Genomic DNA, 136,759 nt, shown 5'->3' with positions numbered 1-136,759 from the left:
CGGAATGGAAGGCGGTCCCCGAACGGGGCACTTGAGATTGCACAGCGCAATTATGAGGCACATAAAATACCCCAGGTGTACGGCGCAATCGACGGGTCTCACATACCTGTTCGTGCCCCAAGTGATGGCTATCGCGATTATGTAAACAGGAAAGGTTGGACATCAATTGTCCTGTAGGCTGTGGTTGATGATCGATTAATCATCAGGGATATCTCCGTGGGATCACCAGGATGCGCTCATGATGCTGCTGTGTTTGCCACACATCACATCTGTTTTAGGTAAAACTCCAAATCTTACCAAGTATATTTGTCAACATTTTAGTCAAAATATGCCATTTTACTTAATAAGTCAAAATCATCTAACTTGTAAAATTTCAGTAGATAATGTAATGTTAATCTAATCGACTGCTAGAACTTTTATTTACATGTCTTCCACTGCAGTCTCTGCATAACTCACTGAGCAATGGTCAACATTGGTATTACACATTATGTTACTGGATATCACCACAGATGTTTGTTTTTTGTTTCTAATAAAAAACAGCCAATGGAACATGAAAATATGCAGTTGTCTGTTACAAGAAATATGTTTCACTTGTTACTCTGGGGTGTTTAAGGCCCCATATCTTACAGAAATTACTGTTTAGGTGATTTTGACTTATATTAAAAGTCTGAGTTTTGGAATGTACCACACCAAACCACAAACATATTTTTGGGTTGCCTTCAGATATCCAGCCAAACACCCCCAAGCAACAAAGGACATCGAGGGAGTCCAAGTGCCACTACTCCTTGCTGGTGACCCTGCATACCCTCAACTACCCTGGGTCATGAAGGGCTTCCCCGGTCCCAATTTGACAGCAACACAGGAAACTTTCAATGAACACTTGAGTGCCATCCGTGTGAAAGTGGAGCATGCCTTTGGACACCTGAAGGCGAGATGGCGTGTCTTGTCCAAGCAGTCTGACATAAACTATAACTTCATGCCGGTGGTGGTGGCTGCATGTTGTGTTCTCCACAATATATGCGAGGAGAAAAGACAGCAGCTACCACCTGCGGCATTAGGTCCTGCAGTGCCCCATGCCCAACAGCCCCAGGGATATTATCAGGAGCAAGATGCAGGAGGCCTTGCGATTAGAGAAGCTCTTGCACAGCATTTGGTCACAGCTCGTTAGTTTAGCCACACAAGCAAACAATCTGAAATCATAAGTAAAGTTAAGTTTACCTTTACCCACACTTTGAGTGTACATTGTTATTATAGTAACACACAAGCACATAACAATGGTTTACTGTTTCAAGTTTAATGTGTGGTTTCACATAACATTTTGTTAACACAAAATATTTTTTCATTGTCTTATACAAGTGCCGTTTCAAAGAAAAAAACAAAACAATATGCCTCCATGTACTGTATAAGCTGCCATTACAGAGAACAGGTACACTATGGCAACAGTTACTTTTTTTGTGTGGTTTCACACAACTTTTTGTTAACACTTCATATTTTTTCTTACAACAGTGCCTTTTCAAAGAAAAAATAAATATGGCCCCATGTAGAAGAAGCTGCCAAAATGAGCAGTATAGCAACAGGCAAATAGCCTTTTTGTGCAAAGTTCCTTAACAAAACAGAGCTGCATGCTTTCCTTGACTTTCTCTCTCTGTGTGTATCTTTGTATGGCTGTCAGTCAGTCAGTCGGTCGGTCAGTCAGTCAGTGTAGCCTACCTGAGGGCCTCTGTTTGTGTACACACATATTAAAGCTCAAAAACCTCAACATCCCTAGTAAAAGTTAGTGCAATTAACTGTTGCATGTAAACTTACAGGTAAATAACATTAAAGTGACTAACATAGCAACATGTATGCTTGGTTGTATGTGTTATGACCTACAAAGCTTGGTATGTTCTGCAGGGGCGTATCTACGGGTGGGCCTGGGTAGGCACACGCCCACCCACTTCTTGCCCTGGCCCACCCAAATTTTTTTTTTTTTTTTTTTTTTTTTTTTTTTTAATTGGTTGTTTTCTAGAGGCAAACTTGCTGCTGCATTGCTAGCCAATGGTTTTGTTACTTTTGTAAAAACGCAGGGCACATCATCTCCAGAGTCTAATGCATGACAACTTCATGACATCTAGGAATTTTGTTCTCTCTGTGGATAAATAAACCAGAGGGCGTCTTGTTCAAACTTGAAGCAGCCTCAGTGTTGTTATTTTTTAAACTCACAGCAGTATATGGATCAGTGGTTCTAATTTCTGTATAAAGTAACAGTATACACACAAGTATAAGCATTCATGTATGCAACATTTGGCACCTATATGTAACCTTTTAAGGTTGAGATAATTGTATTATCATTATATGGTCCAAATATTTCAGTAAAGCACTTGAACACTTGAAATATTCTTGCTTGGGTGGTATCATTCTACTTGAAATGATGGTCAAATGCATTTTTTTTAGTAAAATAACACGTCAAATTTTTCGGGCGGCCGGCCTTTGGCCGGCCACCCGAGTGGGCCCGGCCTTCGGCCGGGCATCTGCACCCCTTCCTATCCAGGCCCACCCAATTTGATCCAGGCCCACCTATAATTCAATTTCTGCATACGCCCCTGATGTTCTGTAAGACTGGGGATCATCTCCCCACTCATCTGAGGGAGATGTAGGAGGAGGCTGCTGCTGATATGATGGAGGTGCTTGGTTGTGGTACACAAAAGGCTGCTGCCCTTGGAAGTAGGGATTGTATGCTGAAGGTGGTTGCTGGGGGAAAGGCTGAGCTTCAGCCATCACTTCTAGAGCATGAGCATGGCGCTCTGCCACATCTGTTGCCCTCTCTAAGCAGTGAACTGCTCGATTAAGCGCATCAGAAATCACGCTTAGGGTGGCCTGATCTTGTTTTGCTTGATCCCTCATCAGGCTCATGTGCACTGATGTAGTTGAGGCTCTACGCTTCTTTGGCAGTCTCCATGCCTCTTGAGGTGTAGGTGTGGTAGAGATGATGCTTCCTCTTCTGGCACAGGGGCGTCATCAGGGCCGTGGAGCGGCATGGGCAAAACATCAAAGGATGCTATAATGACAAGAAGAAGGGATAATGAGATAAATAAATATATATACAATACTGTGCAAAAGTCTAAAGAGTTTTTATATAAATTGTCTTGGATGTTTATTCTTTTTTTCCTCCTGTATTAGTGTGTCAATAGACTGCTCTTGGTACATTTTGTGATATTTGGAACCTTCAATTATTTTGAAAGCATCTTACATGTACCTGAAACTTTTGCAGAAAGACAGATAAAAGAATAGTTCTGTGTAAAATCTCTAGTTTATATTTTTTAACTACTCGTTTCATTTTCTCGTGTTTATTTTTTGTATTTGGGCAGATCAGGTTTGCAGGATAGATATTAAGAGGGAATAAAGCAGCAAACAAATAGTCACGACGGTAAGCCCACTTTGTTTTTGTCCTATTTCTTTTCTGATCTAATCAGCCAGCCAATATGGTGTGACTTTAAAAGATGGCAAATTCTTGGCTTACCCTCCGAATCCGTGGTACTAGTCCCCGGAATTGGTTCCTCATCGTCGGCGTCTTCGTCTGCCTCGGCATCAGCATCTAATAATTCATGGAATACATAATGGAATATAATTACAATAGTAGCACTACAACATCTAAATCAGGCCTACAACAGATGGTAACTAAGCTGTCCCTAGCGTTAGCATGCATGTTCACGTTAGCACATTTGCTGACTTCAGGCCATATAAAAATGAAAGAATTGGGACTTACCCATGCTGTTGATAACTGACGCCAATGATTGCACGATGGGCCGATGACCTAAAATGCTGTCCATGGCACCGTAAAAGTTAAACTTTACTTTAGCCTTTCCCCCGGCTCCGCTCTTGCACAACAGGCGTCGTTCTGATAGGTAGCGTTGCTTTAAAGTTTTCCACTTGCTGCAGAGATTTTGCCACGGTTTATTGAACCCTTTCTCCCTCATTTTCCTTTCTAACTCCCTATAACAGTCTGCATTCCTCTGTTGTTTGCTGTCTAATATGCTGGTTATATTGTCCTCCCTAATGAGGTTTAGAAAAATCGTTGTCTCCTCTTCTGTCCACACATACCGTGTCATGTTTGTAGCCAGCCGCCATTAGAACAAACAAAGGAGAACTGCGTCACGTGACCCCTCCCCTACGTCACGTATGGGTCACATGACGTGCTAATGCGAAAAAAGTGTTTCCATTACACTTTTGCGATAAACTGCTATATCGACACGTCTGAAAAACCACCTCATGAGAGCGCAAAAACGTTTTGCGATATTTGGGAGGTTTTTCGAAATTTACCTGTTTCCATTACCCAATTTATATTGCGATATTTAGATTTTGCGCATTTCTGAGTGTAATGGAAACACGACTAGTGATGCTGGTCTCATTAGCCACACAGCAGCCGAGCTGCGGGCAAGGCCGCGCAGTGGTCGAGCTGCGAATGCGAGCTGCAGGGCCAGCTTGGCGAGCTGCAGGACGGGCGAGGCCGCACAGCGGGCGAGCCTAGGAATCGAGTGCGCGTAGCGCACGAGATCCCAAGTATATATATAGACTAGAACGACCACACCGCGGTTTATGCCTCCACCATTAGTTCATTCTTAAGTCCAAATCATCATTTGAGGCAAATTGGAAGAAATTCCATCAAGGCGCTCCTGAGATGTTGCCTTAACTCATTGAGTGCCATGGACGTCCTTCGACGTCCAATTAAATAGTGACGTAGAGTGCCACGGACGTCCTTCGACGTCCAATGCGTTTTTTGACGGTGGGACGTCGATCAAAGCCTTCCGCAGCTCCTGTACAACTATAGTAGCTATAGAGAGCCGCAGTAACGAGTCCGGAAATCATCGATGCTAACGCCCCTGGTTCCATACAGTTTTCGCCTATGGGAGTTTTGAATGGGTTTTTGGCGCGATGCTTCTAATAATCTCTCTGGGCAACGCTGGCTTAATCAAACGCGAACCAGTGTTTAGTAACATCATCTTCACACATGAAGACCACTTTTATGAGTTTTGAAGCTTTTACATGCCGTTAAACGAGCGGCTAGCTAGCAAACGGCTAAATGAGACTACACTGCTGAGTCGATGTGGATATATACGTCAATAACGTCACCACTTCAAAGGGCGAACACGGAAATTCTCTTTCCCTCACCTGGTTCAGCCCCGTTCAGCCCGAGGTAATCAGTGCACACATCAACAACAGTCCAGGTTGAGTGCTGACGTGACGTGAAGCCTATGCGACAGTGTGTAGTTCAGGATTAGCTTAGCTCGAGCATTTTACTTCTAGGGCTCGCATTTACGCTACAAAACTCATGAAAGTGGTCCTCATGTGTGAAGATTATCCCGCTGAACCTTGGTTCGCGTTTGATTAAACTTGCGTTGCCCACAGACATTATTTGAAGCATATCGCCAAAAACCCATTCAAAAATCCCATAGACAAAAACAGTGTGGAACCAGGAAGTTCGGGACTTCCGCATTCAGCCTACAAAAATACGTCATCCCTGCGGCTCTCTATTGGAGGTCTATAACCTATTTTACAGAACCCTTAGGTGGCGACAGTGCTCTCCAGATTACAGAAATGTCAGGAATACACAGCCTGAAATAGCCTTGATCAAAGAGAACCCGCTCATGCTGCAGTCCAGAGCCATGTAGATTGTTCTGGCTGCAACTGACGGTGCGTGCGAACACAGTCAATCCGCGCACACAACTGAGTCCTTCTGCCTCTGTCTGTCTGTCAGCATAGTTTCTCCACATGATTAGCCGCTAGAAAAGCAGCAGCGCGACACTGAAAAGCCAAACCTTTCACTGCAGTCCGCGTGTGGCTTCTCCATGTTGCGCTGGCTGGGAGGCGGCGCACCAAAAGCATTCCGAAAATAGACGCTTGGTGCGAGGCTGTGTGTTACTAGTGTGGGGAGGAGTTTTCAGCTGAGGGGGGGGGAGGGGGGGGAGGGGGGGTGGGGCACGCAGGGCAGGACACAACTACACCACATCACTACATCAGAAAATATTATCTAGAGTCAGTGAATGTGCTTGAAATGCTGCATTTCACAAAAGGCTGAATATCTCAGCTTATAATTTGAAATGCCTGAAAACGCTGAAAACAACCTATCTTCTCCGGCTCATAACTAAAGAACGGAAAATGGTATCAATAAACTTTTTTTTGCTGATGATACAATAGAGTCTCCTTGTTCTTTTTGCGTGTTCGGTGTTTACATAGTAATATCACACAATATTCTGTGGGCCTCGAGAAATCACTGAAAACGCTCTGAAAACTCTGGCACTGGGAGCGTCCGTTCTCCAAAAGTGGCTGGCACTCAATGAGTTAAAGAGCTTGGAAATTGGGTGTGTGAGGTCACAGTGACCTTGAACTTTGACCTTTAACCATCAAAATCTAATCAGTTCATCCTTGAGTCCAAGTTAATGAGGCAAATTTGATAAAATTCCGTCAAGGCATTCCTGAGATATCGCGTTAACAAGCTTGAAAATGGTGTTCGAAAGCTCACAGTGACCTTGACCTTTGAACACCAAAATATAATCAGTTCATGCTTGAGTCCAAGTCGATGTTTGAAGCACATTTGATGAAATTCCGTCAAGGCATTCCTGAGATATCGCGTTAACAAGCTTGAAAATGCTGTTCGAGAGGTCACAGTGACCTTGACCTTTGACCTTTGACCACCAAAATCTAATCAGTTCATCCTTGAGTCTAGGTCGATGTTCGAGGCAAATCTGATTAAATTCCATCAAGGCGTTCCTCAGATATTGCGCTAACGAACATCGGACGTACGGACGGACAACCTGGATCCGGATCGCCGGCGGAGGCATAAAAATGTAGGACAAATCAGCGTGACATCACTGCCACTCAGAAATGCGTAACCCCGCAGCAGTTAACTAGTATGAGTTGTGCCAAACAAACTTTAATATCTCAAAAACTATACATCACATCGCTTATATTTTGACATTCTGAGTGAGAGCAGAATTAGCTCAAGAGTTTGATGTATAATTATGCATGTCGTGTTAAAGTTGTGTAAACTGTCGCATTTTTTCAAATTGTAAAGCCGGCTAGAGTCAGACGCTCAAACTCACGCAGAGGGTTCCATTGCTGTTGCCACCCAGTGACGCGGTTTGTTTACCAAAATGCTGCTCGGCTGATGCCTCATATAGCCTATCAGTATCTGAGTAAGTAGTGGTAGTAATACTAGTATTATAGCACTATTAGAGTATAGTAGTAATAGTTATAAGAGATTAAACTTACCGTTTTATACTGTATTTCTAAGACTTGGATAGACCAATTATGTCACTAATTTATATTCACTGCTACGCATATTTCTTATTTTTAGTTCTATTCATATTTTATTATCTATCTATGCAGTAGGCTATATTCTGTCTATTTGTATGTTGTTGCTGCTGTAACAGAGGAATTTGCCCCTTGGGGATTAAGTAGCTACCTCAATTCTTCAGTTCAGTTGATCAAATCAAACGTCAAACCACATGATGCAATAATTTGCTTTATTAAAACCCATCAGCATAAAATAACATACCTTATTATACAATCATATTCCTGGTGTAATCAAATTCCTTACAATCTAAACCAGTGATTCTCAAACTTTTTCATAAAGAACCCTCATTTAGTCCACATTAGATCCACAGACCAACATTACATTTGATGAGATTTTGTCTCTCTGACACAAATCTGAGAATATTTCTGTTCAATTTGATTTTGTCCAAAATCCCATGACTGTATTGTAGGTAGAAAGATAACAGACAACTATGATCAAAACGATAATTCTTCTTAAATAGGCTAATGGTTTAAGGCAGGTTTATTTTTTTATAGTATATTATTCGGTAACCCTTTATTTTACAGGTGCCTAACTACATATGAGCACCAATGTAACTGTGTAATAATTACAATCGTTCTCCTCTCAAACTCCACAATGAAAGTCAGAAAGCCCTGGTGGCTGAGTGGTTAAAGCTGCGTGCTTTGCAATCAGAAGTTCAGTGGCTCGAATCCACCCCTGGTTTTTAGCAATCTCTAATTACAAATAGTGTAATTAGAGATTACATTACATTGGTGTTCATGTCTAATTACAAATGGTTCATAGGTAACTACATGAACTATATGTAATTATACATGAACAACAATGTAATTACACAGTATTGGTGTACATATGTAGTTAGGGACCTGTAAAATAAAGTGTTAACGTATATTCCGCATGTCCTGATATCGCCGTGTTGGTGTTATTCCCAGATAGATATTTTTTCCTAGTATGGGCTGGGATGACCACGCCTGGAACTCATTTGATTGGGCGCCGCAATATTTTTTCTTATTTTACATACATTAATGTTAGGCAAGTACAACAATTTGATTCGGGTATGGTCGTGGTTAAAAACTAAACACCTAACCCTAATCTCAACCACATCTTTTTTACTTGGCGCACGTTTTCAGGAAGTCTTCTTCCGAAGAAGCAGTTTTGCGGCGACCAATCAAATGAGTTTGGGGCATGGTCATCCTGGCCCATACTAGGAAAAAAATATGGTCTGGGAACACCACCAACACGGCGATATCAGGACGTGCCATTTGCTACACAGGCAATTCAAAGTACTTGAGATAAGATAGATTAAAAAAGCGCATGTCGAACCAAAAAGATTCCAATAAAAATATAAGGCTCATGTAAAAGAACAATAAGCAAAATCCATTACATTATAAGAATCAAATCAAGTAAAATAGACAGATATATACCCCTCTAAGGAAACAAGTGGCATTACTTTTATTTCCAGTCGCACTTTAGTGAGTGAATCCAACAATTCATCCATTTGCTGGGGACCACCTGGAACCCCCTCAAGGAGCCCTGGTGGTCCCTGCCCAGGGGCGTATGCAGGAATTCAATTATAGGTGGGCCTGGATCAAATTGGGTGGACCTGGATAGGTAGGGGTGCAGATGCCCGGCCGAAGGCCGGCCGCCCGAAAAATTTGACATGTTATTTTACTAAAAATAATGCATTTGACCATCATTTCAAGTAGAATGATACCACCCAAGCAAGAATATTTCAAGTGTTTCAAGTGCTTTACTGAAATATTTGGACCATATAATGATAATACAATTATCTCAACCTTAAAAGGTTACATATAGGTGCCAAATGTTGCATACATGAATGCTTATACTTGTGTGTATACTGTTACTTTATACAGAAATTAGAACCACTGATCCATATACTGCTGTGAGTTTAAAAAATAACAACACTGAGGCTGCTTCAAGTTTGAACAAGACGCCCTCTGGTTTATTTATCCACAGAGAGAACAAAAGCGTCAAACACGCAGCACGCACTTCACACGGCCACTTCCCTTTTCACTCTCACACCCTCTATCAGATTTTGAACAAACAGCACATACATTGAAAATTAACACAGTAGGCTAGGGACAATGGAACAGCTTCACACTGGGACTGCATTTAGTCTAAAAGACCCCAGACTGAGCAGTTAAATGGCTTCTTTCCTGTGTGGACAAGCATGTGTCTCTTCAAGTTTTCATTTCAATTAAAACTTGACTGAAAATTTAAATTGCTTCTCTCCTGTGTGGACTAGCATGTGTTTCTTCAAGTTTTCATTTTGTCTAAAACTTTTACCACAGACAGAACATTTAAATGGCTTCTCTCCGGTGTGCCTTCAAGTTTTCATTTAGACTCAAACTTTGACCACAGACTGAGCAATTAAATGGCTTCTCGCATGTTACCGAGCCATGTTAATATGCACAGCACAGCAAATTCAACAACATTCAAAATAGTGATGAAAACATGCAATAGCCTACTTTGCAATGTTGGTTGTGAATGATTCACAACCAACATTGCAAAGTAGGCTATTGCATGTTTTCATCACTATTTTGGTATGATGTTCTGCACACACAACACACAACAAGTAATATAGCCTGAATTGACTATGCAAGAAAATGAAAAGAAAATATATATTTTTAAATTAGCCTACCTTTAATGTCTTTATGAAAGTTTCTGGGGTCATAATAATCCACAGTCTAAAAGAAGAGGAATAATAATCCACAATCATGTTTTTCTGAAAGTTTCTGGGCCTGGGGTCATCTTAATCCACAATCCAAGAAAAGGAAGAATAATCCACAATCAGGCCTACAGGACGAGGCGTAGACGTCGGCGCTTGCTGTTGAAGATGGAGATGATTTCATCATAGTCCAATGACTCTGACAGTTCTCGTTCAAAAGACAAAAGGGTTAAGTTGTTCAGGCGCACTGTTGACATTGAGGTTCTCAGTCTATTTTTTATCCGATTTGTGCTTGAGAACAGTCTCTCCACTGTACATGTTGTTATCGGCAGGGTTATAATAACGTTTAGCAGTTTGTTGACATTGGGAAAAATACCTGATGGACAGGTGTCAAGCACTTCCATTAGAGATGGACACTTTTTTCCTCCATCCATTTGGCATTGTATCTGTTTTATGAAAACTGAGTGCTCCGCTTCTGGGATGTTTATGTCAAACTGCTTGCATGGCCTCCTCAGCAGCTCAAGTTCACCAAAGGTCACAGATCCAGGCAGTAAGGAGGCCGCTGCTTGCATGATTCCATATGTGTCTTCCTGAAACCTGCAGTTGAGCTCTGTTATCTGTCTATCCAGGAGATCATTCCACATCCTCCTTAGATCTGTGTTGCTCCTTATACTTGAGGCTTTCCCCAAAGAAGTGGTCACCACATGGTCACCCAATCTTGCTGGCAGTTTTCTCTGTCGTGAGGAGGTGACATCCCAATCACTGATATCATTCTTGCTCATCAACTCTTCAGTTAATTTAAGCACTTTGTCAAAATCACCATCTGTATTGTCTCTGAATTTAGAAAAGCTGTTTTTTAGAATTGCTATCAGATCAATGTATTCTGATACACATATGGTAGGATCCTGTAGTCCATTTGTTGCATAGTCACTGGTGTCAAATAGTTTGCCAAATGTCACAAGCAAAAAGATAAACTTCTTTGTCTGAATTTGCTGTAACAGGGAGTCTGATTCTAACTTTGTCTGTCCACTTTCTTGTGAAAACTCAGCCAGACACTCCAGTATCACGTCAAACAACTGTAGTGTTTTACTTACACTTTCTGACTTGGAGCTCCATCTCACATCAGTAGCTCTGGCAGGACTTGCCAGCTCAATCAGCTGCGCATGGGGGCGCAAATCCTTCTGCACCTCCATGAAGCGTGCATGTCTGCGGGCTCCAGACATGAAGTGATGCAGTTGATTCAAAGTGTCAAAAAAGGTACTGATATTCCCAGAGACTTTAGCAGCAGTGCATAACACCAGGTTCAAACGATGGGAGTTGCAGTGTGTATAAAAAGCTTGTGGGAACGTTTGCTTCAGGAAAACGTGCACCCCTCCTCTGTTTCCCGACATCGCCTACGCACCATCAAAACAAAATCCCACGCAACGAGATGGGTCTAGCTCCAGCGGTTCCAGTACTTCCAGTATCTTCTTTGATATCCCGTCTGCAGACATATCGCCAGTGTCAACAAATCCAACAGCCCTCTCCTTAATCAGCCCACCATGGATGAAACGGAGACACACAGCCACCAGCTCACGTTTTGATTCGTCTTTGTACTCATCTGCTATATAGCAAAATGTGTTGACTCATGTAATTCTTTCTTGATTTTTCACAGTAATAATGAGGCTGCACATTCCAGGAGCTCATTCTGAATGCCTGGGCTCATCAGTGTAGCATTGCGTGGGAGCTGCGTGACCCTGTTTTCAACTTCTGGGTCATAATTTGAAATCAATGTAAACATTTCCAAAAAGTTTCCTCTATTTAGAGAGTCCGCTGTTTCTCTATGTCCCCTGAGAGGAATGTCCTGTTTAGCACACATCATGACAATATCCAAAACGACTTTCACGTATTGACGGTTTCTCTCCACAAATGAAATGTTACCAGCGTCTTCATGCATTTGGTTAAGCACAGTCCCGCGGCTATTTTCAGCTCGGCTTTCCCTGTAACCAGCCAGCTTGTCCCATGCAACAGCGTGCGTCTTGCTGTTTTCGTGTTTAGAACAAGCATGTCTGGTGCGCTTCCAGTCTCTAAATCCATCTCTGGCAAATGCATGTTCAGTACGGATCCCGGGAAAATGTCTACAGCATTTGCAAAAGATAGCATCCCTTGACCTGCTATACTCAATCCAACTAAAGTCATTATACCAATTTGCAGAGAAGGAGCGTGATTTTCCCGATTTGACCATTCCAGGAAAACGTGTCAAACTTGGCTGAGTCTCCGGTTCATCGATAGCAGACAGGTCCGGTGGTGGTGCCCTCGGCGGCTCTGCTGGTGGCCGTGGCCTCGGCGGCTCTGCTGGCCTATGTTTGGGTGCTGGTGGTGGGGCCGGTAGGCCTGTCGCCGCCGCCGCCGCCGGCTCCCCCGGCTGCGGAGGTAGATGGCACGGTGTTGTCATCTTCCTCATCCCCCTCGCTCTCCCCCGATGTAACATTAGCAGCGGCCTGCTCTTCCAATCTTGGTTTTTTGTTGAAAAAACTTGCAATGGACATTTGTTTTGTCATAATGTCATGCTATCTAACTTTCTGTCGTTTTTAAGCTACAAAACATTAGCTGGCAGCTAGGAGCTAGCAGCAAGTTCGCCTCTAGAAAACGTTTTTTTTGCGCATTTGCGGCCGCGCTGCATTGTGGTAGATTAAATGATTTCCGATGCAAACATCACACAGGAAATTAAATGTAATGTTGAATCATACAAATAAACAGTAGATAAAGACTGCAAACCACACATTGTCATTTTAGGTGATTTATTAACAACAACAACAACAGCCAAAATAATAATAATAATAGCAAGTTGTTTGGGTGGGCCAGGGCAAGAATGGGTAGTAGGCCTGTGCCTACCCAGGCCCACCCGTAGATACGCCCCTGGTCCCTGGACCCCACTTTGAGAACCACACACATCTAAAACATGAAGTCATGTATGGTTCAAGCTCAACATGACAGAAGAATAAGGCACATATTTCCTTGAAGGCTTTAAACAGTAAGTAAACATAATTAAACAGTAAAACAAAAACCATCAACATAAATCTTATATACTATACAAACACAAATGTATGAGACTAAGATCTTTTCCCTATTGTCTGTGGGTATTTGTTGCTTTCACACATTAAACCCATTTTGATTGGCTCCTCCTGACTAGAGGGGGAATCTCCCCCAATCACAAGTGACCACCACACCACATGTGGGTGGGTGGGTGTTTCATTTAAACGCAATTCAATTGTATCGTCAAACCCAAAAAGGGAGAACTTATTAATATTTGATCTGTCATAATAGTAATGAAAAATGTCATACTGTGCCATCTTGAACATAATATGCCATCTTGAACAAAAGTTAAATGACTATGGCACAATTTGAAAACATTTCAAACATGTCTACAGTCCTAAATCTATTTTACCATTCCACAAGCCAACAAGTCATTTAGAAAAAGATCACTTTCAGCTCAATAAGATCAGGATGAGAAGAATCATGAGAAAAATCACACATCTGCTCAAATATTACACTTTCTTTCCCTCATTTATAATTGTTCTATTCACACAGTTTAGATCCAGTAGATATGTATTGTTTGTTTTGTCTCAGTTTACTGACAGTGCTTACTGAGCTCACTGGACTTGGCTGCACAGCACTGACAGTGCCTGACATGACTATGAGGACGTCCTCCTGCTCCAGTGGAAACACACAGGAGAGCAATGTCTCCAGAGCTCATCAATCACTTCAATATCCAATATAAGCATGGTCAGGCCTAGAAAGTGTAATATTGTTGCTGAATGATACTGATCAAACTGAATCACATCTAGGTTGCCCAGGTTTGAGCTCTATATACTATACACACATATGCACGCGCACGCGCACACGCACACGCGCACAAACACACACACACACACACACACACACACACACACACACACACACACACACACACACACACACACACACACACACACACACACACACATTTTTAACAGGACATAAATCAAGTAAGAACCCTAAGAATGCAATCAGCGGCAATTGTACAATATAAAAAAAATATTAAATTGTTTGTCAATCAAAAGTGTCACCTTTAATAATAATAGATTGGATTTATATAGTGCTTTAAGGCACCCAAAGCGCTTTAAATGGAAATGGTAAATGTACTGCATTTATATAGCGCTTTTATCCAAAGCGCTTTACAATGTGCCTACATTCACCCATTCACACACCGAAGGTGACCAGCTGCCACGCAGCGAGCTGGCACGGCCATCAGGAGCAATTTTGGGTTCAGTGTCTTGCCCAAGGACACTTCGACATGCGGACTGGAGGAGCCGGGGATCGAACCAACAACCTTCTGATTAGTGGACGACCCGCTCTACCTCCTGAGCCACAGCCCCCCCTTTACATATCAGAGTGTGTGTGTGTGTGTGTGTGTGTGTATGGGGAACTCAACTCATCCAACACCAGCGATGTGTAGCAGCCACCTGAGTGATGCACAGCAGCCAGTTTGCCCCAGAACGCTCACCACACATCAGCTCTCATGAAGGAGAGGTGAGGACTGAATGTGCTAATTAAGTAATGAGGGATGATTAGGTACTAGTATAGTATAGGCTAGGTACTTGGTGGACTTTAGTCAGAGCACCTGGGTTACACCCTCCAGGGCACCGGGGTTACACCCCTACTCTTGCGAAGAGTCCTGATGGGGTCTTTAATGACCACAGAGAGTCAGGACCTTGGTTTAACATCTCATCTGAAGGACGGTCCTCACTCACAGGACAGAGTCCCTGTCTCTGCCCTGGGGCATTGGGGAGATTATTCATGAGACCAGAGGGAAGAGCACCTCCTACTGGTCCTCCAACACCACCTCCAGCACCAGATGGTCTCCCATCCAAGGACTGACCACAGCCAGACCTGCTTAGCTTCCCCAGCAAGCCAGTGATGTGACGCAGGAGCCAGTGCTGGATTTACACTGTTTTTCTCAATTTGGAAGAAGCTAAAGGCTGCAAATATTCTCTTTACACATTACACACATGATAAGAAGGTTTTGAGCTGTACACAGTGAGTCTCCCATCAGCCACTACCTTCACTTGCTATGGAAACAGGGAAAGTAGTCCCTGCTAGTTCAGCAGTATTTTATATCATTTTGTGTAAAAATCTCCTACATGAAGCTGGATGATTTTGGTGTCTATGTTCTCACACTGACCAACAGGCCAAAGTCTCCCAAAGTCTTTACACTGAAGAACACTGCTTTAAATTCTAATATAGGCACAGGTCAGCAGCAGCACTGCTTGTTTTCAGACGGCTCAGCTCAGCTTGGTGTTCTCAGATGGAGATGATGTTATTTTGGAGACACTTCAGACCATCTCCACTGCTCCGTTCTGCTTGTGGTCAGAGGCTGTTCGGGGGCCTGTAGGGGGACAAAGGCATTATTTTCCACATACACACTGGAAAGATTAAAATAACTATCTGCCAACTATAAGAATGAGAAGTGTCCGTTTGTGAGTGAGTGAGCAGAGTGTAAAGAGCACCCGTGCGGGTGACCTGACGGAGACAGATTTTTTAATTAGGTAATTGCCCTAATTACCTAACGATGTGATGTCACTCAAGCAATGATGCCATCAGTGATGTTATCAGTGATGATGTCATCAAGTCACGTGACGTGACGTGTCTGTGACATTTTCACAAAACGGATGGAAAGTAAATAGACATTTTTAGCTGTATAGATCTTTTCATAGTCATTTTAGATGTCTGAGGAACAAACATGTTGATATTCTCAACAGTCTCATCTTGTTTCCTCGGTCATCATGCCTTTGCATTTCCTGCATTAACGTAGTTAGTCGCTCGCTAGCTAGTGGTAGCTACATTGTTAGCCTCGGTGGCTTCTAACTGCACATGTTCACGACATGACCATTTGAATGCCAAGCATACGATACATCGGCAATACGTCATTTTGTAGGCGGCGCATGGTCTCGCCTAACCTTGCTTGCAAGATGGATAACCTCGCGAGATCAAAAGAGATTCTCTCGACGTATCCATCTTGTCATGCACAGGCAGTTAAGATGATTGGTCGAACCATGCCGGCCCGACGAATCAGCGGCAGCCGTAGGCGGGCTCAGGCTCGTCTGGGCAAGTAGTGGGTACATGGTCTTTGTAGTTCTTTTCACTCGTCAACATGGCTGCCGCCGCGGAAGTGACAGGCAGTCTGAATGAAATTGAATGTAACGTTACTAATTCTATGTATTAAATTCTAAAAAACGACCCTCAACATTTGGGAAGGCTAAGCCACACAACTAGTTCGTTATAATCTAACTAAATGCTTCGAAGGTGACTTTACGACCGTGAGGACTCAATCAATAAATACCACGGAGATCAGGCACAGGCACCTTCGGCGATCTGATTGGTTGAAGTTAACACCCACCAGCGGTGATAGACGGATGGGTCATCCAATCACCTGCCAAGTAGCTTGGAAAAAGTGCCCGCCTCCGTCAGCGGGTCTGGTTACTGCATTCCCAGATCGACTGGTTTAGTGAAACTATGTGGAGCTATACCGTCCATCTGGCAGCGTCAGGTTAGGTCTCGCCCCCTTTTAGGGGGAAAACACAAGCCACCCATAGGTTTCAGTATACATGCTACAGCATGCGCTGGGACGCGTCATCAGTGATGTTGACTGGGGTCATGGGGTGTTTCGGGTCTGACAACATCATACACCCTCGCCCAGTAGACCCAGCCGAGGCCGATTACGACCCCGACCCGCGTCCCAGAAGCAGCCGCTCACGGATCAGCCTTCCTACTCTGTCTGCAACGTTGCCCACGGAAGGGTTGATCACGGCCAATCCGCTGCAATAGAGTTTAGTGCTACACCGCAGTATTGCAAGACCTTCGGTGCATGGAGGTCTAAGGCCCTGTGGGGTGATTCCAGGCCGGGCACCTCCTTCGTCTCACCAGAACCTCCTGCGGAAAAAGGCAATCCTACCATGCCGTACCATGGGCAGGGAGGATGCCTCAAGGAGGCCTGCGCGCTGCACGTCATTCACCTGCGCCGAGCACCTTGCTCTAGCCTGAAGGACCCCAGGCCGCGCCGATGTTTACGCAGATTTTCAGGAGGCTGATCCGTAGCGTTGTGGATTTCTCCCTCACGAGAGAGCCAGGCTGGGGTGCTAAAACCCATCCCGTACCGGATGCCGTCTCTCCGACCGTCAACTGTCTCTCCAGCTTGTCACCAAACTATACTTGGTTGTCACCTAGTCTATTCCTAAGTGTCACTGGCCAGGGGGAGCCAGGATTGTAGGTTTCAGTATACATGCTACAGCATGCGCTGGGACGCGTCATCAGTGATGTTGACTGGGGTCGTGGGGTGTTTCGGGTCTGACAACATCATACACCCTCGCCCAGTAGACCCAGCCGAGGCCGATTACGACCCCGACCCACGTCCCAGAAGCAGCCGCTCACGGATCAGCCTTCCTTCTCTGTCTGCAACGTTGCCCACGGAAGGGTTGATCACGCCCAATCCGCTGCAATAGAGTTTAGTGCTACACCGCAGTATTGCAAGACCTTCGGTGCATGGAGGTCTAAGGCCCTGTGGGGTGATTCCAGGCCGGGCACCTCCTTCGTCTCACCAGAACCTCCTGCGGAAAAAGGCAATCCTACCATGCCGTACCATGGGCAGGGAGGATGCCTCAAGGAGGCCTGCGCGCTGCACGTCATTCACCTGCGCCGAGCACCTTGCTCTAGCCTGAAGGACCCCAGGCCGCGCCGATGTTTACGCAGATTTTAAGGAGGCTGATCCGTAGCGTTGTGGATTTCTCCCTCACGAGAGAGCCAGGCTGGGGTGCTAAAACCCATCCCGTACCGGATGCCGTCTCTCCGACCGTCAACTGTCTCTCCAGCTTGTCACCAAACTATACTTGGTTGTCACCTAGTCTATTCCTAAGTGTCACTGGCCAGGGGGAGCCAGGATTGTAGGTTTCAGTATACATGCTACAGCATGCGCTGGGACGCGTCATCAGTGATGTTGACTGGGGTCGTGGGGTGTTTCGGGTCTGACAACATCATACACCCTCGCCCAGTAGACCCAGCCGAGGCCGATTACGACCCCGACCCACGTCCCAGAAGCAGCCGCTCACGGATCAGCCTTCCTACTCTGTCTGCAACGTTGCCCACGGAAGGGTTGATCACGCCCAATCCGCTGCAATAGAGTTTAGTGCTACACCGCAGTATTGCAAGACCTTCGGTGCATGGAGGTCTAAGGCCCTGTGGGGTGATTCCAGGCCAGGCACCTCCTTCGTCTCACCAGAACCTCCTGCGGAAAAAGGCAATCCTACCATGCCGTACCATGGGCAGGGAGGATGCCTCAAGGAGGCCTGCGCGCTGCACGTCATTCACCTGTGCCGAGCACCTTGCTCTAGCCTGAAGGACCCCAGGCCGCGCCGATGTTTACGCAGATTTTCAGGAGGCTGATCCGTAGCGTTGTGGATTTCTCCCTCACGAGAAATCCACAACGCTACTACCACGGAGATCAGGCACAGGCACCTTCGGCGATCTGATTGGTTGAAGTTAACACCCACCAGCGGTGATAGACGGATGGGTCATCCAATCACCTGCCAAGTAGCTTGGAAAAAGTGCCCGCCTCCGTCAGCGGGTCTGGTTACTGCATTCCCAGATCGACTGGTTTAGTGAAACTATGTGGAGCTATACCGTCCATCTGGCAGCGTCAGGTTAAGTCTCGCCCCCTTTTAGGGGGAAAACACAAGCCACCCATAGAAAAATAACCAAATTATTCTAGATTATTATTGACACAACGACACCATGATGACATGACAACAACTCGACCGGCCACAGAATGCACAAGATACATGGTAGATATGACTTTGACCCATCTAAAATCATGTAACTCGTGGTGTCAGGGGTTTTTAACCTTATTTGGAAGTTACCTTACTCTGGCTTTGCATTGTCTGCAAAATAATAAGGGGTGATGCCAAGCAAAAAGACAGTAACTTCAATTTGATCCTTCACTTGGTTGCTTATCACTATATAAAACCAGTATATATGATAATAATGATAACATAGACATGAAGTCTCATGTTCATGGCACAATTACGCTTAATATAATATACGTATAAATATAATATAACTAGATTATCAGGCCGCTACACATCCTTCAAGCCTAGTTTGGTGGGACCCTTGTTGGCCCATTGTGTGTCTGTGTTGGCGCCTCGGGGGTTAATGTCGTATGAGCTGGCTCCTCGGGGGTTAATGTTGTATGAGCTGGTACCTCAGGGGTTAATGTCATATGAGCTGGCGCCTCGGGGTTAATGTTGTATGAGCTGGTAGCTCAGTGGTTAATGTCATATGAGCTGGCACCTCTGGGGTTAATTTCATATGCGCGGTGCCTCAGGGGTTAATGTTGTATGAGCTGGCACCTCTGGGGTTAATTTCATATGCGCGGTGCCTCAGGGGTTAATGTTGTATGAGCTGGTACCTAGATGGTTAATGTTGTATGAGCTGGCACCTCGGGGGATAATGCCGTATGAGCTGGCACCTCTGGGGTTAATTTTATATGAGCGGCACCTCGGGGGTTAATGTTGTATGAGCTGGTACCTCAGGGGTTAATGTCATATGAGCTGGCACCTCAGGGGTTAATGTTGTATGAGCTGGTACCTGAGTGGTTAATGTCATATGAGCTGGCACCTCTGGGGTTAATTTCATATGAGCGACGCCTCGGGGGTTAATGTGGTATGAGCTGGCACCTCCGGGGTTAATTTCATATGCGCGGTGCCTCGGGGTTAATGTGGTATGAGCTGGTGCCTCGGGGGTTAATGTCATATGAGCTGGCGCCTCAGGAGTTAATGTTGTACGAGCTGGCACCACGGGGGTTACATTTGTATGAGCTGGCGCATCGGGGGTTAATGTCATATGAGTTGGCGTCTCTGGGGATAATGTTGTACGAGCTGGAGCCTCGGGGGTAAATGTGGTATGAGCTGGTGCCTCGGGGGTTAATGTCGTATGAGCAGGCGCCTCGGGGGTTAATGTGGTATGAGCTGGCGCCTCGGGGGGTTAATGTCGTATGAGCTGGCACCTCGGGGGTTAACTCATTGAGTGCCAGCCACTTTTGGAGAACGGACGCTCCCAGTGCCAGAGTTTCAGAGCGTTTTCAGTGATTTCTCGAGGCCCACAGAATATTGTGTGATATTACTATGTAAACACTGAACACGCACAAAGAACGATGAGACTCTATTCTATCATCTGCAAAAAAAAGTTTATTGATCCCATTTTCCGTTCTTTAGTTATGAGCCGGAGAAGATAGCTTGATTCATCCAAAAACAGCAATTTTTTTCTAGAAGCTGAGATAATGGGCCTTTTGTGAAATTAAACATTTCAAGCACATCACTGACTCTGAAGCTAATCTTTTCTAATGTAGTCACACCTCAAAAATAATTTCCTTCAATAAAACAGTGAAGGCCAGGGAATTTTGTTTGGCAGAATAATATTTTTTAGCTACAACCAGCAGCGCTGGCCCCTGCGTGCGCTGCTGGTTGCAGCTTCTTGCTCGTCTTGATTTGCTGCTGGTGGGCATCGGATATTCTGGCTTGCGTTTGTCAATCCTGTCCTGCTGCCTGGGTCTGTCTGGGTGTTGTGTGCTGCTCTGCGTGCCCCCCCCCCCCCCCCGCCCCACCTCGCCTCGCCTCAACTGCACACTCCTCCTCCTGTCTGTGGTGGCTCTCTGCTGAGTTTGCTGTGCGCACAGTGAAGGGTGCGTGACATCCAGCTTTTTTACAGCGTTCCGCGTGTGTTTGTCACCGGCAACCATGCTTCCAGTTGAGAATAATAACAACTCCACGGCTGATCATGCCGATGTGCTGTCGCAACCGACACAGAGCGGCTCAATTGTGGGAGCAGATTGGCTGCTGCAGGCACAGCTGCAGTAACGTTATGCTTCCTGCATATCGATGCATACGGATGCGATGCGATTTCCGTTTCCATAACGACTTCTTCTTTGTTTTTTCCTTGCCTTTCTGTTATGTGGAGAGCACTGTCGCCACCTAAGGGTTCTGTAAAATAGGTTAGACACATTCAATAGCTGCCATATTGTAAGAGGCGATGTAAGAGGCTTAGATCGACACCCCCCCGTCAAAAAACGCAATTGACGACAATCGTCGTCTTTGGCACTCTACGTCACTATTTGAATTGACGACAGCTGTCGTCATTGGCACTCAATGAGTTAATGTCGTATGAGCTGGCGCCTCGGGGGTTAATGTCGTATGAGCTGGCGCCTCGGGGGTTAATGTCATATGAGGTGCCTCGCGGGTTAATGTATAAGGGTTAGGGGGTTAATGCCGTATGAGCTGGCAACCTTGGGAGTTAATGTGGGTGGTGTGGGTGTCTGTGTGGGTGGGGGTGTTATTGGTCCGATGTCACAATCATGACATTAGGCCTGCCCAGTAATGTAACTCATACCTCAACTCAACCTGAGCATTCTGGTGAGTTACCCCCTTTTTGCGTTGCAGGGCAGAGCATTCAGAGTGCAGTCAAACCAAACCAAACAACCGTAACTGATGTTACCTCAGTCTTGCTTGGCTTTTCTAGGGCTTTTGGAAGTTACTGTAAATATGACCCCCTATTTTCTCCAAAAAACAACACAATTGACTCAAGATATTTTTCCACATGATAAAGCAGATCTTCAATGTTCCAAAAATGAAAAAAACTCAATTTTTGACAAAAATTGAGTTACCCCCTTTTAGCTTTGCAGGACAGTACTGTTGCAATTTATGAATGAACGTATGCCAAATTTCCTACCATTGTGGGGGTGGGTAAAGAATTTTGAATTTGTGGAGTTGGAGCACTGGGCACAGTTGCCACATCTGAAGAAGCCCTGGGCGGGTTTGGAGGGGAGCCAGGTGGAGGGAGAAGGAGGGGTCATGTCCGAGTGGACTAGACGGTCTCTTAGGCTGCGGGAACGTCTAAAAGCAAAGAGAGGAGGATTAATACAAAATTCTGCAAGTCGAGGATCACTTTTTAAAATATGCCAGTGTTTCAAAATGGTGTGCTTGATTCTGCCTGCTGCTGGAGTATACTGGGTGGAAAAACACAGACGAACAGGTGATTGTTGGGATTTTTTACTGAGTAAAGATGTTCTATCAGTATCAAGTGCTCTTTGGTATGCTTTGTCCAAGTCTGAACTAGTGTAACCTCTTTCAACACACTGGAGCCCTCAGGCCTCAATGAAGAACTCTCCCTCTCCACCTTCCTCTAGACGGTCTTCTTCTTAAATTATTGGCTGCCTTTCATTTTTGGGCTTGTTGTTGCTTTATTCCTTTATTGTTGTACCTTGTTTTTATAGCCTAATTCCTTCCCCCCCTATAATACACTGTACATCTTATATTAGGCCTTTGTGGGCTTTCTGTTATTATAAAACTGTTGCACTTTGTCTTTATAGTCTATCCCCCCCCTATAATGCACTGTACATTTTAAATCTTATTTTAGGCCTCTATTTTGGCCTTCTTACTTTACACTGTATAATTGCTGATTGTAGATGCTCTGCTGAGGCTGTAATTGTCTAATAGGCAGGACTTAGCCATTGGCTAATTGTAGGCTCTGCCCCCATTCTCCACCTGTTGGCAGCCCTTTAAATGCTTCCCCAGCCTGTCATTCTGGCCCAATTCCAATCCGCCCCCTAAAGACTCAAGCCCTGACCCCTCAGTCCCTCTAATGGCCGCCATCTGAAAGTGGTTGAGTCATCAAGTGTGGAAGGGATCCACATTGGATAAATATGAGGATTGGGACAGCAGAGCCCTTTGCACTTGACAAGATGATGTTGACTCTGGCACGTTTGGGGCTCGCTATATATTGTTTATTGTCAAGATGCCTAAAGTGTTTGAGGGATAGACTCCCTGATGAGTCTGTTCTCATCCAGGCTCTGGCTCTGTCATTTAAAAATAAATGTAGCCTACTGCAAAATCTGCAATCTGCAACATGTGGAATTATAATTAAAATAAGCATAATAATGACATGTCACCCAACATTATACACAATGTCAATACTGTACAATACAGATTCGGTAAAACTATTTCTCATTCATCAAAAAAGTTGTGATTGCAATTGTAATAGAAATGATTGATGATTATTCTAGGATTGTGTAAAATAACTACTTGCATTCCTCTGATATAATATTTTTGTCTAATCTGAAATCCCTATTAATGTAATGTTTCATTGTCAATTAAGGCATTCCAGCGCACTCGCAAACACCGCGTTCGTTTCGCGCGTGTGTTCTTTTATTTTTTTGACTGATATTTGCAGCCTTCCCCGTTTTATACCTCACAACGCTATGCATTGTGGGCAATTCCCTTTGCCTAAGTGGCCATAGCTGCTCCCTTACGGTAAGGGGGCAGAAAGGGCTCACTCTGAGCCCTCGTTCACTTTGCGATTTCACCGTGGGACATCCCTAAACCCTCACTCCCTTCACGTGAACGCGCCTCTAAGGGCTTGAGTCAGTAAGGGGGCGGATTGGAATTGGGCCTCTGTTGACCTGATGAAGACGCACTGACGTCGAAACGTTGTCTTTTTACTCTGCACCTTAAATAAAAGGCATTCTATGGCCCGAGTTGCTCCAGACTTTTGTCTTTTGTGACAGGAACAGTCACATCAGTCACAGCACCTGGGTTAAAGGTTGCGTGTATTAGTGACATTGTTTAATCGCTGCATCACTACTGTGGGACACAAGTTTTTCAGGTAAAAACAATTGACTTTGAAAATAATTGCTTCTTTGCGTTCCTACACATCAGTTTAGTTGTCATTTAGTTTGTTTGGTCCTAAAACATAGACATGTTTTTAAAACACAAAAACATAAAACACAAACACATCTAGGTGCACCTCACCCTCACACATCTCGCATCAAACACACAGTCAATTAATGACTGTGTATATATGTGTATATATATATATATATATATATATATATATATATATATATATATATATATATATATATATATATATATATATATACACTGTATAACACGCACTATAGAGGCACTAGACAGCTCTCTGCTCTCTCAGCCATACATCCATGATCCCCTCTCTCTCTGTGCAGACACTTTTTTCATCCCTGTGTCTCGTCTGTCTCCATGCTCCACAAACAAATCTCACTGCAGTTTAAATATAGCAAGCATGTCAAATATAACGCTACACTAGCCTATAGCAAAACAAAGTATGAATGCTCTTAACACGTTCACTGCCAATGACGTGTTTTTACGTCAAACTAAATCCAATCGATTTTGTTTTTTTGACGGTGGGACGCTGATCTAACCCTTTTACGTCTCCTATACCAGAATTGGAGGTATTGAATGTGTATAATCTATTTTACCGACCCACTGAGTGGCGACATGTCTCTCCACAGTAGGAGAGGCGACCCAAAACTGGAGGGAAAAGCGCGAGGAAGCCGTTCTCATACAGTAAAATGGATGGCGAAAACGCTTTCACTTTCGCGCTGACGCACAGCGGTGGCAACGGTGGGGGGTTCCAAGAATAGATTGGATGCACACTTTGAAACACGCACCATAAATAAGCCCAGAATCGCAAGAGCTTCATCAGAGCTCTCAACCGGACCGCCAAGAAACCAGCGAAACCCATCCAGCGAGCCCCATGCAGACTGCCAGGCAGCAGCAGCAAAGCAGCAACTCGTTTGTCACAGACCCGCAGAGCCAAGGAAGGCGGAGGAGAACGCCCACGGAGGGAGGAGTTGGAAGCAGAGGGGGTTTCCTGCTGTTATGGAGGAAATTACTGTTCAAAACTATTGTTTGGATGTCTGACGTCTTACTGATGCCAAAAATGAATGGTTAAAGTGACTGTTCTATCGAATTTCACAAAAAGCCGTTTATCTCTGAATAATTTTTCTGACGCTGAAACCATGCTGTATTCAACTGCTAATGCTTACATAACTACTAACTCTACAAACTAACTCTTTTAGACAGAGAAAGCACACATTCTATTAGTTCTTTTAAAATATTGTGTGTTCACAAAATCTTAGCAGAAAAGAATCCTAGGGTCTTGAAAGATGAGCCAGAATCCTCAAAAAAACCCTCTGGCAGAACCTACCTACAGTAAAAAAAAAACGGCTGGCAGTGAATGTGTTAAACACATCGGCTACCAAAATATATTTCCCTGCATGTCATGACACTTTCCAATAAGTATAAATTAGGCTTTAGTTGTGGATATGTAAAATTGTATTAGTGCGAAGAAGGATGATGCTAGTAAAGGACCATGCAGACAAAAAACAAAAACACTCTTCTATTTTGAAGGCTCTTACCCCACTCCATGAAACGGTACATGCCAGATGCGCTGTGTTTCACCTCACAGGTGAAGTTAGCAGGGTCAGTCTTGAAAATCTCAACCCACATCCTGAGCTGGTGGGTGTCATCTCCATTTGGGCGAACGCCTGTGGACATCAACCCCTCCAGCTGAGTCACAACACGGCCGTTCCTCTTGATCTGCATCTCGATCTCTTTTGCGTAGAAACCTGTGGCCATGCAGGTCAAGATGAGGTTGCCCTCAATTCTGCCCTGCTTTGCAAACATGTGCATCTCTGGTGGAGCTGCAAAGACAACAAGGACAACTGAGTTACACTTCTTATATTGCTATCACTACTACTACACCTAAAGCCAATAATGATACAAATACTAATATTGATCATGTTTACTACAACAACAAATAATGATGATACTAGGGATGGGACGATATATCAAAATTCAATATATTGCAATAAAGAGATGTGACAATATTAGTATGGTGGGTCAGATAAGTTAATGGTAATATCAGCTCCATGTTATTCTGCTGTAGTAATCACTGATGAGACTCTTGACCATCACAGTTTCACATGCTCTCTATCTCATGGTGGCCAGACAGCTGCAGGTAGCAGTAACTGTATGCCACATAGCACTGTTATCAGATATTTGATAAACACCAACCATCACATGAAAAAGACAACTGTTTGAAGTTGATTGCTAATCACTTATCAATAATATTGCTATTACTACAACAGCTACTAAACCTAAAGCCAATAATGAGACCCCCCAGGATTCCACGATTGCTGAATTTACTGCAAATGTGTCTGTCTGTCCCACAGAATATGTGTATGATACAAAGACTCACATTAATGATACAATGAATGAATGAATTAATACATTAATGATACTACAACAAACAATGATATTAATGACAAAAGCAAACACTACTACATCGTTCTGACACATTCCATCTCAAAATCACAGTCCAATGCCAAACTTGTATTATGGTGTTTGCTGATAGTGGCTGGATGATTTGGCCACATTATGGCGTACCACACCAGTTCAGGCAGAACACTGAAGTCATGAACGTTTATCACCAGCTGTCCAATTCAACAGTTGACTCTCACCATCAATCACATGTAACAAGTCAATGAGGCGCCCTTTACAGTCTGATAGCGCACCCTGCTGGTTAAGTGATGCCACTGCTGCTGTTGACCCAGTCCACCTCCCCAACCTCCTGCTGTTATCTGCTCACAGGATGCTTGTACAGACTATCTCCAAATTATAACTGTTTTGATGTGGTTTTCATATGATTAAAGATATGTCTGCCTTGTGGGGTTTATGTCGCTCCCTGCAGAATCTCTCACATGCTGCCTGGATTCAGCCTTTTCCAACAATACAAGTGCATCAGCATTACTAGTGTTCTGAATGGTCCAATGTCCTTTGATGCAAGTGTCTCTGACTGAACTATAGCTGAGACTACAAATATTATAATTACTGTAAGTAATGACAGTAGCTTTACAACTATATTAAAAACTAAAGAAGCTAAACAAATATGGATTAATACATACAGGCTGTTTTGAGCTCATCCAGGCCATATTTCCAGAACTTGTCGAGCCACTGGACACACTCGTGCTTCAGGTAGCCTTCGGTGAACTGTTTCAGCATCTGGTCCTCATCCCACTTCTTCTTGGTCGGTAGGCCATAGCTATCCGGGGCAATCCAGCGTAAGTTGGTGTCATCAAAGGACAGGAAGTCATTTCCGTCGTAGTTGTACATGTCCATGCCGCGGGTGAACCTGCTGGAGCCGTCAGGCTGGGTGTCGGCCTCACAGCCGACCCTCCACTGAAGAACATGGGTGCCTGAAACCAGACAGATTGGCAATTCAGAGGTAAATACTGGCTAATGGAAAAAATGAATTATACTGTGAAAATAATAAAATAAATAGGTAAAATAAATGGAAATAAATTACTAATTTTAAAATCAAGGACATTTCTTTGGCGTTTCATAATTTTTTGCTGTATCGAAAATGTACCAAACCCTGAATTTTGAACGGTGAAACGGTTCCTACAGTCAGATGTTACCCAAGATTCCATACTAATGTTGTTCCTTTAACAGATCATACCCGTGTCATTCTGCATCATGCGTGCCTTCAGGATGTCGATGTTGACTTTAAACCACTGCTCCTTGCTCTGGCGGGACCGTGTGCCTTTATCCCAGTAGTCTGCAGTCAGCTTATCCCTCATCCAGGCCTGTTTGGGAACCTTCTTCTGGCTCGTGCTGTCATAGTAGTCGATCATCCGGCCGTCCAGGAGACCCATGGCCATGAACTGGTGGATGCCAGGGAGCTGGACGTCCTTGGAGAAGGCCGTGTAGATGTAGGTCAGGGAGTGTTTCTCTGAGAGTCACAGAGAGGGAGACAGACAGACAGACAGACAGACAGACAGACAGACAGGCAGGCAGACAGACAGGGAGACAGACAGACAGACAGAGAGACAGACAGAGATACAGGGAGACAGACACAGACAGACAGACAGACAGACAGACAGACACACAGACAAACACACAGACAGACAGACAGACAGACAGACAGACAGACAGACAGACAGACAGACAGACAGACAGACAATCATTCATATATGGAACAACACTGGGAATGAAAGCATTTATTTAAAGGATAGAACTGGTATAATCTTAGTTTTGACAACAATGTCTCATTACTTTTACTTCCTTGGAAACAGACTCAGAGTATGACATCATGCTGTACCAAGAAAATGCTAAATAAATCCACCCCTTCCACCAAATAACAGCCTCTCTCTCCTTTAGCGCCAGGCATGGTTTTGCGCAGCCACGACTTGGAGCCTTGCCACCGAAGAGCGGCGACAGCGAGACTGTGCATACTCGAACGTAACTCGTTCAAAACACGGCCAAAACGTTATCGTGACGTTTACCAAGAACTTGCAATCATGTCAGTGGGGGAACATTTTATTGTCCCTCCATTTCAAAACTCATTCCGGTGAGCCTGCAGAAGGCCGAGCTGCGCCGATAGGACGCCCAGCTGCTTCGCTCGAGCATAATTTGCGCTTTAGGCTGGTTTCACACCGACGACCCAAGCCTTGCCTATGCCTTGCCTTTACCCACGCTTTTTAATAGGCGTCCGTTTTAGTCAACGAGGCTGTGTACACCGGCCGCCTGAGCGTGAACCCTGCGTGTACCCACGCCTTGCCTGTGCCTTGCCGATTTTATCGAATAGGCGTGAGTTCTATTTTGAAGCCGACAAGGCGCGTGCAGGCAGGCTTCTTCTGTCAAGCCATGAAAGAAAAACGCACAATATCCGTCGGAAATTGCAAAGTCAACTGAATTTCAAAATAAAATGGAGTTACTACCAGGGATCGCGGAACCGCCCGGGCCACCCGGGCCGCGGCCCGGGTACTTTTCAGTTCCAAAAAAAAAAAAAAAAAAAAAAATTTTTTTTTTTAGATTTTTTTTTTTTTTTTTTTTTTTTTACAATTAAACCTCATTTACTTATTACACTCGACTGGTTGTTTTTCAGATGTGATGTGAATCTAAAGTGAACTAAACAAGTCAGATCCACTATAAATGTTTTTCAGTAGATGCTGTGATGTAGCCACAAGAAAGGTGCAATATTAATGTTTTTCAGGAGATGGCGATGTTGCTAGCTATAGGTTCTAAACAAGAAATGTGGTTCAAATGTTTAAAGTAGTTTTCCTTTCTGGCTGCACTACAATGTTACAATGCTGTGAGACAGGCCCGGCGTTGGAGGGGGGCCCGGCCCCCCTCCAACGCCTCCCTAAACTGGCCCCCCCCATTCAATTTTTTTTTTTTGTTTTTGTGTGTGCTAAAAACGTTTTTCTGTTTTTCTGTTTTAAAGTTTAAAACGGAATCTGGCTGTCATTAGGCATTGATTAACTGAATGCTATTGCTAACTGTTACTTTGAACCTCCATTTGCAATGATTCTGGCTGGATATTAATTAACTATTGTAAATTTGTCACAATGAATGCAATTTGTGCACAATGTGTAAATACATTTAATATTAATTGTTTAGGCCTATTTGTAAAGTCACAACACATTAGAGATGTGTGTAGTTCCTCATAGATTTAGCCTCTTCCTTTTGCTCTCAAATGCACCAGTTTGACGAATTTTACTTTAAAATGTACAAAATCTTCTTCCGGGGGAGAATCCCCCCGGACCCCCCTTGGCCCCCCCAAGCTAGGGGCAGGCCCCCTCTGTAATTTGGTTCTGGAGCCGGGCCTGCTGTGAGACGGAGCTAAACACAAAAGATGCAATATTAATAGTTTTTCATGAGATACTCAGTATTTAATATTAATACTAATACTAATAATAGAAAAGGAGAAGATACTGAATAATGACATCACAACAGTATAATCCTAATGTTAATTTAAAATTAAATATTCTTCTAAATATGGATAAAAGTCCAAAAAACATAAAATTTTCTTTGGCGCTGCCGAGATTCGGGGGGACGCGCCCCCCCCGACGGGGGGACACACCCCCCCGACACGCCCCCCGGCCCCCCCAAGTTCAGATGCGTTCCGCTATCCCTGGTTACTACAACATGTTGAGCAGAGAGACCGAGAGATTGACGGGTGGCTATCACGTGGGGCTTTCTCCCCGTCGGCAAACAAATCTTCATGAGAGAGAATAGCGACCGAAGAAGCAAGATGGACAATGTTGTTGTGCCAGGCTGCCAGCACATAGCCTATTCTTGCAAGATCACCTCTCTAAAATGTCCGACTATAGTCAGACCTGGTTATACATATCCAGCATCAATAGAACATTAAATATATCCGATTTATTTTACCTAGAGGCTACCCATGACAATTCTGGACAACACGTGAAAAAATACAGTCGGGAGAGAGGAGAGGCGCTTGTGACTCGGCTCCAGGTTCGGCGTGCAAAAGGCGTGCGGTGTGATCGCAAAAGCGTGTAACAGGTTCACGCCCAGCGTGGCGTAGGCGTGGGTTGAGGCAAGGCAAGGCGTAGGTTGTCTGTGTGAATGAAGCGTTAGTCTCGCTGGCCAGCCTCCCCTCCCTTCCCCTAGACTGCGGCCCCGTGCATTAAACCGGGCCTGCGACGCACGCACACACACACACACACACACACACACACACACACACACACACACACACACACACACCTACACACACACACACACACACACACACAGTGTAGCTTGCCATACCTTGGCTTTGGCTGAAATGACGCCACTGCTTGAACCCCTAATAAACAAGTACAAAAACAATAGGGTTCCAGCCCCTCTGGAAGAAACGACACAATGGCTGAGTTTCCCAACAAAGAAGCTTCTTAAGAGTTAAGAAGCTTCTTAAGGGGTTAAGAAGCTTCTTAAGGAGTTAAGAAGGCTCCAAAGAAGTGTTTCCCAATGCCTTCTTAACAGAAGAGAAAAATAAAAAAAATAGAAGGCTCTTAAGAAGCATCTTAACTGGAGCTGTCCACCATCTTGATGTGAGAGGTCCTCTGCGGCCCACTTGATGGCACTCTGAGCCTACCAGTGGGCCACGACTCAGTGGTTGAGAAACACTGTTGTAGAATAACCTAATCATGGTCATGTTAAACTTTATTAAACATTATGTATTTCAGACATGGACTGCAGTTCAAATTGCTTTATATACACAGCATACAACAAAACAGAGAAACACTACAGAATTTAAGCGACCTTGGGTTCTGTGAAAGGTGCTATATAAATCCACAACATTATAAAAGGAATCCATTCTGATTAGAGGAATATAGCCTACGGTAAAACATTTAAAACACAAGTAACCATACATAGAGGGGAGATTTTCAAGTGTTCCCCAATTTTAAACATTAAAGGGTGCATGAAAGAAAGGAAAAAGGGAAAAACACAAGAGGAACAGTGGACACAAGTATCTCCTTTTGCCTGACGCGGCTGGATCTGCCAGTGTTTTGTCATTAAGAAGGTGTTAAGAATGCCCCAGACCCTTCTTACAAAACCTTCTTAACGAAAGATCATCTTAGCGCTAAGAAGCTTTTGGGAAACGCAGCCTTCTTAACGGAAGATAATTGGAAGATAATTTTAGGCTAAGAAGCAATCGGGAAACGCGTTGGCTTCGTTGGCTTCTTACGGGAGCCTTAAGAAGGGTCAAAGAAGCTTCTTAGCGCTAAGAAGCTTTTGGGAAACGCATGCCTTCGTAAAGAAGCAATTGGGAAACGCGTTTGCTTCTTAAGGGGGCCTTAAGAAGGGTTAAATTAGCTTCTTAGCGCAAAGAAGCTTTTGGGAAACCCAGCCAATAGCGTTTCCTTCACACCTTTTCCTTCACACCTTCTCCCTGTTTACATGAGCGCTGTTGAATTTTTTAAAACGCCGTAATGTACATGCCAGGTCGCTAGGTGGCAGTGTGATCACCTTATTCTTTGCCCATACAAGGACGCTTCTGCATGACGTAATTTCGTAATCGTCTTTCCGGTTTTAAACGCGGAAGTAGAGTACGCTTTCCGCAGTCATTTCGACTTGCCAAAAAGCTTTTTTCAAGCAAAAAAAAACCCAAACTGTTTTAAAGTTTTAATATTTGTCGGGTGAGAATGTAACATATATGTGACCAGTTTATCAGAATAACGCCTATTGGAAATCTTTAACGAGCAGCGAGGACCGGGAGCGCTGAGTGTGCTATCTGTCAAACCCTACTGTAGTTAGGCTACTGGCAGTGAGAAAACACTGTCAACGTGCTTTTGTAACTAACGTTAAATGCCGACCGGGTACAGCCATCGGCTCCTCGCAGCAGTAACATTATGAACATGTAACTGAAGTTGGCCGCAGTGTAGCTTAATTCTGAATGTTGCCAACTTACTGACGTTTTATTTGGTTGCCAACTCGCGCGCGGCTATGGCGTAATCGCGTGTGTCGCCTGTGCGGGCACGTCAGAGTTTCTGAAATGTGCCGTTCCAAAGCGATTACATGGAGCGCTCAGCTCAGCGGGAAGCGTATCAAACAATTCCACTCTGGAGGGTTATTTCAAAATGTGTCATTTCCTAAGCGCAAATTCGCCGTCGCCGTCTAAAAGGGAGGCACTAACGATAAAATAATTCCCCGTTTCCATAGGAAACCGTCCTCGTGTAAAGTGCCCCAAAGCCTACAAAATTCAAAGAGCCAATAGGAGGGACCAGCCGAGCAGCATTTTGGTAAACAAACCGTGTCACTGGGTGTCAACAGCAATGGAACCCTATGGAGCCCAAGTGGCGCGAGGCTTGTGTTTCTGACTCTACTGCGACAGTTCACACAACTTTAACACGACATGCATATTATATTATACATCAAACTCTTGACCTAATTCTGCTCTGACTCAGAATGTCAAAATATAAGCGATGTGATGTATAGTTTTTGAGATATCAACGTTTGTTTGGCACAACTCAAACTATTAACTGCCGCGGGTTCCGCATTTCTGGGTGGCAAGTGACGTCACGGCTGATTCGTCCTATTTCTAAGGATGTGTGAACCAGAATTGTGTTTTTTCCTCTCTCTCGGTATGGAATACATTTTTTAAACGGATAAAAACATGTTTTAAACTTCCCATTTGACGATTTAAACTCAAAATATCAAACGAAATACAAATTTCAAAAGACGCCATAGCTGTCCATTTTTACTTTCACTTACGTGAAGAGGCATGAAACTCTTAACTTACCGCCGTTTACAGTCAGCAATTGTCCCAAACAGGACCAAATATGAGATGAAATCATGGATTAAATCCATATTGAGCACAGAGCAGAGCAGCAGACTACATTCACGTTGTGAAAGTCGGCATTTTAGCGCAGATCAGGTCCGTCTCTTTCCGCTTCTCTGCTGCCTCGACTTCGTGTGTGCCGTCACCCAGCGAGCACAAAACGTTTTTTCAACGTTGATTTTTAGTTGAAATCTGGGTGATATTGGGTTTGAACGTCTAAGACCTAATTTCACCCTCTTTTCAACCGGCTAAAATGCGGTTACAACGTCAACGTGTAAAAAAACACAATTTGGTGCATCATATTGTTAAAACATTTGTTGTAGCTTGGAATAGAGGCAATATTGATAGTGTGTGAATTGGCATTTGTCCATTTTATTGTGTAACTGAGAGTTGAAATCTGGTCTATACGAAAACTACATTTCAACGCATTTTATGTCACATGAAATATCATAAATATGGGACTATATAGGCTATGTGGTGCCAGCAAAAAGCTTCCAGGACACAACTATGGTTAATAGTTTAGCGCAATACTATAAAATAATGAATTCAGTTCCTGCAGCAACGCAGTAACGCAAGTACTTACTTGCTAGCTATACTAACCGTGACTGACTAGACTAGACCAAAGCAAGTCTGCACCGGTCTGCACCAAGTGCGGAACGAGGTGCTCTGGGCACGCTATGTTATTGTACAGACTGTATACGAGGCTCTGTGTACCTCCTCAGTCTCTGGTGTTAAATGAAGTTAACCTCTGAAGCCATAGGCTACAGCCTATAGACAACACACACACACAACATAATTTTAGTCTGTTACATTAATATAATAGTCTCGTACACACATCACATAAAATAACTTGTCCTCCGATGTCGACAATCATGTAGTCTACAAGTTGTGTGCAAGATAGAGTATATATGTGCCCAGCTCTCTACAGAGTATAAGAAAATATATAGCTCAGTGCGTAGAGCGGACTGGCTTGAATGTGGGAAAGCGGGGTTCGAATCCCGTGTGCGCTGCTGAATTTTTAATTTAATTTCCTGGTGAAATATGGTCTAAATCTGAACGTTCAATAAACGTCTGCAAATAGTGGGTGAAAAAACTTTCACTTTCAAACCTTCCTTGCACGTTTTTTCAACGTTGACCCTAAACGTTTTTTAAACGTCTTTTCAACCGAAAAATGCTCGCTGGGCAGCAGCAATTTCTGAGCTGTGTTCTGTGGCAATTCCTGAGCAGGAATTTCTGACTTCAGAATAAACGCTGTCATGAAAAATCGATAAAATACACAAATTGAAGTGATGTCACACAAATTGAATAAATACAAATATATCGTCGCTGTGCAATGAAAACCACCTAAGTCCATTTTTTATGATTTTTACTTTTGAATATAAATGGAATATATCCATTCTCCTCCATCTACTGGCAGGTTTTGGCATCTAAATGACCAATAAAAACACGTTTTACTGGGTAAGTATGTAACACGTACCACCATTGGATGCTAGACCCGCCCATCACCTCACGTATGTGACAGTCAGACCTCCATGCTCCGCCCCACCTCATGAGGACTTCCCCAGAAAAGTCACCAGGCACGCTGACCCGAATGCCTAGCCTGGGTAAACCCATCCCCCACGTGACCTGCTCTCAGACCTGTTCTCAGAGTGACTGGGAACTGAGAGAGCAGGTCACGTGGTGGCTGGGTTTACCTAGGCTACCGAATGCCGGCTGTGTTTCGGCTTGGTTTTGTGTGATTCTGGCATCGTCTGACGTAAATAGATCAATAAGGTGTTTTCGGGTTGTCCTTGGGCTGCAAACTCATTTAAAGTATGCAAATCGCAGTTGTTTCTGACAAGAATAATGTCACGTTACTCCGGGACTGCTCAACCCATGACAGAGCCACTCTCCTCGGCTTGGCAGAGTGAAGCTCTCCGCCCGCGCGTCCCCGCTGCCTGGAGCACAGCGGCTCGTGCTCGCGCTCTAAAAGGCAGGCTCCCACACGCTGCTGTCTGGCCGCCAGAAAGTGCTTCAGACTCCGTGTGATAATCCTGTAACAGCATTTGAGCTTATTCAGGTAAGATATTTATAATGTAATGACACATTCAGCGATAAACTGTCTACAATGAAGACATGTGTCAAATATGACAACGTGGTGTTCAGTATTTTATGAGCACGGGTTTTTTTCCATTTCCTGAAAAGTTGGCGATTTGGAGATAAGTGGCTTTCATTGCACAGCGACGATATGTAAATATATGTATTTGAAAAAACACATTTTACACCCTAGGGCCACATAGAGTCAGAACAGAACATAAGCCCATTTTGAAATATTGTTCAAAAATTCAAATTTTAATGCGTTAGGGAAAATTCAGTGCAGTCATGTACATGCCTAACCTAGTGGCTTTAACGTGCATCCCCAACGCATTAACATTTGAATTTTTGAACAATATTTCAAAATGGGCTCATTTTACTGTTTGGTGTGGCCGTGGGCTGTAAAATGTGTTTTCTCAAATATCAACAAGAGTTTACACATATTTGGGTTAGCCACTAGTTAGGCATGATACAGGGACTGATGTAGGCTACATGACTGCACTGATTTTCCCCATCCATTAAAATTTGAAATTTTTAACAATATTTCAAAAATGGGCTTATTTTACTGTTCTGTTGTAATGTGTGTGTCTGCCTCATTGATATGGGCAGACATTTCACAAGCCCATGAGCAGAAGTGCCTACTTTTCACATAACCACATCATCCATTGTGCATAATGGGGCACCCATACTTGATAATCTCTTATTGATGTCTTCCGAGAGGCAAATCAGGTGAGAGGCACGGTCACCTATTGACCAGCGTGAAGTGGTCAGCAGGAGTTTTCTGTACACAGTCTCCTTTGTAGGCTATTTGTTCTGCTTGTCTATTTTCATTCAAACATTAAACTAGAGGTTCATCTTAGTGTTCTTATGTTCATTATGTTGGGTGTCATACGTACATTTCTACTTCAATTTGTATTGTAAAAAACAAACGTTATCATGCTTTTATTCTGAAGGCAAAATCACTAACCCGGAAGTGAAATTCCTGCTGGCCGAAGAAAATTCCTGCTTACTTCACGCTCGTGACTTCGCCCCGCAGCAAGTAATTACGACGCATTCAGGTGCTGCTCGTAAAACCCATAGATATATATAAAGGCTAGATGGCTTAAGGCGGAGTCAGCAGCGTCGTTGAACGGCCGTCATCTTGCTACAGTGCCTTTCTGGTACGTTCTATGGTAGCTGGTGACCTGCACAGACAAAAATACTCATAACTCGCTGAAATCTTGACGGATTTACAAACGGTTTGGTTTATTACAAGCATATTCCGTTCCCGAGATAGACCAAAAAAAAACAAAAAAACACTAAAAACACTATTTTTTTGATGGGCTCCAAATTACACCAAAATTAAACCGAAGCATCTATGCCATGAGAGGGATTCAGGCACAACGTTTCATGCAGTTTCATCCATTTCCCTAGGAGTTATGATCATATGATGTTGCTATACTAACCCAACAACAGATGCTCATAACTCCTAGTAGCTCCCTGTAGCAAGATGGCTGCCATGCGACGACGTCGCTTTCCATTGGCCGGCAGCGCGGGTAAGCTATCTAGCCTTTATATATATCTATGGTAAAACCGACCACTTGTGCTGCATCCTCTCACAGGTTTCAGAAGCTAAATTATAGACCGACTTTTTTGGTGCTGCTTGGAATTCCATGTAGGCTATTAGCAATTTAACCACCAAAATAGAGACATGAAAATCTAAATATTTTGTATTGAGCAAAGTTACTGCTAATGGTAATGTAACCAAGCGTTTTGGGTTATTTATAGGCTATATAGTTTATGTGATGGAATAAGGAGTCAGAGACCGCTTGTTGTTGGGAGCTGCTGCCACTTCTTTACTTGGTCAGGGGCGAGAGAGATAGAGAGAGTGAACACACTGTTCACTTCCGTTTCCGGACATCAAAATAAAACCTTCAAATCAATAGTTTACATACCTCCCCTCCTCCAAAAAGAAACGTCCCCGTTTCAAATAAAATACAGTACAACATATATAACACATCAACAAACAAACTTCCACATGCCTCCCACAATGCACAACCACACCATACACTCAACAAGGACAGCTTCTCCACCAATACGCTATAGAACACAGGGCTTTTTACCTTACGAACCTGCGAACCAACGCTAATGGACCATCTCAGACAATGTCAAGACATAGTGTTACGGTTCATACAATGTGAAAAGACAGACAGGAAATATACTCATGACAGTGAGAGGAAAAACACGGTAGAAGTGGCTCCAGGGCACCGATACGTAAATGGAGGCAGCTATCCTCTTCCGCTCTATTGCACAACCATAACCACACAGTCTCAGTACAGTATGACACACTATTCAGCTGATCTACAGATGCAACTGAGAACGATAGCGGACTTTACACACTATACAGGGTGCGACTACAGCGAGACAGAAAAAAACATCAGCATCACAGTCCTCAGAATGACACTCCGTTGTGGCTCCCCGCTGACGCCCGCAACACCAACAGTCCTGTGTCTCCAGTGAGCAGCGGCTCCTCATCCAGCGACTCCCCATCCTACGACCTCGTACTACCGCGAGCCGAGGGAGTATGAAGAGGTGATCGGACGCTGCTTCAATTATCCACCAGGCGACTGCAGTCCGTTTCTCAGCACTCCAGACAGGAATCCACACAAAGTCTCTTTACCATCTCACAGTGAAACATGCTCATTACAGAAATATAAAACAAAACACAAGTCAAACAACATGGCAAAACAACATAACACTCCCAGAACAGTTCAGAACTTAGGGCAAGTCCACCCTCAAATGCAGTCCATGGCTGTAAAGTATGCAAAAGGATGCTTCTCTTTAGCTTATAGTCTAGCAGAAAGGGCCCTCAGATTTTGAGATACCCCTACCCGAGGTAGAACAAATGACAACAATGATTTTTCTTATCTTTAGGGTCTCCCATTAATGAAATTGATTGCTGTCAAAAAAAATTGGGGGAAAAAATGTTTTTTGGCTGTTCTTTAGAACTACCCCAATCCCTGAAAAAGAGCCAAATTAGGCCAGTCCGAATAGGGGAAAGGTGACAAAAAAGCCAATAACTTGAGAATGCTCACTCTTTTCCTCATCAGATTTGCTGAGGTATGAACCAGGTGGCTGCCCTACATCACCAAATAGTCAGAAAATGATTTACCTAAAAAGATAGTGAATTATAGTCCTGTAAATATAGCTTTAGTTTAGGCGGAAATTGTACTTTGTGGTGATAGGAACATAGGACTCCATCACTTTTCTCTCATTTATCAGAAAAACTGAAATCCCTGAAAAATATACCATTACTGAATTGTCTAGGGTGCTATTGAACACTGACCAGTAGTTGTATGGAGATATCTGGTACAGTTCTATTGCAAATGAGATTTCTTTAGACATAGGCCTACTACGTCTTCACTGAAACAGTCAAATGATTGTATGTTATTCCGAATGGGGACTAAGTGGCATAAAAGCCTATAACTTGGGAATGCTCACTCTTTTCCTCGTCAGATTTGCTGAGGTATGAACCAGGTGGCTGCCCTACGTCACCAAATAGTCAGAAAATGATTGACCTAAAAAGATAATGAATTATAGTCCTGTAAACATAATAATAATACATTTTATTTGGTGACACCTTTCAAAGCACCCAAGGTCATTGTACAGTGCATAAAAGAGACATGACATTCTAAAAGATCATACATAAAAACAAGCATTGCAAACACCAGCATCATTAAAATACGACGAGCGTAGATATAAGAAAAGACAGGAGATACACACGGCAGGCGAATAACAGATTGAGTACTGTATATGATTAAAGGTAGTAGGCCAATTTGAACAGGTGGGTTTTGAGGTGGGATTTGAATGTGGTGATGGAGTCAGACTGTTGGATGTGTGATGGCAAGGAGTTCCAGAGTCTGGGTGCAGAGCGGTGCTTTGCCCCACTGGCTACCGTCGATCGAACGGTGCTTTGCCCCACTGGCTACCGTCGATCGAACGGTGCTTTGCCCCACTGGCTACCGTCGATCGAACGGTGCTTTGCCCCACTGGCTACCGTGTATCTAACGGTGCTTTGCCCCACTGGCTACCGTGGATCGAACGGTGCTTTGCCCCACTGGCTACCGTCGATCGAACGGTGCTTTGCCCCACTGGCTACCGTGTATCTAACGGTGCTTTGCCCCACTGGCTACTGTGGATCGAACGGTGCTTTGCCCCACTGGCTACCGTGGATCGAACGGTGCTTTGCCCCACTGGCTACCGTGGATCTAACGGTGCTTTGCCCCACTGGCTACCGTGGATCGAACGGTGCTTTGCCCCACTGTCTACCGTGGATCGAACGGTGCTTTGCCCCACTGGCTACCGTCGATCGAACGGTGCTTTGCCCCACTGGCTACCGTCGATCGAATGGTGCTTTACCCCACTGGCTACCGTGGATCTAACGGTGCTTTGCCCCACTGGCTACCGTCGATCGAACGGTGCTTTGCCCCACTGGCTACCGTCGATCGAACGGTGCTTTGCCCCACTGGCTACCGTCGATCGAACGGTGCTTTGCCCCACTGGCTACCGTGGATCGAACGGTGCTTTGCCCCACTGGCTACCGTGGATCGAACGGTGCTTTGCCCCACTGGCTACCGTCGATCAAACGGTGCTTTGCCCCACTGGCTACCGTCGATCGAACGGTGCTTTGCCCCACTGGCTACCGTCGATCGAACGGTGCTTTGCCCCACTGGCTACCGTCGATCGAACGGTGCTTTGCCCCACTGGCTACCGTCGATCGAACGGTGCTTTGCCCCACTGGCTACCGTGGATCTAACGGTGCTTTGCCCCACTGGCTACCGTGGATCGAACGGTGCTTTGCCCCACTGGCTACCGTGGATCGAACGGTGCTTTGCCCCACTGGCTACCGTGGATCGAACGGTGCTTTGCCCCACTGGCTACCGTCGATCGAATAGGGGGAGGGCGGGAATCGATGGCGGGTTGTGTGGAGATGGGGGTGTGAAACGTTTTGACCAGACTGTCCCTGATGTTTTGGTTCCTGGTGAAGGCTATCCTGGGTGGTGTGGTGAAGGTTTCATGTACTTGTAGCACTCTCCAATGTTTTAACAAGCAGCGTTTAATTTTATTGGCTAGGGGAGAGTACTGGAGGGTGGCTGTGACTCTGGGTGGGGTAGGGTCCGGTATCTTGGGCTGTAGCAGGAGTATAGAGCGCGTTTGTACGCGTGGGAGATGGGTCTCCGCCCATACCCTCTCTCCTTTCCACACAACCCACCATCGATTCCCGCCCTCCCCCTATAGGCCACTTTCCGTGTGGACACTGCTCTTGTTGCCCCCAAACTAACAAAGCAAAATCCCTCTCGTTCCTTACCATCGACCTCAAGCACCTCACCACCTGCGCATCGCAGGGGGTAGTGTATGCTATCTCCTGTCCCTGCCCACGGTGGTACATTGGCAAGACTACTCGTCCGTTACGCACACGCGTAACGGAACACAAGAGTGCCATTCGTCGCAGAGACACGAAAGCCCCGTTGGTTGAACAGTTTGTATAGCATAATCACGCTGACTCTGATCTCCGGTTCTGGGCACTTGACTTTGTCAAACCGCACCCAAGGGGCGGGGACCTGGACAGGAATCTATTACAGCGTGAAGCACGCTGGATCCATACACTCAACACTGTCAGCCCGCATGGACTTAACGAGGACCTTGACCTGGCGTGCTTTATTTAACTGTGTTGCATTCAGTTATGATATTGTTATCCGGGTCCGTATGTTGTGTTCAGCTGTGCCCCTTTTTCCTCCCTAGCCTATAACTTATAGCCTATATCCTATAGACTGTTGCTTTCTGCTGTAACCATTATTGTTTATTTATTTATTATTACTTGTTAGGGGTGGGAATCACCAGATGCCCACGATACGATACTGAAACGATACTTGAGTCACGATACGATAGTATTGCGATACTGCGATATTTTCGATATTACGATATATCGATATTGCGATATATTGAATATTGCGATATTTCGATATATTGCGATTTCTTACTTTTTCAACTGCAAATGATGTCCACAAAGGAAAACTTTGTCAACATCTGGTTTATATAAGAACAATTTTTCAGTCTGTACATCCGACTTCAACCATTTTATTGCAGCAACATTGTCAAGTAGACAGACCAACAACTTTCATAAAGTCATGTCATAGTTGCATGCACCTGACAAACTGAACTGTTTGTTACAGTCTACTTACAGTCCACCTTAACTGGATGTGTGTGTGGACTACTGTACTTATGTAGTTTTTGCAACTTCACTTCACTTACACAAAACATCTTGTGCAGCCCATTCAGTAACTGGGGAATTTGTAAATGACTGTTATGACAAAACTGTTACTGTTAAAACAAAATGAAAATATGCTACCGTTTGTTTACTGCTGGCCTTGGAACTAAAGTTTATAGTAGCCCGGTGGCCTGGCATGGCCTGCAAAAAAAAAAAAAAAAAAAAATTTTTTTTTTTTTTTTTGCAATATCGATACTTGGCGTCCAAATATCGATACAATATCGTCAGGCAAAATATCGCGATACTGTGGTGTATCGATTTTTTCCCCCACCCCTATTACTTGTGTATGATGTTGCTATCCTCCGTTGCTTTAACAAGGCCCATCCTATACTGTGATGTCATAGCACTGCCCACCATACATCATCCCAACTGACTGTTGCCACGTATTTGCCTTATATACACAGGTGCGGCGGCCGACGCCCAGCTAACATTGCCTGAGGAAGACCTGCGTGGTTGAAACGCGTTGCGTTTTGTCTGCCTGTAGTAACTTTGAAGATATATTCTGATTTGTAACTGCTTGTACACAGATATATTACTTCGCATTAAATATTGCTATATAAAAATACTCCTAGTAGCTCCACCGTTTTTTCAATTTGAATACCTTTGCCTTTTGAGCTGCTTGGGTCCACACTTTCTTTGATTTCTCAATTAAAAGTAGACAGAACTACAATAAACAGTTGAGTTTTCTATGCAGTTGTTCTTTCAAATAGAGGACAGTTGTCTCAAAATCCCCAAAAGCTGTCTAAAGACTGATATGTGTGTCTGTGGGGTGATGGGGGGGGGGGGGGGGGGGGTAGTACAACCATGAGGATTTTAAAGTAGGGGAACATAGTGAGAAATGTACATTGTAATAATATAATAATATTTAACTTACAGCACATTATACATTATTGTTAAATACAAATCTAGTCATCATAAAGGACCTGGTGGAGTGAGGGAATTTGAGAAATTACCTAAGAGGCATCATCTTAAACAATAAACACTAGCACAACATCTGACATAGTGATGTCATCGGTTGCCAGGTAGAATTCAGTGAGACGGGTTCTTCACAGGGGAAAACCAGAGGACCGACCTGGGCCTGATGTCAGCTGATCTGAGACCTGCCGAGTCTGTCAGGTCTGTAAATCTGATGTGCTAGTTATTGGTCCTGGGTCAGAACTGTTGGACTAACTTGTGATAGCCTACTTGTGCAAATTCAACACTGTATTTTCCTTACTAAAATGTGATTACAAGACACATCATAATATGTATGGATAAAATACACATTTAAATGAAAAGGCTGCAGGTTACAGTAAATGACCAGTGATATTAGCATATGAGGTGGACAGTTAATCTGTTAAACAGGTAAATATATAAATGATGTGTATTTGATTTAGTTTGTGGTTGTAACCTGAAGATTTCCCCCTCAGTGAGTAACTGGACCGGTCTATGATCATCTCAATCTGCTGTCATTCAAGGTGGTGAACTAACAGAATTTTAAGTTAAAAAATGAATCAATGGTGTTTGACAGTTTACCCTTTGTTGTCATTCAGTCTTTACAGTCAAACACCTGTCAGAACCACATTCATGACATGTAAGTCTCGGTAGCAACAGTGGGTTCTCCTGCTGCAACATTCACATTATAGCCACACATATATAAGTAAAAGGATACTTGGGATAAACAAAAAAGAAAGAAACAAACCAGACTTTTGGTCTATTGGGACTTTATTGAAAAGCCAAACAGCGGTACAAAAGGAATGCATCAGCAGTGCAATTTAATTGGAGATTAATTTCAGTAACCTAAACCAGAACATGTTGTGAGCGTCCTGAATCATCCTCTACATGTTCATAAACTCTACAAAGAGCCAAAATACCACATCCCTAAATTAATTTAGCCAACAGTAAAATCACAACATAACTTATTAAGCCTTTCTATTCAGTATGTACAGTACAGTATCTAAAGAGAAAAACTCACATCATATCCTACTTTAAATTAAGGCAGGTCAAAATGTTTACAGTAAATATTTTTACTGTAATTCAGCGAAAGATCAAATATACAAATTAATTTGTTTTTGCATGGGAGAAGAATACAATTCAACAAGAGCTGTAGATTTTACCACACTTTGCATAAAAAACAAAATATTTACATAACTGGAAATATGACGCAAGGGTTGGCGGTTCGATCCCCGCTCCCTCCCAGCTGCTGTCGTTGTGTCCTTGGGCAAGACACTTAACCCTCCTTGCTCCCGATGGTGTGTAGGCACCCTGCGTGGCAGCCTGCTGCCATCGGTGTATGAATGGGTGAATGTAGACTATCTACTGATTGTAAAGCGCTTTGGATAAAAGCGCTATATAAATGCAGGCCATTTACCATTTACCATTTAGATGGGGAGAGCGAGAGAGGGGGAGAGAGAGAGAGAGAGAGAGAGAGAGAGGGAGGGAATTGGAGGATGAACCAGTTTGGATTCAGATAAACCATTAGAAACGAACGAAAATTGGTGCTGATGGAACGATCCATTTGAAACACACCAAAGTGAATATCCCCATGTCCCAAAGCGTGCGCTTACTGTAATTAGTCATTTCGTTCATATAGGCTATAACATACACATTTAAAAATATTTGTTTCTTTAATAGGATTTTAATTCTAGCCTATTTCAATAGCCTATATCAGAATTATATCAGAATTGTCCACTCGGCTTAAGCTATTGTTGCATGGTGCAATTGCAGGGAAAGAGGGTATAGCCTACTGGCCGGCACAACTTTCTCAAAAGCAATCTACTGTTACTTCACACCACAGAGCTGTATGGTCAGGAATTATGTAGCCTAATAAAACCATGACAAACTAATTCTCATTTTTAAATCAAGGTGTGTTTTTTCTGCAATGTAGGCTATAGTTGAAAATCAACATGGCCTTCTGAGGAGGGAAGACTGTGTGCGTGTGTGAGGTGTTGGAGAGAGAGTAACATCCATGCGATGCCTAATGCATCCAAGCAAGGATTTCCTGCACTTCATGGAGAATACTGTGTGCGCCTCATAGCTCTCAGGTGTAGTGGATTTTTTTGTGTGCTAAGACCTGCTATTAGGTGGCGTTAAAATTGAGAGCACCCAAGGCCCCTTTTTTTTAACACATTGCGCTGGAACGCCTATTTTGGCACGGGCAACGCCCAAACCTCTGTTTACGCTCGGAACATGGCGATGGTATCTTCGCCAGAGCGCAAAATGACAGTTGCTGGAGGCAGATGATAGGCTAAGAGGCGCACGGACACGCCTGGGCCACGCCTTAGCCTACACCTGTCTTTGCGCTTATTCCAACTGGATGGTGGAGGCAGACGATAGCTTAAGACGCAGGGAAGATAGCATAAGAGGGTCCCTATCGTTGCATCGGCGCTGTTTCTAGGCCGATCGCCTGGCGCAGCTCAAATCAGTGGGCGTGGACCAGCGCACTTGATATCGTCGTGCTGGCGCTAGACGCAGCCTCAACCATTACAACCACGCCTTTTAAGCGTAAAATTATGCACCGTCATGCTCATTGGATAACTGCAATAAACGAATCGCACGCTTGCCTTTTTAGCTCCAATTCCAGTGATCCCGCAAAACCAGACGAAAGCCAAACGCTCTGCCCCCCCCCCCTCCCTTCATCCAGTCTGTCTGTCTGCATTATAGGCTATTATTCCATATTATTATGCTTCTCAAACCAATCTAACTGCAGTTTCAATACTGCAAGCATGTAAATACGCTACACTATAGCAAGATCAAAGTGAAAATAATGTTCTAAACGCATCAGCTAGAAAAATATAGCCTATTAGATTGGTGAAAGTTTGTCCAGAAAGATATCATTTTCTCTCGCCTGCTGCAGGAAGGATGATGCACATAAATATAGCCTACATTATGTAAAGTCATTGCATAAATGTGTTTTTATTGTAAAACTAAATGTGGAGTAGGGCCAAGTTATTGGAGCGGACATCACAGTATAGCAGATGACAGTAGAAGCTTCCGAAGCGCGTTCCGCTGTCACTTATCTAAATCACGTTAAATCGACAAGGGATATTTATAGCCCCAGTAGGACATATATGTTTCAAATAGGGTGGTGTTTTCATTTCGATGTTTTATTTGGTCCAATATTGAAATGTTCTACAATTGGAGGTTGTCTTACCATTACACATTATTTAGATCCTCCCTTAACTCATTGAGTGCCAGCCACTTTTGGAGAACGGATGCTCCCAGTGCCAGAGTTTCAGAGCGTTTTCAGTGATTTCTCGAGGCCCACAGAATATTGTGTGATATTACTATGTAAACACTGAACACGCACAAAGAACGATGAGACTCTATTCTATCATCTGCAAAAAAAAGTTTATTGATCCCATTTTCCGTTCTTTAGTTATGAGCCGGAGAAGATAGGCTGTTTTGAGCAAAAAGACACTTTTCAAATTAGAAGCTGAGTTATTCCGCCTTTTGTGAAATGCAGCATTTCAAGCACATTCACTGAGTCATCTGGTGGGCATCGGATATTCTGGCTTGCGTTTGTCAATCCTGTCCTGCTGCCTGGGTCTGTCTGGGTGTTGCGCGCTGCTCTGCGTGCCCCCCCCCCCCCCCCCCCGCCCCGCCCCGCCCCGCCTCGCCTCGCCTCGCCTCAACTGCACACTCCTCCTCCTGTCTGTGGTGGCTCTCTGCTGAGTTTGCTGTGCGCACAGTGAAGGGACATCGACATCCTGCTTTTTTACAGCGTTCCGCGTGTGTTTGTCACCGGCAACGATGCTTCCAGTTGAGAATAATAACAACGCCACGGTGTGGATGTGCGGATGTGCTGTCCGGCTCAATTGTGGGAGCAGATTGGCTGCTGCAGGCACAGCTGCAGTAACGTGCTTCAGCATATCGATGCATACGGATGCGATGCGATTTCCGTTTCCATAACGACTTCTTCTTTGTTTTTTCCTTGCCTTTCTGTTATGTGGAGAGCACTGTCGCCACCTAAGGGTTCTGTAAAATAGGTTAGACACATCCAATAGCTATAATATTTGTACATCAGAGGCAGAAGGCTTTGATCGACGCCCCACCGTCAAAAAACGCAATTGACGAACATGTCCGTCCTTGGCACTCTACGTTACTATTTGAAATGACGAACATGTCCGTCCTTGGCACTCAATGAGTTAATATAGGTTTTCGGCTCATTTGGTTGCTATTTAGTAGCGAAATGGAGAAACACAATGCATCTTGGGACATTCACATTACATTGAAGTTACAGCTTATTTTTTCTATGGGACTCTGAGCGAGGGAGTCAGAGACAGTCGGTATTGTGCCTGTCAGACTGAGGAGAGAGGGAGATAGGTGACACAGAGAAGGGTGAAAGAGGAGAGAGCCAGAGGGGAGGGAGAGAGCCAGAGGGGAGCGCTCCAAACAACTGGCCCACACTGAATAGGCCTGCTTTTCAAAGGCGCAAGGCGCTAAATTAACGCCAGGTCAGAAGATAGCAGTACGCCGGTATTTAGCGCCGACACGCCCACTTTGGCCCATTCTGGGACTGCGCCACGCCCATTCGGCCTAAAGCGCATTTGGCAGCCTAAAGCCATATTGATATCGTCCCAAAACAGGCGCAAGGCACGTTTTTTTGCGTTTAAGGCCTGTTTTAGCGCCGAAGGCTTGTGGGAGAATAGGGCCCGAGGTGCGCAGACGATAGCGGCGTACGACAATAGGGCCCTATGTTTATAACTACAACAATAACAATAGTTTTGTGTCAAATGAATGTTCAAACCTAGAAATCAAAACCCAATCAAACCATGTGTCTAACATTCCTCCCCTTAAATTTATTGCCAACATTTTCTAAAAGCAGATTTTCCATCAGCAAAAAGTTGCTCTTTAGTGATCAGAGGTGTTAAAAACCTCAATAGCCCGAACGTATTTTACCAGTGTCAAACTCATTTTAGTTCATGGGCCACATGCGACCCAATTTAGTCACAAGTGGGTCAAACAAAGAAAATCAATGCATAAAAACCTAACAATATATATATAATAAATCCCTGTTTCTTTTAGTGTAAAGAATTACAGGTACATTTTAAGAACATGTTTTCACATAGCATCTCAGCTACCATCAAACAAATGATCTAATCTACTGTCTGTAATTGTGCATTACAATTGATGGCAACTCTCCAATTCTCTATATTCAAGGCCAAGGGTACTGAAAATAGTTTACCATATCATTTAAAACCATTTAGTGATGAATACAGAAAGCATGAATAGATCTTTAACTTGCTCCTGAAACCTGGTACCTCTTATCCTTCACAAGTGCATCACATTGGATTGAAGGACTTCTCAGTGCATCCTGTGGGCCAGATTGGACCCTCTGGTGGACCGGTTCTGGCCCCTGGGCCGCATGTTTGACACCCCTGTTATAAATGTTTTAGGAGGGTTTCCATTCTCCATTTATTTTTTATGAAGGAAATGCTTTTTCATTTTAATTTGGTGTCTTAAAACCCAATCAGTAATCAGCTATTTAAATACGAATGATGCTCCTATTGTTTGTCTGTATGTGCACTGGATTACTGAACTTTTTTGTCATCTGAAACTTCCCAATGATTCATGAATGATTAATAACCCACTTATTCCCAGTTTACAGATGGAAGGGTGAAAGTGACAGCGCCCCTTCTGGCTCCAGTGCGCAATTGATCCCTAAAGAGACAGAAATAACAATGAGATAGCGTATAAAATACTTCAGTAACACATAAACTACATCAAATCATTACCTAAGGGAGCTGGGGCTCTGTCTGTTTGTTTGTTTCTCTGTCTGTCCCACTGATGACATCATCAGTGATGTCATAAATTCACTCACACACACATACACACACAAGGTCTCAGTGATTATGTCATCAGTGATGTCATAAATTGTGACATCATCAGTGATGTCAGAGGCATTGTGACATCATCAGTGATGCACACATACATACATACACACACACACACACACACAAGACACACACGCACGCACGCTCGCACGCACGCTCGCACGCACGCTCGCACGCACGCACGCACGCACACACACACACACACACACACACACACACACACACACACACACACACAAGAGACAGACACACACACTGATGACATCAGTGATGATGTCATACTATCTAAAATACCATTTCACCTCCATAATCTGCAGTTGTTTTGATTGACTGTATACACCTTAGGGTTGTCAAAAGTATCGATAGTATCGATAAAAGTCAATACTAAAAATTTTAAACGGATACAATACTCATTTGCAACAGGTATCGATAGTATCGATAAGTATCAATACTTAAAATTTGAAACGGATACAATATTCATTTACAACTGTATCAATATCAGCAGTGCTTTCTCTTAAAGGTCCCATTCCGTGCAAAAGCTGTTTTTACTTGTAAATGCATACTGCTGTCATCCCTCCCTGTAATGAGTGGTCACAAGCTCAGAACTGCCACAGTTGGATTTGTCCCTATCCAGCTCCCCCCTGCAGTCTCCTTCAAGCCACACCCCCAAACGCTCTGTTCCCCCAGACGGGGTATCGGGACGTCACGATGGTCCTCAAGCATACTGCGTGGGTCTCTCTCACACAAGCTATCTGCACCATTTTGTCTATAGCCACAAAATTAACACTTCTAGCTGGAGCGACGCCAACTGTACGTGATCCAGCAACTGCGGAGGTGCATTCGGTAAGTCTAGGCATTTTGAGATGTCCTCTTTAGCGTAGCAACGTTAAGTTAGCGATAGCGTTAGTTGTGGACACAACCTAGCGTGCTGGTCCACAGACGCTAATCTGATTGGCCGCTGGGAGCCTGGGGCGGGCTCTCCCTCAGCGGCCAATGGGAACTGTTAGTTCTGAATATATTATAGAAACAGACCATTCTTGGGACGCAACGAGATGAGGAAGGGACAACTCCGTCACAACAAACGGGGTTGCTATATTTTCGACAAATTAATCCAGAATCATGTTTTATGGACCAGAGACACACGTTTTTAAGAGGTTACAGCTGCACGAATTGGGACCTTTAATGAAAAATGAAACATACCACTGATTTCGCCCTCCTTGTCATTGGTGGGTATCTTTTGCTTCAACAAGCTCAAAGTGTTCTGATAGGCTGATGACTAGAGCACGGGTAATCTGCTGTGTTATGATAGGCTGATGACTAGAGCAGGTGTAATCTGCTGTGTTATGATAGGCTGATGACTAGAGCAGGGGTAATCTGCTGTGTTATGATAGGTCAGCTTTCATTCAAACTCAATACAATACACATTGAAAATATACAAAGGGGCTTTAATTTTGGTATTTTTCACATTTCATATCTGGCTCCAATAGACGGAAATCCGTCGTAGCGACGGAGAACTTTAATCCCTGGATACGGGAAGAGATATGGGTGTCAGAGGGGGGGAAAGAGAAATAGAGCTGTGTGTCGTCTGCGTATGAGTGATAGGAGAACCCGTGGGAGGAAATTACGTGGCCAAGAGATCTCATGTAGAGAAGAAAGAGGAAAGGACCTAAGACAGAACCCTGGGGGACACCCGTGGTGAGAGTGCAGGGGTCAGATAGAGTTCCTCTCCAGAGGACCTGAAAAGAGCGGTTAGATAGGTAGGAGGCTAACCAGGAAAGTGCAGAGCCGGTGATACCAAGGTCGGATAGGGTGGAAAGTAGAATTTGGTGGTTGATGGTGTCAAAAGCGGCGGACAGATCGAGAAGTATGAGAACGGAGGAGAGTGATGAAGCTTTGGCGGAGTGAAGGGCGGAGGTGACAGAAAGAAGAGCTGTTTCAGTGGAATGTGCAGGTTTGAATCCAGATTGCAGGGGGTCAGAGAGATTGTGAAGGGAGAGATAAGAAGATAATTGACCAGATACTGTGCGTTCTAGTGATTTGGAGATGAAAGAGAGAAGGGTGACGGGGCGGTAGTTGTTGATGGCGGAGGGGTCGAGGGACGGTTTCTTGAGAAGTGGTTTGATTATGGCTGTTTTTAGGGCAGAGGGGAAAATACCAGAGGAGAGGGAGGAGTTGATGAGGGAAGTGAGAAAGGGAGATATGTCAGGGGAGATGGATTTAGTAGAGAGTGGACAGAGGGAATCAAGGGCAGAGGAGAGAGAGGATAGGAGAGTGAGAGAGGCTTCGTCTGGGGATAGAAGAGAGAATTGGTCAGCGGAGGGGAGGGAGAGGGTAGCGGAGGATAGGGACATGGGTGAGAGAGATTTGAGATTAGCGCGGGAGGTAATGGGGAGGGAGGGGGGAGGGAGAGAGTTAGGAGGGGAGATCGGGAGGGAGAAGGAAATGAAGAAATGATCGGAAACGTGGAGAGGGGTGACTGAAAGGTTGGAGGTGCAGCATGAACGGGTGAAAATGAGATCAAGGAGGTTACCAGCTTTATGGGTGGGGGGGAGACAGATAGGGACAGATCGAAAGATGAGAAGAAGTTGAGAAAGGAGGTAGAGAGAAGTGTTGACTGTGGGATGTTAAAATCCCCCATGAGGGTGAGTGGAATGTTGTCTTCTGGGAAGAGGGAAAGAAGGGTGTGCAGTTCCTCTAGGAATGTGCTGAGGGGTCCAGGTGGGCGGTAGATGACAATGATGATGAGTTTGATAGGTAGGGTAATGGTGACGGAGTGGGATTCGAAGGAGGAAATGCAAAGATGGGAAAGAGGTGAGACTGAGTATGACCAGTTGGAGGAGATGAGAATGCCCGTGACACCCCCGCGTCTGGGGGTATGGGATAAGGAGAAAGCAGATGAGAGGGCGGCTGGAGTGGCGGTATTTTCTGGGGAGATCCAAGTTTCGGTAAGTGCAAGAAAGTGAAGTGACATTTTAAAACGTGACGCACGGTGATGACGTAGCACTGAGAGGACGTGCAGCACCTGGCTCCCGCTCCAAACATTTCTAAAACAAACCTGTCTACCTTTTTCTATAATATTTGGCGATTGTTTTCCGGCGAAAGATAAAGAAACATGCCGGACCCCGACAAAGGTAAAGCCGCGAGATTCACCAGAACGACCCTTCAAACTGCGAGCACCGAGTCCCAACCCGGTGTAGCTAACGCAGCTAACTTAGCTTCTGTGCTACCGGAGCTTATTGAAGATATTACCAACAAAGTCGCGGCGGTACTTGATGAGAAACTGTCTAAATTCTCTGAGACACTAGACTCTATCACCGCACGGCTAGAAAGAGATGGCACTCGAATGGAAGAAGTGGAATCTCGCATTTCTAATGCCGAGGACGATATATCCACCATGAAATCTCAGCTAGCCCGGGCAGAGAAGACCATTACCATGCTAACCCACAAGATTGAGGACCAAGAGAATCGTAACCGACGCGATAACATCAGGATCTTCGGACTACAAGAGGGGATTGAAGGACGAGATCCCCTCGTTTTCTTTGAAACATGGATACCTTCTGTGCTGGGACTGGAAACCAAGAGGGGCGTCATCAAGCTGGACAGGGCTCACCGTGCGCTCGGTCGGCCACAGTCAGGTAACGCTAACCAAGGCAAGCCTCGTGCAGTTATTATAAAGCTGCACAACTATACGGATAAGAACAGAATTCTCACAGCCTTCAAATCCAAGCAGCCTCAGTCACACGGTGGGCAAGAGTTTACTATCCGCTCTGACTTCTCAGCCACTGTTATTCAACAAAGGAGATGCTTCAACGATGTGTGTGGTCAACTGATAAAGAGAAAAATACGGTTTCGTATGGCCTACCCTGCCACCCTCACGTTTACATATGAAGATAAAAACTTTGTTTTCACAGATGCAGGAGAGGCTCAGGGAGCCGTGGACGGTTTGAAGGACACAAGGGGGAAATGATTTGCCAAAGCGGGTCTATATAGGTTAGGCCCACTGCAAGACTAAATAATAACTAAGTATAACCTACATACATATGTCTAGTTTTCTTTTCTATGGTAGACATACTGAACCATTTGGACTGCAAAGGCATGATCAATTATTATTTAATTTTCATCTTACAATCTGCTCCTCGGACGTTTGGAGGTAATCCCTTATATAGAAAGACGAATACAAATGTTGTGAGCTAGATTATAATTTTGATCTTGTCCTCATGGTCTTGTCCTTATGGTCTTGTCCTTATGGTCCTTATATCCTATAGGTCTTTTTTTTTTTTTTTTTTTCTTCCTTATGCTTACTCAAAGCTATCCTGAAATATAATTATATAATGGTGGAAGAAATAACCTCCCACCTTGTAACTTAAACAATTATTAGAAACTTTGAAGGATTAATTGTTTTTACCTCCTCGCCTTTTCTTTGTTTTTGTTTGTTTGTTTGTTTTTCTTTTAATTCATTTTTTTTTTTTTTTCTTTTTTTTTTTTTTTTTTCTTCTTCTTTCTTTCTTTCTCTTTTCTTATTTTTATTATCCTTGTTTAATTTTAGGAGGTCTTGTTTAATGTAAGCATGATGAATGTAATTCTTAAATTTGTTATAGCATATAGGAGCGGGAGGGAGGGGGAACTGCTAGTGGGGACGGCGCTTCATGGACGGGATTTTGGACTACATTATCCTTGTGTCGTGGATTGGAACTGTTCTTGTCTGGCTTCGCGGACTTCGTCCACTCAGCATCACGTGCCTTAGTTTAGGGGGAATGAGGTGTTTTTTTTTTCCTTTTAGAGTTTATGTGTTGAGGGGAGCTCTGTTTAGAGGGCACCTGTGTATGGTATTTCAGTTAGTGTGTTTTGTTTTGTTTTGGTTCTCAGACTGTCTCTCCACCGCTGCTCTTATAAACTACAGTATGCCCGGCAAACTATATTTCATCAGCAGACTCAGTATTACTTATTTGATTGTTACATAAAGTTATGAGTACAACTAAAATAATTTCAATTAATGTAAAAGGGGTCAATCATGTTATAAAGCGCAAGAAAATCTTAACATGGCTAAAAAAAGAAAAGACTCATATCGCATTGCTGCAAGAGACTCACTTGACTGATGCGGAACATGAGAAACTTAAAAGAGAATGGGTGGGTCAAATTTATTTATCCTCTTTTTGCTCCAGTCGGAGAGGGGTTGCTATACTCATAAATAAGAACACCCCCTTTAACCTTGAAAAATGTGTGAAAGATGCAGAGGGCCGATATGTGCTGATAAGGGGCACCTTGTATGGGGAGCACATTATGATCGGCTGTGTTTATGCACCAAATGTATTTACGAGTTCATTTTATTCTAAAATTACAGCTGATGTCTCTTCTTTGTCAACTCCTATTACTATCTTAGGAGGAGATTTTAACTGTGTGTTAAACCCAGAGATGGACCATAAACCATCCCTAAAGTCGCCACCCTCTAAAAGGGCAGTATTTACTAGGGAACTGTGTACAGATTTAAGTTTGTTTGATGCCTGGAGGGTGTTATATCCGAAGGAAAGAGACTTTACTTTTTTTTCAAATCCCCACCAAAGCTTCTCACGTATAGATTATTTTTTTACTTCTAGACAGGTATTAGATAGACTGGAGGAAGGTGGTATAGGAATTCGTACCTTATCTGATCACTCTCCCATTCATATAACTCTTTCTCCACCTTTCCGTGAGGCGAGCTCTTACCAGTGGCGTCTTAATCCTTCTCTCCTGAGCAGCCCCCCTTTCATAAAATACATTAATGAGCAATTCGAAGCCTATATGGTGACCAACGATGTTGAGGACATAAGCCCATCAACCTTATGGGAAGCCGCCAAGGCTTACTTAAGAGGTGTAATAATCTCATATTGCGCAGCTAAAAAAAGAAATACTTTAAAGGAACAACTGAGGCTGGAAAAAGTGCTGGCTAATCTGGAAGCTGAACTTAAACAACATCCTTCTAGAGACCTTTCTGGGAGAGTTGATGCTGCCAGATCAGCTTTGGATGAGCTTCTAACACAAAAAGCTGAATCGTTAATGTTTTTTGCGAGACACAGGCTTTATGAAATGGGGGACAAGCCAGGCCGCCTACTGGCACGTCTTGCTGCAGGGAAACAAGAACTGAACGCTATCTCCTCCTTGGTCGATGCCACCGGCAGTAAACAATTTGAAACTAAAAAACTTTGTAATATTATGTTGGAATTTTATAAAAAATTGTATACATCAGAGTCTGATGCCTCTTCAGAGGAGATAGACAAATTCTTAGAAGGAGTGAAACTGGCTTCATTGAAACAGGAAGATAGGGATGTACTCTGTAGGCCAATAACTAAAGGGGAACTACTTGAAACTATTCAATCTTTACAGAGTGGTAAAGCTGCGGGACCTGATGGCTACGGCCCAGAATTTTATAAAAAATTTAGTAAATTGGTAGCAGATCCACTACTTCGTATGTATAGAGAATCCTTTGAGAGGGGATTTCTCCCCCCAACCTTATATTCTGCTAATATTTCTCTTATTCTTAAGAAAGGTAGACCTGCTGACTTATGCGGTTCATACAGACCAATTAGTTTAATAAGTGTGGACAGTAAATTACTCTCCAAGCTTCTTGCAAGAAGGTTGGAGATGTTGTTGCCTAAAATAATTAATTCAGATCAGACCGGATTTATAAGAAGTAGATTATCATATGCAAATATGCGGAAATTGTTAAACGTCATCCAGTATACAAATGAGACTAGGAGCGAAGGATTAGTTATATCGCTCGACGCCGAAAAGGCGTTCGACAGAATAGAGTGGCCTTATTTATTCAAAGTCCTGGGAAAATTTGGTATGGGGGAAACATTCACTGAATGGGTCAAACTAATATATAAGTCACCTGAGGCTAGTGTGGTGGTCAACGGTACCCGCTCTCCGTCTTTTCAGCTGGGTAGATCGACCCGCCAGGGGGATCCGCTTTCACCTTTATTATTCGCCGCGGCTATTGAACCGCTTGCAGAGGCGATTAGAAACAGCCCTAACATATCGGGTATTAAAATAGGGGAGAATACCTTTAAAATAGTTTTGTATGCTGATGATGTCTTACTTTTTATTTCAAATACGGAAAGATCTGTACCCGCTGTTTTGTCAATAATTGAAACATTTGGACGGGGATCAGGATACAAAGTTAACCTTGACAAGTCAGTAGCAATGCCCCTAGGGCAGTGGTTCCCAACCTTTTCCAACTCAGGGCCCACTTTTATGTCTCAAAAATGTTCGCGGCCCACCTCCGACCCCATAAATACAAAGGCCATATAATGCGTTCTCAGAGCACTTTTTTATTGAAAATTGAACATAAATGACTGAACTGAATACAGGAGAAACATGTTGGAAGCTCCACAGTCACTAACACAGCACCTGTAACATGTTGCAACACCTTCAGTATTACAGTTTTCAAGGAGCTGTCCACACACACACACACACATACACACGCACACACACACACACACACACACACACAGACACACACACACACACACACACACACACACACACACAAACACACACACACACACACACACACACACACACACACACACCAATCATTCAAGGAGCTGTCCATCAGCACCAAACAGATGTCAGAAATGACAAGCAAGGGGCTGTCTGTAACAGGCTAATTAACAAATGATTAATAAATAACGGTATCCTTCAACAATGGAAAAATGCATTCTCATAACAATTTGACATCCAATATCAGATCCAAACAAAATCCAAATATCAGAAGAAAGCCCATTAAATCGATAGGGTTACAAATAAACACAAACCCAATATAAAGATGATGTAAAGATGAAACTTCAATTCAAGCAAAAGCAATAACATCAAAGAAACAAAAATCATACTTTTTCAAGTATGATTTTTCAAAATCTTTCAAAAAAATTTTTTTTTTTTTTTTTTCAAAAATCATACTTTTTTGGAAATGATTTGGCGGCCCACTTGCAATACCTTCGCGGCCCACCAGGGGGCCGCGGCCCACAGGTTGGGAATCACTGCCCTAGGGAGCACTACTGAACCACCTACTACTATAAATTTCCCCTTTCGATGGTCCACAACAGGACTGACCTACCTAGGGATAACGGTCTCTACCAACTTGAAGGACATGTTTAAGCTGAACTTTGCCCCTGTCTTAAAAAAAATTCAAAACGATATTATTAGATGGATGGATCTCCCGATCTCATGGATTGGCAGAGTCAATCTGATTAAAATGAATGTTCTTCCCCGTTTACTACACCCAATGCAAATGCTTCCTTTATGGATCACGAGGCAGATGGTTAAGGGCCTACAGAGAGATCTCACAAAGTTCATATGGCATGGTAAAAGACCAAGGTTAAAAATGAAGACATTGCAACTTCCTATAGAGAGGGGGGGGTTAGGACTTCCTAATGTGTTGTTTTATAATTGGGCCTGTCATGCTCGTATTATATCTGACTGGATTCAAAGCTATTTTAAGGGGGATAAAGCCCATATGGATGAATGGTGTTGTGCACCCTCAAACCTCCTTAGTCTATTAACCGGTGATAAAAAGCAGATTTCAACCAACATCAGATATAACCCAGTGATATACAACACAATCAAGGTCTGGAGAGAGATGGTGACCTATACAGGGAGGAAGGGGTTTTCATCTGCTCTGACTCCTATAATTGGTAATAAGACCTTTCCCCCAGGTATCGGCAACAGCATATTCGATCTATGGCATAAGAAAGGGATTAGAGTTGTTGGTGATTTATTTTCAGAAGACACTTTAATGTCATTTACACAGATTAAAACTAGGTTTGGTATACCAGGCACACATTTTTTTTGCCTTTCTGCAGGTTCGCCACTTTGTACAAACAGACATCTCATTACCCTCTGAGGGTACATTGGTTAGTCCCCTGGACACATGTCTAACAGGGTTTTCAGGAACCAAAGGTTTCATTTCTTATTTTTATCAAGCGTTGGATTCATGGAACAAACATAATATTGAGCATGTTCAGTCAGTATGGGAGAGAGATCTGGGGATTAAGTATGAAACAGATGACTGGGCTGAGTGCATTTCTGCTTGTCATAAAACATTTGTCTGTAATAAATTTAAGGAAACCCAATATAAAATCTTACATAGACAGCACAGAACACCGCACATTCTTAACAAATTTGATCCTGATAGATCCCCTTTTTGTAATAAGTGCAAAACAGAGATTGGTACGTACCTGCATTGTATGTGGCAATGCCCCACCATTTGTAACTTCTGGTCATTAGTGACAAAGGAATTAAATTTGATTTTTGTAACCAGAATTGAAAAAATACCTGGTTTGTTTCTGCTTAATCTGCCTGATAAGAACATGCCACTTACGGCTTCTAATTTACTGCTCTTCCAAAAGCTTGTTTTCTTGGCTAAAAAGTGTATTCTTTTCAACTGGATCACGGACAAGCCTCCCACAGTCACCCAGTGGTACCAACAAATATTTAAGGTTTTACCAATGGAGAGACTTTGTGCTAGGGCCAAGGGTGACCTAAAGATCTTTAACAAGATATGGAATCCTTTGACCAATTACCTGCCAGACGATCTCCTCGCTCTTATGCAGGGAGACAGTTAATTTTGGGGCCTTCGGGGCGAACACATGGGACATACTCTGTTCCATACCAGTCCAGTTGAGAAGAAAACCATGTTTGTGCATCTTCGATTTTTTTGATTTTGTTTTTTTTTCTTTGCCGGTGCTTATCAGGGATTTATGACATCAAGTGGTGTAAAAGGGATTCCATTATGAACCAACATGGACTTGGTGGTATACACTATATTATCTCTGCGGTATGAAGGTGATTGTACAATATGAATCTAAGCAGTTGCATACATTGTATTATCTCTGCTGTATGAATGTGATTGTACAATATGAATCTAAGCAGTTAGAAATGATCTTAGGGCTGGGGGGACAGGAAGGACCTTTTTTCTTTTTTCTTCTTTTTTTTTTTTTTTTTTGTTTGTTTGTCTTGTTTTGTTTTTTAGGATGTTGATTGCTGTTTTTGTTGTTTTGCTTTGATTGTCTTGTTTAAAAAAAAAATGAATATTAGGGGAGTATTGAGACTACAGATGTTTCTGTACCACTGTCATGAAATTATACTGTTTGAACTGCTTCCCTGATTTTTTGTCTAAAATAAAATATATAAAAAAAAAAGAAAGTGAAGTGACTGAGAGAGGGCGTGAGCTGATATTATTTCCGGTTTATTGACAGCTGACTGGCAGTTCCAGAGACCTCCCTCAATATTAAAAAAGTTGTTACCAATATAATATCAACCGGTGTTAGAGAGCTGATATTGTTGGCTAAGCCTGAGTGGTTTAGAGAAGGATTAACTTCATAACTAATATCTTGATAACCACTAATAATACCGTTAGGCCTTCCTCTCTGTAACAACCGGTCCAGAGCCGTATAATAGAAGAGTTCTTACATCTCCATTCACTCCAATGGACCAGTTTTTTTCCAGGAAGTAGAAAGTGGAACTCTTCAGTAAAAAAAGCAGCACTGTCGAGTTGCATCAAAATAGACAGTGTTGTACTTTGAAAGGGTTTTTCATCCCTTGAAATGAATCAAATTGTACATTATCTGCTTTATTTTAGCATGCAAAAGTAGCGCGAGACCCATTCCTGGCTGTTCATTGGCTAATGATTCTTGCATTTTGGTCCTCCGCTGACGCCACTCTCTTACTAGAGGACACTAAATCGGTCTAGTTTTTGTTCATTGTCACATGATCCTCACCCTCCAATGGAAGCCCTTGAATCTGAACCAATGATGACGCCTCAATCAAAGGTGACAGCCAGGATGGTGGTCTGTGGGAGACAAGTGGGGAAAAAAGTGATGTGCTGGTGATTATTGTGATGTAGCCTAGAGTCCAGTGATACTCAACTGGCGGCCCCGCGGGCGCCCGCTCTGAATTGTAGCCTATAGAGAACAGTGGAACAACGATCAAGTCATTATTCAATACATTCTATAGCCTATAGGCTAATTGTTCTTGTCAATTTGCTGGGGACCCCCTGGAATGCCCCCTGGTGGGCCCCGGACCCCACATTGAGATATGAAGAAATGTGATATATTTATATTATCATTTTTCAGCATTTTTTACAGGGCGACACATCCACTCTGACGTCTCACTGCTTTGTATTCATTCAACCAGGCCACAGTTTAAGCTATGAATGCTGGGATTTAGAGTCCTGTGTAGTTTTGGTGAGGAGGATAACTGAAAACGAAAGTAAATTGTACCCAGCTCTCTTTGGTGAAATTTAAAGAACACACTGGCCCAAAAGGTAACATTTAAACATTTCCTGATACAAAAACACATTTAGTAGTGTCGACTCGAGTGAATAACTTCAGGTTGTTTAGGTCATAATAATAATCAGGTAACTTGGGCTATAGACATAACCTGTTCATCCGCGACATTAATGACAATTTAACGCGGGATCGTGTCGTAGGACATCAGCAGGTGAAGATACAGTGACCTTGATGTACTCACCCCTGTGCTGACTGCTTTTATTTGTGAGTGCTGTAGTGTCGCTCCATTTTCACTCCAAAGAGAAAGAAACAGAGAGGAGAGAGGTGACGCTTCACACAGCGACCTCAGGCGCACCGAGGCGCAGCAGACCGTCTGAGCGCAGCACAGTCACATCCACTATGGCGCTATCAAGTGTCCTCGAAAGCCCAACAGCGGGGTTTAATTTCGACAACGCGGCAAGGTTGAGTTTCTTCATGTTTCCATCAATAACACAGACTATAACAACAATCAGCGAATAGAAATTAAACTATTCTCCAGTTGTCTAAACATCATTAATTAATGGACGTTATTCAGAGTGCTAGTCTGGCTCTATTTTGTGTCACACTTTACATTTAGGCCTTATAACCTCTGTGAATCAATGACAGGATCACAATAACACTTTGTCAGCACTGAATATGATAACATGGTGAGATCTTTGGGCAGCATGCAGCTAGCTGTATTAACACAGTAATAACACAGTGTTATCATGTATTTCCAACACTTCCCATCGGTTAATAAACATTAATTAAGGAGTTCCTTCCAAAATGATATAAATGTATGTGTACCATTTTTGAATTGAAGTCGTAAAAAGTATTCCCGTATAGGAGTATTTGGAGAAAAGAATGGAGAATTCACTTCTTCAGGTCCACTGGGCAATCCCTATAGCTGAGGACATCCAGTATGGCCGCTAGAGGAATTATGTCACCTGAAATGTTGTTCAGTTTGTGACTGATTGACCTGAGAAACATCGCCCTCTCTGGTGTCCTGTAGCACCACTCACTGACTGTTGTTTAAAAATACAGGCTAAACATTTTGAGACAATAAGGTCAACAGTAGCCTACCTATAGGTCATTGTACCAGTTGTCAAATATGTCAAATCTATCCCACCTGTCCAGAGTCCTACTTTTCAAGATCTTACACTTAACACTATGAGATGTGAGAGTTGGTGAAAGGCTCAAATGTGACAATATTCCCCCAATATTGTCTCAACCTGTCAGATGAAAGGAGGGTCAAGGCTGGTTAATGATGTTTAGACAACTGGACCTTCATGAAATTAGTCTTCTTTGCTTATACTTGTGTTATCCATACTGGTACGGTGGTGCAGTGGTAAGCGCTGTCGCCTCACAGCTCGAAGGTCCTGGGTTCGATTCTCACGCGGAATGGGCGCTGGAGTTGTGACCCCCCATATCTTCAGTGTCTACTGCCCAGGTGGGCTATCTCGTCGAAAGGGCCTTTCTGTGTGGAGTTTGCATGTTCTCCCCGTACCCCCCAGGGGGTTCCTCCGTACATAACCCCCTACTAAAAACATGCAGAAGATCGTCATCCGACCAGTGACGACAACATCTGAAGATGGTCCAATAAAGGTCCCTGGGCGCTGGAAAGAAATAGCGACCACTGCTCCTGGCCTGCCCCCTGGAGGAAAGGACAAGCCTGGATGGGTCAAATGCAGAGGACATATTTCACCGGCCACCGTCAGCATGAGTGTGTGTTGTGGCCCCATGCATGTGTTGTAGTGTGTTCGTGTGACAATAAAGATGGGCTGCCGTCTGAAATCGTGTTTTAATCGATTTAAACAATACAGTTATTTAGTTCTGCAGTTAAGACAAACATGGTTCAATGTACAGTAGCATTGTAACAGAATACCACACACATCTCCAAATAAAGACAGTTTTCAACTCACTGCTCTGTCCTGTAATGATTAAGTTGTACTTATATTGCTTTATGATATCAAGTGTCAGGTACAACATTCATAAGAGTGAGGTGACACATGGGGAGAAAGCAAAGCATTGCAGCCACTGAGAAAAATATGTTAAAGTTTGAAATGGAATATGTCAAATTTAAACTGAATAGTTACAGTGTTTCAGGTCCTTATCCCTGCTTACTATTAGGAGGAGCATGATTTAGAATAAGAATGTTAAAAATAATGTTGGTAAGTGTTGTGATATATAAAACTGGTAGTAATGTTTTAGGTGTGTCACCTGATTGTTGTAACCTTTGGTATATTAATATGGCTGCTGGTGACATGTGATCACAAAGTAACACTAACAGGAAGTACCAAACCTTATCCAACAATCTGCTCTGCTCCAAACTAACAACCGTCAAAAATGTTTCCCAAACCTGTTTGTGTTTGGTGTCATTGCCATAGCTACCAAATTCCTATAAATTACCTCACTCATTACGTTCACCAGAATCCTCAAGAAACTGGGTTTTAATATTATTATATTGTGTATAAGCCAGTGGTTCCAAAGTGTGGTTCAGGGGGTTTCCACGCTGTCCCACATCACGCAAAATGAGGAAGTGACAACATGTTATATACTGTTCTGATCAGAGGTTTCACTCTCCACTCAAATAGTGATTTTGTATTTGTACATGTTTTAGTATTTGTACATACTATACATACTATTACTGTATATAAATTACTAAATAAATATATATAAAATATATATAAATATATATAAATTACTGCTATAGTACTATAGTTATTACTACTATAGTTTTCAAGAAATCTGTGGCAGTGAAAAAATGATTAACAATACAATACAACACAAAACAGGATATGAAATTAACTGTAAAAGCAACAACAGCTGTGATGTCATCTGTTTCCAGGCAGAACTCGGCACCACAGGTTTTCCCCAGAGAAACAAGTCAGTCAGCTTCACCCTCATAGGTCTGTCTAGTCTGGCTCTATTTTGTGTCACACTTTACATTTAGGCCTTATAACCTCTGTGAATCAATGACAGGATCACAATAACACTTTGTCAGCACTGAATATGATAACATGGTGAGATCTTTGGGCAGCATGCAGCTAGCTGTATTAACACAGTAATAACACAGTGTTATCATGTATTTCCAACACTTCCCATCGGTTAATAAACATGTTATTACAATGGAGTAAAACAAATGTTGTAGCACTTTTCACTGAACTGCTGAAGTTACTTAATTGCCTCAATTAAAAGTAGACAGAACTACAATAAACAGTTGAGTTTTCTATTCAGTTGTTCTTTCAAATAGAGGACAGTTGTCTCAAAATCCCCAAAAGCTGTCTAAAGACATGGGGGGGTAGTACAACTACGAGGATTTTGAAGTAGGGGGACATAGTGAGAAATGTACATTGTAATAATATAATATTTAACTTACACCACATTATACATTATTGTTAAATACAAATCATCATAAAGGACCTGGTGGAGTGAGGGAATTTGAGAAATTACCTGAGAGGCATCATCTTAAACACTAAACACTAGCACAACATCTGACATAGTGATGTCATCGGTTGCCAGGTAGGATTCAGTGAGACAGGTTCTTCTCAGGGGAAAACCAGAGGACCGACCTGGGCCTGATGTAAGCTGATCTGAGACCTGCCGAGTCTGTCAGGTCTGTAAATCTGATGTGCTAGTTATTGGTCCTGGGTCAGAACTGTTGGTCTAACTTGTGATAGCCTACTTGTGCAAATTCAACACTGTATTTTCCTGACTAAAATGTGATTACAAGACACACATCATAATATGTATGGATAAAAGACACATTTAAATGAAAAGGCTGCAGGTTACAGTAAATAACCAGTGATATTAGCATATGAGGTGGACAGTTAATCTGTTAAACAGGTAAATATATAAATGATGTGTATTTGATTTAGTTTGTGGTTGTAACCTGAAGATTTCCCTCAGTGAGTAACTGGACCGGTCTATGATCATCTCAATCTGCTGTCATACAAGGTGTTGAACTAACAGAACTTTAAGTTTAAGAAATGAATCAATCGTGTTTGACAGTTTACCCTTTGTTGTCATTCAGTCTTTACAGTCAAACACCGACATGTCAGAAGCACATTCATGACATGTAAGTCTCAGTAGCAACAGTGGGTTCTCCTGCTGCAACATTCACATTATAGTCTCACTTATATAAGGAAAATGATACTTGGGATAAACAAAAAAAGAAAGAAACACACCAGACTTTTGGTCTATTGGGACTTTATTGAAAAGCCAAACAGCAGTACAAAAGGAATGCATCAGCAGTGCAATTTAATTGCACATTCATTTCAGTAATCCAAACCAGAACATGTTGTGAGCGTCCTGAATCATCCTCTACGTGTTCAGAAACTCTACAAAGAGCCAAAATACCACATCCCTAAATTAATTTGGCCGACAGTAAAATCAGAACATAACTTATTAAGCATTTCTATTCAGTATGTACAGTACAGTATCTAAAGAGAAAAACTCTCACATCACATCCTACTTTAAATTAAGGCAGGTCAAATTGTTTACAGTAAATCATTTTACTGTAATTCAGCAAAAGATCAAATATACAAATTAATTTATTTTTGCATGGGAGAATACAATTCAACAAGAGCTGTAGATTTTACCACACTTTGCATAAAAAACAAAATATTTACATAACTGGAAAAATAAATCTCACACTGACATCCTTTTGGCCAAATAAGCAGTGTGTGCGTGTGCGTGTGCGTGTGTGTGTGTGTGTGTGTGTGCCGCAGTGTGCTTGTGCGCGCGTGCGAGTGTGTGTTTGTATTATCAACTTGAAATTCCAGCATGGCATAATTCCAGGCAAAACGTTTCCAATAAAATCACACTTTATGGTCACAAAGGCGGTAATTTTGCGTCATCGGCCGTTTTACGCTGGAATAGCAAAGCCCTATTGTGGGCGTATCGGCCCGCGGCGCTTGCCGTCATCTCGGTGCAAACCTCCATATAGGCGTGTTTATGCCCAAAACAGTATTCACAAGTGTGAGATCATGTCCAGTCCACTCCCCTTAAAAGACACAGTCACGTCTGTGACAGCAGCTTCTTTCTTGCTGAGTGCCGTGGGCAAGGAGAGAGAGAGAGAGAGAGAGAGAGAGAGAGAGAAAAGAGAGAGAGAGAGAGAGGGGCGAGGGGAGAGAGAGAGAGAGAGAGAGAAAAGAGAGATGGGGAGAGCGAGAGAGGGGGAGAGAGAGAGGGCGAGAGAGAGAAAAGAGAGATGGGGAGAGCGAGAGAGGGGGAGAGAGAGAGAGAGAGAGAGCGAGAGAGAGAGGGAGAGAGAGAGAGAGAGAGAGAGGGCGAGAGAGAAAAGAGAGATGGGGAGAGCAAGCGAGGGAGAGAATTGGAGGATGAACCAGTTTGGATTCAGATAAACCATTAGAAACAAACGAAAATTGGTGCTGATGGAACGATTTGAAACACACCAAAGTGAATATCCCCATGTCCCAAAGCGTGCGCTTACTGTAATTAGTCGTTTCGTTCATATAGGCTATAAATACACATTTAAAAATATTGGTTTCTTTAATAGGGTAGGGGTGTGTGAGATTTTAATTCTAGCCTATTTCAATAGCCTATGCCAGAATTATATCAGAATTGTCCACTCGGCTTAAGCTATGGTGCAATTGCAAGGAAAGAGGTTACTGTATAGCCTACTGGCCGGCACAACTTTCTCAAAAGCAATCTACTGTTACTTCACACCACAGACCTGTATGGCCGGGAATTATGTAGCCTAATAAAACCATGACAAACTAATTCTCATTTTTAAATCAAGGTGTGTTTTTTCTGCAATATAGTTAATATATAGTTGTAAAATCAACATGGCTTTCTGAGGAGGGAAGACTGTGTGCGTGTGTGAGGTGTTGGAGAGAGAGTAACATCCATGCGATGCCTAATGCATCCAAGCAAGGATTTCCTGCACTTCATGGAGAATACTGTGTGCGCCTCATAGCTCTCAGGTGTAGTGGATTTTTTTGTGTGCTAAGACCTGCTATTAGGTGGCGTTCAAATTGAGAGCACCCAAGGCCATTTTTTTTAACACATTGCGCTGGAACGCCTATTTTGGCACGGGCAACGCCCAAACCTCTGTTTACGCTCGGAACATGGCGATGGTATCTTCGCCAGAGCACAAAATGACACTTGCGGGAGGCAGATGATAGGCTAAGAGGTGCACGGACACGCCTGGGCCACGCCTTAGCCTACACCTGTGTTTGCGCTTATTCCATAGCTTAACACATTGAGTGCCACAGCGCTTCAGTAAAATTGTCTGCAGCCTGTGCCAGATTCACTTCCATTCAGTTGAAAACAGCTATAGAATTTTTTCTATTAGGGCTATATTGATAGGGCTGGACTTTAATGAAACATTGAACACTCCTGCTTCTTCCAAAGAAGAAATTTTGTTTCTAGACAGTTCCATTATGAAATGACAGCCTTTGAAAAAAGTGCACTTTCAAGGGTTTTCTGTCGTTTTTTTTTACTTTCCAAGATATGGGGCTCTATTCTCCCACAGGCCATCGGCGCTATTACGGGCCTTAACCGCAAAAAAACGTGCCTTGCGCCTGTTTCGGCAAGATAGCAATAGGCTTTAGGCTGCCAAATGCGCTTTAGGCCGAATGGGCGTGGCGCAGTCCCAAAGTGGGCGTGTCGGCGCTAAATACCAGCCTAGTGATATCTTGGGACCTGGCCTACATTTAGCGCTTTGCGCTTTTGAAAAGCAGGCCTATTCTGTGCCTTCACTGCTTCTTCTCTGTCACCCTTCTCTCTCTCTCTCTCTGAGTTCCCAGCATGCATTGTGTTTCTTCATTTCGCTACTAAATAGCCACCAAATGAGCCAAAATAGATATAAAAGGTAGTTCTAAATTAATGTGTAATGGTAACACAGCCTGCCATTGTCAACATTTCAATATTGGACCAAATAAAACATTGAAATTAAAACACCACCCTATGTGAAACATATATGTCCTCCTGGGCCTATATATACCCCTTGTCGAGTTAACGTGATTTAGAGAAGTAACAGCGGAACGCGCTTCGGAACGCGCTTCTAATGGCATCTGCTATACTGTGATGTCCCTCCAATAACTTGGCCCTATTTCACATTTAGTTTTACAATAAAAACACATTTATGCAATGACTTGACATAATGTAGGGTATATTTATGTGCATCATCCTTCCTGCAGCAGGCGAGAGAAAATTATATCTTTCTGGACAAACTTTCACCAATCTAATAGGCTATATTTTTCTAGCTGATGCATAGAACATTATTTTCACTTTGATCTTGCTATAGTGTAGCGTATTTACATGCTTGCAGTATTTAAACTGCAGTTAGATTGGTTTGAGAAGCATCATAATATGGAATAATAGCCGATATATGGAGACAGACGGGATGAAGGGAGGTGGGGGGGGGGGGGGATCAGAGGCTTGGGTTTCGTCTGGTTTTGCGGGACCAGTGGAATTGGAGCTAAAAAGGCAAGCGTGCGATTCGTTTATTGCACTTATCCAATGAGCATGACGGTGCATAATTTTACGCCTAAAAGGCGTGGTTGTAATGCTTTGGGCTGCATCTAGCGCCAGCACGATGATATCAAGTGCGCCTGTCCACGCCCACTGCTTTGATCTGCGCCTGCCGCTCGGCCTAGAAACTGCGCCGATGCAACGATAGGGGCCATAGTCCCTTTTATGAATACCTTTTGCACTCTAATTTCGAGCACATTCACTGACTCTGGCTGGTGTTTTCTGATGTGGTGGCGTGTGGTGTGGTTTTTGTGCAGCCTGCGTGCCCCCCCCCCCCCTCTCCCCCCCCCCCCCCCCCCCTCTCCACCTCTGAGCTGCGGGCTCCTCCCCACACGCACAGTTTGTTTTCTGAGACTCGTTTTTGCCCCGGACGAATCCCAGCGCGCATCAAGGAAATGCCAAACGCGACTGAACGAAAAGGCTTGGCCGTTCGGCTTCGGATGCTGGCTTTCAGGCAGGGAATCGTGTGCAGATAGATAGAAGCATAAGAGCTCAGTTGTGAGCGCGGATGCAGCCGAGCCCACTCTCCGCTGTAGACAGAGCAATATATACGGCTCTGGCTGAAGCATGATCGGTTTCCACTTTGATCACGTCTTTTCCCTGCTTTCTCCTGTACAAAGTAAAGGATCTGAGGTGGGTGGCGCAGCTTCCGTGTCGATGTTTAAGGTGGCGCCGTGTGATCCCTTGAAGGGATTCATGCTCACTGGCTAGGTACGACCTTAAACAGCAGAATTATGGAATAATATGAATTATGATTTTAGGACGTGCACAGACGTCCTTGGCACTGAACGTTACTTTTTTTTAGGACGTGCACAGACGTCCTTGGCACTCAATGTGTTAAGACGCAGGGAAGATAGCATAAGAAGTGCGCAGACGATAGCGCCGTACGACGATAGGGCCCTATGTTTATAACTACAACAATAACAATAGTTTTGTGTCAAATGAATGTTCAAACCTAGAAATCAAAACCCAATCAAACCATGTGTCTAACATTCCTCCCCTTAAATTTATTGCCAAAATTTTCTAAAAGCAGATTTTCCATCAGCAAAAAGTTGCTCTCTCTCCCAATTTGGTCACAAGTTGGTCAAAAAAAGAAAATCAATGCATAAAAACCTAAAAATATATATATAATAAATCCCTGTTTATTTTAGTGTAAAGAATTACAGGTACATTTTAAGAATATGTTTTCACATAGGGTTATCTCAGCTACCATCAAACAAATGATCTAATCTACTGTCTGTAATTGTGCATTACAATTGATGGCAACTCTGCAATTCTCTATATTCAAGGCCAAGGGTACTGAAAATAGTTTACCATAATATCATTTAAAACTATTTAGTGATGAATACAGAAAGCATGAATAGATCTTTAACTTGCTCCTGAAACCTGGTACCTCTTAGCCTTCACAAGTGCATCACATTGGATTGAAGGACTTCTCAGTGCATCCTGTGGGCCAGATTGGACCCTCTGGTGGACTGGTTCTGGCCCCTCGGCCGCATGTTTGACACCCCTGTTTAAATGGTTTAGGAGGGTTTCCATTCTCCATTTATTTTTTATGAAGGAAATGCTTTTTCATTTTAATTTGGTGTCTTAAAACCCAATCAGTAATCAGCTATTTAACTATGTATGATGCTCCTGTTGTTTGTCTGTATGTGCACTGGATTACTGAACTTTTTTGTCATCTGAAACTTCCCAATGATTCATGAATGATTAATAACCCACTTATTCCCAGTTTACAGATGGAAGGGTGAAAGTGACAGCGCCCCTTCTGGCTCCAGTGCGCAATTGATCCCTAAAGAGACAGAAATAACAATGAGATAGCGTATAAAATACTTCAGTAGCACATAAACTACATCAAATCATTACCTAAGGGAGCTGGGGCTCTGTCTGTTTGTTTGTTTGTTTGTTTGTTACTCTGACTGTCCCATTGATGACATCGTCAGTGATGTCATAAATTCACTCACACACACACACACACACACACACACACACACACACAACGGATACAATACTCATTTGCAACAGGTATCGATAGTATCAATAAGTATCAATACTTAAAATTTGAAACGGATACAATACTCATTTACAACTGTATCAATATCAGCAGTGCTTTCTCTTAATGAAAAATGAAACATACCACTGATTTCGCCCTCCTTGTCATTGGTGGGTATCTTTTGCTTCAACAAGCTCAAAGTGTTCTGATAGGCTGATGACTAGAGCAGGTGTAATCTGCTGTGTTATGATAGGCTGATGACTAGAGCAGGTGTAATCTGCTGTGTTATGATAGGTTGATGACTAGAGCAGGTGTAATCTGCTGTGTTGTGATAGGCTGATGACTAGAGCAGGTGTAATCTGCTGTGTTGTGATAGGTTGATGACTAGAGCAGGTGTAATCTGCTGTGTTGTGATAGGTTGATGACTAGAGCAGGTGTAATCTGCTGTGTTGTGATAGGCTGATGACTAGAGCAGGTGTAATCTGCTGTGTTGTGATAGGCTGATGACTAGAGCAGGTGTAATCTGCTGTGTTATGATAGGCTGATGACTAGGGCAGGTGTAATCTGCTGTGTTGTGATAGGCCGATGACTAGAGCAGGTGTAATCTGCTGTGTTATGATAGGATGATGACTAGAGCAGGTGTAATCTGCTGTGTTGTGATAGGCTGATGACTAGAGCAGGTGTAATCTGCTGTGTTGTGATAGGCTGATGACTAGAGCAGGTGTAATCTGCTGTGTTGTGATAGGCTGATGACTAGAGCAGGTGTAATCTGCTGTGTTATGATAGGCTGATGACTAGAGCAGGTGTAATCTGCTGTGTTATGATAGGTTGATGACTAGAGCAGGTGTAATCTGCTGTGTTGTGATAGGCTGATGACTAGAGCAGGTGTAATCTGCTGTGTTGTGATAGGTTGATGACTAGAGCAGGTGTAATCTGCTGTGTTGTGATAGGTTGATGACTAGAGCAGGTGTAATCTGCTGTGTTGTGATAGGCTGATGACTAGAGCAGGTGTAATCTGCTGTGTTGTGATAGGCTGATGACTAGAGCAGGTGTAATCTGCTGTGTTATGATAGGCTGATGACTAGAGCAGGTGTAATCTGCTGTGTTGTGATAGGCTGATGACTAGAGCAGGTGTAATCTGCTGTGTTGTGATAGGCTGATGACTAGAGCAGGTGTAATCTGCTGTGTTATGATAGGCTGATGAGTAGAGCAGGTGTAATCTGCTGTGTCGGGTCAAAGTTTTGAATGAGTTTTATCAGGCCTAGATTATGGAGAAGCGTGCATCTGTCTTTGTTTATTCTTTATGCCTCTTGATGTGTTGTTGTCATCCCACCTATGTTTGTTTTTTATGTGTCATACTCAACATCTTTGCAAATGAGTCTCGTCCTCAATTAATTTTCGAGTTTAAATAAAGATTGAATGAATCTACATCTGTCCTTCTGACTTGCAGTGAATTGATAAAATTATAACATCCAACTAATGTTCCCTTGGATCAAATGTAAGTCAACTTTGTTCAGTTCAGATGTGAATAGTGCACAAATCACCTCTTTGTCTGCACATAGAACATCACTTACTGTGTGTAACTTGATCCATTTGGCAATCAGGCGTCTGGATTGAGTTTCTCAGAAAGCTCAGAGCAGATTTCAGAAGCTGAAGCTGAAGATCAGAAACACACTATCATCACTTTTCTTTATAAACAGACAATGATGGAGGAAGAAGTCCTGAAAAGCATTTGCATAATATCAATACCTAGAAAGCTTTCTCAACTGTAGCAATAAAATGCAGCGAGGTAGCCAAGCTATCACTGATGTATAAGAAGAGTGCAAGTCACATCAGATGAAGATCAAGTAAAAACACATTCTACTTACAAGATCGAGGGTTTTTGGCTGAAATAAAGAGAACAGACAAAATGACTCAAGTTGTCACAGTTGTAAATGACAGATGCCCCCATATTTAACCAGTTTTCTCCCCAATTATAGAGAGCCAAAGTGAACGTCACTTCCTGCCTTTCTCTGTGCACCAGCATCTGACAAGATATTAATGGTGGTGAACGGAGAGAGACGTTTTTTTTAATGTTTGCCAATGTAAAAGATAACTTTGCAAGTCAAGAAAGTCACAGTTTGTGGTAAAACTGTGGCACTAGAAGTTATAAATCAGAAAGATGACGCACAACCAGTCACATAACTGACGTCTCTCCCACCACTCCATGTTGTTGATGGTGTGACGTGTTGTGCGACACCAGAGATGTAGTCGATTGACAAAACTAAACGTTACGTTTCAGTTTCAGGACAAACTGTGACTTTCTTGACAAGCAGAGTTATCTTTTAAATTGACACATTTGACATGTACAATTCAAACGAGATAAAAACAGTATCTTTCTGTACAGTGAGCCACTCTGTGGACGGGATAAAAAAGTAACGTCTCTCTCCGGTCACTACCATTCATATTTAAGACGCTGGTGCACAGAAAGGCAGTAAGCCACTCTCTATAACACTCAGTGTACAGTAAGTCACTCTGTATAACACTCAGTGTACAGTAAGCCACTCTGTGTAACACTCAGTGTACAGTAAGCCACTCTGTATAACACTCAGTGTACAGTAAGTCACTCTGTGTAACACTCAGTGTACAGTAAGTCACTCTGTATAACACTCAGTGTACAGTTAGTCACTCTGTGTAACACTCAGTGTACAGTAAGTCACTCTGTGTAACACTCAGTGTACAGTAAGTCACTCTCTATAACACTCAGTGTACAGTAAGTCACTCTCTATAACACTCAGTGTACAGTAAGCCACTCTGTATAACACTCAGTGTACAGTAAGACACTCTGTATAACACTCAGTGTACAGTAAGACACTCTGTATAACACTCAGTGTACAGTAAGTCACTCTGTGTAACACTCAGTGTACAGTAAGCCACTCTGTGTAACACTCAGTGTACAGTAAGTCACTCTGTGTAACACTCAGTGTACAGTAAGCCACTCTGTATAACACTCAGTGTACAGTAAGTCACTCTGTATAACACTCAGTGTACAGTAAGTCACTCTGTGTAACACTCAGTGTACAGTAAGTCACTCTGTATAACACTCAGTGTACAGTAAGTCACTCTGTATAACACTCAGTGTACAGTAAGTCACTCTGTGTAACACTCAGTGTACAGTAAGTCACTCTGTGTAACACTCAGTGTACAGTAAGTCACTCTGTATAACACTCAGTGTACAGTAAGCAACTCTGTATAACACTCAGTGTACAGTAAGACACTCTGTATAACACTCAGTGTACAGTAAGCCACTCTGTATAACACTCAGTGTACAGTAAGCCACTCTGTGTAACACTCAGTGTACAGTAAGCCACTCTGTATAACACTCAGTGTACAGTAAGCCACTCTGTATAACACTCAGTGTACAGTAAGCCACTCTGTATAACACTCAGTGTACAGTAAGTCACTCTGTGTAACACCATCAACTTAACAACCTAAAATGTAAATGTCAAAAAATCCTTTAGAGTTCCTCACCTTTCTTCTTTTTGTAAAGTTTGACTCCAATGGCAGCAATGATGATGACAGCAAGAACAACCACCACAGCAATGATGGAGATGGTCACACCACCAGGCACTGTTGAGAACATAAATAAAAAAATAAAAAAATAAATACATAAATAAATAAAAAAATAAAAAAATAAAATAAATAAAATAAATAAATAAATAAAATAAATATTAAATCAATCAAAGAAAGGGCCTGCACATGATGAAGCTGATGTTGGTTTGCTGCTGTCTATGAAGATGGACCTGAGGTACAGCTGAGTTACTGTATTACAGCATCATCTCATCTGTATTAGTTTAGCTGTTATGATTATGAAGGTATCTGCAGGTTTCAGAAGACATTTTTAATACAGTGAATTTTAGACCCATTTAAAAACCAAAATAGAGAAACAAAGCTGACAAAACAGCCTTTTCCCAACTACACATAAAGACAGTTCTGAATGTATAAAGGGACAGTGTCAGGAAAAGGACAACAGGAAATGAAATGTTAGCCAAGTTTATAAGCAAAGTTAATGAAGTAGACACAATGAAAAAAAACATATTGCATATAATACTATTAGCTTTATTCTGTATCAGTGTAAGGGTGGACAGACAGTCACTGCATGGTGAAAAAACATACTGCATTTAGGACATTATAATACTTTCTAAGAATTTAGGTTTAAATAATTTATTTTTTAGAGTTTTTCAGGCTTTTAAAGAATGCAGATATCCTGTCAGGGTCACATGATCTGAACAATGATCCTGGAATGAGTTTAAATCTGATCTAAGTTTAACTTGTTTTAATATCTTAACATGTTTAACCTGAAATTCACAGCATATCTTTCTATGCAAGTCAGACTTAGTTTAACCATGTGACATGACAGTTTTATGACTGTAGGCAGATTGTCTTAAAGTTGGATTTAAGGCTCAGCCCATCGTATGAGAAACTGGAACTTGGAGGAGGCTATAGGACGAATCAGCGTGACGTCACTTGACACCCAGAAATGCGGAAACCTGCGGCAGTTAATATAGTATGAGTTGTGTCAAACAAACGTTAATATCTCAAAAACTATACATCACATCACTTATATTTTGACATTCTGAGTGAGAGCAGAAGTAGCTCCAGCACCAGCATCTGAAAAAATATCAATGGTGCTGAACGGAGAGACGTTTTTTTTGTATCCCGTTTGAATTGTGCCACGGGGGTATCATGTTTGCCAATGTAAAAGATAACTCTGCAAGTCAAGAAAGTCACAGTTTGTGGTAAAACTGTGACACTATAAGTTATAAATCAGAAAGATGACGCACAACCAGTCACATGAGTGACGTCTCTCCCACCACTCCATGTTGTTGATGGTGTGACGTGTTGTGCGACACCAGAGATGTAGTCGATTGACAAAACTAAACCTTACCTTTCAGTTTCAGGACCAACTGTGACTTTCTTGACTTGCAGAGTTATCTTTTAAATTGACAAAATGTACATGTGTACCCTGTGACAAAATTCAAACGAGATAAAAAAGTAACGTCTCTCCGTTCACCACCATTCATATTTTTTCAGACGCTGGCGCACAGAGAAAGGCAGGAAGTCACGTTCACTTTGGCTCTTTATACTTATACCAGTGTACAGTGAGTCACTCTGTATAACACTCAGTACAGTAAACCACTCTGTATAACACTCAGTGTACAGTAAACCACTCTGTATAACACTCAGTGTACAGTAAACCACTCTGTATAACACTCAGTGTACAGTAAGCCACTCTGTATAACACTCAGTGTACAGTAAGTCACTCTGTGTAACACTCAGTGTACAGTAGTGTATAACACTCAGTGTACAGTAAACCACTCTGTATAACACTCAGTGTACAGTAAGCCACTCTGTGTAACACTCAGTGTACAGTAAGCCACTCTGTATAACACTCAGTGTACAGTAAGCCACTCTGTATAACACTCAGTGTACAGTAAGCCACTCTGTGTAACACTCAGTGTACAGTAAGCCACTCTGTATAACACTCAGTGTACAGTAAGTCACTCTGTGTAACACTCAGTGTACAGTAGCCACTCTGTATAACACTCAGTGTACAGTAAGCCACTCTGTATAACACTCAGTGTACAGTAAGCCACTCTGTGTAACACTCAGTGTACAGTAAGCCACTCTGTATAACACTCAGTGTACAGTAAGTCACTCTGTGTAACACTCAGTGTACAGTAAGCCACTCTGTATAACACTCAGTGTACAGTAAGTCACTCTGTGTAACACTCAGTGTACAGTAAGCCACTCTGTATAACACTCAGTGTACAGTAAGTCACTCTGTGTAACACTCAGTGTACAGTAAGTCACTCTGTGTAACACTCAGTGTACAGTAAGTCACTCTGTGTAACACTCAGTGTACAGTAAGTCACTCTCTATAACACTCAGTGTACAGTAAGTCACTCTGTGTAACACTCAGTGTACAGTAAGTCACTCTGTGTAACACTCAGTGTACAGTAACACTCTGTATAACACTCAGTGTACAGTAGCCACTCTGTATTCACCTTATTCACCACGCCCACTTTTTCTCTCTTCCGCGTTCAACACAAACGTATTTGTTCTTCCGGTTCAGCGCTAGTTGCCTTCTGTGGCTAATATCAGCTGCTAGTTAGTTATGTTATATGGCAGTAAAATGCCACTGAATGACCAAATTGATATAACTTTTAACCATTTCGAGTAACACTGTTTCCATACGGATCACCAGCGTTAGTTTGTTGTTTATAACGTGGCTATTCATAACGTTTTCTATCTCGGATGCGTTATTTCGAATCGCACATAGGTTACGCCTGGCGCAAACTATGTGGGTTTCAGGACGAAAAAGTAACGTCATCTTTAGATCACAATATTCCTGGAATGCAAGTTTAACTAAACAGTTACATATCCTCTGCATTCTACATAAAATTAAGATATTACGGGTTGCTTTATTTTGTATGTTACATACGTATTGGCCAAGATATGTTACTTTATGGGGGAGTAATTCTGCCAGTTTAGATGCGGAGTGTGCGCAGCCATCTTGCCTGCGGAGTTTTTGGCAAGTCAAAACGGAAATACTATTACAAAATGACGTAATGCGGAAGCGTCCATGTGTGGGCAAAGAATAAGGTGAATAACACTCAGTGTACAGTAAGCCACTCTGTATAACAGCATCAACGTAACGCCTAAAATGTAAATGTAAAAAAAATCCTTTAGAGTTCCTCACCTTTCTTCTTTTTGTAAAGTGTGAATCCAGTGGCAGCAAGGATGATGATGACAGCAATGATGGGGATGGTCACATCAGCAGGGACTGATGAGAAGATAAATAAATAAATAAATAAATAAATCAATAAATAAATAAATCAATCAATCAATAAATCAATAAATCAAAGAAAGGGCCTGCACATGATGAAGCTGGTGTTGGTTTGCTGCTGTCTATGAAGATGAACCTGAGCTACAGCTGAGTTACTGTATTACAGTATAATCTCATCTGTATTAGTTTAGCTGTTATGATTATGAAGAGTATCTGTAGGTTTCAGAAGACATTTTTAATACAGAGTGAATTTTAGACCTATTTAAAAACCAAAATAGAGAAACAAAGCTGACAAAACAGCTTTTTTCTAACTACACATAAAGACAGTTGTGAAGCTATAAAGGGACAGTGTCAGGAAAAGGACAACAGGAAATTAAATGTTAGCAACGTTTATAAGCAAAGTTAATGAAGTAGACACAATGGAAAAAAAACATATTGCATATAATACTATTAGCTTTATTCTGTATCAGTGTAAGGGTGGACAGACAGTCACTGCATGGTGAATAAAAACACTGCATTTAGGACATTATAATACTTTCTAAGAATTTAGGTTTAAATAATTTATTTTTTAGAGTTTTTCAGGCTTTTAAAGAATGCAGATATCCTGTCAGGGTCACATGATCTGAACAATGATCCTGGAATGAGTTTAAATCTGATCTAAGTTTAACTTGTTTTAATATCTTAACATGTTTAACCTGATATTCACAGCATATCTTTCTATGCAAGTCAGACTTAGTTTAACCATGTGACATGACAGTTTTATGACTGTAGGCAGATTGTTGGATTTAAGGCTCAGCCCATCGTATGAGAAACTGGAACTTGGAGGAGGCTATAGGACGAATCAGCGTGACGTCACTTGACACCCAGAAATGCGGAACCCTGTGGCAGTTAATATCAGTGTTTCCCACAGGATTTTGAGTATTTGTGGTGGGGGACCGCAGCCCCCCTAGGGGGGTGCGGGGGCATGCCCCCCCGCAAGATTTTTTTAAACATTTTAAAGTAAAATGCATGAATTTGGTGTACTTTGAGAAAGCTTAAGAGCAAAATTAAAAGGCTAGATCTATGAAGAACATGTCATCATTACTGTGCTGTGGGTTTACAATGACAAACTAAATTTCTCCCTATAGGTCAGGGATACTCAACTTGCTTTGCCACTTTCGTGAAATGATAGAAGGCGAGGGGCCAGTTAATAAACAAACAATATACATTTTTCTGTAGCGGATTGTAGGTTTTTGGGGTGTCAGCCGGAGTTTAGGCTGACAGTGTTGTGCACACCGGATAGTTAGTTAGGTTAAGTTAGTTAGGTTAAGTACATACATAAGTGCCTGGGTAGTGAGCAGATGGTGGTATTTGACAATTTAGCAGCTAAATCATAGATTATTGAAAGATATTCCATATTCCAGACTGAAATGCTATAACAGAAGTATTGGCCAGAATGACATGAACATTTATTGGACACTTATTCAGCGGATATCTTGCATGTTGCGTTCAGGTGCACTGTAAAAAAAAAAAAAAAAAAAAAAAAAATTTTTTTTTTTTTTGGTCAATTTTTTTTTTTTTGGTCAAAATATTATTGTGGCGGCCCGCCACAAATTCCTTTATGTATGGGAAACACTGAATATAGTATGAGTTGTGTCAAACAAACGTTAATATCTCAAAAATTATACATCACATCACTTATATTTTGACATTCTGAGTGAGAGCAGAAGTAGCTCCAGCACCAGCATCTGAAAAAATATCAATGGTGCTGAACGGAGAGATGTTTTTTTTGTATCCCGTAATGAATTGTGCCATGGGGGTATCATGTTTGCCAATGTAAAAGATAACTCTGCAAGTCAAGAAAGTCACAGTTTGTGGTAAAACTGTGGCACTAGAAGTTATAAATCAGAAAGAGGACACACAACCAGTCACATAAGTGACGTCTCTCCCACCACTCCATGTTGTTGATGGTGTGACGTGTTGTGCGACACGAGAGATGTAGTCGATTGACAAAACTAAACCTTACGTTTCAGTTTCAGGACAAACTGTGACTTTCTTGACTTGCAGAGTTATCTTTTAAATTGACAAAATGTACATGTGTACCCTGTGACAAAATTCAAACGAGATAAAAAAGTAACGTCTCTCCGTTCACCACCATTCATATTTTTTCAGACGCTGGTGCACAGAGAAAGGCAGGAAGTCACGTTCACTTTGGCTCTCTATACTTATACCAGTGTACAGTGAGTCACTCTGTATAACACTCAGTACAGTAAACCACTCTGTATAACACTCAGTGTACAGTAAACCACTCTGTATAACACTCAGTGTACAGTAAGCCACTCTGTATAACACTCAGTGTACAGTAAGTCACTCTGTATATCACTCAGTGTACAGTAAGCCACTCTGTATAACACTCAGTGTACAGTAAGCCACTCTGTATAACACTCAGTGTACAGTAAGCCACTCTGTATAACACTATAGTGTACAGTAAGCCACTCTGTATAACACTCAGTACAGTAAACCACTCTGTATAACACTCAGTGTACAGTAAACCACTCTGTATAACACTCAGTGTACAGTAAACCACTCTGTATAACACTCAGTGTACAGTAAGCCACTCTGAATAACACTATAGTGTACAGTAAGCCACTCTGTATAACACTCAGTGTACAGTAAGCCACTCTGTATAACACTTATTGTACAGTAAACCACTCTGTGTAACACTCAGTGTACAGTAAGACACTCTGTATAACACTCAGTGTACAGTAAGCCACTCTGTATAACACTCAGTGTACAGTAAGTCACTCTGTATAACACTATAGTGTACAGTAAGCCACTCTGTATAACACTCAGTGTACAGTGAGTCACTCTGTATAACACTCAGTACAGTAAACCACTCTGTATAACACTCAGTGTACAGTAAACCACTCTGTATAACACTCAGTGTACAGTAAGCCACTCTGTATAACACTCAGTGTACAGTAAGTCACTCTGTATATCACTCAGTGTACAGTAAGCCACTCTCTATAACACTCAGTGTACAGTAAGCCACTCTGTATAACACTCAGTGTACAGTAAGCCACTCTGTATAACACTATAGTGTACAGTAAGCCACTCTGTATAACACTCAGTACAGTAAACCACTCTGTATAACACTCAGTGTACAGTAAGCCACTCTGTATAACACTCAGTGTACAGTAAGCCACTCTGAATAACACTATAGTGTACAGTACGCCACTCTGTATAACACTCAGTGTACAGTAAGCCACTCTGTATAACACTCATTGTACAGTAAACCACTCTGTGTAACACTCAGTGTACAGTAAGACACTCTGTATAACACTCAGTGTACAGTAAGCCACTCTGTATAACACTCAGTGTACAGTAAGTCACTCTGTATAACACTATAGTGTACAGTAAGCCACTCTGTATAACACTCAGTGTACAGTAAGTCACTCTGTATAACACTATAGTGTACAGTAAGCCACTCTGTATAACACTCAGTGTACAGTAAACCACTCTGTATAACACTCAGTGTACAGTAAGCCACTCTGAATAACACTATAGTGTACAGTAAGCCACTCTGTATAACACTCAGTGTACAGTAAACCACTCTGTATAACACTCAGTGTACAGTAAGCCACTCTGTATAACACTCAGTGTACAGTAAGTCACTCTGTGTATCACTCAGTGTACAGTAAGTCACTCTGGATAACACTCAGTGTACAGTAAGCCACTCTGTGTAACACTCAGTGTACAGTAAGTCACTCTGTATAACACTCAGTGTACAGTAAGCCACTCTGTATAACACTATAGTGTACAGTAAGCCACTCTGTATAACACTCAGTACAGTAAACCACTCTGTATAACACTCAGTGTACAGTAAGCCACTCTGTATAACACTCAGTGTACAGTAAGCCACTCTGAATAACACTATAGTGTACAGTAAGCCACTCTGTATAACACTCAGTGTACAGTAAGTCACTCTGTATAACACTATAGTGTACAGTAAGCCACTCTGTACAGTAAACCACTCTGTGTAACACTCAGTGTACAGTAAGCCACTCTGTATAACACTCAGTGTACAGTAAGCCACTCTGTATAACACTCAGTGTACAGTAAGTCACTCTGTATAACACTCAGTGTACAGTAAGCCACTCTGTATAACACTCAGTGTACAGTAAGCCACTCTGTATAACACTCAGTGTACAGTAAGTCACTCTGTGTAACACTCAGTTTACAGTAGCCACTCTGTATAACACTCAGTGTACAGTAAGACACTCTGTATAACACTCAGTGTACAGTAAGCCACTCTGTATAACACTCAGTGTACAGTAAGTCACTCTGTATAACACTCAGTGTACAGTGAGACACTCTGTATAACACTCAGTGTACAGTAAGCCACTCTGTATAACACTCAGTGTACAGTAAGTCACTCTGTATAACACTCAGTGTACAGTAAGTCACTCTGTATAACACTCAGTGTACAGTAAGCCACTCTGTATAACACTCAGTGTACAGTAAGCCACTCTGTATAACACTCAGTGTACAGTAAGTCACTCTGTATAACACTCAGTGTACAGTAAGTCACTAACACTCAGTGTACAGTAAGTCACTCTGTATAACACTCAGTGTACAGTAAGACACTCAGTGTAACACTCAGTGTACAGTAAGTCACTCTGTATAACACTCAGTGTACAGTAAGCTATACCTGGTTGTCACAGTCTATTCCTAAGCGTCACTGGTCAGGGAAGCCAGAACTCTGTTACAAATATACATACTTTACTTTATTTAGCATTGTGACTCTGCCGTCCTGACCATTCCACCATTTGGGGGCGAGGTAGGAAAAAAGTCTGTATTTTGAGCGACCCTTGAGCCCGCGAAGCAAGGGGGGGGGGGAGACGGCCTACGCTAGTGGAGGGGCGGAGGGAGCGGTGAGAGGTTTGGAACTTGCAGTGGCGTGCCTGACCAAGTTGGTGCCCTAGGCAAGATTTTTGCTGGTGCCCCCCCCCCCCTCCCCCCTCCCCCAAAGAAAATATAATAAAAATTATATCGCAGCTAATCCAGCACTGCAGTGCAGGCTCAGAATCGCCCTTCCCCAGTGGCGCTGGAAGTACTTTTAGGTAGGGGGTGCTGTAAGGAAGGGTCTCTCGGTGCTGCCCGGGAGGGCAGCGCCGAAGAAAATTTTACGTTTTTTGGACTTTCATCCATATTTAGAAGAATATTTAATTTTAAATTAACATTAGGATTATACTGTTGTGATGTCATTATTCAGTATCTTCTCCTTTTCTCACTCACTTTCATGTAAGCACCTGCTCTCCCTTTAGTCATTTTACACTACAACAGACAGAAACACAGGCATAAACACTGAACTTATTATTATTATTATTATTATGGAAAACCAGATTATGATGAAAATCAAACACTTTTGAAGAGAGAGCGTATGAAATAAGATTAGAGCTGGGAAGCACAAACTGTTTTTTAATGCATCTTGTTGGTGGTATAAACACAAGACAGCCAAATCCAACAATTTCGAAAATCCATTTCTTGCCACCAGTGGGTGCTGCAGCACCCTCAGCACCCACCTTCCAGCTCCCTTCCCCCACTCTGGGAAAAAGCTCCGAGCAGGTAGAAGGGGGCGCGGCCGCGCAGTGGGTGGGGTGGTATGGATTAGGGACCATGGTGAAAGTGCTGCAGCCCAGGCAGCCAGAAAGCCAGAATTAGAAAAATGATTTCACTATTATTTAAAGACTTAAGACGTTGTTCTTCTTATTTTTTTCTACTATTGTAAAATAACAGTAGGCCTATTATCATGAAAAAGTATTTGTAAAAAAAAAAAAAAAAAAAAAAAAAAAAAAAAAATTACCCTCTCTGGCGCCCCTAACGGCTCAAGCGCCCTTAGCATTTGCCTAGTTCGCCTAATGGACGGCACGCCACTGGGAACTTGACCATGGGTTGAAGGTATTGGGGGGATGTTGAGTGGACAGCTCTGTAGGCAAGGACCAGGGTCTTGAATTTGATGCGTGACAGGATGGGGAGCCAGTGGAGGTCATGGAGGAGAGGGGTGACATGGGAGAATTTAGTTTGGTTAAAAACGAGGCGGGCTGCAGAATTCTGGATGAGTTGAAGGGGTTGGATGGCAGAGGAGGGGAGACCGGCTAAAAGAACGTTACAATAATCGAGACGTGATAAAACCAGGGCCTGGACTAAATCTTTGTTGCTTCTCTGGTTAAAAATGGGTGGATTTTACGGATGTTGTAGCGGGAGAATCTGCAGGAACGTGCCGTTGCTGTAATGTGAGCGGAAAAGGAGAGTTGGTTGTCAAGAGTTACACCAAGATTTTTGGCTGTTTGAGAGGGAAGAACGGTGGTATTGTCAATGGATATGGAAAGATCGGATAGGGGGGAGTCTTTGCCGGGGAAGAAGAGAAGTTCGGTTTTGTCTGGGTTAAGTTTGAGATGATGAGAGGACATCCAGATGCTGATGTCATTAAGGCAGGCAGAGATACGCAGGGGTTAAAGCAAAATAAAATCTTTTGACTGAACATTTTTCGAGGCCTATTTTAGCTATTTCTGGCTTTCTAGAGTGTCCGCTTTTACTCCAAGCGCCGTCGCTTCACATGGGTTTTCATGTAAAAAACGGCAGACAGTGTGTACATCACACTCATTTCACTCTCAAGTTCCCAAACATCCAGTAGGCCTAATGATGCATGAATTGTGTTCTGGGCTGATGTTATAAGGTTCCACGTAGGTATGCCAACAGAGACATGTGAAAATTACTGGCTATAATAAATCACAATTAATATATAGATGTTTTTATCGAGTCAAACAAGTAGGTTAAGGGATCAGTATAACAATTATAACTAACAGTAGCCACAGGAACTACAACAACATTGTCAAACATATGTCCCAACTAAGGAGGTTCTCTTCCACCAGTCACACAGCTCAGCTCCACCCAAACTCTCACCCCTCCTGTCCCACTGAGCTGATGGTCTGGTAGCCCAACAGCGAATACACGGACTCAAGCGCCTGAAGAAATTCGGGCTAAGGAAAGAAATCCTCAGGGACTTCTACAGAGGCACCATTGAAAGCCTGCTGACTGGCGGCTTCACCACCTGGTACGGGAACTGTACCACCATGGACCGCAGGGCGCTACGGAGAGTGAGACGCGCGGCACAGCACGTAACAGAATGTGAGTTGCCAGATCTGCATGAACTGTATAAACAGCGGTGCCTCAGGAGGTCCCTGAAGATCATCAAAGACACAAACCATCCCCACAACAGCCTGTTCTCCCTGCTACCCTCAGGGAGAAGATACAGGGTTCCGAAAGCACGCACAAATCGCTTGAGGAACAGTTTCTTCCCGCAGGCCACGAGACTCCTTAACATACACAAATAGTGTAGTAGCCGCACTGTACCGTACTGTAGCTGCTACCACTACGTATGTCTAACGTTTAATTGTATGTTTAATAAGGAATATGCTATTTGCACCTGTATGTCAAATACGCCGAATTTAAAATGCCGAGTTTAATTGTATGTTTAATAAGGAATATGTTATTTGCACCTGTATGTCAAATACGCAGAATTTAAAATGTTTAAGCACGTCTAAAGTATGCACCCGACACGTGCACCTATGTGCAGTGAATATGCCACTGTCTCTGACTTGTCTTATCACTATACTGCCTTATGCTTGTTGTGTCTCTTGTTGTTTTTGCACCCATATGCCCTGTTATATTTGTTATACTTGTACTATTTGCACTATGTTGTAAACGGAGTCCACAGCACAAGAATTTCACACGTGATACTTGTACCATGGAGTGACAATAAAAATCTTGAATCTTGAATCTTGAATCTTGAATCTTGAATCTTGAATCTTGAGCCTACTGTTATGAAAACACACAAATGAATACTGTCAGACAACACCTAGCATGCCTAGGCTAACCACCTAACGCTAGTGTTACAGTTCAGCATCAAGTGAAGAGGAAACATCCCATTGCACACGGTTACATCTAAAAAAAAACATCCCTCAGAATTACAGAACCATCATGGAGTCAGGTCACAGATGAAATCAACATATTGTTATCAACTAACTCAGAGACTAGCAGCAGCTGACACATCTAATGCTAACCAGAAAGTTAGTAACCAACTAGTTACTGTGCTAGCAACAGTTGTTTGTTAATGTTATCATGTTGCGTTACAGATAGGTGCCTATAGACCCCTTATACGCCTACGTCACAATGACAACAAGCAGCGTCAGATGCGCAAGACGGAGGCAGAAAGACAGACTCCGCGCAGCCCTGTCAAGTAGTTTTCCAGTGGCCCGAAAACTATTCGAGCTAGACATGTCTTCGTGTTGTGCAGTGCGATGCCAGAATCGGAAAGCTATTGTAGCAGAGTATTCGGGTCCGCCTATTCACACTTGGTTAATAAAATAATAAACGATAGAGCCAGGCTGTAACGTTATAACAAGCTTTTCCCCACATATCCTGTTCTACGCAACTCGAGGGAACATACACAGCCTCGCACACACGCAATAGAACACAACACAACACTGAACAGTCTGTTACACTATCAACAAAGCAAAGACTAAAGTTTTACCGAATCCCGTCAACTCATACTGCTTTTAATGCTAACCGTAGGTGTCTTTGGTTGCAAGCCGAAAGAGGAAATCGTTAAAAATGCCCGACTTTGCAGTGCTCGCTCATTTCATATCAGGTCAACTGTAGCTGTAGGCTGCTAGTAACAGCCACATCGCTCGGTTAGTTAACAACCAAGTAACGTTAAATAATGTCATTATTGAGTTGAACTGATTGGAACGAGGACATCATTAAAAATGCCCGACTTTGTAGTGCTCCTCATAATCAGGTAAGCTGCCTGCAGCCTGTAGCTGTAGGCTGCTCAACATCGCTCGGTTAGTTAACGACCAAGTAACGTTACATAATGTCATTATTGAGTTGTGTGCATTATCAACATAACAATATATCTTTGCAAGTTACAGAATAATTATCTACGCTATCCCCAGTTATAAAGGAATGCACGATATGTATTGCTGGCCACAAGGCTTGGCCAATTGACAGCGCCAGTGTGTATGGGTCTGTAAGACGTATCCCATTAACCAACGTTAATTTCGATACATAACATTGCTTATCACTAGGCGATAAGCTGTGGTAGTAAGCCGAGAACTGCATTTTAAAACTAAAATATAACTGTGTGTCGCAGATGGGCACAGAGCAGTCCTGACAGCGGGGCTTTTCCACAGTTCTCAGTGTCTGTCAATGCTGGGCTGACGGCTTTTTGCCTACACGATGCGCGCGCAGCTCCAATGTTGACAGCTGTATAAGGGGTCTATAGCTCATTCAGTAACGTTAGCGTTGACGCTAGTGAAACTCCACTAGACTTTTTCTCTCCATCAAATAACGTTATTCTGCTGACATGCATCTTTATGGTGGAAATGACAATTAGTGACATGTGGTCGTGGAAAAAGCGTCAACCCCCCGCGCTGTCAGGGGGGAAATACACCGAAAATAATAACGTTAACGTTACTGCAGCAAACGTTTGAGCGTGTGTGTGTTAGCAAGTTTTACCTGTCCAATAAAAGACAACTCCGCATCGCGCATGTTTTCAAAGTTCCTCCACCTTTGCAGTAATAAATTAACTCAATTAACAATTCTCACAATAACAAACTTCTTCAGTCCAATGCTGTCATTAGGGATAATTTAACGTTAGGAACTAGCGCGTTAACGCTGTCTGAGAGGCAGATCTGCAACAGTGTTTTGTTTAGCGTTACATGGAGTGGCTTTGCAGGGTCGCGTTCAGCGGGCCTGAAAACATAGCACAACGTAGCAAAACATTTATCAGCGAACATAGTGGTGCATTGAAACAGGCAAGGAAACATGACGTTCAACCTGGAAACCGGTTGGACGTCCGGTCGGAATTTTTCAAAATAAAAGCTTTCATTCAAACTCAATACAATACACATTGAAAATATACAAAGGGGCTTTAATTTTGGTATTTTTCACATTTCATATCTGGCTCCAATAGACGGAAATCCGTCGTAGCGACGGAGAACTTTAATCCCTGGATACGGGAAGAGATATGGGTGTCAGAGGGGGGGAAAGAGAAATAGAGCTGTGTGTCGTCTGCGTATGAGTGATAGGAGAACCCGTGGGAGGAAATTACGTGGCCAAGAGATCTCATGTAGAGAAGAAAGAGGAAAGGACCTAAGACAGAACCCTGGGGGACACCCGTGGTGAGAGTGCAGGGGTCAGATAGAGTTCCTCTCCAGAGGACCTGAAAAGAGCGGTTAGATAGGTAGGAGGCTAACCAGGAAAGTGCAGAGCCGGTGATACCAAGGTCGGATAGGGTGGAAAGTAGAATTTGGTGGTTGATGGTGTCAAAAGCGGCGGACAGATCGAGAAGTATGAGAACGGAGGAGAGTGATGAAGCTTTGGCGGAGTGAAGGGCGGAGGTGACAGAAAGAAGAGCTGTTTCAGTGGAATGTGCAGGTTTGAATCCAGATTGCAGGGGGTCAGAGAGATTGTGAAGGGAGAGATAAGAAGATAATTGACCAGATACTGTGCGTTCTAGTGATTTGGAGATGAAAGAGAGGAGGGTGACGGGGCGGTAGTTGTTGATGGCGGAGGGGTCGAGGGACGGTTTCTTGAGAAGTGGTTTGATTATGGCTGTTTTTAGGGCAGAGGGGAAAATACCAGAGGAGAGGGAGGAGTTGATGAGGGAAGTGAGAAAGGGAGATATGTCAGGGGAGATGGATTTAGTAGAGAGTGGACAGAGGGAATCAAGGGCAGAGGAGAGAGAGGATAGGAGAGTGAGAGAGGCTTCGTCTGGGGATAGAAGAGAGAATTGGTCAGCGGAGGGGAGGGAGAGGGTAGCGGAGGATAGGGACGTGGGTGAGAGAGATTTGAGATTAGGGCGGGAGGTAATGGGGAGGGAGGGGGGAGGGAGAGAGTTAGGAGGGGAGATCGGGAGGGAGAAGGAAATGAAGAAATGATCGGAAACGTGGAGAGGGGTGACTGAAAGGTTGGAGGTGCAGCATGAACGGGTGAAAATGAGATCAAGGAGGTTACCAGCTTTATGGGTGGGGGGGGAGACAGATAGGGACAGATCGAAAGATGAGAAGAAGTTGAGAAAGGAGGTAGAGAGAAGTGTTGACTGTGGGATGTTAAACTCCCCCATGAGGGTGAGTGGAATGTTGTCTTCTGGGAAGAGGGAAAGAAGGGTGTGCAGTTCCTCTAGGAATGTGCTGAGGGGTCCAGGTGGGCGGTAGATGACAATGATGATGAGTTTGATAGGTAGGGTAATGGTGACGAAGTGGGATTTGAAGGAGGAAATGCAAAGATGGGAAAGAGGTGAGACTGAGTATGACCAGTTGGAGGAGATGAGAATGCCCGTGCCACCCCCGCGTCTGGGGGTATGGGATAAGGAGAAAGCAGATGAGAGGGCGGCTGGAGTGGCGGTATTTTCTGGGGAGATCCAAGTTTCGGTAAGTGCAAGAAAGTGAAGTGACTGAGAGAGGGCGTGAGCTGATATTATTTCCGGTTTATTGACAGCTGACTGGCAGTTCCAGAGACCTCCCTCAATATTAAAAAAGTTGTTACAGGGTAGAGGGGGTGAGGGGGAGGGGCTAACTGGAATGGATATGAGGTTGTTGTTATTGATGCGTTCTTTGGAAAAAATGATGGCAGGGTGAAGGGAAGTGGGAGAGGGGCGAGGGCGGAGCAGAGTTGGGATAGGCAGTGCAATCATGTGAATGGGAGTAGAGGAGGACAGAGAGAGAGGAGGAGTGGGCATGGTTTTGAAATTAAATGGGGTATTGCTGAAGGTGATATGGGAACCAGTGATGGAGGAGATATGTGCAGGCTGATGTCTTGGTTTTGTTGTAATGGGTCCTCCTGACCCGCAGGGGGAGCAGAACAGAGGAGATTTGGGTGGTTGAGGTTCAGGTGGTTGTTGACTGTGGGTGTGGGGGGGGACAGCCGGATGGGGGGAGGGGAGGTGGCTGCGAAGCCGTCTGAAGTCATTCTGGGGGTGCGCATGCGCAGTGCACCGCATGACGAATGTTAGCAGAGATGACGTTTGAACCGAGTTTGTTTGGGTGAATCCCGTCTGACTTGAAAAAAAAGGGGCAGTTCCAGAGCAGATTGATGTTGTCGATGAAGTGGATGTTGAGTTTATTGCAGGTGGATTGGAGCCAGGTGTGGAGACTGAGGACTTTGCTGGAACGGGCTGTGCCATGGAGGAAGGTGGGGGTGGGACCGGAGATAAAAACAGATTTTCCACTGGTCTTTAACTCATTGAGCGCCAATGACGTCTTTAACGTCTTATCAGGAATGTGCCTCCCCGCCAAAGACGTGTTTGACATGTTTTTGTTTTTATTAGTGCAGCGCGTAGTTCAAAGACTTCCCCAGCCTGTGACATGGTATCAGGTCCCTGGCCTCAAAGACAAGCCGACAACACGTTATCAAACAACTACGCAGCTGTTGTTTTGAAATGGAAGAGGAGGAGAAAACGGAGAAACGCTGCCTGTTGCAGAGAGGAGAAACGCCATTGAAACGCCCCTCGGCACGCTGCGCTGGTCGCCTTGCTGCAGGGCGAACCTGGATTGAGTTGTTCGCGGTAGTCAAACCCGTGACGAACATGATCGATCCGGTTCCAGCGCCTGGTCCCAAAGCCAAGCCGGACCCGTTCCTGTGTCGCAGCATTCGTCCCAGCCCGAACGAGATGAGGAAAACGATGCAGAGGCAGAGGAGGCTAGACGCTGATCTCAGACCAGTTTGGTGTTCCCCTCCTATGCTAATTTGCGGGGCGATCAATAGTGTTCCCTGGGAAGGAGGTGCGATCCAGCAGCAGCTGTGGACAGAACTCTCTCTCTGTGTGTGTGTGTGTGTGTGTGTGTGTGTGTGTGTCTGTGTGTCTGTCTGTCTGTCTGTCTGTGTGTCTGTCTGTCTGTCTGTGTGTCTGTCTGCACACTCACTCACACTGAGTAAACTGTATTGTTGAATGTAAAAAAAGCACTTCATGTATATATATATATATATATATATATATATTATTATTTTTTGTCATTTGTGTCATAACGAATAATATTTACATGTCTGATGTCAATACAGTTCAAAATAAAAGAATTGAGAGCGAGTTCTGCCTGAGATTGTGTCCTTTACAAAAATGGCCTTTTCTGCTGTTTCTCTTCTCAGAGAGACCTTTTTGGTGAAAACAGGGTGTATATAAATGGCTATAAGTAGAGTACAGAACATGCTAAAAGCTCACTTTTTTTTTCCTGGTGAACCCAGAGACGTACATCTTCATTTTGAGGTATTGCAAATCACTTTGGTGCTAATAGATAATTTACTGTGGGTCTTGAAAGATGACCAACAATTATGAAAATCTTTGGCCTGTGCTAAATATTGGCAGTCCTAAACTGGCCATGAATGAGTTAAGAACGTGAGAAGATGTGTAAAATCCTGTTTGGTCAGCTCGGACTGTTCGCGAGCAGTGTTGTTGGACCCCACATGGACGATAACACGGATAATGGAGGATGGGAGAGAATTGAGCAGATTGGAGAGCATGTTTAAGATGGTGTGAACAGTGGCACCGGGGACACAATGAGTAGCTGCGTTGAAGAAACTGATATTTCTAGTTCAGATTCAGATTCAGATTCATTTATTTAAAGAATGGGACTTTACACATTAATGAACAGTACAGCCGTACAGTAAATATGCCAGGTTGTAGCCCAAGGGCCAGTTTCCACCTGTAGTCCCATGGCAGGTTGATGTAATCATGAAAGCGAAAGAAAAATTAATAATACAACAAAGATTAAAAGTACAGAAAGTTAGTAAAACCAAAAATGATTAAAACACACAATTAATAGTACCAAGAAAAAATTAATAGTATAAAAGGTTAGTGAAACCTAAAATAAATAAAATAAATAAAACACACAGAGCATGCTGCAAAACATGGCAAATGATCTGTTAAGTATGTTAATTGTGATCACATTGTTGGTTTGATCTGAGCCATATTTTCAACTGGCCTTTGAAGGTGGCGAGACTCGGGCATTCTCTAATCGAGGGAGGTAGATTATTCCAGAGAGTGCTTCCCATGAAGGATAGGGTCTTCTGACTAAAGGAAGTTTTTCTAAAGGGGACCTCACAGACCTTGTTCGTAATGGCCCGGGTGACACGGGTCGAGTTGGCGGTCGCACGATATTTGATAAAGTCAGCAAGAGGAGGCGGCGCCAGTCCATGTAGAACTTTGTATATTAGACAGGCAGAGGTGAAATTTCTAAAGTTCTCAAAACTTAGCATGCCATATTTACGTATGACATGGCAGTGGTGATGAGAAAAGGGTTTTTTATCTAGTATTTTCAGGGCTTTTTTATAGAGTAGTTCGGCTGGTTTGAGGATGGTTACTCCTGTCAGCGACCAGCTAGTTATACAATAGTTCAGATGCGAAAGGATCATTGAGTGTAAAAATAAAAACGCAGCGTCTGTGGACAGACAGCTCCTTATTTGTCTGAAATTATACAGGTGGAATTTAATTTTTTTGGAGATCATTTTAATGTGATTGCTGAACGTTAAATTGGAGTCCAGCATCACGCCTAAGTATTTAAACTCGTTAACTACTGATAATTCCTCTGACCCCAGGAAAACATTGGAGCGCGAAGGTGCAATGTTTTTTTTAGAAAAGAACATACAAACAGTTTTTTTTGCATTCAGCACGAGACAAGATTTAGTTAGCCATGCCTGAATATGAGAGAGAGCTGAAGATAGGACACGTGCCGCCTCCACTGGGTTTTTAGCCCTTGTGAAAATAACTGTGTCGTCAGCATAAAGCTGGACATCTACATTAAAACAGTAATCTGGAAGATCATTAATGTACAGGGAAAAGAAAATTGGGCCCAAAATTGACCCTTGGGGGACCCCTACTGGACAGCTCAGGTAAGGGGAGCTGACACCGCCAACCACAGTGCACTGCTCCCGGTGAGACAAATATGATTCAACCCATTTAATGGCCTCAGCAGAAAAATTGAAGCTGGACAATTTAGAGAGGAGCACACTGTGGTTGACGGTGTCGAATGCGTGATGGAGTCACCGATAATTAATGAGGTCGGGGAGAAGAGAGGGCGAGGGGATGGCTGAGGATTACAGCTGGGCGTGAGGAGAGAGATTGAGAGAGAGATTAACTTTATTGTCACTTCATGGTACAAGTATCACAAGCGAAATTCTGCTTGGTTCGCTCTCAGAGTCGGAGAGCAAAACCGGGTCGCCATTGAACAGCGCCAGCAATTTGGATTGGACAAAGCATATAAATAACTCAGAATTCACATTATTACTAGTTAGAAAAAGTAATAAAGGCACACTTCAATATTATACAATACAGATACATTTGTTGTAAATGTACAGGGTTACCAGCAAAGACAACCCACACCACGACACCAGGGAGGCTGCCATTACAGCGCCGGTTTGGTTCATCGTGGGAGGGAAGGGGGGGTGGTGGTGGGGGGGGGGGGGGGGGGGGGTTTGCAAAGCGGGGGGAAGTTGCTGGAGGCGGGGGGTGGGGTTTAGGGGAGGGGGGCGGGAGGGGGGGGGGGGGGGTTAGGGGGAGTGCGTGCGTGACCGTGTGTAGGCCTGTGAGTCCTTAGGGTCCATGGGTGTTTGTGTGTGTGTGTAGTCTGAGCCTCTTTCGGCTGAAACACAGCGTTGCTGTGGAGATGACCTCGTCAATTCAGACCAGAGTTCAGGCGTCAGATGTAGGGGCGGGTGGTGACGTTGGAGACGCAGATTGCACTCATGGCTTACAGGAGAGTTTTGCTGCTAGTGTCCTTGACAGCTTAGCAGGTGGCCAGATTAAATCCGTTTGTTTTGGTTTCCCCGGTGGGTGTAGGATCAACAACATTCCTCACACGAGTCAGTCCTGATCCTCGGTTTTAAAACACTTCGGCGCAGCGGCAGTGATATCTCCAAGAAGTAATCAATTTTTACGATTCAGATCAGAAATCGCAAATAGTCCAAGTACTCACTGCCCTGCTCATCTCGTTTATCGTGACGTGCAGCCTAGGGTCAATGACTGCTGTCTTCCCGTATCCCGCGGCAGTCCCGTCTGGGCAGAGGGGGGGGTTCACCGGACCCCACAATGATTTTGTCGAATTCGTTGAGAGACCAGCCATATAATCCATATTTGTAGTATCGAAGAGACAAATGCAAGATTGGCTCCAGGTAGCAGAAGCAGAGGGATGAGGGGGAGAGGGAAAGGGGGGGGAGGACTGGAGAGAGAGGAAATGCGACCGTCTCCGTTGAAAGCTTGTCCTACTACCAAGGCAGGAGTGTTGACGCCGATGAAGACCTCGGGGTCGGGGGAGACCAGTCCAGGGCCCGGGAAGGCGGCAGCAGGGCAGGTGGAGACCAGCGACTCGAGGTGGATCTCTTCGTCCCTGAGCTGGTAGAGTGTGGAGATTCTTCCCTCAAGCACGGACACTTGCTGGGACAGGCGGAGAGTAGTCTCGCTTGAACCCCGAGTGAATCGGCCAGTGTTAGTCTGTCTGTGGCCAGGGCAGATCAGGAAGTGAAATGAAACGGTTTGCAGCAGCCACTTCGGCCATAACCACAAAATAACTTCCACAAAACCTGTTAGAATATAACCAGAGATGTTCGCGAGAGTAGCAAGCCCCTGCATGGCGTTCTCCTTGTTTATGGTCTGTTGCTAGGCAGAGCGAAACGGCGGAAGGCAGGCAGCTGCGTTTCACTTCCGGGTTTATCCGGTCCGCCGGGAGACAGATAGAGAGAGAGCCCCCTGGTGACGCGAGGTTAGACAGACACAGACTCTATAATCATCAAGAGAGCAATCTCCGATTCACACGGCTTTGGTCTCAGCTACTATTATAGGTAAGATGTGATGCATCAATATTGTAATTATACTGTTTAATAACAATCGAAAATCTTGCTCGTAGCTGCTTTAAGTTTACCCACATAACAGCAACCTTTCAAACATCTTTGGGCTTTGGTGTAGCATATTGTACTGTATTATGAGCTTCATTCCAAAATGGCAACCTATTTATTTTGGTGAAATGTTGTGAAACACATCTCTCAATATTTCAGAAGCACAGATTATTCAAATCTCAAAAGCAGAACTATTTACTAAGCAGTGGACTTAACTTCCTGCCAGAAAACATTTTGTAGGAACAGGAAACGCTTATTTCCAAAGGATGTAAATATAATTTTGTAATGAAACTCTCTGGGCAAGGACACGTACCAGGTGGTTGGACCGATACATCCAGGAGTCTGTACTCCATTTCTCTTGGTCTCCGTGCTGTGTAATAAAGGCAAAATATGTTAAACTCTTCATAAGCATTATGTTTATATTTTATTATTTTACAGTTCAGTCAAACAATATATTAGTTGAGAGAAGACTAGTGTTGTATTTTGCACCTACCAAATGATTTTCTCCTCAGCAATACAGCCAATCCACATAGAAGCCACATAATGATGGTCAAAGAAGCACCAACGCCAGCTGCGATGATAGGTCCAGTGTTGTCAGTCTGAGCAGGGCGATCTAAAACACAGGAACAGTCACATCAGTCACAGCACCTGGGTTAAAGGTCGTGTGTATTAGTGACATTGTTTAATCGCTGCATCACTACTGTGGGACACAAGTTTTCCAGGTAAAAACAATTGACTTAGAAAATAATTGCTACTTTGCGTTCCTACACATCAGTTTAGTTGTCATTTAGTTTGTTTGGTCCTAAAACATAGACATGTTTTTAAAACACAAAAACATAAAACACAAACACACATGTAGGTGGACCTCACCCTCACACATCTTGCATCAAACACACAGTCACTTACACCCCATTTACACCTGCTTTTTAAATGTGACCTGTATCCGGATACGTTATGTGGATATTATCTGGGTAAGGGAAAATGCGTGCTAATTCAAGGTGTAAACGCATCGTGATCAAAATGTGATCAGATCTGCCAGACCACATTTGGGGGTAGTCTGGCTCACACTACGTTTACATGCACACAACAATATCAATCCAGTTGCATTTTCCAAATTTGGCCTTTTTCCGAATTTCGCATTTTCCGATTAAGACGTGGGTTATTCCAGTATTCTTCAGGTTTTAGGATCCTTTGATCATGTATACAGCGCATTCGGAATATGGTTTTTACTGCAGTTTGTGAGGCATGTTGCCTGTTTGCAGTCAGCTGATGTGTGCTAGAAAGCACTAGAAGAGGCGATATAATCATATAATCCATCATCTCTGGCATGCGAAAAGAAAAGCCCACATTTCTGATCGGGAGGAGATGAGAAACATCGATTTAAAGAGAGAGATATTTAAAGAGGGAGTGGTGTCCACGGAAGTCCAAAATGCTTACTAATAACGTAGGCTACTAGCCTACTTTTTATGAAAGACTTGGATGTGCAAATATCGCAACGCCAAACTTTCCAGCAGCAAGCTCATGAAATGGACCAGAATAGCGCTGCTCTGTTTATTCTCAACACAAAAACTCCTGCCTGCATCTCTCTCTCTCCCCCCCCCCTCATGTGTCGGGGAGGGCGAGCTACGGCTGCATGTAAACGGGAATATTAGTGGATTATTCATTTTAGTCGGAATATTGTCATTTTCTGAATATGGGCAAAAACAGGAATATTGTGTGCATGTAAAGGTAGTCATTGTGTTCAGATCTCTTTCACCCAATTTAGGTTTTTAAATGCTACTGTACCATTATCCAGATAACTTCTCTGGATACAGGTCGCATTTAAAAACCACGTGTAAATGGGGTGTTATAGAAGCAGCTGCACCGCTTACTAAAAATAAATCTATTTTGGAAGTTGAGAATCAGTTCAGAATCAATAGACCCTTTTCACGGGGGCGATTTTATGTCGAAAAGGCAGGGGAAGCAAAACACTAATGAGGGTTTCCAACTTCCATGTTTGGATGATGGAAACCATCATTACTGTTTTGCTTGCACCTGTGTTTACTAGGGCTGCACCATATGAGGAAAAGCTGCGATGTGCGATAACACTGTTCAATATTGCGATGACGATATGACCTGCGATAAATAAAAAAATGCTATAAACAAAAGTATTAATGGGTAGGGGTGCTCCGATCTGGCTAAGCCACGATCCGATCCGATTCCGATTCCTGGGGTCACGATCCGATTCCAGAATCGATTCTCGATTCCAACGATTCTCGATTCCAGAATCTAGAATCGATTCTCAATTATGTAGTTTTATATTGCAATAACACACAAAGGTAAATCTAAGACAAAAAATTACAAATGTATTAATGCTGAACTTCAAATTCAACTTCTGAAGTATTACAGTGAGGGCCTAAATTAATTTTGCAATATGAGTGTGTTAATTTAAGCATACGTATCAGTAAGTGGCATGGGATTCTCAAAGCCTGTGTTGAGGGTCATATGAACAAAAATGCACTCTTGAAGCTAAAAAAAATCCAAAACCAACAAGTTAATTATTTACATTTTTACTTCAATGTAGAACAGTCATTTCTTACACATGAGATTACTTTTAGCCTTTTAGTCATAACGATTATTGAAAGATATTCCATATTCCAGACTGAAATGTTATAACAGAAGTGGAGTATTGGCCAGAATTACATGAACATTTGGACACTTATTCAGCCGGTATCTTGCATGTTGCGTTCAGGTGCAATGTAAAAAAAAATATATATATATATATATTTTTTTTTTTATTGCGATAACACGTGACTTTTGCGATGTGTTCATCGCGCATTTTCATATCGCGATGATGATGAAAATACGATTAATCGTGCAGCCCTGGTGTTTACCCTGCCTTTTTTACACAAAATGCCCCCAGTGAAAAGGTAGCCTGGTAAACCAGCCGGTCACGTGAACTCACATTTCATTTTGTTCTGTGGGACCGTCTGGCCTCAAGGGCTTTAGCAGAAACTGCAAAGCAGACAAGCCAATCAGCGACTGCGCTCAGTGCCATGTGATTGACAGCGCAAGTTGGCCAATTAGGGACAGACTGACGTAGTTGATGATACAGGCCGATGCTGTAGCAAACATGGCGGCTTCACTAGCAGTAACGTTAACATTAGCATAAACACAGCCATAAGTTATTGCATAATTAGTCTCAATAACAACAATTAAACAAGAGTAAGAGTTAGGCACTTGCAGAGTTTCTCGGCGGAAAAAAGTAAGGTAAAGTAAAGGTTCGTCTAATCACTTGTGCAACTAGCCTATTTCCGAGATTACACTATTCAATTCCAGTTCCCATCTTTTTTTGCTGCCCCAATCTTTATCCCTTAAATCATGTTGTAATGCTTTGTAGAATTTTTTAATGATTTATTTCTTAAGTTTTTCTTCATCCCCTCTTATAATGAGCTGTTCAATGTTTGATGGATCCCTTAATATGTTTTCCCATTCCTTGTTTTTCTGGAGATAATGTCTAACTTGTAAAAATGTATAATGGTCTTGGGCAGGTAGATTAAATTCCTCGCTGAGTTGTTCAAATGATTTTAAAGGTAAAGGTAAAGTCCCACTGATTGTCACACAATGTGTGAAATTTGTTCTCTGCATTTGACCCATCCCCTGGGGGAGCGGTGAGCTGCAGCAGCGCCACGCTCGGGAATCATATGGTGATCTAACCCCCCAATTCCAACCCTTTGATGCTGAGTGCCAAGCAGGGAGGCAAATAGGTCCCATTTTTATAGTCTTTGGTATGACTCGGCCGGGGATCGAACTCACAACCTCCCAGTCTCAGGGCGGACACTCAAACCACAAGGCCACTGAGCTGGTTAAGACGTTTTCTCTATTCTTCCGACTGGATTTGGCAAAAATCATTTACAGCAGATTCAGCCATAACTCTACTTCGCCAGCTTGCTAATGTTGCTACTAGGGATGTTCATCAATTATCGAAAATCGATAATCGATCGTTAAGGATTGGAATCGATCCTGTGGCATTTGGATCGATTTTTTAATTATTTAAAAAAAAAAAAAAAAAAAAAAAAAAAAAAAAAAAAAAAAAAAAAAAAATTTTGACTAGGTTTGGGTGGAAATCGTTCCTCCTCGCCCCACTCCATTGCACAGCCGACTAACGTGAGGTGGAGCTTCATATAGTCTCTAGTTTTCTGGCTGGGCACGGGCCTTTGTGCCAACAAAGCTGTTTTAAACATGAGAAATTCACACCGGCATGCGCCGGGGACAGCAGTGTTGGAGAGGAGACACATTGAAATAAAGAGTTCATTGAGGAGAACACGTTGTCTTTCGTATTTTCTGCCATAGGCATTCATTTTGTTAAAAAAAAAAAAAAAAAAAAAAAAAAAAATGAAAATATTGAAAATTTTCTAAGTATTAATAAAATCGATAATCGATAATTGATCGTTAATTCTCACCGATTATCGATTTTGGAAAATTTTCAAAATGAACATCCCTAGTTGCTACATGCTTAAAGCAGGACTAAACCCCCCCAGATTTCTGGCAGAACGGCATGCTGCTTGATTTGAAAAAACCTATGGGAAAAACCAAGAAATGACGTCCCCTCTTGTCTCACTAATACCAAAGAGCGTGGAAGGAAAGAGACGACACTCCGGCCATTTTTGGAAACAGAATGTGCCTCGCAGTGGTCAGCTGCGGTAGCGCTGGCCCCTATAATCAGCCTCTCTAAACAGTAACTCAATGGGAGAACACTCTAAACTTTGGGGATTCACATCTTTTCCGGGCGTACTGCAAATCTTGATTGAAGTGGTGTAGTGCAGGGATGTAAAACAACAACCATATTGTGGAAACTAAGCAAAATTTTTCGTTTTATTTTTTTCAAGATAAATAGCTAATGAAAAGGACCCGAGGTTCAACTCCCGTTGAGTTACTGTTTAGAGAGGCTGATTATAGGGGCCAGCGCTACCGCAGCTGACCACTGCGAGGTTCTTTTGGCGCTGTCACGTTTCCAAAAATCAAAAATGGCGGAGGCTGCTGGGCGCTGATGTTGCAATGGGGCAATATGGAGCTGCCATTTCTTTCCATAAAAGTTCTTTGCTAACAGGGCTGGTCACTTAGCATTTTCAGAAGGAGCACGTGTGCCCCTAAGTTGAAAAAACTAGGAGCACACAAAGAATTTTAGGGGCATGATAAAAAATGTATTAAATAATGCGTTTCTCCTTAATAAAGGGATATTTGGAGACATTTTTAAACAAATAACATTTATTTGAATATGAAACGTAGGCTACACTACGTTTTAAAGTGAATTCATGTGCAACTGAGGTATATTTTCAAAACGGCAAGTTACATTCCTCAAATTAAATTCACAAACCTGTAGAACAAGAGTGCAGAGAGAATACAAATAAAATAAAATAATAAATCCTAGACGTGTGTGGGCTGCAGAGAGAGTGCAGAGAGCGTAATCTAGAGAGGAGAGTACATGTGGCTTCAGTGACTACGTTTACATGCACATAATATTCCGCTTTTTGCCCATATTCGGAAAATGACAATATTCCGACTAAATTAATAATCCACTAATATTTCCATTTACATGCAGCCGTAGCTCGCCCTCCCCGACACGTGAGGGAGGGGGGGAGAGAGAGAGCTAGATGCAGGTAGGCGGATCCACAGAGTTTTTCTGTTGAGAATAAACAGAGCAGCACTATTCTTACGAGCATCACTTGGTCCATTTCAGGAGCTTGCTGCTGAAAAGTTTGGTGTTGCGCATCCAAGTCTTTCATAAAAAAGTAGGCTAGTAGCCTACGTTATTACCTCGCAGGCTCACAAGCATTGTGGACTTCCGTGGGCACTGGGTGGGCACTATGACTACTCTCTCTCTCTTTAAATTAGGGCTGCCACAAACGATTATTTTGATAGTTGACTAGTCACCATATTGCACAATTACTCAATCGCTCTGATTTAGCTATCATCAGCTTCTAAATTTAGCTTCAAGTTGTTTTAAGCATGTGCCAAATAAAAATAAAGACAATTAAGATGATAATTCACTCAAAAATAATATATTCATGAACTTTAAAGTTTAGAGCATGTAGCAGAATATTTATTTCTGGCATCAATGTACTTGCATGTAATAAATGTAATATAGTGCAAATTGCAAAACTGCAAAATAGTACACATTGAAATTGAAAACATATAGTGCAATGAAATATGTACTATCCATTAAATGAATAATGCAAAATAAAATTAGGGCACTACTACGTGGAATGGAAATGGAACCAAAAACTATTCACTATGTATGCAACCAAAATATCAACAAAAATAAATTGTTTCAGTCTTCTCAGGCATCAAACACATTTTTAAATGTCGTAAGTAGAGTGCAAACTGCGGAGTAAAATGAGGTTTCCAGTATTCCCGTCAGCAACACATGAGCTTAACGTTGCTATGATGACAACGTTACAGCAGGCTTTTAACGTTAATATCGTTAGCCAATAGCTAATGTTAGCAGCTAAAACTTAACGTAGCTGTTGCCAGTGAGCTAACAAGCTAATTAGCCTTCATCTGCATTCGCCACAACGTGCTTCCTTTTGAGATGCTCGTGCATCATACTCGTTCTGCCATGATAAGCGAGTTCAGCTTATTTAGCAGATTTTGCACTTCACATTATTGTGCGTGAAATGCTCCCACACTTTGGACGTATGAGGACGGTTAAGACATTTTTTCTGTGGCGCACTGGGAGGAAGCTGCACGCTGCTTGTTTTTCCGCTGACGAGATATCACGTGCTTTTTTTCACCAGTCACCATTGGTTCAAGGCAACGCTGTGTTGCGTTCAAGTGAACTGGGACACAGGCTCTCAACTTTAATGCCGTTCTGATTTAGATTTTTAAGGCTCTGAAAAAAAATACATATATATTGAAGGTCGAATTCTGTACTCGCACACATGCCCCAAAAGGCATTTTACAATTCGCACTGTTCTATTTTTAGTCGCATATGCGAGTAAAACGGGCGCAGTCACCAGCCCTGTTTGCTAATACTCTTTGGCTGTGCTCAGCTCAGGAATTTTTTTCCGGAAATCGACGCCATGACAGTTTTCTCACCGCCTCGAAAATAAGTTATTTGAGAGCTACAATATCTTTATAAATATCAACAACTAGCCAACGCTGGTGGCCTGTATGGAAACAGCGTTGCTCAAAATGGTTGAAAACGATATCAATTTGGCCATTCATTGGCGAACTAGAAATTGACTCCATTGACTCCCCATGTGTGTGTATGTAGCGTGTGGAAGTATCGTTAAAAGAGCCTAGTGACGCGAGCCTGGTTACCGCAGCACAGCACCCCCGCTCTCAACACGCTCATGTAATCACAATGCGAGATTTCTCCACATTATGCCCTTGTCCAACTTGCCATATAGACCGCTATTAAGTTCCTTTTTAATTTTCGTTTCTCCCTTTTTTGTGATTCTTGACAAAAGTTGTACTGCACCTCTGATTTTTCCTCTCGAGCGCAGGGCAGAGCTGCAGAGCTCCCTCCTCCTCCTCCTCTGCTCAATCCATTCCAGTCTGTCCTTACTTAAAGGAAGGCTTTCCCGTGGGGAATATGAACATATATTAACTCATTGAGTGCCAGCCACTTTTGGAGAACGGACGCTCCCAGTGCCAGAGTTTCAGAGCGTTTTCAGTGATTTCTCGAGGCCCACAGAATATTGTGTGATATTACTATGTAAACACCGAACACGCAAAAAGAACGATGAGACTCTGTTCTATCATCAGCAAAAACAGGTTTATTGATATCATTTTCCGTTCTTTAGTTATCAGCCGGATTAGATAGCTTGATTTAACCAAAAGCAGCCGTTTTTTTCTAGAAGCTGAGATAATGAGCCTTTTGTGAAATTAAACATTTCATGCACATCACTGACTGAAGCTAATATTTTCTGATGTAGTCACACCTCAAAAATAATTTCCTTCAATAGAACAGCGAAAACCAAGGAATTTTGTTTGGCAAAACAATATTTTTTAGCTGCAACCAGCAGCGCTGGCCCCTGCGTGCGCTGCTGGTTGCAGCTTCTTGCTGGTCTTGATTTACTGCTGGTGGGCATCAGATATTCTAGCTTGCGTTTGCCGTCCTGCTGTCTGGGTCTGTCTGGGTCAGTGTTGTATGCTGCTCTGCGTGCCCCCCCCCCCCCCCCTCCTCAACTGCACACTCCTCCTCCTGGGAGTGTCTCTGGGGCTTTCTGCTGCGTTTAATCTGCACTGAAAAGTCCGCTACATCCAGCTTTTTTACAGCGTTCCGCGTGTATTTGTCACCGGCTCCCATGCTTCTAGTTGAGAATAATAACAACTAATAACAAAATCATGCGGATGGGCTATCGCAGCGGACACGGAGGTGCTCAATTGTGGCAGCAGATTGGCTGCTGCAGGCACAGCTAACGTTATGCTTCATGCATATCGATGCATACGGATGCGATGCGATGCTGTGTTTTTTACTCCACTTTCTCTAATCTGGAGAGCACTGTCGCCACCTAATGGCTCGGTAAAATAGGTTATACACATTCACCATGCCCCAAAATTTTACAGGAGATAGATCTGGCTTTGATCGACATCCCCCCGTCAAAAAACGCAATTGACGACTTTAGTCGTCATTGGCACTGAACGTTACTAAATCAATTGACGACTAAAGTCGTCATTGGCACTCAATGAGTTAAATCTCACGCCCCTAAGGAGTTGGAATCCGTTGAAATTTTTTGAATTGGTTGTTCAGAGCCTGAGCAATCAACCAAAATCCACCCTGTGTGGGGGGGGGGGCTGGTGGAGGGGAGGGGCGGGAGCGGGGAGCAGAAATCCTACACTTCCCACAATGCACTGGGCTCGTGGCCTTCTATTCCACGCCCACCCCTCAGGCATTTGGCTGATATCAAACTCCAGTAGGTGGCGGTAATGCACATATATGTTTGCCAACCGCCATAAAACTCAAAGAAGAAGGAGAAGAAGAAGGCTTCGACATAAAACAATGGTAGAAGAAGAAGAAGAATTTTTTTTTTTTTTTGGCTCCAAATTGCACCAAATTTAAACCGAAGTATATATGTCGGGAGATGTCTTCACACAAAAAGTTTCATGCAGTTTAAGGCATTTTCCTAGGAGTTATGAGCATCTGATGTTGTAACTATTTCATGTAAAAATGGGTACATTGCTCAGCGTTAATTTCGTAACTTCAACGCACCTTCTACTAGATGTAAAATTTGACGAGCTTTCCAATGCCGCCAGTCCCGTGTCTGTAGCTGCTTCCGTTCCCGAGATATGGTTCTTTGCAAGCAGCTAGGGGAGCTAACATTAGCTAGCTTAGGCTATGCGGTGAAAAAAGATGGCTGCCTTTTGTTTTTCGTCAGGAGCTGTGAAGGGGCGTGGAGGACCTCTAGAGGCGGAACCATGGCGGCACACCCCCACAACACTTGTAGTTTACAGCTGCTCGTCTTCCGCAAGTCTGGACTTGACGCTCTGACGCGTTTGACGTCAGAGCGTCAAGAAAATATGTGAGAGATGAGGGAGATCAGCCAGGAGGGTTGAGTGAGGGGAGGTGAAGGCTGCAATATCTAATCCAACTACTGACATTGTAATGACACAAATATGGTTGAAAATCAGGAAAGCCGGCCTTTAATACCGATCTAATCTCAGTATGAGATGCAGGGAAATATATTATAGTAGCCGATGTGTTTAGAGCAGCATTGTCACGTTGTCACGTCGTAGTATAGCGTTATATTTTACATGTGTGCTAAACTGCGATGAGATTTGTTTGCGGAAATGACGGCGGGGATGAAAGTCGCTGCCACACAGCAGAGGAGGAGGAGGGGAGGCTCACTTTGGTGCGGGCTCGGAGCTGCTGCAAACACACATTCTCACCCTCCCTCCCTCCTCCTCCTCTCTCTCTCGGCACAATCAAGTGGTTGAGTAGCCTCAATGTGGGGCCAGGGGACCACCAGTGGTCCTTGAGAGGATTCCAGGATTCTCTGTTATCTCTCAACCTAATATATATGGAATTCTGGACAAAATCATATCTAGGCTACATAAAAATAAAAATAAAATCAGATTTGCATCTGAGAGACCAAATCTCATCATATGGGGGTCCATTGCCACAATGTGAACTAAATTAGGGCTCCTTAGTATGAAAAAGGTTGGGAATGATTTACAGCAACACAATGCCATTTTCTTCCTTTTATGATAATAGTGGTGTTTATTGATAGTATTGTAGCGTTCCTGGTATTTATGGAATCAGGAGGCTTCTTGTTGGTACAGGGTTCTTTATTCACAGTTAGTTATCATACAACTCTTGGCGGTTGCTACGCCCATAGCTAGCTAGCTGCTTCTCCTTAGGCTGTATATGGAGACTGCTTCACGCATGCTCTGTCTGACCGGAAGTCTCCCCCAAGCATAGTGTTCCCCCCCAGTAACACTCCCACACATCAGTTCCTAGCTGCAATCGAGACACTTCTATTGCTCACCACATTATGTAACTCTGGATCGCTACATACTCCCCGCCCAACAATAAGGCCAGCTCCCACACTGGCACCATAACCCACACATCCCTGTACCAAAACACACCCAACACTTCTTTCTTTTTTTAGCAACTTTTTTTTCAAACACATTCTATCCCTTCATTCTCCAGCCTTTCTCCCACATCTTTCATCCCCCACATTTCCAACCACCACCATCCTCCTTTTTTATGCCTCCGCCGGCGATAGCCAGGCCGGAGGCATTATGGATCCGGGTTGTCCGTCCGTACGTACGTCCGTACGGCCGTACGTCCGTCCGTCCGTCCGTCCGTACGATGTTTGTTAACGCGATATCTGAGGAACGCCTGGACGGAATTTCATCAAATTTGCCTCAAACATCGACTTAGACTCAAGGATGATCTGATTAGATTTTGGTGGTCAAAGGTCAAAGGTCAAGGTCACTGTGACCTCTCGAACGCCATTTTCAAGCTTGTTAACGCAATATCTCAGGAATGCCTTGACGGAATTTAATCAAACTTGTCTCAAACATCGACTTGGACTCAAGGATGAACTGATTAGATTTTGGTGGTCAAAGGTCAAAGGTCAAGGTCACTGTGACCTCTCGAACGCCATTTTCAAGCTTGTTAACGCGATATCTCAGGAATGCCTTGACAGAATTTAATCAAACTTGTCTCAAACATCGACTTGGACTCAAGGATGAACTGATTAGATTTTGGTGGTCAAAGGTCAAAGGTCAAGGTCACTGTGACCTCTCAAACGCCATTTTCCAGCTTGTTAACGCGATATCTCACGAATGCCTTGACAGAGTTTCATCAAATTTGCCTCAAACATCGCCTTACACTCAAGGATGATCTGATTAGATTTTGGTGGTCAAAGGTCAAGGTGAGCTCTCGAACGCCATTTTCAAGCTTGTTAACGCGATATCTCAGGAATGCCTTGACGGAATTTAATCAAACTTGTCTCAAACATCGACTTGGACTCAAGGATGAACTGATTACATTTTGGTGGTCAAAGTTCAAGGTCACTGTGACCTCTCACACACCCAATTTCCAAGCTCTGTAACGCAACATCACAGGAGCGCCTTGACGGAATCTCTTCCAATTTGCCTCAAATGGCGATTTGGACTCCAAAATGAACTAATGGCGGAGGCATAAGTCCGCGTTGCGGTCGTTCTATTTTTTTTTTAATAACGCTCAAAGTCCTGGAAATGTCCCGGAGCCTGTGGCTCTCTGCGCGGCCGTGTTGCTCTCTGTGATTCTGCCTGTGGGACCGACCCCGCCTGCAGTGTCTCTGAGACTTCAAGTCCCTGGGTGGTGGCCGTCCGGTCATAGCCGGACGCCCCTCTCTGTGGAAACAGATTCCTTCTCCCAGCACGTCTAGGTGAGACCGCTGGGCGGCTGAGATCTGGGGGAAGGGTGCACCCCCCCCGGTACGGGGCCAACCTGTCCCGGTGGAGTACCTTCCTGCCACCAAGTGGCATCTGCACTCGGTACACCACCTCCCCCATTCTCTCCAGGACCCTGCATGGGCCTGTCCAGTGACAGTCCAGTTTAGGGCATCGCCCTTTCTTCCTCCGGGGTGCGTACCGGGGTGCGTACACCCAGACCAACTCCCCCTCCCGGAAATGGTTTCCCTTCGCCCTCACATCATAGTTCCTTTTTTGTCTCATGCCCGCTTTCTCCAGCTGGCCTCGAGCGAAGTTATGAGCGGACTCTAACCGATCTTGCAGCCTCCTGGCGTACTTTCGCCCCGGGGGCGCATCCAGTGCATCCGGTGGTTTGCCGAACGCCATCTCCGCTGGTGTCCGCAGTTCTCGGCCCAACATGAGCAGAGCGGGTGTGCAGGAGGTGGACTCTTGGGCGGCAGATCTGTGGGCCATGAGGATGAGGGGCAGGTGCGTGTCCCAGTCTTTCTGGTGCTCCTCGGTGAGGATGGCCAGCTGCTTTTTCAGTGTCCGATTGAATCTCTCCACCAGGCCATCGCTCTGGGGGTGCAGTGCTGTGGTCCGCGTCTTTTTTATGTTCAGTTTCTCGCACATGGTGGCGAACACCCGTGACTCAAAGTTCCTCCCTTGGTCACTGTGGAGGGTCTCCGGTGCTCCGAACCTACTGAACATGCCCGTCACCAGTGCGTCGACCACCGCGCGTATGCTTCTGGCCATTTTGTGAAATAGTCCATGGCGGCCAGGACGTATCGATTCCCATTGTCCGTGCGTGGAAACGGTCCCATCACGTCCACCGCCACCCTCTCCATGGGAGCTCCTGCTGCTAGCTGCTGGAGCGGGGCGCGAGACTGGTCTAACGGACCCTTGTACGCTGCGCAGAGGTCGCAACGGCGGCAAAAGTCCTGCACGTCTCTCCTCATCCTCCCCCAATAAAAACCCTGCCTGAGGCGACGGAGGGTTTTATTTACCCCAAAATGTCCGGCCCCTGCAGTTCCATGGCAGCTCCTGCACACCGCCTCTCTCAACGTCGTTGGCACTACTTTCCGCCACTTGCTCTCTCCCGTCGCTGGCTCTTTCCAGGACTTCATCAGCACCCCGTTGCTCAATCTCAGGGTTTCGAACTCTGACCACAGCCCCTTGGTTGCGTCGGTGACCCCGGCCACCTCTTCCCACGGCGGCTTTTGGCCCTCTTCTACCCACTGCAGGACTGGCAACAGCTCCATGTCGTTCTCTTGATGGACCCTCCAATCTGCCGCTTCTGCCACCTGTAGCGCCTTGCACACTGGTCCGTCCCCCGTATGGTTAGGGCATATCCTCGCTTCCTCTTGGAGCTCTCTCTCCCTTCCTTCTCTCTTCTCGCAGTACACACACCCTCTCTCTGCGCAGGGCCGTCGTGACAGGGCGTCTGCGTTGACGTGGCGTGCCCCTGCCCTGTGCTCTATGGTGAAGTTTTAGTCTGCCATCCTTTCTAACCAGCGGCACACCTGTCCCTCCGGCTCCCGGAAGGACCACAGCCACTGCAGCGCCGAGTGATCGGTCCGGATGGTGAACCGAGGCTGTCCCAGGAGGTAGTATCGGAAGTGCCGTAATGCTTCTACGACGGCGAGGAGCTCCCGGCGGGTGACGCAGTAGTTTCGTTCTGTTTTGTCAAACGTTTTGCTGAAGTACGCCACCACCCGCTCTCCGTCCGGCCCCGTCTGGGACAGCACGGCCCCCATACCCCCATTGCTGGCGTCAGTGTCCAGTAGAAACGGCAGTGTGGGGTCTGGTGCTCTAAGCACCGGAGACTCGGCCAGCGCTTTCTTGAGGGATTCGAAGGCTAGGTGGCATTCTGTCGTCCAGTGGAAGTCTGCGTTCTTTTCCTTTAGCCGAAACAGTGGCTCTGCGATTTTAGAAAACCCCTTTACGAATTTCCTATAGTATGAGGCTAACCCTACGAATCTCTCGAGTTCTCCCTTGTCTCTGGGGGTGGGCCACTCTATGAGCGCCCGTGTCTTCTCTTCCAGGGTGCGGATGCCCCCCGCGCCGATGCCATGCCCTAAGAACTCCACCCTCCTCTTCAGGAAGTGGCACTTATCTGGGTGTAACTTCAGACCCGCCTCTGCTATCTTCTGCAGGACCTTCCGTAACGCCCCCACTGCTGCCTGAAACGAGCCCCCGTGTGTCAAGATGTCATCTAAGTACACGACGCATTCGGTTTGGGGAATGTCTCCCAGCAGCTTCTCCATTAATCTCTCGAACGTTGCTGGTGCGTTGCACAGGCCGAAACTGAGTACTCAAAACTGCCACAGCCCCCTCTCGGTGCGGAAGGCGGTCTTTGGCTTGGCATAGTCGCAGAGGGGCACCTGCCAGTACCCGCTGCGGAGGTCTAGGGATGAGAACCAGGATGACTCCCCCAGCGCATCTAACAGCTCCTCGATGATGGGCAGCGGGTACTTTCTTAGTCACTCTGTTCAGCCCCCTGTAGTCTACGCAGAATCGCATCTTCGAGCTATTTTTCCTTCTTTACCAACACTACCCCCGACGCCCACGGGCTCTCGGACGGCTCAATGATCCCTGCACGCAGCATGTTCTCTACAGCTTCGTTCGCTATTTCCCTCCGCGCTGCTGGGACTCGATGGGGATGCGACCTGATGGGCCGCGCCCCCTCAGTGTCTATTTGATGTTGCACCAGGTGGGTACAGCCTAGCTCATCATCGAACATCGCCAAATGTCTTTATATTCCTCTAGTACTCGCCACAGTTCTTCGCTCTGTTGGGGTTCTAAACCCTCACTCTGGCGTTGATGCAATCTTCTCAGCATCTCTAACCTCTCGGTCTCCCCCTCCGCCTGTAGCGGTGGCTGAGGGAAAGTGTTCGGAGGTGGGCCAGGGGCATGGTTTTGGGGAGGGGTTTGGTGCGGGGCAGGGGTCTGGGTTGGGGGAGGGGTTTGGTGCGGGGCAGGGGTCTGGGTTGGGGGAGGGGCTTGGTTCGCTGGGTGGGGCTCGTGCTCAACTGTGACGCGGTATACAGTGATGTTATTGACGTTTGGTTGCTCCCTTGGAGCGGTGGGAGGGTGACCCATCTGGACTACTGGACCCCCTGCGAACGTCAGTGTGCTCTTCCCTAGGTCTACTGTGCATTGGTTTAGCGTCAAGTAGTCCTCCCCCAAGATACAGGGCCCCGCCATCTCGACTACCCATACTGGAAAGTTCACTGTCTGTCCCCCCACAGTTATCATCACGGACCCCCTTCCCCTCATCGGCATCAACTCACCGGATACTGTCCTCAGCAGCTGTGCCGCTGGCTGCTCCAGAAGCGTTCCCTCGGGCATCATGTTGGCGTTCACCAGCGTTGCCGTACACCCCGTGTCCACCAGGGCGACACAGTACCTCCCCTGCAGGTAGACTGGAACATGGCAGCCGTTCATCGTGCGCGGCCCAGCTCCGGCGATGTCGTCTACTTCGGGGGAAGGCGGAGCCCCACCTCCCCGTTGATGTCGGTGGGCTCCCTCCCGCGACGACGTGGCTACGGGGAATATGACATCGGAGACCCGTCTCGCCCCATCTAGACGGGCCCCGTGCAGTTTCCCTGGTTCCACGTTCTCCGGCGGCACTCTGCTTCCCGATGTCCGGGGCGCCCACAGCCCCAACAGATCATGCTCCCCGCCCCTCTGGTCCAGTTATTGTTCCGCGGGGTGGGCTGCCGAGCGGGGGTGGGCTGCAGAGTCGCGCTTCGGAGCAGTTGTTCTTTTAGCTGCTGCACCGACTCGGACAGTTCTTTCACCATGTTGCCTTGCTCTGCCAACGCCATCTTCCACGCTGGCTCTTCTTGTAACGGGCTCTCCGCCACCATTCTCACCACGGGGCGGCTTTCCTCGTGTCGCTGCTCACGGCCCAGCCCTCCACTGTCTCTCTTTCAAGCGCCAACTCCAGCGCCACCTCCAGTGTCTTTGGCCGTTTCAGCATTACTTGATCGCTTAGACTTCGCGGCACGATTGCCTGGATAAAGTAATTTCTGGCAAACTCATCCAGCGACTCTGGCGGCAGCCGGCTGTATACACGCCGGCTGAGGATCTCAATGTCTGTTGCCAGTGCCCGCAGCGACTCCCCCGGTCGTCTACGCCTGTTACACAGTTCCGCAACCACTATGCCTTCTTCTTTGCATTGGCCGAAACGCCTCCGCAGGGCCGCCATCACCACATCTAAGTCTTTTGTATCGGCCATCGCCGCCACGCACGTTATAGCTTCGCCTTCGAGGGACATCACCAGATGGCTGGCTCTCTCCTCCCTCGACCAGCCATTCATGTCCGCTGCCACGTTAAACATTGTGCAATATGGCTCCCACTCGCCTTTACCATTGTATTTCGGCTGAGTCACTTCCTTCTTGCCTCGGCGGGCGCCGTCCCGCGCCGCCTCGATCCGCGGCACTTCCCCGTCACTGGCCCGCAGGCTAGCCTCGCTGGGCCGCGGAATAGCCTCCATGGCTACAGTGACAATGTCGTCTGGCTCGGTCTTCACTCTCACCAGCCCCTGGCTTTCCGCTGCCTGTCCTGCTTCACTGACCCGTGGGCTAGCTTCGCTGGGCCGTGGGATAGCTTCCGTGGCTACGGCGGCAGCGCTGTCTAGCTCGGGCTTCACCCCCACCAGCTTCTCCTTAGGCTGTATATGGAGACTGCTTCACGCATGCTCTGTCTGACCGGAAGTCTCCCCCAAGCATAGTGTTCCCCCCCAGTAACACTCCCACACATCAGTTCCTAGCTGCAATCGAGACACTTCTATTGCTCACCACATTATGTAACTCTGGATTGCTACAGTATTGTGTTACATCACCACATGGCCATCTTGGTAGGAAAATAACAGGTGATTGTAATCAATTAACAGGTGATTAACAGGTCAAGTTACACAAACAGCCAATGAGCTGTGCGTATTGTAGCGCCATATTGGTAGGAAAATGCTTGTGACATCATGGGAATAGGCTTGGAGTTGTGAGGAGCCGGGAAAGGGTACAGGGGGAGTAGGGGAGTAACTATCTTGAAATCCCATAGTCTTTGGTTCATCGTGACGTCACGACGTATCAAATCTCCCATTCATTTGAGGGCAAAAAAAAGCAGTGTTCAACCCATAGAGGGCACTTATGCGGCTGAAAATGATACAAATGGTACAATGGCAACAGTTTGGTCTCAAATGTGGAAATTTTGACCAGAATTCTTCACACACCACCCCCAAAGTCATATTGGTTAAAAGCTGAAAAAAAGTGTTTTGGGGTTTAGTCCTGCTTTAAGTGGCTGCTTCTGCACTGAACAGCGCACTGCGATGACGTCACCTGTTTTGTTCTAGTCAAGTCAAGTCATTTATTTGTATAGCCCTAATTCACAAGCATGTCCCAGAGGGCTTCACAGAAAATATGTCAAGCTAATTCTAGCTGACACAACAGTCGCAAATTACAGTAGTAATTAGGGATGTTCATCAATTATCGAAAATCGATAATTGATCGTTAACGAATTGAATCAATCATGTGGAATTTTTATCGATTATTGTTATTATTATTTTTATTTTTATTTATTTTTTGCAGAGTAGGTTTGAGTGGAATTCGTTCCTCCTCGCCCCACTCCATTGCACAGCCGACTAACGTGAGGTGGAGCTTCATATAGTCTCTAGTTTTCTGGCTGGGCACGGGCCTTTGTGCCAACAAAACTGTTTTAAACATGGGGAATTCACACCGGCATGCGCCGGGGACAGCAGAGTGTTGGAGAAGAGACACATTGAAATAAAGAGTTCATTGAGGAGAACACGTTGTCTTTCGTATTTTCTGCCATAGGCGTTCATTTTGTAAAAAAAAAAATTGAAAGGAAGGAGGTGGGGGGGAATGGGAAATGTGGGGGAGGAGAGAACAGGGAGGGAGAGGTGGGGAAGGAGCAGGGGAAGGGGGAAAGAGAAAGAGAATGAGAATTGCATGTTTTGGTGAAGGGGGTTCCTATATGAAGGAAACCCCCGGGAGGCACGGGGAGAACATGCAAACTCCACACAGAAAGGCCCTTTTGACGACCCCACCCGGGCGGTGGGCACTTGAGGACATGCGGACGGGCACGCATTCCTTCAGCGGTGACAGCGCTTACCACTGCACCACCGTACCCCCCCACCTAATCAGTTCATCCTTGAGTCGAAGTCAATGTTTGAGGCAAATGTGATGAAACTCTGTCAAGGCATTTCTGAAATGTTGCGCTAACAAACTTGAAAATGGCGTTCGAGAGGTCACAGTGACCTTGACCTTTGACCACCAAAATGTAATCAGTTCATCCTTGAGTCCAAGTCGATGTTTGAGACAAGTTTGATGAAATTCCGTGAAGGCATTCGTGAGATATCGCGTTAACAAGCTGGAAAATGGTGTTTGAGAGGTCACAGTGACCTTGACCTTTGACCACGAAAATCGAATCGGTTCATCCTTGAGTCCAAGTCGATGTTTGAGACAAGTTTGATTAAATTCCATCAAGGCATTCCTGAGATATCACGTTAACAAGCTTGAAAATGGCGTTCGAGAGGTCACAGTGACCTTGACCTTTGACCTTTAACCACCAAAATGTAATCAGTTCATCCTTGAGTCCAAGTCGATGTTTGAGGCAAATTTGATGAAATTCCGTGAAGGCATTCCTGAGATATCGCGTTAACAAGCTTGAAAATGGCATTCGAGAGGTCAACAGTGACCTTGACCTTTGACCACCAAAATCTAATCAGATCATCCTTGAGTCTAAGTCGATGTTTGAGGCAAATTTGATGAAATTCCGTCAAGGCGTTCCTCAGATATCGCGTTAACGAACATCGTACGGACGGACATACGGACGGACGGACGGACGGACAACCCGGATCCATAATGCCTCCGGCCTGGCTATCGCCGGCGGAGGCATAAAAATTATAATAACCGAATCAGAGGCAATTATGAAATATTCTAACACATAGGCTAGATACATTTATATTGTGTTATATTTACAACCGGCCCTTTGAGGGCAACCATAATGCTGATGTGGCCCGAGGTGAAATTGAGTTTGACCCCCCTGCTTTAGAGTGTGAGAGAGGAGAGAGCAGGAAAAGGGGGGAGAAAATCAGACAATCTGTCTACTCTAGACATTAACCAGAACTAACTAGGACACAGGGAATCTAGCCAATCTACAGCCTAGTCTGACCTGTCCTATTCTGCTCTAGTCTGATCTTAGCCTGAACACTATAACAGATCTACAGCCTATAGTTAGGCTGTAGCTAATCTATCGCCTAACCTAAGCTATTCTATATATCGGCAACCCTCGACCAGTGATGAGAGCACCGATGCCCCCCACCCCGGCCCCCGCCCCCACACACATAAGGCGTGGGAGAGAAGGCCAGGCCGGGACACAGCGGCACCCCCCTCACCCCCAGTGCGCGCAAGGAAACCTTTCCACCACATGGATTGCCTCAGTGACTTGTTGGTTGAGGAGGAACCTTGTGAGGGCGGATGTACTGTAGGGGTCCAGCTGTGGACCCCATCTGGGGACCCAGATCTGCTGATTGGCAGAAGGCGTTTGTCAACGCAACTACTCCCGCCCCTGCTCCCGCCCCTGCAAGCACTGGGTGAAAGCTTCAGGCCAGATGGTCCCGCAGAACAAAATGAAATGTGAGTTCACGTGACCGGCTGGTTTACCAGGTTAGTGAAAAGGGTCTATTATGAATTATTATGAATGGATTTTTGGGAGACTGCTACTTCCAGCAATCATGGCCAACCACTCATCCCTTCTTAGTTAATTGGCACATTCAGTCTTCAACTCTCCACCATGATAGCTGATGTGTGGTGAGCGTTCTGGCAGCTGTGCATCACCCAGGTGGGTGCTACACATCGATGGTGGATGAGTTGATTCCCCCCTATATTTTAGCACTTTTGAGTATGCAGGAAGGCGCTATATAAATGTAATAAATTATTATTATTTAAAACAACAAAATTCCTGAGGGAATCATGGTGGATACACTTTACAGAAATGGGTTTGTGAGCAGAAAATTATGAGTTTGTGACCTGAACTGACTGGGAAAACCTGGGCAGAGTGAACCGAATGAGGCTACAGCAACTATAGTAATAATACCGTCACACTGTAAGGGGCTTAACCTCTATCAGGTTGTACTGGGCAGCTCTTAAGCCCAATTTATGCTGTGTCTGGCGACACTTTTGAAAGCGTCGCAGACAGAAATGAGGACTTGAGTCGACACTTTCAGGTGTTGGCGAGCAGTGTCTGCTTGTGACATTTCTAGTGTCGCTGACTACGTCACATAGTGACTCTTGCAAGTGTGATTGGCTATATAGACGGCACGCGCTTGACTTCCTTGTTTTGGTTTTCGCTGAAATGAAATGAATGAACGTGTCCCCCCACTATTTTTATCAGCATGTCCTTGATGTATGACTTCGTGAAAATCCCAAAGAACACCGTGACCAACTTCCCAGAGAGAGAGGAGGTGAGTTGTGTGGTTGTGTGTCGTTATATGTGGCTGCAGCCAAGTAACCTATGTTACATCTTGCCTCCGATGTGGTTTCACTTCACTGGCTGTCTGTACTAGTTCTCTGTTTATAGCGTTCAAGTGTCACGTGACCGTTGAGCCGAGGAGAGAAGCATAAATGCAGCAACATGAGCGACACTTTATTTATTGTCGGTGACCATGTGTTGAGTGACACTTTCCAATAAGTATAAATTAGGCTTTAGTTGTGGATGTGTAAAATTGTATTAATGTGAAGAAGGATGATGCTGGTAAAGGACCATGCAGACAAAAACAACAACAACAAAACACTATTCTATTTTGAAGGCTCTTACCCCACTGCATGAAACGGTACATGCCAGATGCTGTGTGTTTCACTTCACAGGTGAAGTGAGCAGAGTCACTCTTTAATATCTCAACGCTCATCGTGAGCTGGTGGGTGTCGTCTCCATTTGGGCGAACGCCTGTGGACATCAACCCGTCCAGCTGCGTCAAGAGGCGGCCGTTCCTCCTGATCAGCATCTCGATGTCTTTTACGTAGAAACCTGTGGCCATGCAGGTCAAGATGAGGTGGCCCTCAATTCTGGCCTCCTTTGAAAACATGTGCACCTCTGGTGGAGCTGCAAAGACAACAAAAGAGACAACTGAGTTAGCCTAGCTGTACCTGGTGGCCAGGCAGCTGCAGGTAGCAGTAACTGTATGCCACATATCACTGTTATCAGATATTTGATAAACACCAACCATCACATGAAAAAGACAACTGTTTGAAGTTGATTGCTAATCACTTATCAATAATATTGCTATTACTACAACAGCTACTACACCTAAAGCCAATAATGAGATCTCCCAGGATTCCACGAATGCTGAATTTACTGCAAATGTGTCTGTCTGTCCCGCAGAATATGTGTATGATACAAAGACTCACATTAATGATACAATGAATGAATTAATTAATACATTAATGATACTACAACAAACAATGATACTAATGGCAAAAGCAAACACTACTACATCATTGTGACACATTCCATTTCAAAATCACAGTCCAATGCCAAACTTGTATTATGGTGTTTGCTGATAGTGGCTGGATGATTTGGCCACATTATGGCGTACCACACCAGTTCAGGCAGAACACTGAAGTCATGAACGTTTATCACCAGCTGTCCAATTCAACAGCTGACTCTCACCATCATTCACATTGAAACAAGTCAATGAGGCACTCTTTACAGTCTGACAGCTCACCCTGCTGGTTAAGTGATGCAACTGCTGCTCTTGACCCAGTCCACCTCCCCAACCTCCTGCTGTCATCTGTTCACAGGATGCTTGTACAGACTATCTCCAAATTATAACTGTTTTGATGTGGTTTCCATATGATTAAAGATATGTCTGCCTTGTGGGGTTTATGTTGCTCCCTGCAGAATCTCTCACATGCTGCCTGGATTCAGCCTTTTCCAACAATACAAGTGCATCAGCATTACTAGTGCTCTGAATGGTCCAATGTCCTTTGATGCCAGTGTCTCTGAATGAACTATAGCTGAGACTACAAATATTATGATTACTGTAAGTAATGACAGTAGCTTTACAACTATATTAAAAACTAAAGAAGCTAAACAAATATGGATTAATACATACAGGCCTTTTTTAGCTGAATCAAGCCATATTCCCAGAACTTGTTGAGCCATTCGACACACTCTTTCTCCAGGTAGCCTTTGGTGTACTCGTTCAGGACCCGGACCTCATCCCACTTCCTCTTGGTCGGTAGGCCATAGTTATCCGGGGCAATCCAGCGTGAGTTGATATGATCAAAGGACAGGAAGTCATTTCCGTCGTAGTTGTACATGTCCATGCCGCGGGTGAACCTGCTGGAGCCGTCAGGCTGGGTGTCGACCACACAGCCGACCCTCCACTGAAGAACATGGGTGTCTGAAACCAGATGGATTGGCAATTTCAGAGGTAAATACTGGCTAATGGAAAAAATGAATTATACTGTGAAAATAATAAAATAAATAAGTAAAATAAATGGAAATAAATTACTAATTTTAAAATCAAGGACATTTCTTTGGCGTTTCATAATTTGTTGCTGTATCGAAAATGTACCAAACCCTGAATTTTGAACGGTGAAACGGTTTCTACAGTCAGATGTTACCCAAGATTCCATACTAATGTTGTTTGTTTAACAGATCATACCCGTGTCATTCTGCATCATGCGTGCCTTCAGGATGTCGATGTTGACTTTAAACCACTGCTCTTTGCTCTGGCGGGACCGTGTGCCTTTATCCCAGTAGTCTGCATCCAGCTTCTCCTTCATCCAGGCCTGTTTGGGAATCTTCTTCTGGCTCGTGCTGTCATAGTAGTCGATCATCCGGTTGTCCAGGAGACCCATGGCTGTGAACTGGTGGATGCCAGGGAGCTGGCCGTCCTTGGAGAAGGCCGTGTAGATGTAGGTGAGGGAATGTATCTCTGAGAGTCACAGAGAGGGAGACAGACAGACAGACAGACAGACAGACAGACAGGCAGGCAGACAGACAGACAGACAATCATTCATATATGGAACAACACTGGGAATGAAAGCATGTATTTAAAGGATAGAACTGGTATAATCTTAGTTTTGACAACAATGTCTCATTACTTTTACTTACTTGGAAACAGTATGACATCATGCTGTACCAAGAAGCGCAAATTTAAAAAATCCTAAATAAATCCACCCCTTCCACCAAATAACAGCCTCTCTCTCCTTAAGCGCCCGGCATGGTTTTGCGCAGCCACGACTTGGAGCCTTGCTGCCGAAGAGCGGCGACAGCGAGACTGTGCATACTCGAACGTACCTCGTTCAAAACACGTCCAAAACGTTATCGTGTCGTTTCCCAAGAACTTGCAATCATGTCGGTGGGGGGACATTTTATTGTCCCTCCATTTCAAAACTCATTCCGGTGAGCCTGCAGAAGGCTTTGCTAGATGAGGGACAAGCACATTAAATGAGGAAATGGCATTTCCTCATTCCTCACAACAATGAGTTGACGGCGCTAGACGAGTGACATTTTCGAGGAGCTGCACGCCCCCTACGCCCAGCTGCGCCGATAGGACGCCCACCCACACACACACACACACACACACACACACACACAGTGTAGCTTGCCATACCTTGGCTTTGGCTGAAATGACGCCGCTTGAACCCCTAATAAACCAGTACAAAAACAATAGGGTTCCAGCCCCGCCCCTTCTGGTGTGAACCCCTAATTATCAAACTAATAAGTCTACAAAATACAAAGAGCCAATAGGAGGGACCAGTCGAGCAGCATTTTGGTAAACAAACCGTGTCACTGGGTGGCAACGGCAATGGAACCCATATGGAGCCCAAGTGGCGCGAGGCTTGTGTTTCTGACTCTACTGCGACAGTTCACACAACTTTAACACTCAAACTCTTGAGTTACTTCAGCTCTCAGAATGTCAAAATATAAGCGATGTGATGTAGCCTATAGTTTTTGAGATATTAACGTTTGTTTGGCACCACTCATACTATTAACTGCCGCGGGGTTCCCCATTTCTGGGTGGCAAGTGACGTCACGGCTGATTCGTCCTATTTCTAAGGATGTGTGAACCAGAATTGTTTTTTCCTCTCTCTCGGTATGGAATAAATTTTTTAAACGGATACAAACATGTTTTAAACTTCCCATTTGACAATTTAAAGTAAAATTATCAAACGAAATACAAATTTCAAAAGACGCCATAGCTGTGCATTTTTACTTTCACTTACGTGAAGAGGCATGAAACTCTTAACTTACCGCCGTTTACAGTCAGCATTGTCCCAAACAGGACCAAATATGAGATTAAATCATGGATGAAATCCATGTTGAGCACAGAGCAGAGCAGCAGACTACATTCACGTTGTGAAAGTCGGTATTTTAGCGCAGATCAGGTCCGTCTCTTTCCGCTTCTCTGCTGCCTCGACTTCGTGTGTGCCGTCATGTGTGCCGTCAGCAGCAATTTCTGAGCAGGAATTTCTGACTTCCGATCAGGATTTTTCAGAATAAACGCTGTCATGAAAAATCGATAAAATACACAAATTTAAGTGATGTCACACAAATTGAATAAATACAAATATATGTAAATATATGTATTTGAAAAAACTCATTTTACACCCTAGGGCCACAGAGTCAGAACAGAACATAAGCCCATTTTGAAATATTGTTCAAAAACTCAAATTTTAATGCGTTGGGGAAAATTCAGTGCAGTCATGTACATGCCTAACTAGTGGCTTTAACGCACATCCCCAATGCATTAACATTTGAATTTTTGAACAATATTTCAAAATGGGCTCACTTTACTGGGGGCGGCTTTAGCTCAGGAGGTAGAGCGGGTCGGCCAATGACACAAGGGTTGGAGGCTCGATCCCCGCTCCCTCCCAGCTGTTAATCGTTGTGTCACAGACACTTAACCCTCCTTGCTTGGTATGATTGGTATGAATGTAAGACATGATTGGTATGAATGTAGACATGAATGATGATGGTGGTTCGGAGGGACCGTTGAGCGCCAATGTGTGGCTGCCACGCTGGTGTGAACGAATAATGATTCTGTGTAAGCGCTTTGAGCCTTGGAAAGGCGCTATATAAATCCAACCATTATTATTATTATTATTATTACTGTTTGGTGTGGCCGTAGGCTGTAAAATGTGTTTTCTCAAATATCAACAAGAGTTTACACATATTTGGGTTAGCAACTAGTTAGGCATGATAGAGGGACTCTATCATTTCAAAAATGGGCTCATTTTACTGTTCTGTTGTAATGTGTGTGTCTGCCTCATTGATATGGGCAGACATTTCACAAGCCCATGAGCAGAAGTGGCTACTTTTCACATAACAACATCGTCCATCATTGTGCATATTAATGGGGCACCCTTACTTGATAATCTCTCCTATCGATGTCTTCCGAGAGGCAAATCAGGTGAGAGGCACGGTCACCACCTATTGACCAGCGTGAAGTGGTCAGCAGGAGTTTTCTGTAGCTACACAGCTACTTTGTATTTGTTCTGCTTGTCTATTTTCATTCAAACATTAAACTAGAGGTTCATCTTAGTATTCTTATGTTCATTATGTTGGGTGTCATACGTAGGCTACATTTCTACTTCAATTTGTATTGTAAAAAACAAACTTTATCATGCTTTTATTTTGAAGACAAAATCACTAACCCGGAAGTGAAATTCCTGCTGGCCGGAGAAAATTCCTGCTTACTTCACGCTCGTGACTTCGCCCCGCAGCAAGTAATTACGACGCATTCAGGTGCTGCTCGTAAAACCGACCACTTGTGCTGCATCCTCTCACAGGTTTCAAAAGTTAAATTACAGTGGACTTTTTTGTGCTGCTTGGAATTCCATGCATTAGCAATTTAACCACCAAAATAGAGACATGAAAATGTAAATATTTTTTATTGAGCAAAGTTACTGCTAATGGTAAAATAAACAATATACGGATACCAACTGTGTCTATTAAAGCAGCTTGTTAAAAATTGGTGAGTGTTGGTGTGAGTGTGATTAGTTATGTTGTTATTATTGTATGTTTTTAATTCCATATTGTTTCTTTTTTATGTCTTATAATTGGACACACCTTCACCAAGAAAGGAGGCACTATTGATTGAACAGTGAGTGAGATCACCCATGTGTAGTCTTTTATACTTTGTAGTGATTTTAGAACAACCTAGATAAACTAATTAGTACGTCCATTCATGGTTGAAGTAGGGCTCATTGTGAAATCAGCTCTTGAATAATTTCATCTCTGGGCTTTCATAACAGACAAGTTTACAAATGGAAAAGGATCACTTGAACGCACCGCACCGTTAACGCTGTTATTTTTTTCATGACCAAATTCAATGTATTGTAGCGTTCCTGGTATTGATGAGGCAGAGGCTTCTTGCTGGTACAGGGTTCTTTATTCACAGTTAGTCATATTTACAACTCTTGGCGGTTGTCACGCTCATAGCTAGCAGCTTCTCTCTAGGCGGTATCCGGAGACTGCCCGCGCATGCTCAGTCTCCCACGGAAGTCTCCCACAAGCATAGTTTCCTCTTTTTTTTTTTTTTTTTTTTTTTTTTAATACAGTTCAAAGTTCTCCAAGTGTCCTGGAGCCCGTGGCTCTCTCTGTGGCCGTGTTAGTCTCTGTGAATCTGCCTGTGGGGCTGATCCCACCTGCAGTGTCTCTGATACTTCAAGTCCCTGGGTGGTGGCCGTCCGGTCATGGCCGGACGCCCCTCTCTGTGGAAACAGATTCCTTCTCCCAGCATGTCTAGGTGAAACCGCTGGGCGGCCGAGATCTGGGGGAAGGGTGCACCCCCCCCTGTACGGGGCCAACCTGTCTCGGTGGAGTACCTTCTTGCCACCAAGTGGCATCTGCACTCGGTACACCACCTCCCCCATTCTCTCCATGACCCTGCATGGGCCTGTCCAGTGACAGTCCAGTTTAGGGCTACGCCCTTTCTTTCTCCGGGGTGTGTACACCCAGACCAACTCCCCCCCCCTGGAAATGGTTTCCCTTTGCCCTCACGTCATAGTTCCTTTTTTGTTTCATGCCTGCTTTCTCTAGCTGGTCCCGAGCGAAGTTGTGAGCGGACTCTAATCGATCTTGTAGCCTCCTGGCGTACTCTCTCCCCGGGGGGGCACGCACAAATCGCTTGAGGAACAGTTTCTTCCCGCAGGCCACGAGACTCCTTAATACACAAATAGTGTAGTAGCCGTACTGTACCGTACTGTAGCTGCTACCATTACGTATGTCTAATGTTTAATTGTATGGTTAATAAGGAATATGCTATTTGCACCTGTATGTCAAATATGCCGAATTTAAAACGCCGAGTTTAATTGTATGTTTAAAGGGATAGTTCGGTTTGTTTGAAGTTGGGTCCTATCAGCTAGTCACATACACTAACGTAATTAGCTACAGTGTTGTGGACGCTGAGCGCAGTGTCTAACGAGATCCGGCACCCAGAGGAGCAGCCTCGCGCAGCCTCACCAGCTTTTTCTCTCTCAGTACTGGGGGGCGAAGCACAAGCGGAGGGAGGAAAACAGCGCAAAGGAGAACCGACGTTCAAAATCATCATAAAAGTATTATTTTATTTTTAATATGTAGGCCTATGTTTGATATTCAATATGTACACGTGCATGCACATACACACATGCTGTCCCAGTCACTGCTCCACCCCCTCTGCCGGATCTGGGGAGGGCCGTAGGTGGACCTGCACATGCTTCCTCCAATACATGTGCAGTCACCAGCTGCTTCTTTTCACCCGAGAGTGAGTTTCACCGGTGGGACGTAGCGTGTGGGAGGATCACGCTACCTCCCCAGTTCCCCTCCACCCAGACAGGCGCCCCCAACGACCAGAGGAGGCAATTATGGATGGAGATGAGTACTGATAGCTATGTGTAAAATATCTATAATAAGCGATCGGGATGTAATTAAGATAATATATAACTGTTAAAAGTGGTATAGTGGTGGTGACTTGCTATTATAATAATATTAATAAACATAGGTCAATAAATAATCATAGTAGAAATATAATAATAATAATAATAATAATAATCATAATCATAATAGTTATAATAATAATAATAATAATAATAATACCGTAAAATACCAATTATTAGCCCGGGCGTTAATTGACAAAATATGTAGCCAGACCCCGCGTAAATATGGGACCTGCGGCAGTTTGGGACCTGCTTTAATTATTTTTGTACAAAGATATTGCTCAGCAAAGATTGTAAATAGTATGAAATTGTTTATTTAAACCATTTATTTTAATCAGTTGGCTACAGCCCCCCACACGATTGCTTGTCTATGGGGAGAGCCGCGCCTTCCTCTCAGCGCAGCAGAGCATTGCATGCCAGTTCTGGCCTGTACATGAAATCAAATAAAATTTGAGCTGAACTGTGACCTACCGGTATTTACCACTAAACTTTTTCCGCTGAAGGTGAGAGAACATGATCATCATGTGAGCAGATTATTTGTTGCATGCGCTGCCTCCTCCGCTGGCAGGGGAAACATTATAGCCTATCATACTCACATTTCTCAATCAGAGATGTCGGATTTGTAGGCCTACAAAAATCTTCAGAAAATACCTACACAATTTTCATAACTGTCAGGTGTTGCTGGAAAACGAATTTTTAAAAAGTTCATCACTCACGGAGCCTACCCTCTTCAGTAGCCAGTGCCGTGAAATACCAATTAGAAGCCGACTTCTATGCCCGCTGGCAGGGAAACATACCATAGGCACATTTCTCAAAATAATTATTACACCAGAGATGTCGGTTTTAGTGTATAAAAATCTTCAGGAAATGCCTACACAATTTTCAGAATCATCAGATGTTGATGGAAAACGAATTTTTTAACCTGTTCCTCGTTTCCTCGTTGTTCGTCTTCTTCATCCGATTTTTCTTCTTCCTTGTGTTTGGGAGATGCATTCAACAGGATCGCAAAGGTAAAAAAAAAAAACATTGAAAAAACTAACCGGGCGTCAAATTGGGACCTGCTTTTATGTACAAAATATGTATCCAGACCCCGCTTAAACATTCCCCCATTCCGACATGAGGTAGGCTAATTAATATAAATGTAATTACTAGGAGAAACAGGAGACACAGGAAATACCTGAGGTTCTCCTTCCTGGGGAAGGCTTACGAGTTCTGTGTCTTGCCATTCGGCATGTCTTTGAGCCCGCGAACCCTCACGGTGTGCGTGGAGACAGCCTTGGCTCCCCTCCGCGCGAGGGGGATCCGCGTCTTCCTATATCTCGACGACGTTCTCTTAGCGGCCGACTCGAGGGTCCGTGCCACGGAACATACCAAGGTGGTGACCGATCACCGGCAAACCTTAGGGTTTTTGGTGAACTGGCAGAAGAGTTGCCTCGTCCCAGCGCAGGCGGCGCCTTCCTGGGGCTCGAGCTAGACTTCCTGCGAGCCTTTCGCCAGAGCGACAGGCTCGCACGGTTCGGACAGCAAGCCAAGGACGTTAGGTCTGTGCCCTCGGTGTCAGTGCATCAGTGCACAGTGATGTTGGGCCTGATGGCCTCAGCACTGCATGTGCTCCCGCTAGGGAGGCTACACATGCTCTCGTGGTCCAAATATGGTTCTCAGGCTTCGCCTGGACGCGGCCGGGGACCGTCATCGCAGGGTTCCTCTGACAGGTCAGGCCTGGCAGGCGCTGGCTATATGGGCGGACCCCCATTACCTCTCGAGAGGTACTCGGTGGGGCCCTGTCCCGCTCAGGATGGTAATTCGCACAGACGCCTCCCTCTGGGGAGGGGGTGCGATTTGCGGGCATTTTTCGGCGAACGGCCGGTGGGAGGCTCAAGAGCTTCGCCACATAAACGTGCTAGAGCTGAAGGCGATTCGCCGGGCTCTGCTTCAGGACAAGCCCACCATCAATGGCGCCGTGGGCCCATTGTTGGTTGGGAGCTCTCTTGGGGACCGCACTGCCGGACAAGTCCGCGTGCGACCAGACTCGAAAGAGAACGTTGCCTCCACAGTCCCCCCGGCCTGCGGAGGTAACACTTCCAGTTGCTCACACATGGGCACCATGTGCTGATTCGCTCGGACAATAGGGCAGCGATCGCCCACCTGAACAAACAGGGCGGTGTGCGGTCGGGGGCGCTGAACCATAGCGGGGATTCACCTGTGGGTGTATCCCCGTCTCCTTTCAGTGTCAGCGGTCTATCTGCCGGGACGGCGGAGTTACGACCGGCCTGCTGTCTCGAGGCAATCCCCGTTATACGGAGTGGTGCCTCCACCCTCGGGTGATGGAACAGGTTTGGGCCAGGTTTGGTCGCGCCTGCGTCGATCTCTCGCATCGCGGCGCGTGACACACTGCCCACTGTGGTTCTCGATCCAGGAGGACAGCCCCCATTAGGTCATGACGCGCTAAAAGCGCACGCGTGGCCGAGGGAGGGGCGCTATGCGTTTCCCCCGACCCCCCTGATCCGTCAGGTGTTGGACAGGGTGAGGGAACAGCGCCTCCGGCTTGTTTTAGTCTGTTTTGGCCCAGGCAGACATGGTTTGCGGACCTGGTCTCCCTGGCGCATGATCCGCCCTGGGCGTTGCCGGTACGGGCCGATCTCCTATCCCAGGCGGAGGGGGAGGTGTAAATCCACCCCTCCCCAGGCAGGTGGAAGCTAGCGGTCTGGCTCCTGAACCGGACCAGTTGCTAGCCCAGGGCTTGCCTGATAATGTGGGATGCACTATGCAGCAAGTAAGGGCGTGGATCCAGTGAACTGCAGTGTGCGACCAGTTCTCTGTTTCCTTCAGAGCCTGCTTGACGCGGGTCAGTCCCCGCAGTCGCTTAAGGTGTTCGCAGCCGCGATTTCTGCTTGCCATATGGGAATTGAAGGGAGCCCCGGGGGGGCGTACCCTTTGGTCATGCGCTTCATGAAGGGGGCACGTAAACTGCGCCCGCCGTCGCGGTGCGTTTTTCTCCCAAATCGGACCGGGTTACGGTGCTGGACGGGCTAACGGGTCATCCGTTTGAGCCCTTGGACTTAAAGACTGCGCTGCTGCTGGCCTTGTCGTCAGGAAAGAGAGTTGGTGACCTGATTGCCCTCTCGGTGCAGCAGGCCTGTGTGGTTTTGGGAATGATGGGCGCAGGGTTACGTTGCGACCTAACCCGGCTTACCAACCTAAGAATATTAATGCCAGCTTTAGGTCTATGGTCATAGACTTATCAGCATTCTGTCCCCCGCCGTTCAGTTCGGGTGAGGAGAGACGTTTGCACATGCTGTGCCCAGTAAGGGCGCTCTCGGCCTATGTGGCCAGGACGCGTTCATTACGCATTACAGATCAGCTGTTGGTCTGCTTTGGCAGAAGGCCCAGGGTGGCCTCCTTTCCAAGGATCGCTTATCACACTGGATAGTGGAGGCGATCGCGTTGGCATACTCTGCCGTGGGCAAGGTTCCCCCGGAGGGTATCAAGGCGCATTCTACGCGAGGTGTTGCGACATCCTCTGCGTTGTTGCGTGGTGTGTCGGTGGAGGACATGTGTGCCGCGGCCTCATGGTCCTCTCATCACACTTTTGTCAGGTACTACAGTCTCGACGTGTCCGGTTCGCAGTTCGCGCACGCGGTGCTGTCGGTGGCAAGAAAGTAGTATCGTTGCCACTCTAATATGTCAGACGGTTAGGCATAAACGTTGCCATATGACCGTGGTTCACCGGTGCCTTTCGGGTCGCCCTGTGGGGTGCTCCCGACAGCAAGGTCGGTTGAATTGAGGCACTAGTGAGAGCTTGAGTTCGAAACGAAGTAAAACGTTAGGGTTGTGCTACAACCCAGGTTTTACGAGTGAGAACGAGAGCTCTCACTACCCAGCCTTGCTGTGTCGATGCGTCACGGGGTGCGTCGGATCTCAGCGGCTGGAAGAAATTAGAGTGAGTATCCCTGGGCTGACAGGATGTGACATAGTCACGTGGATCCGTGTCAGCCCCAGGGGGTACCACGCCACCTACGGGTGGCTGGTTCGGTTCTAATGAAAAGTAATTTTGGAGCAAAATAACAGTCTTCCATGGGCTGCGTTGCAGCGTTGTAGGCACTAGTGAGAGCTCTCGTTCTCACTCGTAAAACCTGGGTTGTAGCACAACCCTAACGTTTTTCTTCCTCCCCTCTTATAATGAGCTGTTCTATGTTTGATGGATCCCTTAATATGTTTTCCCATTCCTTGTTTTTCTGGAGATAATGTCTAACTTGTAAAAATGTATAATGGTCTTGGGCAGGTAGATTAAATTCCTCACTGAGTTGTTCAAATGATTTTAAAGGTAAAGGTCCACTGATTGTCACACAACTGAGTGTGCGAAATTTGTTCTCGGCATTTGACCCATCCCCTGGGGGAGCAGTGCCGATCTCGGGAATCATATGGTGATCTAACCCCCCAATTCCAACCCTTTGATGCTGAGTGCCAAGCAGGGAGGCAAATGGGTCCCATTTTTATAGTCTTTGGTCTGACTCGGCCGGGGATCGAACTCACAACCTCCCAGTCTCAGGGCGGACACTCAAACCACAAGGGCACTAAGCTGGTGAGTTAATGTTTGCTCGTCAAATAGTTGGCCAATATACACCAGCCCCCTATCCATCCATTTCTTAAAGCCTGTATACAAACTGGCTGGGTGAAATTCTGGGTTTAATGCAATTTTAGTGGCTCTTGATATTGAGTTTGACATTCTTAACTTAACCTTATTTGAGTCCATATTTTCAAAGTGTTCTCTACCCATTCGTTTTTTATTCTTAGTTTTTTCCATTCTTTCTGGCTCATAAATGGTAGAGAGAGCCTACTGAAGTTTTAATGTAATTTCAGAAAGAGGCACTGTAATGTTCTCACTTACACATTTCCCTCTCTCCTTCAGGTGTTATGCATCTACCTGGGGGTGTAGGAGGCTTTGCTAATCCAATCACAGCTGGCCACATCCTTCCTATTCAGCCAATCAAAGCTTTAGCGGCAACCTTTAAGAGCTGTCCCCTTCTCATACTCTTATCTGGGTTTGGGGAAGGAGGAAGTAGTGTTGGCGGGAGAGTTGCTGAAAGTTTGAAAGTGGGGTTTGTGCTTCACTGTTTTTTGGATCAAGTTTGACTGAATAACGACATTGACTGTGGTGCTGCCGATGTTGGGAGTTAGCGTTAGCTGCTAGCTGGCGGCTAGGCTAACGTTTAGCGATAGAACGGTTGTTTCAGGTTTAAGTAGAAAGTCGATGGTAAGATGTCTGCAGATTGAGAGAGAAGGTAAAGGTAAAGGTAAAGTCCCACTGATTGTCACACAATGTGTGAAATTTGTTCTCCGCATTTGACCCATCCCCTGGGGGAGCGGTTATTGAGGAGAAGAGTTATTGAGTTATTGAGAAGAGTTATTGAGTAGCGATGTGGATATCGCAGGCAGAAAAAAAGATGAAGATAGCAAAAGATAGGCGAGGAACTGGTAAAGTAAGTCGTATAGTAAACAGAGCTGAAAAACACCGGTATCACACAGCGTCCCAAATCAGTACTCAGTGTACACGAGTCTCCCATCAGCCACTACCTTCACTTCCTATGCAAACAGGGAAAGTAGTCCCTGCTACTTCAGTAGTATTTTATATCATTTTGTGTAAAAATCTCCTACATGAAGCTGGATGATTTTGGTGTCTATGTTCTCACACTGATCAACAGGCCAAAGTCTCCCAAAGTCTTTACACTGAAGAACACTGCTTTCAATTCTAATATAGGCACAGGTCAGCAGCAGCACTGCTTGTTTTCAGACGGCTCAGCTCAGCTTGGGGTTCTCAGCAGGCCCGGTTCTACGGGGGTGCAAAAGCACGCATTGCACCCTTATTTTAATTGTCTGCATGCTCAGTTGAAAAGAGTGGTTAAAAATAATAATAATAATAATAATAATAATGGTAATAATAATAATAATAATAATAATAATAAATGCGGCAGCTGCACACTTACTGTTTAAACTTGAATTATAATTGTTGTTTTTCTTTGTTCTTTGATGTGAATTTATGGCTTTTTGGCACCTACATGTAACCTTTTAACTCATTGAGTGCCAGCCACTTTTGGAAAACGGATGCTCCCAGTGCGAGCCCTTTCAGAGCGTTTTCAGTGATAACTCAAGACCCACAGAATATTGTGTGATATTACTATGTAAACACCGAACACGCCCAAAGAACGATGAGACTCTTGTATCATCAGCAAAAAAAAGTTTATTGATATCATTTTCCGTTCTTTAGTTCTCAGCAGTAGAAGATAGGTTGATTTCACCAAAAACAGACGTTTCAAACTAGAAGCTGAGATAATGAGCCTTTTGTGAAATTAAGCATTTCAAGCACATCACTGACTCTGAAGCTAATATTTTCTGATGTAGTGACGTGGTGTAGTTGTGTGGTGCCCTGCGTGCCCCACCCCCCTCAACTGCAAACTCATCCTCCGTGGGAGTGTCTCTGGTGGCTCTGCTCGTCAGGCGACAAATCTCTTCCTGCTGGAGCTGGGATAAACTCATCCCCACACTAACACACAGCTTGCATGCTGGAGCTGGGAGAAACTCACCCCCACACTAACACACAGCCTGCATGCCAGAGCTGGGAGAAACTCATCCCCACACTAACACACAGACTAACGCACCCAGCGCTCCGCCGTTTTTGTGCGCCGGCTCCCAGCGCGACACCGAAAAGCCAAACCGGACTGCTGAGAATGGTTTGGCTTTTCGGTGTCGGGTGTCTCCTTTTCTGGCAGGTAATCGTGTGGAGAAACTATGCAGCAGAGACAGAGGGGCTCAGTTGTGGGAGCGGATTGGCTGCTGTTCGCAGCTAACGTTGGCTCCAGCCAGAGCAATCTGTGCCGCTCTGGCTCCAGCATGCATCGGTTTCTCTTTCATCACGGCTTCTTTGCTGTTTTTCCTTGCCTTTCTCTGGTCTGGAGAGCGCTGTCGCCACCTAATGGGTCCGTAAAATACTTTATACACCTTCAACATGCCCCATATTTTTACAGGAGATGCATCAGGCTTTGATCCACGTCCCACCGTCAAAAAACGCAATTGACGACTTTAGTCGTCATTGGCACTCTACGTTACTATTTGAATTGACGACTATAGTCGTCATTGGCACTCAATGAGTTAAGGTTGAGATAATTGTATTATCATTATGGTCCAAATATTTCAGTGAATCACTTGAAACACTTGAAATATTCTTGCTTGGGTGGTATCATTCTACTTGAAATTATGGTAAAATGCATTATTTTTAGTAAAAATTCGGCCGGGCATCTGCACCCCTTCCTATCTAGGATGCATATAGTCATCTTGTTCTGGAACCGGCCCTGGTTTTCAGATGGAGATGATGTTATGTCATCAACATGTCACATATATTATAGGCCTACACTAAGTGTACAAACCTCAAACCTGCAACACATCAAATTACTGCTTAGTAATAGTATGATAAAACATAATGCTGATTAAACTGACACATAAAAAGTTGCTTATAGAAAATACCTTTCAGTTGTGAAACAATCTGCGTCGCACCGAAAAGTCAAAATGACAGCTTCAAGAAGGAAATCAACGAGGGGGCGGGAGAGGGAGAGAGAGAGAGAGAGAGGGAGAGAGAGAATGGGTGGGGGAGGGGGTGAATCTGGTTTGGTAATATTCTTGTCTCTTCAGTAAAAACACAGCAGTGGAGAGCAGTTTCAATTTTGATTTTAAATCAGTTGGCTTCTGTACAGAAAACACAGACATGATCTATATGTTTCAAATACACTTTTATTCCAGGTCAGTTAATAAACTGCATTAATACTGCATAGTCATGATATAGTACCCTGATATAGTGAAGCATTTTGAGCTGCACTCACTTGGAAAATGTTCTATAAAAGATAAAGTCTGATTTATGACCTGAGTAAACACTTTTCTAATGATCCAAAAAGGTTCATAGTGTCTATACTTTACTTAGATTGTTAGGTTTTCTTTTATATCAGACACAGGTTTTTGTTCCTACCTGACATGTTTCGACGGTAATACTTCCGTCTTCTTCAGAGGTGTCACTAGATGGTGTGTGACGTGTCTTAAACAGCTGATGTTGTTTACAGAGGCGTGATCGTCCTGTCAGATTTGACAGGACGACCACGCCCCCCGCTATGAGGCAACATTACAGATAGTACAGGAACGGCTAGTAGCGGACAAAACACTCAAAAAACGCACCAACCTCACCCCACAGGACATTTCACAGTTATTGCAGTTTGTAGCTACATCCACTTATTTTCAATTTCGAGAAACAATATACCGGCAGAAAGAAGGATTTGCTATGGGGGACCCGCTGTCGGCCATAATGTGCGGCTTCTTCATGGAAAACCTGGAAGCCAAGGCCATAACATCTGCACCTGAGCACTGCCGACCCACCCTATGGAAAAGGTATGTGGATGACATCTTGGAAAAGGTCAAGTTGGGACACACACAGGACATCACGGATCACGTAAACATCATGGACGACACTGGACAAATAAAATTTACGCACGAGGAGGAAACAGATAAATCCATAGCTTTTCTGGACATTAAAATACATCACGCAAACGACGGCAGCATCAAAATCAAAATATACAGTAAACCAACACACACGGACCAATATCTACTTTGGACATCAGAACATCCCACAACACACAAATTATCTGTAGTCAGGACACTGTACGACCGCGCCAGCATTGTTACGGAGGAGGAGGACAAAAAACAAGAGGAACAACACATCCACAACGCTCTCAAAACCTGCCACTACCCAAACTGGGCCATAGAAAAGGGAAAACAGCAAGTCAAACAAAGACAACACACCCGTACAGGAAAAAAGAAACCGGACAATAAAACAGAAAACATAGGAGCGGTCACACTACCATACATCAGAGGCATCACTGAACGCATACAGAGAGCCATGAGAAAACGTCACATCAGTACACCAGTCAAACCACACATAAAACTCAGACAACTGCTAGTGCACCCAAAAGACAAAATCGACCCAAACAATAAATGCAACGTCATCTATGAGATACCATGTCAATTGTCAATCATGCAATAAATCGTACATAGGAGAAACAGGACGGTCATTCATCACCCGCAAAAAAGAGCACCAAAAGGAATGTGAGAAGGAGACAATAAAAAGGCAGACACGGGCTATAAAGGACCAGGCACTACAAGAAAATCTCAAATCAGCAATCACAGATCACTGCAAAAGGGAGAACCACATTATGGACTGGGATAAGGCCAAAGTCATCCGCACCCAGGACAATAAACACCAGCGCTGGATTATGGAGGCGGTGGAGATCAGGAAGCGGGCGCAAACGACGATGAACCGGGACGAGGGGGCTTACATGCTTTCCACCACCTGGAGCAGCGTTCTCAAACGGCGAAATGACAGCGGGGGGCGTGGTCGTCCTCTCAAATCTGACAGGACGATCACGCCTCTGTAAACAACATCAGCTGTTAAAGACACGTCACACACCATCTAGTGACACCTCTGAAGAAGACTGAAGTATTACCGTCGAAACATGTCAGGTAGGAACACAAACCTGTGTCTGATATAAAAGAAAACCTAACAACACTTTTCTAATGAGTTTGTGGTCTCAATCACTAGTTTCAAGTCTTCTTCAAAAGAGAATGATGTTCATTTAGTCAAATGTGTGGCCTGCAGAAACCCTTCACATATCAATGCTACAGATTTGTTGGTCATGAACCAAAGAAGGTTGAAAATGAGTTTTGAACGGATTTGGGGATTTTCAGTGATTTGGTTACTTTAATCTCTGTAGTAAATCATGGTGAATAATTATTTTCAAACAAAGGTTAAAGTATTTATTTATATGGTTTTGGTGGAATGCCACTGTAGAAAAACAATGGTGTGGACTGTTTAAAGCCATTTTTCTCAAGTTTTTAGACACACAACAGTTTAAAATAGGCCTACTCATAAGGGCTTTTCACACTACCGCATGCTCTTAGCCCGGGGCTATCTTAGCCCTGGCCTAAGAATGGGGCTAAAATAGCCCTGGGCTAACCTAGCCCCTTTTCACACACACATTAAGTAAGGGATAATCAATGGCTAGGTGTGCATTATACGATTTTAATGCACGACGTGGAGGCAAATAACCACCCGACGCCGCAGGCAGGGATGGTGGTATACTGGGACTGGGCAAAAGTCCCAAAGACTTTGGCACTCTATATGGTTGAAATCTATATCACTATAATCATAAGGATATTTCTTGTTATCAATATATATCACAATATGGTTCATGTAGCCTAAGCAAAGTCACATTAAATTATCATAACATCACAATATGACACCACTGAAAGACTCAGGGCTTAAAATTCACTTTGCAAACTAGGGGGGAATTCCCCCCTTATGTTCTTCAGATGGGGGGGGGTTTATAGAATTTGGGGGGGATCTATAGACTTTGGGGGGGATTTTTTCAGGCGATACTATAACAACAAATACCTGCTTCTCCTGTCCAATAAGCGATAATACTGTAATTTCACATTTTTATTTAAAAAGAGGTTTAAAAGAGTTTATGAACACCTGAGTCTAAATTACTATGGCTTTTGTCGTGTGTTTTCTGCAGACTAAGCCATAGGCTTTTGGTTCTATGAAATCTTTTATTTTTTTGTATTGAGTGATATACTAAAACACTAATATCATATTATATCAGAAGTGTTCTTTGTTTTGTGTTCACAATAGTGATGTCAGTTTGATTTGGTTAGGTTAGATCTATGGAATATTAAATCATTCATCTATCATCTTTGCTCACTACTGTACATCTGCCTTTCTTACTGTCATTACTGGCAACTAAACCTGTTCAAATTTTGCATTGGGGAGAGTTATATAAACCATCTGTGTGTCGTTTCACTTTTTATTGAAAATGCTTCCACCAGATTTTCATGGCTGCTTTATGAGAAACGCCATTTGAGTGGCGAGTGCAACAACATCGTTGACATCACTGGCACTCGGCCTAAGGAGGATTAAAGTTAATAATTAACGTCATTATCGATATCAGATTCTTCATCGTCAATAACGTAACCCTAAACATCACTGATCACTCTGTGTTGACGTTTCAGCTAGAAGTGCCCTGTTGTTCGACTTGTCCCGTTTGTTTTTTCTGAGCGGGTCCCCCTTCTGAGGACTAGTTTTCCTTTTTAGCCAGCGATCTATTGATTGATTGATTGAATACTTTATTGAAGCAATGGCACGAGAAATCAGCGTAAGACCAGTTAATTGAAACAAAAGGAATAAAACACAACAAAGCCTGAGGGCTTATTTCCATTGTGGTCCTTGAAGTGAGGCAAGTGGAGTGAGTGTATGTGTGCATGTATGAGCGCGTGTGTGCGCGAGGGACATTGAACACAAAAGACATTACATGCGTTACACATAAAAATAGATAAAAAAATATATATATATATCTATATGCATATAAATACACGTGTACACATGTCCACCCATATACACGTACCTAAATACACATACAAATATACACGTAAAACAGCACAACATTTTACAATTCTGCAATAATCATTTCAAATCCAATTACTGCAGAAAGGGCCAACCTTAGGGGCCGCTCTGTAGCCACTGTTTTAAGGTGGACTTATACGTGAGTTTAGACCTGAGAGCCTTAATATTTTCGGGGAGACTGTTCCACAGGATCGCTGCTGAGTATAAAAAAGTACATTTACCTATTAAAGTTTTAAATTTAAAGAGAACAACGTTTGTGGAGCTTCCCCTGGTGGAATGGCTGTGCACCTCGCTAACCCTCCGGAAATAGCCAGAGAGGTACACAGGGGCTTCCAGATTAATGATCCTGTGGACCATACACAGCTTGATATGAGAAACCCTCTCCTCCACTCTCAACCACCTGAGGCTGAGGAAGTGAGAGCGGAGGAGAGAGGTTCTGGGGTATCATGTTTGCAAGTAGCTGTCTACCCACTGAGAAATCAGCAGAGGTGCGATGATGTCAAGAGAGGACTGAGGGATGCAATATATTTTTTATTTTTTCCCCATGATGGCGAAGGCTAGGCGAAGCCATGCCCCACCCCTCTCTGCCTCCGATTGGCCTAGTGTCAAACGTTCATCCAATCACATTCGCTAACCCAGACAATAAACGATAGTAGCCTACTGAATTATTGCCCAGCCCAGGGCATCTCTGTTAGTCAAAGGTGGCCCGAAGAGCCACGCCCACAGTGAGGAAGCAGAGGATGCTGGGACATGTGTGCCTGGCCTCGCAGAACACCTGTCAGAGGAGACGGGTGCTTCACATTACATTGTAACACACAAAACAAGTGGAAGATGATCAGCTTCACAAAAAGGCAATAGTCACATTGCGACACGTTTCAAGTATAAACTCGAGTTTGTGTTTGAAAGCCTAAATACTAACACCCGAGCTCTCACCAAGAAGGCACAGCAGAGATTGTACTTCGTGCGGCAGCTGAAGAAATTCAAAGTGCCAAAGGCCACATCGTTGAGTCCATCCTCACCTCCTCCATCACTGTCTGATATGCTGCTGCCACTCTCATTGATATTAACAGACTTCCAACGCATCATAATCGGATGCAATCTGCCATCCCTCCAGGACCTGCATGCAGCCAGGACACTGAAGCGGTCTAGCAAGATCATGGCCAACCCCTCCCACCCTGGCCACAAACTCTTTAAGACACTCCCCCACGGCAAGAGACTGAGCTCTGCCAAGACCAGAACCACCCACACAAGACACACACAAGCTTCTTCCCAACCGCCATCAGCCTCACCAACAAGGCCCGGAAACCCCTTCCACCAAGGACCTCACCAATACCCCCCCCCCCCCCCGCACACACACACAAACTCACTACCTCCTCCTAAACTCAGCTGAACTCCCCCCCCATAAAACTGTAACTCACATCTAATTTAATGCCTGTTTAACTGTGACTGTAAATTCATGTAAATTCACTGCTTATTTAATGCCTATTTAACTCAGTCTGTAAATCTCATGTAAATTTTACGTAAATTCATATTTATTATCCGCGGAACACTCCTCCACTCATGTACGTATTGTATATATTTACTCGATTTGATTGCACTTGCAACGTTGTGATTGTCTTTAGTTATCTTCCTACTTCTTATCTCTGTATATTGATGTGACCGCTACGCTGCATACAGACACTAAGACAAATTCCTCGTATGTAACTTGCATACTGTGGCAATAAAAGTGATTCTGATTCTGATAACCATAATAAGGCAATCATGCAAATATTATCTTTCAAGGAAAAGGCAATGATCACTAAAGCAAGATATACTGTATGCTTCAATGTGAGCCTCACGTTGGGACGTCCGCAGCAGCTAGACAGTCATACTTGAACGTCAGCTACTTGGAGACCGCACTGTGCCATCGCTCTCCATGAATTTGTAGCCATCTGGATATGTTGATCAAATATGGATGAGGTGTTGGTTCTATCTGCAGACCTCCTCAGCTAGTCTCTCTTCTATCTGCTTAAATATTCACGTCTACTCTTTCTACGTCTACAACAAACGATAGAATGTTCCTTCCAGACCCCAAAAAGGTAATGAATACCGAAGTACATCAGCGGATATATGTACGTGGGCCAAGGTAACGGCCAATCACAGCCCTTGCTCTGTTCACATCACGTCGACCCCACGTGCCGTCACATTTTGGGGAGCCGCACGAAAGAGGCTCCTTGACCACAGCTCCTTGGCCAACCACAGTGAGGCATTGGTGCCACTTTAAGATTACACACATGATAAGAAAGTTGTGCATTAGAGAACTACTGTATAATTTTTAAGTGCCCAATAGTCTCAAGCTAATGGACATCCTAATAAACTAAAAACAACAATGACGATGACAACAACATTACATTGAACCGCATACTACATAAATGGCTAGGATTCCATCAGCACTTTGGAGTGGGCAGTGTCCCAGACCCAGAGAGAGACTGCAGCATGCAGTAACGTAGTGCATCAGCATAAGAACTCTCATGGGTCTGGTGTTGAGACTAGGTGTATCCAGATGGGGATGATGTTATTTTGGAGAGAGTTCCCATCTTCACTTCCACTGCTGTGTTCTGCTCCATCTGCTCACTGCTGGACTTGGGTCTGGGCTTGGTGCTGAGTAGGAGCTGGTCTGCAGGGGGACAAGGGCATTATTTTCTCTATGCACACTGGATAGATAAAAGGACAATCTACCATTACTTCTATACGTATTTTTATTGCTGTTTCCCCCCTTCGTAATATGTTTTGCATGATCTCCTTCTGTATCTACATTATTCAGAAGGGCTTGACCAAGAGCACACACACACACACACACACACAATTATTATGAGTATTATGATTATGATGAGTATTATTTTTTATTTTTATTTCCCCCATAACAATAATAAAAAATAAATAAATATTTCACTTGGAGTAAAAACCAAAAATAAAAAGCGGGGAACAAACAAGAACATTTTGATTTCCCCCCTGACTTTATTTGTGTTTTTGCTCCAAGTGAAATGTTTTATGGTCACTCATTCAAGCCTTAAAACTCGTTACATAAGGAATGTCTATGGAGAAAATGAATGGGGAACTCATTTCCGGGGCAAGATATGTCATGTGACTGTTCAGCTCTATGATACAACTGATATTTCTGGTCCTTGGTTATGATTGGCTGAGCGTTCGCATCACAGTATTACTAACGTTTTTCAGCCTCAAAAGCTACTGAGTGACCAACACATTAGCTTGTACCATTTCGAGTCACGCTCTTCCTATGTGGGAATCAAATTTAAAATCTGTTGTCCAGTTGTTGATTTTCAGCAGCTATCCTTGCAGCTAAGCTACAGAGGGAATACTGTTTCCGGGCGTTAACTTGCGTTGTTTTTCTGGGCGTATCTTCTTGGTGTATAGCACAGATGATGTGTGGCTATACAGCAGAGAACATTGAACTGACTCGAGGGGGGCTTGAAGGACTACATTACTTGGCGGAATAACTTATTTCTTATCAATGTTGTGACTTTGTTGCTCAAAGTCTACCTGGTAGGCTATACAGTATGTACAGTAGTATTGCAGTTATGCAATTATGCATTGTTAAAATATTGAAGCCACAGCAATTGCCAACAGAACAACAAGAAAACCTCCGATGACTCACTTTAACATGAAACCCTTTTTATCATCAACATGGCAGCAAACCCAACCTTCAAACTTTTACAGAAATAATCCATCATTCAATTTATGTAAAGACTGTGGACTTTACATTGCTTGTTTTCTTAAGTCTACCCACATAACAAGTCTTACGCTACGTTCACACAGACACAGGGAACCTACGCCTTGCCTTGCCTCAACCCACACCTACGCTTGCAGACCTTGAGCTGGGCGTGAACCGATCACACCGCACGCCTTTGCACGCTGAACCTGGAGCCGAGTCACAAGCGCCTCTCCTCTCTCCCGGCTGTATTTTTTCACGTGTGGTCCCGAATTATCATGGGTAGCCTAGGTAAAATAAATCTGATATATTTAATGTTCTATTGATGCTGGATATGTAGGCTATAACCAGGTCTGACTATAGTCGGACTTTTTAGAGAGGTAATCTTGCAAGAATATGTGCTGGCACAACAACATTGTCCATCTTGCTTCTTCGGTCGCTATTCTTTCTCCTGAAGATTTTTTTGCCGACAGGGAGAAAGCCCCACGTGATAGCCACCCGTCAATCTCTCTCTCTCTCTCTGCTCAACACTGTTGTAGTGCCTGCCTTTAAGCGCCTAGTCGGCTTGAAAATAGAACTCACGCCTAAACGATAAAATCGGCAAGGCACAGGCAAGGCGTGGGTACACGCAGGGTTCACGCTCAGGCGCCCGGTGTACACAGCCTTGTTGACTAAAACGGACGCCTATTTAAAAGCGTGGGTAAAGGCAAGGCGTAGGCAAGGCTTGGGTCCCCGGTGTGAACTAAGCCTTACGTTTACCCACATAACAAGTCTTAAGTCTACCCACATAACAAGTCTTAAGTCTACCCACATAACAAGTCTTAAGTTTACCCACATAACAAGTCTTAAGTCTACCCACATAACAAGTCGTCTGTGGGCACCAAAGAGCAACCTTTAAAACATCTTTGAGCTTTGGTGTAGCATATTGTACTGTATTATGAGCTTCATTCCAAAATGGCAACCTATTTATTTTCGTGA

The 136,759-nt window shown here is 44.1% G+C and overlaps 2 protein-coding genes and 1 long non-coding RNA gene across 3 annotated transcripts; all 3 read right to left on the bottom strand.

The window, feature by feature from the left end:
• Positions 1 to 2,921: 2,921 nt before the first annotated feature.
• LOC310785529 lies at positions 2,922 to 3,880 on the bottom strand. Its single transcript, XR_014553181.1, has 3 exons — positions 3,746 to 3,880; positions 3,500 to 3,574; positions 2,922 to 3,037 (listed from the first exon to the last, which is right to left on the bottom strand). It is a non-coding gene; the product is annotated as an uncharacterized lncRNA (long non-coding RNA).
• An 11,472-nt stretch (positions 3,881 to 15,352) lies between these two features.
• On the bottom strand, positions 15,353 to 37,613 carry LOC310784867 (major histocompatibility complex class I-related gene protein-like; the record flags this gene model as incomplete). Its single annotated transcript, XM_083645903.1, has 7 exons — positions 15,353 to 15,405; positions 21,792 to 21,955; positions 25,320 to 25,584; positions 26,848 to 27,138; positions 27,402 to 27,674; positions 35,774 to 35,830; positions 37,565 to 37,613. 7 exons carry the CDS (start codon positions 37,611 to 37,613, stop codon positions 15,353 to 15,355), a joined length of 1,152 nt encoding a protein of 383 aa, XP_083502029.1.
• Positions 37,614 to 67,306: 29,693 nt separating this feature from the next.
• On the bottom strand, positions 67,307 to 117,058 carry LOC310785521 (major histocompatibility complex class I-related gene protein-like). Its single transcript, XM_083646637.1, has 12 exons — positions 116,914 to 117,058; positions 115,319 to 115,591; positions 114,764 to 115,054; positions 113,467 to 113,751; positions 93,230 to 93,349; positions 93,050 to 93,106; positions 83,599 to 83,670; positions 75,724 to 75,807; positions 72,492 to 72,590; positions 70,850 to 70,867; positions 70,556 to 70,637; positions 67,307 to 68,780 (listed from the first exon to the last, which is right to left on the bottom strand). Exons 1-11 carry the CDS (start codon positions 116,978 to 116,980, stop codon positions 70,582 to 70,584), a joined length of 1,422 nt encoding a protein of 473 aa, XP_083502763.1. The 5' UTR covers positions 116,981 to 117,058; the 3' UTR covers positions 67,307 to 68,780; positions 70,556 to 70,581.
• Between the last annotated feature and the right edge of the window lie 19,701 nt (positions 117,059 to 136,759).

Source organism: Poromitra crassiceps (genome assembly GCF_964638095.1).
Source record: "Poromitra crassiceps genome assembly, chromosome: 11".
NCBI classification, from domain to species: domain Eukaryota; kingdom Metazoa; phylum Chordata; class Actinopteri; order Beryciformes; family Melamphaidae; genus Poromitra; species Poromitra crassiceps.
The sequence above is the reverse complement of the archived record's forward strand: the minus strand, read 5'-3'. Positions and strand labels throughout refer to the sequence as shown.

What these genes read in the sequence shown, in the direction of transcription:
- LOC310785521 (XM_083646637.1), bottom strand. Translation starts at nt 116,980, where the DNA reads ATGGATTTCATCCATGATTTAATCTCATATTTGGTCCTGTTTGGGACA. An exon ending in AATGCTGACTGTAAACGGCG is followed by an intron (nt 115,592 to 116,913) that starts GTAAGTTAAGAG and finishes TGTGACTCTCAG; the next exon opens with AGATACATTCCCTCACCTAC. An exon ending in GCTGAGGAGAAAATCATTTG is followed by an intron (nt 93,107 to 93,229) that starts GTAGGTGCAAAA and finishes TTTATTACACAG; the next exon opens with CACGGAGACCAAGAGAAATG.